We start from the raw sequence: 144,179 nt of genomic DNA, 5'->3' as shown, positions 1-144,179 counted from the left end.
GCTTAGCACGCCTCTATCCATAATGAGGACAGTCGTCATTCCAGGTTGACCCAACATGCTCCTTGATTTTCTACTCACCCCAGGTATCAACAGACCTTCAGACAGACCAGCACCTCCTTGTGGAGGGTCTAATTTATTTACAAAAGGCATTGCAGAACATAAACAAAACTTTCACCCCAACATCTCAGATTGGTGACTGGGTGATTTAGTCCATCTGTCCCGCACCTGAGTCCAGCGTTCACCTCTACCCAGGTTCTTCCCCAGGAGTTTTCTTGGTTCCAGTCTCTGCCCCCTGGTAGTAGGCATCCTGCCCCTACTGGAATAAGATCCTTCTCTGGATTCAGGTGTTCAGGAAGGTCTGTCCACTGTGACTCTTCTCCAGGGACAATGGGTGATCCTTGCCAGACCAGGCCTTTTCGGGTGCCTGCTGACTGTGGCTCTCTGTCTAGGAGGCTCTCCTCCCTTGGAGCACCTCTTACAGGCGCCCCATTCTGGTGGGTTTCCCAGAGAGCTCACCCTATAGAACGTTCTGACTCACTCAGGCTTCTCCTGGGAGCTCCTCTTCCACAGGAGCGTCCTGACTCCTGTTGGAGTTTTCCTCTAACTGATCTTGGATAACCTTTGTTAGGCCCAGTTCTTTACTACTTAGCCATCTGGGGCAGTCAACTAGAACACGTCGGGCCTTCATAAAGCAGACTGGACCCTAACCCCTGTAAAGGGCAGCTGCTCCATGACAAGGATAAAACCACGTTAGCTGGTCTGTGTTTAAAGATAGTTCAGGTGAGGCAGAAGCCTAGCTCAGATGATAGTACAAGAAGGGTATAAAGATGCAGAAAAGGCAGAAAAAACTGCCCAGAAATACCCACTGAAGGAAAGCCAACAGACAAGAAAGAGGGCTTCCAGACTTAGCTATTGTGCATGTTGTGTCCTAAGTTCCTCTTCTCAGAGAGACCAGCTGCAATGCTAGCATGATCACACCTAGCATCTGATTGTATTTTGTCTGATACAGGAATCAGGTTCCTTGGAAACTTTAAGACTGGATAATTCAGAGAGGCCATTTGGAATCTTTCTAGTCTGAGCCCTCAACATTCTCCAGGCAATGGCGGTTTTAAGTTTTCCTTTCACCACCCTACTTTTTGGATAAGTCCAAATGCATAGGGTCCATGTTAGTGTCATTCTTCAGATGCAACTTGGGGTTGGGAATTTAGGCAGTGGATCGCATTTTGCCACCTCTGTGGACCTAGTGACTTGGAACATGCTGCTTCTTTGATGAGGAAGCCTGGTGGCCAGTTTTATGGACACTTCCACTCACAACCTATAGTCAGTATTCTTACTGGTATATTTGTTTCCTCCTGAAATTGTTCCAAAGAGTGTGGGGGTCTTGGGGTTGGAAGTGGGACTCATCAGATTAGAGCAGTGGTGCCCAAACTTTTCCCATCATGCCTCCTGAGACACTGTATGGAATATAGGTGACCATTTATAATATTATTGATACCAATATTACAAAATTGCAATGAAACTTACAAGATATGCCATATAAGGTATCAGTGGAAAAGTCATGATTTGCTTCATTTGGGTTTCAGTGAAGTCACACAAATGAGGGTCATTCTTATCAGTTGCCAGCTTGTGCAGATCAAGGAGTGACTGGTTCACATTCTTTTCCAGGTGCAAGGCACGCTCCATTGCTGTCAACCCATTCTCCCAATCATCACGATCTGGTTTCTTGATGTCCTGCAAAAAGATGCGACCGCCCCTCTGGTTCTGCAGCTTCATGAGTTTTTCAGCATGCTCACGCTCCTCGTGGGACTGGTGCAGGAAATACTTGGCAAAGTTCTTCTTTATATTGTGAGTTATACATGTGTGTGATATATATGTATCTCAAACTTGTGCTGTTTCTGGGTGACACCACCCAGACAGATTAGCATCAGCACTATCTAGCTTGTTTGATGGCCCATCAAGGTCAATCAGCTGTACAATTAACCTACTGAGAGAAGCCAGGTTTCAGAGAAGCAGCTGTGTTAGTCTGTATTCGCAAAAAGAAAAGGAGTACTAGTGGCACCTTAGAGACTAACCAATTTATTTGAGCATAAGCTTTCATGAGCTACAGCTCACTGATCGGTGAATCTAACTACAGTGTTAACCACCAGTTTTGGGAGACTCTGCTCTCTTTTTTGCAGCCTGCCTAGACCGTGGCATTTTCTGTGTGGGCTACCCTAGGCACCTCGGGTCACATCTCCACTTACCAGTAATGGAATGTATCTGCTCTCCCCCTCCATGACTGCACAATTGGCTCAGCAGAGAAACTTGAGCTGGGGATGAGGGCGGAGAGGAGATGAGGGCAGAGCTGGCCTGGGGGGCAGAGCTGGGGCCAGGAGTGGGAGGGGAGCCGGGAGCGGTGCCACAGCCAGGAGCGAAGTCGCAGCTGGGAGCAAGGGGTGGGAGCCAGGCTGCAACCATGAGCAGGGCCGGGAGTGGAGCCAGGGGGCATTCCCTCCCCATCCCCATAGGGGCTGGCCTGGGCCCCACCATGCGCCCCCCCGCCCCCGAAACTTTCCTCTGGGCACCCCTGCAGTTTGGGGACCATTGGTTAAGAGAGATCTTCCTAGGTACTAACTATAGCAGCATTTTCCAAGGTTGCAATATTCTGGGACTCCTGGGTATGTGTTTGTTGCAATGGTGCTGCACTGGTTTGACAATAAAGCAGTGGCTTAACAACAAAACTCTCAATCTATATGGCCCCTCTCCCTCTATAATCTGAGAATAACTCAAGAAATATTGCAAGACAATGTTCACAAAGCTCTTGGAGTCCCTGATGGAAGGGATGATAGAAATAAAGTGTTGTGTTTACCTGGCTAAACAGTTCTGGCCCCCAGCAATAAAAGTGCCAGCTCCTCCTCCCATATAATGTCAGTAAGGGGATGTCAGTTTTATAAACTGCCACACCTTCCCACCTTTAGAAGGGGTATGCAAATGCGTCTTAGGCCTCTCATATCTTATTTTGTACAGGCCACAAAATCTAGAGCCATCCTTACCTGCAGCATTTGCTTTATCCAGTTTTTCCTGCATCTGTGTGGTTGAGATTAGCCTTAGAGAAGATACTTATCTTCAGGGTTAGCTCTGGTTCCTTCATCCCATGCTTTAAGCTAGACCCTGTTCTGTTCAATGGAGGTTACTTTGGCTGAAGAATTTCAGTTCTGACACTGATCCAGTACGTCCATCTAGGGTTGAGGAGGAGAAGAGAAGCATAATGTACTGCATGTGGAGCTGCTTACTGGCAATCCTGTATGTGGAATTTCTCCTCTTCCCTTCTTACTTTCCTGGCTTTCAGTGGAGTTCTGCTGCTTGGGAAATGTTGTGGCAGATGGAAAGGGCCATATATGACTTGGGTGCTTTCAATTTGCTTCTGCCGCCTTGCTTCCATGTTGGTGGAGTCATCATGATTAGGGCAGTAGTGAGGTCTTTCAATGGGACCTGGTCCTCTTGAGGCAGGAAAAGGGATTGCCAGCCCAGCCCAGCAAAGGAAGAACTTTTTTTCCTTCACTGAAGTTGTTAACAGAGGAGAAGTGGGGCCAATACAGGAGGGCAACCTAGTCCATGATTGCTCTCCCTCATTCAAAGACCTTTCACAGTGCATCAGGTTGCAGCCTCTCCTCTGGCTATGCCAGAACCTCTCACTGAGGTTGTGGCTACATTTCTGCCGATACGTCCTGATTTACGCAGACCCCGTCTGTTGCCCCTTATCAAATTCGTCCTGGTACTAGCCAAGACGGTCATTCATCACACCAGGAGGAGGATGCTGGATGGGGGGTGCTCTGCAACTGTGGGGCCTACTTCTGATTCCTTGTTAAGTCACATGTCTGAGCTGAGTTCCTCTGGGCAGAGGCAGGGGAGCCTTCCCAAAAGTGTGGGGGGTAAGGTCCCCTGCCCCTGAGGCCCCTCCTCGTCCCCCAAGATCCCACCCCCACCCCTGGCCAAGCCAGAGTGGGACCAGGGAGTCCAGCCCCCCCCCCCCAGGGTGGGGCAGAAAGCTGCCTCCTGGGCTGCCCCCCCCCCCCCCCCCCCGCAGGGCAGGTGGAGGGACCCAGGCTCCCTACAGCTGCCCGTGTGGCTCTTACCCCGACCTGGCTCTTGCTAAGGGACGTGGCCTGGAGCCACAGCGTGGCCATGGTAAGAGCCACACGGGCAGCGGTGAGGAGCCAGCATGAACCCTCCACCAGCCCTGGGGATGGGGACACAGCCCTGGGGCTGCTCTCGGGCCCCCCGCACTGTGGGCAGGTGGAGGGTCTGCCATGGCTCCCCACAACTGCCCACATGGCTCAGACCATGGTCAGGCTGCGCCTCCAAGGCCTTAGACCCCTTGGCAGAGCCGGGTCAGGGTAAGAGCCGTGCAGGCAGCTGTGGGGAGCTGGCATGGACCACAACTACCCGGGCTCGCAGGCCAGGCTCAACCAGCTGCTGCCCTTGCCGAGGGTGGGGCCTTGGGGGAAGGAGGAAGGGAAGGGGGCGGGGGTCCCTTGGCAAAAAGTGGACGGGCCCTGGCCCCCTCTGTTCCAGTGCCCCTGCCTCTGGGTGGTGTCCACTGACTCCTTAGTTCTCTTTCAGGAGCAGTGGGTGCAGTTGGGGGGTTTTCCACTCAATGTCCCCTTCCGGTTATCTGAATTTCACCCTATGACCTTATCCCTGGTTTTTCATTTGTCCCCCTCCGCCCGTACACAGTCCCTAGCTACCCCCTGCCAGCACACAGCCCCTAGCTACCCCCTCCCTGCATCCTGAGCTAGTCCCCTCACTTCACACAGCTCCTAGCTACCCTCTCCTTGCACCCTGAGCGGTTTTCAAACTTTTTGAACTGAGTCTTCCCCGCCCCCTCCTTTGAGTTATATTTTTTGGTTGCATCCCCCCCCAGCCCAGACAGGCTGGATGGCCTCCTGAGTAAATCAGGGGGCAGAGGTGGCACTCCCTCCATGGACCCTGCTGTGGGGAGCTGGCTCGAGCCCCGCCAGCCCTTGCCCCCGCAAAACAGAGGTAAAACTATGCCTATGCCCAAGGGTTCCCCCAGCCCGCCAGGCTGTGGCATTTTTATAGCATATTGAGGGGGGCCTCAGCAAGAAAAAGGTTGAGAACCTCTGGACTAGATGATCCAAAAGACATGATATTTTTAACTTCTACGCTCCTATTTTGCATGGCTTTTAAAGCTTATTTTTTTGCCACGAGATGGCACTGTTGCCGGCAAACAAATTTCTCTGCTGATAGTCTGCTATAGAGCATGGATCTTAACTCTGATTCTACAACAAAGACCTCTTGAATGTTTTTTAAAATGTATTTTACCCTAAAGGAGTCACTTGGCAACAGCCACACAATGCTCTTCTCTAGTAACTATGAAGTCTCACAATTTGCAACCTCTTTCTCCCCTTCTCCTCACCTCTTTCCTTTAGTGCTGTTCTTTTCCCCAGATGTCTTATTTCTTGCCTTTTCTTCAGTTGCTTCCCAGCCACCTCTATTTCATAAGTCTCGCACCAGTACTTCCAATCTGATGAAACCTGCTTAGAGCAAGATTTGGGCCTCACAGGCTACATGTGGGGGAATCCCCCTGTGATTTCTCTATTTCAGAGTAAGTGGAAAGAATTTATTCTTAGAACAAAAACAAGTCACCTGCAAAAACTACTCGGCTTGATCAAGTTTCTGGTCAGTGTGGCCCAGCAAATCACTCCACTGACTACAACAGGACCATGTGTTGCACTGAGCTGAACTTACAGAAAGTTAGCAGTTTCTCATTCTTGTGGGAGCCTGATATTTATTTTGGGCAGCCATGCTCCAAACCCGCAGGAGCATATTTGCTTCTCTCACTGAAGTAGTCTGGTGATATTCAGCAGTATCTTGGGGAGGAAGGATGTGCAGTGTTGAGTTTAGAATCTTGCAGGTCTGCTTCACCTTCTATTAGTTGACTTTCAGGGGGAAGCTGGAGGGAAGGTGACCATGCTTTAGTTACAGTTATGTTGAGTCACAACAGGAAAGGGAAGGAAGCAAAGGAATGAAATAGAAACAGATTAAATGTATCAAACACAAGTAAATATGTACTTGTTAAAATAAATCCCCTTCCTGTTATCTTCCTCCCGCCTCTGCTTTGCCTGTCAACAGTATGTTGTTTACTTAGACCCCAACCCTGCAAACAGTTTTGCACATTCTTGCATAAAAGCTAAGCACATGTGTTTGCAGGACTGGGGTCTTAGACTGCAAGCTCCTTGTATGGGACCTATTTTCTTACATGTCTTTAGCTTGTTTTTGGGTGCTTTTGCTATCCTGAAAGACAGCAACAATAAGGGAGTGAAGGGGGGAGGAGGTGCTGGAAGAAGGAGAGGCAATGGAGGAAGGGAAGAAGAGAGAAAGAGATAGACAGACAATGGAGGAAAAACAGAAGAAATCCAAAGATGAGCACGAGACAGAGCTTATTCCACCAGACAGTGTCCTAGTTCCAACCTGCACTGTCTACAATAACAATTAATACATGTGTGTAACAATCAGAAGAGATAGGGAAGGCAGACAAAGGTCGCAATAGGACCACAGGGTTAAACAGACTAAGGTCATGTCTGCAAGTAGTTGGGTCTGAGTCAGGTTTTTTATGGGCTATCAACAAGCACTACATGATGACATCAGTAATCTCTCTAAACTGCCTGCCTAGCAGGGCCAGTGCAACCACTAGGCGAACTAGGCGGTCGTCTAGGGCGCCAAGTGGTTGGGGATGCCAAAAAGCGGTGCCCTGGCTCGGCAGGGAGGAGCCGCCTTCTGGAGGCACCGGAGAGCCAGAGCGTTGGCTTGCAGGGGCAGCGAGCCCCAGCCATGGAGGAGCCGGCGCGGCGCAGGGGGGCAGCAGCCCTGCAAAGGCAGCAGCGCCGCTAGCAGGGCGCAGCCACGCCCCCTGCCCCTCCTGCCCAGGCGGCGGCCCGGTGCCCCCCTCCCGGGGGGCTCCTGCAGGCTGAAGCAGATGCATGCGGGTGGCGGCCCCCGTGTGCCCCCCAGCTCCCCCCTCGCCGCGCTCAGGCTCTGCGGCTCCCAGGCATGTGAGCCGCCGCTGGGGTTCGGGGCCCTGAGCCTGCTCCTGGAGGGGCAGCGGCGGCTCACACGGGAGCCGCAGAGCCCGAGCGCGGCGAGGGGAGAGCTGGGGGGCGTGTGAGTCGCCGCTGCCTCAGCACTCTGCGGGGGAGGGGCTGTGCACCCGGCAGCGTGTTTTGCCTCCACGTGGAGCCAGCGTCTGACCGGCACGGGCATGGTAAGGGGAGTCTTGGCCGGGGGGCAGTCAGGGAGCAGGGGGAGGGTTGGATGGGTCGGGAGTTCTGGGGGTCCTGTCAGGGGGCGGGGAGTGGTTGGATGGGGCGTGGGAGTCCCGGTGGTCTGTCTGGGGGCGGGGGTGTGGATACGGGTTGGGGCAGTCAGGGGTAGAGTCCTAGGGGGGCAGTTAGGGTGGGGGGGTCTCAGGAGGGGGCAGTCAGGGGACAAGGAACAGGGGGCGGGGTTGGGGATTCTGAGGGGGGCAGTCAGGAGGTGCGAAGTGGGAGGGAGTGGATGGGGGGGGTGGGGCCCTCCCCCCATCCTCTTTTTTGATTGTTGAAATATGGTAACCCTAGGCGAGGGGGGAGCCGGGGGCACATGGGGGCTGGCACTGCATGCATCCGCTGCAGCCTGCAGGAGCCCCCGGGGGGGTGCCAGGCCGCAGCCTGGGCAGGAGGTGCGGGGGTGCTGCTGCTCCCCTCTAGTGGCGCTGCTGCCTTTGCAGGGCTGCTGCCCCCCTGCGCCGCACTGGCTCCTCCATGGCTGGGGCTCACCGCCGCCGCAAGCGGGACATTCTGGCTCTCCGGTGCCTCTGGAAGATGGCTCCTCCCTGCCGAGCTGCTGCAGCGGCCCAAGCCCGGCAAAGCCAGTGAATGGACTCCGGGCAGGGGCCGCTGGGGTGGAGAGGGCTCGTGGGGGAGCTGTGCACCCTCCAGGGGAGTTCAGGGGGCAGGAACCTGGTCTGGGGAGCAGCCCCTGGGCACAGCTGGCCCTTGGGCAGGCTGGCCCCTGGGGTCTATAAAGGCTCGTTGGGATTTGCCCCTCAATGAACCAATGTGCGAGGGGCGGGGAGGGGCCAAGGTGGAAGTTTTGCCTAGGGAGTAGAATATCCTTGCACTGGCCCTGCTGCCTAGTCATTATCAGTTGGCACTATTGTGGACTTGATGGGAGCCTGGAAGGGAGGATAAGGTAGTGGCTTTATGAACTAGTTGGATGCATAAGGGGAAGTATGGAAGGAAGCATAAAAGCACTTCTAGGAGAGTTGGACAAATAGGTGAGCATCACAGGGGCAACAAGAACAGATAAGTAGGATGGCACTACATTGAGAAGGACCTTGCTGGATGGAAAACCCTGCTGGGTTTTGTTGCTGAAACCAAATGGAAATGTAGGCAGACTCCAGACATTCAATTAAAGGCGACCTCTTATCTGTCTTCCCCTCCCCCGCCTCCACTCCAAATTTCAGACTGAACATTAAAGGGAGATTAGAGAGGCTATCAAAATAAAGAACTCAATAATAGTGGGGGATTTCAATTATCCCCATATTGACTGGGTACATGTCACCTCAGGACAAAATGCAGAGACAAAATTTCTCGATACTTTAAATGTCTGCTTCTTGGAGCAGCTGGTACAGGAACCCACAAGGGGAGAGGCAACTCTCGATCTAGACCTGAGTGGAGCGCAGGATCTGGTCCAAGAGGTAACTATAACAGGACCGCTTGGAAATAGAGACCAAAATATGATAACATTCCTGTGGTGGGAAGAACACTTCAACAGTCCAACACTGTAGCATTTAATTTCAGAAAGGGGAACTATGCAAAAATGAGGAGGTTAGTTAAACAGAAATTAAAAGGTACAGTGACTAGAGTGAAATCCCTGCAAGCTGCATGGACACTTTTCAAAGACACCGTAATAGAGGCTCAACTTAAATGTACACCCCAGATTAAAAAACACATTAAAAGGACTAAAAAAGAGCCACCATGGCTTAACAACCATGTAAAAGAAGCAGGGAGAAATAAAAAGGCATCTTTTAAAAAGTGAAGTCAAATCCTAGTGAGATAAATAGAAAGGAGCATAAACACTGCCAAATTAAATGTAAAAATGTAATAAGAAAAGCCAAAAAGGAGTTTGAAGAACAGCAAGCCAAAAACTCAAAAGGTAATAACAAAATGTTTTTTAAGTACATCAGAAGCAGGAAGCCTGCTAAACAACCAGTGGGGCCGCTGGACGATCAAGATACAAAAGGAGCACTTAAAGACGATAAAGTCATCACAGAGAAACTAAATGAATTCTTTGCTTCAGTCTTCACGGCTGAGGATGTTAGGGAGATTCCCAAACCTGAGCCTCTTTTGTTGGTGACAAATCTGAGGAATTGTCACAGACTGAAGTGTCACTAGAGGAGGTTTTGGAATTAATTGAGAAACTTAACAGTAACAAGTCACCGGGACCAGATGGCATTCACCCAAGAGTTCTGAAAGAACTCAAATGTGAAATTGCGGAACTATTAACTATGGTTTGTAACCTGTCCTTTAAATCAGCTACTGTACCCAATGACTGAAAGATAGCTAATGTAACTCTAATATTTAAGAAGGGCTCTAGAGGTGATCCTGGCAGTTACAGACTGGTAAGTCTAACGTCAGTACTAGGCAAATTAGTTGAAACAATAGTAAAGAATAAAATTGTCAGACACATAGAAGAACATAAATTGTTGCGCAAAAGTCAACATGGTTTCTGTAAAGGGAGATCACGTCTTACTAATCTATTAGAGTTCTTTGAGGCGGTCAACAAACATGTGGACAAGGTGGATCCAGTGGATGTAGTGTACTTAGATTTCCAGAAAACCTTTGACAAGGTCCCTCACCAAAGGCTCTTACGTAAATTAAGTTGTCATGGGATAAGAGGGAAGATCCTTCCATGGACTGAGAACTGGTTAAAAGACAGGGAACAAAGGGTAGGAATAAATGGTAAATATTCAGAATGGAGAGGGGTAACTAGTGGTGTTCCCCAAGGGTCAGTCCTAGGACCAATCCTATTCAACTTATTCATAAATAATCTGGAGAAAGGGGTAAACAGTGAGGTAGCAAAGTTTGCAGATGATACTAAACTGCTCAAGATAGTTAAGACCAAAGCAGACTGTGAAGAACTTCAAAAAGATCTCACAAAACGAAGTGATAAGGCAACAAAATGGCAAATGAAATTTAATGCAGATAAATGTAAAGTAATGCACATTGGAAAACATAACCCCAACTATACATACAATATGATGGGGGCTAATTTAGCTACAACTAATCAGGAGAAAGATCTTGGAGTCATTGTGGATAGTTCTCTGAAGACGTCCATGCAGTGTGCAGCGGCAGTCAAAAAAGCAAACAGGATGTTAGGAATCATTAAAAAAGGGATAGAGAATAAGACGGAGAATATTGCCCTTATATAAATCCATGGTACGCCCACATCTTGAATACTGTGTACAGATGTGGTCCCCTCATCTCAAAAAAGATATATTGGCATTAGAAAAGGTTCAGAAAAGGCCAACTAAAACAATTAGGGGTTTGGAACGGGTTCCATATGAGGAGAGATTAAAGAGGCTAGGACTTTTCATCTTGGAAAAGAGGAGACTAAGGGGGGATATGATAGAGGTATATAAAATCATGAGTGGTGTGGAGAAAGTGAATAAGGAAAAGTTATTTATTTGTTCCCATAATATAAGAACTAGGGGCCACCAAATGAAATTAATGGGCAGCAGGTTTAAAACAAATAAAAGGAAGTTCTTCTTCAATCAGCACACAGTCAACCTGTGGAACTCCTTGCCTGAGGAGGTTGTGAAGGCTTTGGAGTATAACAGGGTTTAAAAGAGAACTGGATAAATTCAGAGAGCTTAAGTCCATTAATGGCTATTAAGAAATGGTGTCCCTAGCCTCTGTTTGTCAGAGGGTGGAGACGGATGGCAGGAGAGAGATCACTTGATTACCTGTTAGGTTCACTCCCTCTGGGACACCTGGCATTGGCCACTGTCGGTAGACAGGATACTAGGCTGGATGGACCTTTGGTCTGACCCAGTATGGCTGTTATTATACCAATGAACCTATGCCTAACCCCACCACCAATAGGATCTCCATATAGGGAATCCACTTTTTATGGGTGGCTGTTCACAGTCATTCTAAGGGATATATTGCATTTCCCACTGGTTTTTAAATAGCTGTCTCATGGAAGGCTGGATTTTTATTTTTTATTTTTTTTTGAGTTAGGCTCTTTTTTTAGATTGCTCATTGTCCCAAATCTCATACAATGTGTTGTTGCCACTTACATTAATCCTATTAGCTTGTTGATACTATTCCCTTCTAGGCCACTCCCTGCCATAGAAAGATGCTTTGTGCTAGTTTAAGTGGTGCATTAGAGTGAAAACAACAAAGCACTGAATAAAACAGTCCTGGTGGCAAATAGTATCATCCTACTTTGTTTAAATCAGACAAACCACCCATCATAAATTTGAGACGGGGTAATGAGCAGATATGAAGCAGTCGACTCTCCATGGCAGGCGAGATCACTGGAAAAAAAATATTTTCACAGTTGCTGATTAGTAGAACTTGCTGCTACAGTTGCAGACTTTACCACTCTCTGTTAGCAACAAAAAAACTGGGGGGAGAGTTGGAGAGGAAGAAATATGTTCTATTTCCCCATTCACTGATGTCTTAGCCAAAGCTATAATGAATTTCATCAGAAAAATCTTTTCCTGGGATTTTCTGCTGCAGCAGCATAAAAACACTCGTTGGCCCTGTCTTGAGACAGCCAATTTAATCAATATATGCCCTGGCCACTCCATATCAGATGGAATAATTGTGTTTGCAAAAGGCATTTATATTTAACTTCTCGGTTTAAAAATAATTTCCTAACATGGGGGAATCTGGTATAGATAGGGTTTAAATTGTATCACCTCAGCTGCATGTTAGATGCTGGTGACCTCAACACAAATTTGAGGGATTAGTTTTATTTATTTAATCTTTCCTTGCCAGTTGGAGTCTTAGTGGCAGATTCACAAAATTAGTTTGTTAACTCTGGGCTTGTGGTTGATTCAGCTGTTTCCAAGAGCCAGAATGAATCAGAATTGGGCAGGCAGGGACCGAATTAAAAACTGCTCCCAAATGTATGATGGGAAATCAATTAAAAAACAAGCACAGGAAGTTTGCGTACTGACCTAGGATAGTTCCAACTTCAAGAGTGTTTTTGAGACAGCTTGTGCTTAATTATATAATAATGCTCTAACCAGTAAAGCCCCAGTTGAACTGAGTGCCTTTTAAGAGTAAGGAACACATGACTAGTGTTTGTTAGAAAAACATTTTTTTAGGACTATGCAAGCCTTATGTTCACAAAGCCATGGTACCTCAGGTTGTGGTTTTGTCAGATCTTACAAATTAAACAGGGTTGGATCTGGTCATGACTTATACGGACGAGGAAAACATAAGAAGCTGTGTGTGCTGATGATTCAGTAAGCAACACTCTTCCCTCTGAGGCCCTATCCCCTAAAAAATATTCAAGTTACCTGAACCGAGACTGCACTAATTGAAAATCACAGCATGCATTTCTGCAAGAGGGCTGAATTCCTGTGCAAACAACTGCCCTACTGTGCTTCCCACAATGCCTTATGGAAGGCCATCATGTAATTGTGCTGCCAGCTAGCCTGAGCCAGACCCAAAGACCCTCATTCTTATTGGGATCCAGGTAGAACTGATTAATTCCATTATCAGCTTCTGGCTCATTTTGGCATTGAATAGAATGCCAGACAGTGCTGTGACAAAATTAAGGGCCTGAAGAAGCAGTATGAGGTTGCAGAGAGTGAGGGTATGTCTATACTACAAGCGCTACTGCAGCCATAGGTGCCAACTCGGTGGGTGCTCCAGGGCTGGAGCACCCATGGGGGAAAATGGTGGGTGCTAAGCACCCATTGGCAGCCCCCCATGAGTTCCCCTCCACCCCACTAGCATCTCCTTCTCAGTGGCGGGCCCTGCTGATCAGCGCCTCCCACTCCCTCCCTGCCCATTGCAATCAGCTGTTTTGCGGTGTGCAGGAGGCTGCAGGGGAGGTGGGAACGAGGATGTGGTGCACTCAGGGGAGGGGGTGGAACGGGATGGGAAGAGCGGGGGTGGGAGGTGTGGCATTGAGGGAAGGGGTGGAGTAGGGTTGGGGCCTGGGGCAGAGTTGGGGCTCAAGCGCCCCACACACAATGAAAAGTCGGCACCTGTGACTGCAGCTATGCCACTGTAGCGTAGAATGCTTGCTACAGCGATGGAAGGGGTTTTTCTGTCGCTGTAGTTACTCCACCTCTTCAGAGGCAGCAGCTAGGTCAATGGAAGAATTATTCCATTGGCCTAGCAGTTTCTATACCAAGGCTTAGGTCAGCTTAACTATGTCTCTCAGTGAGCTCAAGTTACTTGCTAGGGCCATGTCTGTCTGAATTACAAATTTTGGTTGATGCAAATGTTTATATCACTTGGGTGCATGCATACTTGGCTGCTTGTGTTGGTGGTATGCATATTCATGTCAATGCCAAGTGTGGAGAGCTGCTAGGTGTGCTCATCAAGGTGGGAAATCAAGAAAAGGCATTTCAGAAGTGCACAGGAGGTATTAAAGGGGGAGGTGGCTTCTGGTCTCCAGGATCCCTTGGGCAGTGGAATTTACAATTGTGATCAGAACAGTCATGTCACAGGGAACAGGGCATTGTGGAACACCTACTGGAGGAATGTTAGGGTCAACACACGTCCTATAGCATCTATACATGTGCTGCACTGACCTCAATAGCTCGGCTGTAGCTCTACACCATTTGGGGAGGTGATTTTACTGAGTTGCTGTAATGGGATGCTTACATAAGCTGGAAACAAGTTTAAGTGTAGACATACGCACAAATAGGTGACGCACGGCAACGCACATCATCCTAACTTTGTAGCATAGACCAGACTTAGGTCAACTTTTATTTTAGGTGTAGACAAGGCCTAACTGGACCTCTGCAGTTCAAAGGCATTTCTGCCCCTTCTGAAATGAGCTCGATGGGATTCTTAGGCCCAAAGTATCCACCAAGCCTCCTGTGGACTTGCACAGCAGCCAAGTACAAGTTTGGGAGCCAGAATGGTCAGTTTGTCATCCCAGACCTGCTGTCAGAGCCCCAGCTAATGGTAACAAAACTGAGAACATGGCAGGCAAGATATAGTCCAGTATTCCAGTTCTTTTGTAACTGTTACCATTTGTGCTTTCTGGACTAGGAAGAGGAGAGATCTTGGTTCAGAGCACTGCCATGACTTTTATGAGAGCTAATAAGAACGGCCATACTGGGTCAGACTACGGTCCATCTAGCCCAGTATCCTGTCTTCCAACAGCGGCCAATGCCCGGTGCCCCAGAGGGAATGAACAGAACAGGTAATCGCCAAGTGATCCACTCCCTGTTGCCCATTCCCAGCCCCTGGCAAACAGAGGCTACGGATATCCTCCGTGCCCATCCTGGCTAATAGCCATTGATCGACCTATCCTCCATGAATTTATCTAGTTCTTTTTTGAACCCTGTTATAGTCTTGGCCTTCACAACATCCTCTGGCAAAGAGTTCCACAGGTTGACTGTGCATTGTGTGAAGAAATATTTCCTTTTGTTTGCTTAAAACCTGCTGCCTATTAATTTCATTTGGTGACTCCTAGTTTGTGTGTTATGAGAAGGAGTAAATAACACTTCCCTATTTACTTTCTCCTCACCAGTCATGATTTTATAGACTATTATTATATCCCCCCTTAGTCGTCCCTTTTCCAAGCTGAAAAGTCCCAGTCTTATTAATCTCTGCTCACATGGCAGCCATTCCATACTCCTAATCATTTTTGTTGCCCTTTTCTGAACCTTTTCCAATTACATCTTTTCTGAGATGGGGCAACCACATCTGCATGCAGTATTCAAGTTGTGGGCGTACCATGAATTTATATGGAGGCAATATGACAGGAATCAGCAACCTTTGAGAACTGGCGTGCCAACTCTTCATTAATTTAAGGTTTCGCATGCCAGTAATAAATTTTACATTTACAGGCCCCCCCCCCCCCCGACAAAACCCCAGACTGGCAGTGGGCTCAGCAGTGTCGGCTGCCAGGACCCCGGCTGGCAGGGGCCGGCTGATGGAACCCCAGACCGGCAGCGGGCTGAACGGCTGAGCGCGCTGCTGGTCTGGGGTTCCATCTGCCACCCATGCTGCCAGTCGGGATCCCGGCTGCTGGCCCCGCTCAGCCTGCTGCCGGCCTGGATGGATGGAACCCCGGGCCAGCAGCGGGCTGAGGGGGGCCGGTGGCTGGGACCCCGGCTGGCAGGGGCTGGCGGACAGAACCCCAGACCAGCAGTGCAAGCGGCAGACGGAACCCCAGATCGGCAGCGGACTGAGCGGGGCCAGCGGCCGGGATCTATCTGCCGGCCCCTGCCAGCTGCTGGCCCCCACTGGTGGGCAGGCAGTTGGTGAGAAGGGATCCAGCCAGCAGCAGGACCCACCAGAACTGATGGGGAGAGAAGGCAGAAAATATGGGACAACTTGTCCATTTTAAAGAAAAAGTCAGGACACCTCCAGGAGGGCTTAAATATGGGACTGTCCCGTTAAAAGCAGGAAGTCACCCCCATACCCTTAACTGATATAACTACATCGGCAAAACTTTTAAGTGCAGGCCAGGCCTTAGTGGTACTAAAATGGTGCCTAAACTTTCTGGAATGTTTTATGCAGCAGGAGCTGACTCAACTACAACAGCTGGAAAAGTTTCTACACTCCTTGAAGGTGGCATCCTTTGTCAAAAATAATTCCTTTGAGTCCTTTTTCTAGTGTAGCTGCAGCCTTAGAGCTCATTCATATGGTATAGCAACCTGGCTTTACCACAGGGGAAGTGTCTGTTGTAGTACAGACCCATATTCCATAGAAGTATGGGGAAAACCTATTTCTAGCAAATGAAGCAATTATGAATCATGTCATTAGGCAGAGTGTAAATTTGTATTAGAATGGTTTCAATTATCCTGGTCCTTAATGAGCAACCACAGACATGTTAGCTATGGCTCTAATTGTGTCACTGGGCAGGGCTTCAAAGTGGTGGTGGCCTCCTTTTGTTTCTGGGCCATTGGAACAGTAAGAATATTTGCTGTCTTAAGGGCACAAGCTGCCATTCAACCTAAAAATATCACGCTGTGGTTTTATCTATGCTAGAAAAAATAGTCTTACAATAAAAACAGTCTTGTATTACAGCAACTGCCAACAATGGTGCAACTGCACCAGTGGTAGCAAGCAACAGTGTAAACATTGAAAGGAGGGGGAGAGAGAGAAGCACCCTCATTTGCTTTACCATCATGTCATAAAAAACTATTTATACCTGAGACTTAGTATTGATACAGCTGCACCACAGCAGATTTGAAAACAACAGCAGATTTTTAAACTAGACCAATCTCCCACTGACTCACTATAAATTCTGCCTGAGAAAAGAAGATTTGTGCCCAAAAGCTAATAAAAATCATGGTCAGAAACTTTTCCCCTGTTGATAGGTCTTCTGGGAATGGCAGTTATCAGCTGAAGAACACTCTCACACTCATTGTTCACAGCAAGACACTCGCTGGCTGAGGAGTGGAAAAAGATAGACATAACTGCTTTTTTTTTTTAAGAGCGTGGGCTATATTAATCACAGTAAAACTTACTGATGATTTAAACAGGCATGTCGCTTATATACAGCCTGAGCAAAACCATACCACAAACACAGCTACAAAGCCTGATTCTTTGACATACATTTGTAAAGACTTAGCAAATGATATCTTTCTGTTTTGAATGTAATAGCTGTTGTGTTGTTGATGTAAAAGGTGTTCTCTGTCTGTGCTTTTGTTTTGCCTCAGTTCACTAGTTGCATTCTGTACAGGAATAAAACAGTGTTAATTAAATCATTTCCTAGTGTACAGTAAAAACTTTCACTGCTGTTTTATGTTAAGTCCAACTGTAAAACTTCTAGCAATTCAGCTCTGCACACTTTAGTACTTTTTGTATACAATATGAGTATTGTTCTTGTAATGATCAGATTAGGTTCTGGCTACATTTGGTTAGGGAGGGATGGTCTGAGAGGATTCCTGCTCTGTCAGCTGTAGGCTAGGACATTCCGTCCTCATGAAAACAATCTTTCTGCCCTTTGAAATTCTGGAGATAATGGAATGTAAACACATCTCAAAAATTCTGACAATTGTTTAAATGCCACTCATTGTGTAACTTCTTGGACCTTGAGCTTTGTGTTTTAGAAGGATAACAGGACCGTCTTGAAAATCTAAGTACTTACACAAATACCTAGATTTAATGATCACTGGAATTTTTTATAAGATCCTGTTGAAAAACTGTATTTGTCCAGTGGACAAGCCCAGACATTTGTAGGGCCCTGCATGGATACAAATGTATATCCACGGATGCGGATATCCATGGACATAAATCGGTATCCGTGGAACCGCAGGGCTCTCCCGGGAACCGCAGTGGCAAAAGGAACAGAACGTGGGGCGGGGCCGCCACTCCCAAAAGCCAGCGTCCCGTGCCAGCAGCTCCTCCAGTATGGCTGTACCGCCCCCAGCCCCACCCACTGGGGCGGGCACCAGGCTCACCAGTAACTGTCCCTGGTTGCGCTCTTGTGTTAAAGCAGCGTGCATGCTCCCAGACAGGAGACACAGACAGCTATGTGGAAGGGACGGGGGCAGGGCTGGGGATGGGGCTGCGGTAGTACAGCTGTGCCAGAGGAGCTGCCAGAGTGGGGCGCTGGCTCCTGGGAGCGGCAGCCCCACGTTCTGCTCCTTTCACCGCTGTGGTTCCGTGGATACTGATTGGCATCCGTGGATATAAGTTTGTATCTGTGCAGGCCTCTAGACATTTGTCTATCTCCTCTGCAGACAAGGGCATAGCTACATTGTAATGGCTAGAGCTGTGCCACTGTAGTGTCCTAGCATTGATGCTTCGTACATCGACGGAAAAGATTTTTCTGTCTCTGTAATTAATTCACCTCTCTGAGAGGTGGCTGGTAGCTAGGTTGATGGAAGAATTCTTCCATTGACTTAGCTGTGTCTACAGTGGGCATTAGGTCAACCTAATTATATCAAACAGAGAGCAAAATTTTTCATAGTCCTGAGCAATATACCTAGCTCAATCTAATTTTTAGGTATAGATCAGGCCTACGTTAGTTCTTACCTTTATTCTCTTTCCACTCGCAAATAATTCAGGTCTGTTCTTTCCATTCCTAGATTTCAATTTAAAAAATCTGCAGGTTTCAGCAGAAAAATGGAAAATGTTAAAAACCAAATGTTTTGGTTTTAAAAAAAGGTCTAATTTTGTGTTTTAAAAAAAAAAGATTTTGAATGAAAAATTTTGACCAGCTCTACTGACTTACACAATTAACAGTATAATTAGTAAATACTATTGCTAGAAACAAATAATTCTATTACTAAATTAATTTACATTTTATCTTTTTAATGTGAAGACCCTATACTTATTAGAATATTTGAATCAGGGACTAAAGGAGGGGAAAAAATGGACAGGGTAGCTTCCCCACCTCTCCTTGGACTGAGTAAGCAGCTCTTTTCCGCACATTCCCCTCCTGTTTCAATCTACTTTAACCACTTGATTTGCATACATTAGTAAAAATTAGTAATAAGTATGGCTATTATGGGGAAGTTTGGAAACCAAACTAGCAAGCAAGGGTATCTTCATCTAGTACCAAACCGAATAAAATGTACTTTAATCTGGCATTGAATTAGTTATGTGGATAATATGAAAGGCTCTCTGCTTTTATTCATCTGGATGAAATGCCAAAGGTCACAGTCAACTGTTCTACAAATAATATGTTGTAGCTGGATTTATTAGAAAACGTTAACATCAATAGTAGTAATTTCTACTAAAATAAATGTAATTGAATCTTATACTTCAGAGTTTAAGATAATTGACACAGAAGTCAGAAAGATTCCCTTTCTCCCAGCCACCTCTGTGGCATTACACAACTGGCAGGGTGCATGGAGGAAGCAAGCAGCTATACAGGAAACACTGGATGGCCTAATATAATAAACAGGTTTCAGAGTAGCAGCTGAGTTACTCTGTACTCGCAAAAAGAAAAGGAGTACTAGTGGCACCTTAGTGCCACTAGTACTCCTTTTATTTTTTTAATATAATAGAGAATTTTATGTTCTTAAAAAAATAAAAAGGTGAAATAAAGATTTACAGCGAAAAACCAGGGTTACACAGCAGACGTGCTATTATTGATGGGCCCTAATTTTCTCCTCTGCCCATGACTCTTCACCTCTACACCCAGTAGGTTTTTAATGAAATACTAGTCGTTTTTACAGAGAGTTTTACTGAAAAAGTGGACTTTGTGAGACAAGAGGGAGAACATGAGCTGGAAAGGAAATGACTAGAAATACCTATCACTACATGCAACTTTTCCCTTTCCTGTGCCACTGTTTTTCACTTTACAGTGGAAACTGCTAAAATTGGTTCAAACAGTTGTTCAAGTAAGTGTTTTTCCTGACCTCAGGCCAGGCCGGGATTTTTGTCAGATGACCATGGCCTCGATCCCGCGATATGTTCTTTATGGGTGTAGTCCTGCTGTCCGCAGAAATCCAGGCCTGTGTTACAGATGCATGGTTAAAACCTGGTCTATAGAACAATAACTGGATGATGGCTGGGCCATGCCCCAGTTACAAATCAGTTCAACAAGCGGGGTCACTGTGGCTCATGCGCCGTTCAGCGCTCCAGGCTGGGCCTCACGGGAGTGGAGCCAACAGCCGCGCCGTTTGGCACCCTGCTCCCGGTTTGCTGGCCGGTGTGGACGCCTGGCTTGGGTGTGGCTGGCCGGGGAGACAACTGCCCCGCTGCGCGGCCAGGGAACGGGGCAGGGGGACAATGCAGAGGGATCGCGGGGCAGCAGGCCGGGGCCGTGTGGACTGTGGAGAAATGCAGCTCCCGGGGTGCGTGAAAAGGGTCGGGTCAGGCCGGCAGCTCGGGGGAGGAGGAGGTGGTGGTGGCGGGTCCCCTCAGTCGGTCTGTCAGTCTGGGCGGGCGGAGGCCGCGCCTTGGCGGGGGTTGGGGATAGGCCCGGGCTAAGCGGCGGCCCCTCCCCCCCGGGCAGCTTTGCGTGCGACGCGCCGCGAGGCCCAGGCCCGAGACCCGGATGCAGCTCGGCCGGGCAGGCTCTGTTGGCCGCGAGGGGGCGCCGGCCCGGGGGCGCTGTGTCGCGGAGCGTCGGGGAAATGGCGGAGCTCGCAGCGGGCCTGGCCGCGGCCGTTCGTGGGGGGTAGCGGCACCTCCCCCTCCCCAGCGGCTGGCGGTGCGTGGGGACGGGGCGCTGGGCCTGGCTGGCGGAGGGAGGGGCTCGGGCGGGGTAGGCCGGGCGCCTCGCTTCGCCTCCTCCTGGTGGGCAGGCTCCGCAGGGCTGCGGAGGGCGGCCGCGCGGGGCCTGCCCGGGAACGAAGAACGGGCGGCCGCGGGGCTGGGGCGAGAGGCGGGGGCTGAGGCGAGGGGCCGGACCAAGGCGGCTGCCCCAGCCGTTGGGTGAGTCAGCAGCGGCGCGCGGCCGGCCCCCAGTGACTCAGCAGCGTCAGCCCCGGGTTATGCTCAGACATGCCGGGCCGCGGCCAGCGGAGGAGCTAAGCCCCGACTTGCCTTCGTCTGGCGACGCTATTTAAAGGCGGCCCGGCCCCGCCGCTTCATGCCAGTGCAGCGCTTCAGCTCCGCCGCGTGTGCGCCCGCCAGAAGCGCCCAGGTGAGGCAGGCTCGTGTCGCCGCTTGGCGTTATCCTTGCGGGGCATGGCTCTGCTCCTCCGTGCGGACTCCCCGCTTCGCCCGCTGCCGGGCAAGCTGCTAACACCGGCTGTCTTCATTTCAGGCAAATGTGCAACACCAAGATGTCAGCGGGGTCGGACGACCGCCTCGGCGCCTCTTCCATTCCCCACGCCGAGCAAGAGGCGCTGGTGAGTAGCCCTGGCCCCTGGCTCTCAGACACTGAGGTTTTCCAGCTGGCTGCGGGGCTTGGTGCCAATGGACCTGTTGGTAGACAGGTGTCGAGGGTGTGGATGCTGACTGCTCCTACATCAATGCTAGGAAATAGATGTTAATATTGGATTAAAGCCAGGGAAGTGAAGGTGGGTTCTCTTTAATCGCCCAGTTGTGGAGTAAATCAGCTTTCACGGTTGGGAGTGAAGGATGACACAGCTACCTAAACTTCATGTTTCTGCGATTTTGTTGTATTTAAATGTGTTCTTAAAGAAATGTTTTTAACAGGTGTTTGATTTTAATGCCAAGTTTGAGCCCCAAACAGGTTACTAGGTCCGTTCAGAATATAAAACCCATAAAAATAGCATTTACAATGGAAATCTTCACAGAATCCAATTAGAGCATTGGGAAAGGTGTATCTTCTAGCACTACATGGTGTTTGTATTGTTTCTGAGAGTCTGAATTTTACTGATTCCATTTAACTGTATGGTGATAGGTTTCAGATATTTTTTTACCCATTTTTTCATGTTCTCTATGTATATAAATCTCCCCACTGTATTTTCCACTGAATGCATCCGATGAAGTGAGCTGTAGCTCACGACAGGTTATGCTTAAATAAATTTGTTAGTCTCTAAGGTGCCACAAGTACTTCTTTTGTTTTTGTGAATACAGACTAAGGCTGCTACTCTGAAAGCTGTGTTAATGTGTATCAGCAAAAACAACGAGGAGTCCTTGTGGCACCTTAGAGACTAACAAATTTATTTGGCCAAATACATTTGTTAGTCTCTAAAGTGCCACAAGGACTCCTCTTTGTTTTCATTTAACTGTGGGTTTTCAGTATGTCACAATACCATCTTGTGCTGCATCAGAACTTAAAAGCAAAACAGGGTAAGAGACATAGATAGACCTTATAATGAAAAGCCATGGGGTATGGTGATTCATTAAGTGTGTCACGCTTCTGTCTGAGTACTGTACCAGAGCTGCAGCAATGGCGTTAGTCACTATCCTATGGTTTCTTTCACATCAGATGTGACTTAAGTTATTTAAAAAGTTATGGCATGCTGTTCCAAGTGAATTTACTTTGTCAGAAAAGTTAAGTAGTTACTAATAGTTTAAAAGGCTAGAAAGGTAGGAAAACATGAAAAAAGCCAGAAGTTCATGAAAGAGTACCATGCAGCTTAGGATGGAAAAATACACTGATTTATTTAAAATCAAAATACCTTAAAAGTTGGGGGGTTTTGTCATGGAAATCAAGGGAGTGATTGTAAGGCCTTGATCTGCAATCCATCTACAATGCCTGGGTGGGCCCTTGTGTTTGTATAGAGTCAGCAGTGCTCCTTGTGGGCACAAGCTTCCTCCCACACCTATCCAGTTGCAGGATCAGATCTTAAATAATACACTGGCAATTTACAACGCTGCAACTTTCTTTTTCCGGGGTGTGAAAAAACCCTCCTGAGCATAACAAGTTTCAGCATTGAGAAGCTCCAGTATAGATAGTGCACCAGTGCTGGGAGCTACACCTCTCATGAGGTGGGGTGTGTTTTTTTTTTTTTTTTAAAGAGCATTGGGAGAGCTCTTTCCCAGCGCTCTGCTGCAAGTACATAAGTCATGTTAAAGCACTGCCAGTGTAGACTAGCCCTAAGCTCTGTCTACTTATGGTACATTCTCTCTATTTCAGTGAGATGTTCATTCCCTTTATGAATCTGTTGTAAAATCATATGAATGGCCATACTGGGTCAGACCAATGGTCCACCTAGCCCAGAATCCTGTCTTCTGACAATAGCTGATGCCGGATGCTTCAGAGGGAATGAACGATACAGGGCAATTAGAGTGATCCATCCATCCCCTGTTGTCCAGTCCCAGCTTCTGGCAGTCAAAGTTTAGGGACACCTGCAGCATGGGGTTGCATCCCTGACCATCTTGGCTAATAGCCATTAATGAACTTATCTAATACTTTTTTGAACCCACTTATACATTGGGCCTTCTTAACATCCTCTGGCACTGAGTTCCACAGGTTGACTGTGCATTGTGTGAAGAAGTACATCCTTGTGTTTGTTTTAAACCTGCTGCCTACTAATTTCATTGGGTGATCCCTAGTTTTGTTATGTGAAGGTGTAAATAATACTTCCTTATTCACTTTCTCCACACCATTCATGATTTTATAGTCCTCTGTCGTATTCTCTTGAAGTCATCTCTTTTCTAAGATGAACATTCTGTCTATTTAATCTCTCCTCATACGGAAGCTGTTTTATGCCGTCTTATTATTTACCCCTTTCCTAATGGTTCCTAACATACTGCTAGCTTTTTTGACTGCTGCTGCACGTTGAATGGATATTTTCAGAGAACTATCTGCAATGACTCCAAGATCTTTCTTGGAGTCTAAATTAGTCGTTACCACTCATCATTTTGTATGTATGGTTGGAATTATTTTTTCTAGTGTGCATTACTTTGCATTTATCAACGTTACATTTATCACAAGCTAAATATGAGTCAATAGTGTAACGCTATGGCAAAAAAAAGCAAACATTCTGGGATGTATTAGCCAGAAGTGTTGTAAGGAAGACATGAGAAGTAATTCTTCTGCTCTGCTCTGTGCTGATTAGGCCTCAGCTGGAGTGTTATGTCTAGTTCTGGATGCCACATTTCAGAAAAGATGTAGACAAATTGGAGAAAGTCTAGCGAAGAGCAGCAAAAATGATTAAAGGTCTAAAAAACATGACTTCTGAGTGTTTAGTCTGGAGCAGAGAAGACTGAGAAGGGGACATAAGTTTTCAAGTACATAAAAGGTTGTTACAAGAAGGAGGGAGAAGAATTATTCTCCTTACTCTCTGAGGATAGAACAAGAAGCAGTGGGCTTAAATTGCAGCAAGGGTGGGTTAGGTTGGACATTAGGAAAAACTTTGTCAGGATAGTTAAGCATTGGAATAAAATTAGTAGGGAGGTTGTGCAATCTCCATCACTGGAGATTTTTAAGAGCAGGTTAGACAAACAACTGTCAGGAATGGTCTAGGTAATAATTATTCCTGCCATGAGTGCAGGGGACTAGACTAGAAGACCTCTTGAGGTCCCTTCCAGTCCTACAATTCTGTGATTGGATTTCATCTGCCATTTTGTTGCCCGGTCACCCAGTTTTGAGATCCATTTGTAACTCTTCACAGTCAGCTTTGGACTTAACAATCTTGAGTATTTTTATATTGTCTACAGACTTTGCCACTCACTGTTTATGCCTTTTTCTAGATCATTTATGAATATATTGAACAGCACTGCTCCCAGTACAGATCCTTAAGGGACCCTGCTATTTACCTCTTTCCATTTTGAAAACTGACCACTTATTTCTACCCTTTGTTTCCTATATTTTAATACTGATCTAGAGAGGACCTTCCCTCTTATCCCATGACTGCTTAGTTTGCTTAAGAGCCTTTTGGTGAGAGACCTTGTTAAAGGCCTTCTGAAAGTCCAGGCATATCTACTGGATAACCCTTGTCCACATATTTGTTGACACCTTCAAATAATTTTACTAGATTGGATTATGCATGATTTCCCTTTACAAAAGTCATGTTGACTATTTCCCAACGCATCGTGTTCATAGATAGCAGGGGTAGTCAATAGGCGGACCACGGGCCAAATCCGGACTGCCAGACGCTTTTGAATGGACCCCAAAATCTTATTTACTTAGAATTATTGTTACTGTACTGTATTTTATTATTTTCTCTGGAGTCTGGACTTTGCCTATACCTTGACCAAGCTTTTTGGACCTTGACAAAAAATAATTGACTACCCTTTTCAGCAATGCCTCAAGGCTTTTTTTTTTTTTTTTTTAAAGGTGGTTCCAAAACCACCTTTACTGACACCTCAATCTGGGATGGTTCCTCAGATTTGCTACCTAAAAAGAATGGCTAAGGGATGAGAATCTCCCCCGTATCCTCTGCAGTGAAGACCGATGCAGTGGCCTTGTTTTCACTGAGTGCTCCTTTAGCACATCAATCTCTAGTGGCCCCACTGATTCTTTGGCAGACTTCCTGCTTCTGATGTGCTTTAAAAAATTTGCTGTTAGTTTTTGTCTTTTACTAGTTGCTCTTCAAATTCTTCTTTGGCCTCCCTCATTATACTCGATTTGATGGAGTTTGTTCCTTTTTTGTTATATATCCATCTGTTGCATTTCAGTGATATGTTTGTATTGTTGGGTTGAACCAGTAATTAGGTTGCCTAACCCTTTCCATATAAAAAATTCTTGTGGCCCTTTTGTTTTTAGAAAGCTCTAACTGCTTCATAGTTTGCATCAAACCTTCGAAATATGGCAGAAGGAAAGTCCTTTGACCGAAGAGCTGTCTGTTTTGTCCCATGGCATTCAGATCAGGTTTTGCTGAGAGATGCATTTTTGAAAAAAGCCATTTCCCTTATCTCACCTGTTCTTCAGAAATATTTTGTCTCGATGCTGAAATAACTAAACATGAACATGTTAGGACTAGGTTCATGCTGCTGCTGAACCAGCAACAGCAGCATCGCACTCTATATTTGGAACACTTAAGAACTGTTAGAGCTGGTGTAGCACAAGATGATGTGGGGAGAGAGACACAGGGGCTTACGCCCAAACCCGGCAAATAGCTCTAATGAGCCATATAATTAACTTTGAGGGCACCATATGGGGTAGGAGCTGCCACACCTCCTAGTGGTGCAAGAGAGCTAGGCTGGGTTCCCCCTTCAGATACCAGCCTTCTACTTACCACCTAACGTAGTAAGTCTTGTAGTTCAAGAGAGAGCAGTCTGTGCTACATTGCTGAAAGTTCAGGGTTCACACCCAAGTGGTGGTGTATGATTTGGGGGAGGGAGGGTTGTTATAGTTGCATGTAATAGGATTTGTTCTTTTTTTCTGAAAAAGAAAAACCTAGGCAATTACGTAAGTATGTAAATGAATCTTATTTAGGTTGCAAAGACTGTTGTTGCCTGTGCAACCTTACTTTAGCCTCCATGTACATATGTATCTTGGCACAGTCTTTAATTATGTGATGACACACAGATTTTCACAGAACCCCTGTTTCATTTGATGTGAACAGTAAATGCACTGGGGGGGAATGACAAAATTAAGATTGCACAGGGAACCAAAAATCTGCCATGCCCTAACTTTGAGGTGCTTGACTTTTCAATGTAAATAACACTATTTTAACATAGTTTTTGTGGGAGTAATACAAAAGTAATCTATGGAGCTTTGGACTCTTTGGGGAGGACATGCACTATAAAAATTAAATATGTTGTTTGCTTTTTTTTTCCCTTTCAGGTTAAACCGAAGCCACTATTGTTGAAGTTGTTAAACTGTGCTGGTGCCCAAAAAGACACTTTTACAATGAAGGAGGTAAGTTATCAGAACTTCTCATTAACAATGATAGCAATAAATAGAAGTGTCACACTTACAAGTTTACCATACTTATTAGTGATCCCATAATGAAAGAAAAATAATGTGGTTTACTGGATAGGGCATCGATTTGGAAGCTGGGAGATGGTTCTGTTCCTGGCTCTGCCACAGTCTTGCTTTGTAACCTCTATCGAGTCACTTAACATCTATACCACAGTTTCTCTTGTCTGTAAAATGGAGTATATAGCTTTGAGAACTGCAGATGAAAACTGCTATGTAAAGTAGTATTTATTTATAACTGTTAATATTAATATGGAGTTGCAGGTGATAATTGAAAGGAGAATAGACTCTTTAGGGGGTTTGAAATAAGTTATTTTATATTGGTTTTATACTTTAAAGTTATAAATATATTTAGTATAGCTATATTTGTCTTGCATTGTAGGTAATATTCTATCTTGGCCAATATATTATGTCTAAACAATTATATGATGAAAAACAGCAGCATATTGTCCACTGTGCAGATGATCTTCTTGGAGATCTATTTGGGGTACCAAGCTTTTCTGTAAAAGAACACAGGTAACATTTCATATTCTTTGAGAGAGAGATCAGTATGAAATGTATGTAACACACTGAAAGTGTGTGTTGGTTTGCAATTTGTTGCATATTTTATTTGCATAAGTCTTGACAGATGGAATTGTCATAATTGTATGCCCGCTGGCCAAGTATCTAGTTTTTTAGAGGGAGGCCTGATTCAGCCTGCATTTATATCTATAACTGCCAGACCTCAGAAGCAACACAAACTTCTGAGGTTCAGTGACCTTATGGGCTTTTGTCTGCTTTGAAGAGAGATTCTCCTCTTTACCCCTTGAGGTAACAGCAACATAATTTAGACATTACACAAGCACTTAAGTCTGTCCCCTTCCCATTATGAACTCCTTGTGCATGGGAGACCAAGCCCAGTAAAGGGGGTTGCAGAGAAGAGGCATACACTTTTGTTTTTCTCCAGGCAGCTACACCACTCATCAGTGCAGAGTGACAGTGGTTGAAGATTTCCCTTTGCAGCAGGCTAGACTTTCTTCTGAAATAGGTTATATTGCTGCAAAGCCAGGATGCATGACCTGGGTTTTGCCACTGCCCTAAAAGTTTAAGATATTTTTCTCTGGATTAAACCCTGAAATAATACTGTACAAGTTCCATTAAAAATGCTTTGAATCATGACTAGAGATGGTCCAACTGATCGTTAAGTGAGAAATGGCTTTTTGACAAAATTGAAACTTTAAGAGGAAAATTCCTGGTCTTGTTGAAATTTTTCATTTTTTGAGAATTTCAAATTGGAATTTTTTCCAACTTTTTAGAAAAAAGCATTTAAAGTTTGTTTTGGTGAGGGGAAAAAACTTTCACTTTTTATACTATTCCCTTTTTACAATGGGGTGGTGAAAGAGGAGTGGAAAGCTTAAAAAAGCAAAATCAAAGTGGTGGTGGTGTTTTCCCCACCAAAATAAAATGAAAACATCCAAAAATGCTGTGAAAAGTTTTGAACAAAACAGAAGCATTTTCATTTTTTGAATTTTTCATAAAATGCACTTACCTCTTTTTCAACCAGCTCTAATCATGACACTACAAAATAATCAGTGTTTTCAGCTTGGTCTTTCTCTCTTCTAGTTTGGCTAAATATACCACAGTAAATAGGAACTTCTAATTTATAATTTTTAAATGTATGAAATGTCTGTTTTGTCTCCCTTCAAGGAAAGTATACTCAATGATTTCCAGAAACTTGATAGCAGTTAGTCAACAAGGTAAGTTAGTGCTGAAAGGCCTTTTTTGTGGGGGAGAAAGTGATCTTTATTAATGCAAAAGTCCTGAACCTGTATTAACTTACTTTGTAGGTGATATTCAGTTAACTTCAATCATTGATAGATGACGTAATTATTATCACTTTTTTGTAGCACTGTTGGAGATGAATTGCATCTTTTACAAATAAATTGTTTAAGGTTATGGGTCTAGCACAGAAAATGGGCTTGAACTTGCTCATAGTGAAGTCAGTGGCAAAACTTTCATTGGCTTCAGTGGAAACCGGATAAGGCATTATGTGCAGACTTTGATTCTGCTTTCTTTACGTACTCAACTCACACTAAGAAATGTATTTTAAAAACAAAATATTTGAATATTGGTTCATCCTTAACTACCCTGTCTAATTTGAGTTAACATTTCTCTTGTAATAGTTTACATGATAAACAATAAAAGTAGCAGGAAAAAAATCTATATACTTTGTTCTTATGAGTTTAATAAATCCATATATAATTTCATAAAATAGACTATGGTCTAATTAAATTTATTCACATCTGCAAGAGAAGGATGGATAATGCAGCTGTGATGTAACTTAAATTTAAGAAATGAGTGAAATGAAAGTTAAATATGGGGTGATTTTTTTTTTTTTTTTTAAAGGCTCTTAAATCTACATTTATACATGTGTAATCTGCTTGATTTTCCAAAGTATGGAGCACCTGACATCTCCCATTGGCTTCAGTGGGTACAGTTGGGTACTCAACACTTGAAAATCAGGCACCTGCCTAAATATGGACTTTGGGGCTTAAAGTTAGGCTCCTATTTTTGAAAATCTTGGCCAGAACAGCAGAGTGGAAGGATAGAAGTAGAGAAGATCTCAAAGATAAAATCTGGTCAAATAAAGAGGGTATGTGCTTACTATACTTAACTTTGTTCTAAATGGATACCTTTTGTTGTGAAAATAACTAGTTGCATTGTGTAGTTCAGGGTCCATTCTGACAATGTAGTTAGAACAATTATTTCTATGTCTTAGTAGTATATTAGTGACTGTAAACATCTCTTGCAGAGCTTGATATCTTCTTTTGTAAACCAGTGGATCTTGTATGTGTCCCCTTGTAAATAGTGTAGAATCATTCTGTTGATACCTAGCTAAAAAGTGTATTTCTTTCATCTGTGAGGAATCCCAAAACACAGTTACATTTCTTTTTTCTTATAATTGTGTATGTAATGTAACAAAGAAAACCTTGAACCTTTCTTAACATTTACAGAATCACTTCATACTCGTAAGTATACTCTGAATTAAGATTTAAAACAATGTGTACAAAGTATTTGCAGTATATTTTTACAATTTTCACAGCAGTCCCTTGAGCCTGCAGATATTTCCTTTCTGATGCATTGCATTATGTATTTTTCTTTTTCAGAGTCTATGGAAGCAAACGTATCTGAGAATGAGACCAGGTGCCAACTTGAAAAAGGCAATGTTCTAAAGGTGATCTAACTACTTGATACATTCTAACATATACACTCTTTCAACTTTCACAACTTCAGTTGCTTTACCATTGAGATTTGGATGCAGTTGAAAGATTAAAATTAATTTCATCCTATCCACATTACTACTGTGCTTACTTAGTATTTTTGTTAAACAGGAATCCATGCAAGAGTTAGTTGACGAAAAACAGACATCCCCAAATTTGACTGCTAGACCAACTACCTCTTCTAGGAGGATGCTTAGTGAATCTGGTATGTGCACATTTATAATGCAGGATTTTCAATATTTTATACCTTTCAAGAGTATGTACACCTAGAGCAAACTTGTATGTCACTGGCTCATGTCATCTTTTGTGGGGGAGTCCACATTTTCATGTTTTTAGCCATTGTGAAAGGTACCAGATTGACAGCCCTGGAGAATGAGCTTCTCTGCTTATCCATAGAATAGATACAATGTGGGTAATGGCAATACAGGCTTCCTCACATGTTTGTACGTCTCCTGGCACAGCGGGTTCAATCTTTTTTTTTTTTTTTTTTCCATTTATGGACCCCTAAAAAATTTCGACTGCAGGTACGGATCCCTTTGGGAATCTTTGACATAGTGAAAACCACTGTCCTAGCACAATGGGGCTCTGGTCCATGACTAGGTGCTATGATAATACATACAATAACCTCACCAGCATGGTGCAGTCTTGATCTGCAAGGACTACCGGTAGGGTGATAGGGTAGCTCAGTCTCCATGACTTTTCAGTCCTCTGCCTTTATACTGATGTCACCAACAAGGTATCAGTGGTGTTTTCTTTGTGATGTGGACATCTTTTCACACACTGCACTGAGACTATCAAACTGATGTCAGGTAACTCTTCAGACAACCACCAGATTATAACTTTTGGTTGCTGTTTGTAACCTACTTGTATTGGATTTAAGCCAGTGACATGGGGTGAAAGGCTCTATTTTATCCAGTTATCTTGGTCCAGATTTTCAAAAGTATTTAGTCACCTAAATACGTCTGATTGGCCCTCTGATTCTCTTCTCTACCTCTCCCCTCTACATGACAACTTAATATTTATTGGTTAATGCATTCTTTAACATCTGAGGTGTTGATTCTGATATTTAGTAGCTGTGGGTTTATATTTCGTAGTTGAGTGGGTGGGTTTTTTGAGTTATGTTTAAACTTTCAACCTCTTGGTAGTGACACTTCATAACTTTCAATTATATGTAATACACACTGGTAATTTCCACACCAACCTGCATTTTATCACTTATCTGGTGATTCTTGATAGTTGTGATAAATTGAGTAACAATAACCTTTCACATAAAATCATAGCATGCAATATTTATTTTTTTTTCCTATGTTCAGTAATATTTTGTTCAGTTGTTTGATCTGTGTAAAGTATTTCTGATATGCTTGACTTTGTAGTATTTAGGCAGCAGTCATCCTAGCCTATCATAAAACTGTACTGCATTTATAAGCCATTCACGCTACATTAAAAGAACTCTTTAATGTTGTAACTCAAACTGGTGAAAGGATGAAAATTCACAGTTAAGGATTATAACTTGTAATACTTACACACAACCCAGAGTAATCAGGTGTTCTGTTGTGCCTGCTTATTGCAAGCTTAATCATTAACTCTGTTTTTGCATCCATTTGTCAGTTTATTACAGCCTTAAAATTCTTTTGATATAGTGTTTTTATGTACACTGTTTTTTTAATTTGTAGGAAATCTTCCCCTTAAACCACTATGCTCGTTACATTGGGATGATAGCGGCTCCTTTGGAGCCGCTACTATTTCACTGTAAATGTTTAGAAACCGTGTGTTGGCATGTTATCAGTGCCTCATGGAGAGATGACAACTTAATGAGGACAACGATGGACAGGAGCAACGGTTGGGCCTGGGGGCATCTAAGTTTGAAGGTTGGGGCTCTCAGGGCGAAAAAAGAAAAGAGAGGGACTGAGCCAAGAAGCATCAAGGGAAAGTAAGAGGAGTCACAAAGTATGTACAAGTGTTTTGTTCTTGTGTTTTTTTTAAAACTAAAGATGCCAGGCTTAGAGGCCCTGGGGTGGATTTTTCAAACTTTTTTTACAGTGCAAAGAAAGTATTGGGCAGTAGAGTGAAAGGCACCTGTAGGTGGCAGCAGGCTCTGTTGAATGGTCATTGAACCGATTTGCCAATCCTGGTAGGGAATTTCACTCCACTGCATTTATTACATACTGACTTGGCAGCTGCTTATTAAGCCTTCGTCAAGTTCATTTATAATGCCTTTTCTTAATATCAGTGGAGTTGAATTTTGATACATTTATCCCCAAAATGCTGTCTCCCTACTCCCTCCCTCCCTCATGCTACCAGAGTCTAAAACGTCAGTGTTTTTTAGTTCTTCGGCTTAAAACAATGTTTCCACAGTTGATAGCTTGAACATCATGTTTTAGCCTTGAAGGAATTTTTAGTATGGACTTTTATACCCCTTGCAAATTGGGTTTATAATAGAAATTCTGATACCAATAAATATACTATTGCATGCTATGCTAAAATAAAATCCCCGATTTCCGGAGGTGGCCGGGAGTTCGTTCTTATGATTCCTTAATCATAGTATCTACTGCCTGGAGAAATGACCATTTATAGGGCAGTCAGCGAAAAACAGCCTCTGAAATGTCAATCTTTTGCCCATTTTACACCATTTTCTTTTAGGAATATGGCAAGAATGTGTTTCATTGTCTTTTTAAAATGGGTCAGGTGCCTTTATTTAATTTTCCATTGAAAAACACTGAATAATTTTAATATTAAAGTTCTGAATAAGTAAAATCCAGTTTAAACATCTACTAAAATGCATGTAACGTGGACTTCATAGATGCCTTTGGATTAATAAGCTTTTTCTCTCTGACACAGAAGAAAATTCTTCAGATGAACAACCTAGTGAAAGAAGAAAACGGCATAAGTCAGACAGCATTTCGCTCACATTTGATGAAAGCCTTTCTTGGTGTGTTGTAAGTGGACTATGCTGCGAAGGAAGCAACAGCAGCGACTCAATAGACTCTGCAAGTCCTGTAAGCAAGATGTATTTTTAATTATGTTGAGTTCTCAAATTTCCCAGACATGCATCTTGATTATCACCTTAATATTTGAAACAAATAATGCTTCTAGTGATGTCAGAGAACCTGAGTTGTATTTTATGTGGCTTGGATCACAAAACTTAAGAATAGAATTTTCTTAAATCTTCATTATGAAAAGTGGTGCCTCTGAATTGTGTATGAATATCTGTATTCCCAGTGAGAGTGTGTTTCGTGATTAGAGTAAGTTATTTACACTTCTCAGTTTCCCATCTGTAAAATATGGGTTAATATTTACACACCTTTGTTAAAGTATTTTGAGATTTGATAAAAGATGCTGTAAGTATTATAAAATCTCAGTACACAGAAGTGAAATATTTGTTAAATTCACACACAATATCATCTGCTTTTCTGTATATTTTAAATGTTAGCAAATGTAAGTTCAAACTTCGCTTGTGTTATATTTCAACATACTAGTTTTGGAGCCAGTTCCAATATTCTTTTCATTCATTTAAAAATAATTTTTAAAGGTTTTATTAGTCCAATAATATATTTCTGAATGGTGCAACTGCAGGAGAAATCCCAATATCTTGAGTGGTATGAGGTATTTGGCTGAGACATGACTATTTTATCTCTGGCCCACAGCCATTTAAACAGTGTTTCTCTTTACTGTTATGTTTAAATACACATGTAGCAGTATGAGTCATAAGAATGGAATAATGAAGTTAAATATATTCACCCCTCCCCTTTTTATTCAGGATCTTCATGCCAGTTCATTAAGCGAAAACTCTGATTGGTTTGACCAGAGTTCTGTTTCAGACCAGTTCAGTGTTGAGTTTGAAGTTGAGTCCATTTATTCAGAAGATTATAGCCATAATGAAGAAGGACAAGAGCTCACAGATGAAGATGATGAGGCATGTATATTCCTCTTCCCCCCCCCCCTCCCAGCTAAATCTGAAATGTTATAGCAGAAGCATTTTGTTGGAATTCAATATGAAACATTTCCATAGTCGTCTTTCATGACTGTGTGTGCTGTATGGCAAATATGTACTGCCATTCTTTATACTGAGTTTTCTTTGTACAAATTTAATCATGATTCTGCAAGAAGCTCCATGTAGGCAGAGCTCCATTGGGGTCATTTATAGGGCCTGAAGGGACCATTACAGTGATTTAATCTGACTTCCTCCGTAACATAGGCCATAGAATTTAATCCAGTAAAATTCACTGTCTGGCTGTTGAAGTCACTGAGGTTCAGTGCAGGGTCAGGAGTCCACTTATGCATGGTTTCTTGCAGGATAAAGGTCTTAGCTTGGAATATGTATATAGAACTTTATTGGAAGAAAACCTCATAATTTTTGAAAGGCAAAACATATTAAATAGCATATTTATCTGCATAAAGTTAAAAGTGAATAGAAGTATTTTTAGAATACATTTTTAGAAACTATTTAAGATCTTGTATCAGGGGTTGCCAAACTTACTGACTCTGAGCCGCATACGACAGTCTTCAGAACCAAGACACACCTGCTGGGGCTCGGAGCTTCAGTCCGGCGGGAGGTGCCTGCCGGGGCTTGGGGTTTCAACCCCGCTCCCGCTGAAGCCCCAAGCCCTGGCAAGCATGCCCTGTGGGGCTGAAACTCAGAGCCCCCACACCCCACCGCTAGGCAGAAGCCCCTACCCCACCACCCTGCTGCAAGTCAGAGGGCCCAAGCTCCCCTCCCCAAGTATGGTAGGTGGAGAATGGTGGGAGTGTGGGGGGCTCCATGAGCCACACTTCAACAGTAAAAGAATCGCATGCGGCTCATGAGCCACGGTTTGGCCACTCCTATCTTATATTATTAAGAGACCGCATAGGTAGCCTTAAAAATTCCAAATAGTGAGCTCTGTGGTGCAGTGTATTAGAATTAGTGTCTTTCATTTACTGTGTTGACTAGTGAAATATCTGTGTTGCTAAAGCTTTTGTTCACAATTGACATTATCCATTTGAGGGGGGCCCACTGTTGTCTGTCTATATTGTAAATCTTCCAAGAGGTTGTTCCCAAATGAGAACAAAAGTTTTTAGAGCTAGTAATTGATTACAGTGTCTGTACCCGTAAGTAGTAGAGCTCCTCTCTTAATTCGGTACACCAAGAAAATGCGTGTAGTATGTAGCCACATCATCTAGAACTTTAGCAAGTACTATTTTCTATCTGATAAAAAGTTTAAACAAATATATTCTGTCAGGTGTGCTTTACTGCTTGTTCAGGGTTGTTTTTTAATAAAACATTTAAAATTGAAAACCAAGTAAAAGGAAGTTAAAATATATTTTCTTCCATCAGGTATATCAGGTGACGATATATCAGACTGAAGAGAGTGATGCTGATTCATTCGATGAAGATCCTGAAATATCACTAGCTGTGAGTAAATCCTTGGTTCATGCAAAATCACAAGTCTTGTGAAATGAAAGACCAGGACTGGGAACATATATGAATTCCGTGGATACTGCAGTGATTTTAAAAATAAAATCTGGCTTTTTCTTGCATTAAAAGGAAAATGATAGTTTGAGGTCTTTCAGTTACCGACCTATAAATCAGTCTTTCTCTCTGCCGTTTTAAAGTTGTGGATACAGGAATTTCAAATTTTACTGGCTCACTCAGAGTAAAGGGCACACAGTTTAGAGCCTAGACCTAACTTTTTGTTTAAAACACAAAGGAAGGATTTTTTTTTTAAAAAAAAAGCTTTTTAATTTTTTTAGAAACCAAAAGCTAGCATTGTTTTTGTCTACAAGAAAACAAAATAAAACTGGCCACTTTTAATTTCAGTGTCCAATCTGAGTGAAATAAAGAAAATAGCAAAAAAAGTATATTGAAAATTCACTAAGGATAAAGGAACTGTTTTTAAATTGTCTAGAAGATTGAAAAGATCAGTTTCTGTATTTTTTTGTGTATAGTAAAGTTTTTTAAATTTCAGCACATTGGCTTGTCAGAATATCTGAATTCAGAATTTGACATGTCTTTAAAACTAAATACTAAAACATGGAACATTTCTTTAAATTGCCATTATGAACACAGAGATGCATAGGAGAATTAGTGATCCAGATCATGTCATTGGCTGAGCTGCCTTAATCATGCTCGTATTGTGGAGCCAGCTGTAATGATACCTCTGGGAATATAAAGAGGTTTTTTTTTTTTTTTTTTTTTTTTTAAATGTCAAACAGAATATTTTTAAAGTTACTTTGTCTAGATTTAAATAGGTGATATACCTTTATTTCTTATTGCTCTTCATTCACAGTTCATGTCTGAGTAGAAAAAGACATCCAAAACAAGCATTTTAATTATGGTGTTGCCAGTTGCAGCTCCATAGTTAAGGTTAAGTTTGCCACTCCTCAAAATTACAACACTCTGAGAATGGAATTTATATAAATTTGTTAAATACCTTTAGGAGTGAAAATGAATTTTAAAATGTCTTTTAAGGAGTTGAACATCCAGTGTTAGTCAAATTGAGGTTTTTTGGGGAAGGCTCTTGAATAATGCACACATATCAAACATTTCATATAGTTTAAACTCACTGAAATCTTGAGTAGACTACACTTGAAAAAATTTTTTAGGATTACTGATCGTTTTTTCACAGTATTCATAATTGGAAGTTTTTCCTTCAGCAGAGACTGGAGAATAGTGTTCTACTTCAGAGAATTTCAGAAAAAAGTGCTCTTTTAAAATAGCTGCCACCTTCAGTTGTTTTCAGTAGTACTGAAGCCACAGGTTTCCCCCAGTTGGTAATTTTTGAGAAGAGCTAATTGTTCTCAGTACAACCAAATATTATTCTCCGCCTTGTGACCTCATAGGGTCTACCTGCTAAAGGCAGGTTGTCATCTCCTTGGGAACAATGGGAAGCTATAGCCATTTGTAATGATGATATTGACCTATGATCTCATTTACATTAAGAACAATGGGTAATGGCAGCCATTTTGAAACAGGGCAATTCTTTGTGAGTTTCTCCAAAGAAGATTGTATGCACCAGACTCTCTTACTTGCAGGTGTAAACTTTCAGTTAAGAAAAATGGCAGAAAATTATCATTAATCCTAAATGTTTCCTAATACCATTGGGAGTGGGTAGGAAAATCAAGTTAATCTGACCTGGGACAACAAACACAAAAATGGCTTAATCACAAACAGGTTAGATTGGGGGAGGGGAGAACGGCAGTGATACTTCTCAAGTTCTGTACACAGAATAAATTCTGCCACATGATATGGCGCTCTCAGTAGATTGTGCAGATACTCAAAATAGGTTCACACATCCTCCTGGATCTCAGGCTCCATTCAGTGAGGCTCATGTGCTCCACTGGCTTTTTGGAGGAACCCAGATGCTCCTCTGCGGTCTGCTAGGTTTTTCCTTGACTGGAGACAGAAAACAATGGGATACTTGTCCCAAGGCCACTGACTAGTGGTACCAGAATAAGCTGTCACTCACAGTAGATTACAGATCTTCACAGTATGATTTTCCTTCTCCTTTTGTATATGCTTTGAATAATGAGTTATTGACGTTTGAAGTATTATTATTGGGTGATAGTTAGCACCCACTAAGATAAATGAATCAGCTCACGTACCCCTTGGAATTGTTTCAGGTTCTGCAAATGGAGACAGACATCATTGCATCAGTTACACTCTGTTCAAATTTTCAAGGCTCAGTAACCTAACGGCTAGAGACGTTTATTTAAAGAAATATAGTGTACTGGGATCATGAAGGCAGCGTAAGAGAGGTTCCAGTATGATGTACTGCTGCGTACAACATAAAATGGAATCTTGTTCTGTAAATGAGTTTAGTATATGGTGTTATTACAAGGTAGATGTAAAGGTATTTGAGTGCCGTAAATGTGCATTTCTATACCTTAACATGTTTGGATTTCTTTTATGTTTAACCTTAACTCAGAATATCCTGGGTTTATAATGCTTGGTTTTAGGATAATTACAGCATCCCTGTAATGTGTTTTTCCTAAATTACTGATAAGTAGTTGCAACCGTAATTTCACTTTAACATAGTTTTATTTTTCTGGAAATATATATGCAGATAGTCTGTGCAATGTGCAAACTTACATTAGAGAGGTAGAAGATCAGTTGCTAAAACATATCATGGAATAGATTTGAGTCTAGCTCTAATGATAGTACTAACTGTATACAGTTTTGGTACACTGCCTGTGTAACGTATTTTCCTTGGCATAGTTGTTTACTTGTTCAGTTTTGAGAGAGTTTTACACCCAAATTTTTAATTGCAAGGAGGGGGAAAAAAATCATATGTGCTATCGTTACAAGATTGAGAAATTGTGGTGTAATTGATCTTAACTTTCCTCTTCCTAAAGCTCTTTCCATCTTAAAATGTGATGATTGACCAATTCTGTGTACAAATATTGAGTAAATACTTTAGCAGTAACATAAAGAATCTCCTTTAGATTTTTTTCTATAATAGTAGGAATGCCAAATAGCTTAACTGTTTAACTTTTAATTCACTAAAGGATTATTGGAAGTGCACTAAATGCAATGAAATGAACCCTCCCCTTCCGCGGCATTGCCCCAGATGCTGGGCTCTTCGTGAGGACTGGCTTCCTGATGAAAAGAATGACGACAAATCTGAAAAGCGAAAATTGGAAAGTTCCACACAGCTAGAGCATGAAGAGGGTTTTGATGTTCCCGACTGTAAGAAAGTGAAAATGAATGAAGATAAAGAACTAAGTGTTGAAGAAAGTGAGGATACAACAGCACAAACTTCTGAATCCCAGGAAAGTGAGGAATACTCTCAGCCATCTACATCTAGCAATATCTTTTGTAGCAGCCAAGAGGATTGCAAAGAACCTGAGAAAAAAGAGTCAGAAGACAAAGAGGAAAGTATGGAATGCAGTCTACCCCTTTCTAGCATAGAGCCCTGTGTCATATGTCAGAGCAGACCTAAAAATGGCTGTATAGTTCATGGCAAGACAGGACATCTTATGTCATGTTTTACTTGTGCAAGGAAACTGAAAAAGCGGAATAAACCCTGTCCAGTCTGTAGACAGCCAATTCAGATGATTGTGCTAACTTATTTTAGTTAGAAGGAACTTCAGCATAACTGTGCAACAAAGTTTCAACAGACCTTCCATACAAATTTCCATAGACTCTTACAATTAAGAGAGTAAGAAACTATTTTTGTATGTTTAACTAAAAACATATTTTGGTTGATTTTTCTTTCTTTTGATTTTAATGAAAAGTTGATGTCTTCATTAGGCATTTGGGGAGATTTTAAAGTACCCAAATTCCTGAAACTTATTTCTATGTTAGGGGATCTGACACAACAAGAATTACACATCACAAGCAGATCAGTAATGACTCTTGTACAACTGAATAGAATGTCCATTTTAAAATAATGAATTTAATGCTTTTGAGAAATGAGAGAGTTCTCAAGTTTCATTATTGTGAAAATCAATTTTCTTTTCCTCGGTAAGAATGAATAGATTTCATAATTTCAACCTTCCCATCTTTCTACAAATTCCGGTATTTGTTCCTTAGTCAAGTTATTGGGGAAAATCAGAACTTCTTAAGAAATCCCTAGGAAAATTCCTATTTTGAAAAATAAAATTTTGACTTGGTCATTGCTGAGAATTCAATTTATTTATCAAAGTAGGTAAATTGGGGGAAATACTTCTGAGACCGCTTCAGATCACCAGAAGATGTGAAAGTTAGTAAAGAATTAGAGTAATTAATTTAGACCAAAAATTGGAATGAGCGAAGAATGAAATTAGGGTAGAGACTAGCCTTTTATTTCAGTAAAATGCAAGTATACGTTTCAGGTGCTATAAAAATGATTACTACTGATAAGTAATTGATTTGAATTCAGCTTTGATTGGTAGTAACCAAAGATGTTTGTCACATCACTCCTGTGAAATGATTTTGAGACCTGTTTCATATGATTTGGTAGTCTGTCCTGTTGCTAATAGATAAGTAACCACATCTGAGTTTGGCACATTTGACTGGCCCAGCAGAGGGGGCCAAAGACTCAATGGACGTGGTGACTTTAAAAAAAACAAAACAAAAAACCATGTTCGCTATGAAAACACATTAGTGGAGCAGTGTTGGGGAAGTTTATACTTCTACTGTACCTGTGTCCAGTGTTGTCAGTGTACCACATTTCATGAGCATTACGTTCACTTAAATAAGACCAAATATACCAAACCCTTCAGAGAGAGCAAAAGCAGCATGGTGATATTTTGCATAAGGGTGGTTTTTTAGTTCAGTAGTTTTTTTTAATTGAATCTGTGATTCTCTGTTTTTGTCAGGGTTTTTCTGAATATTGAAGAGTTGTGAGGTGGTAGATTGGCCGGTTATATACTGAAATCAGACTTTAATATAAAATGTTGATCAAAATTTTGATATTACCTTTTTGGACAAAAATGAAAAATCTGTAAAATTAAATATCATTAAAACTAGTGTGTCCAGTTCCTTGGTAACTCTTTTCAGTAATGAATTTTAAAAAAATCTCACCATACTTGCCCTCTCCTCCACCCTCCCACCCTTCCCAAATTCTCTGTCTTGTGAAATTTCTCTGTACTTTTTATGTTGCTGAATATTTTGTGTGTTTGTGGTGAATTCCAAGAATGCAGTGAAAGTGTGTATTTACATAGAATTTTTTTAAAAATGCTGTTAAGTTACTCAGTTGAACTGGTATTTTGAGGATAAAAATATAAGGTTTTGGATCATTTTGACGAGACTATTGTGCAAAAATGTGGCTTTCTTCTCTTGCTTAATGAGGTCCTCTTGCAGAGTGTAATATTGAGAAGAGACATGCAGATTTTGGGGCTTTCTGATTTCAAGGGCAGCATTCCAAAGTAGTTTAACCAATAAAGAATGGTGAAAACGGGAGAACCGTTCATTTAGTGACTTCAGATACTGAGGCCCGGTGTAAACAAAAGTTATACGATTTTCAATATATCAGTTGTCATTTTAGCATACGTGCAAAGTGCCTCATGCGGCAAGTGACCAGGATTCATCACCGAATTTGGTCTGCTGGTTGGATCATTGGCTTTCCCAGTTTGGGCCGGGTATTGATGGGGAATGCAACATGAATGCTAATCGTTGGTTAAGGGGTACATCTCCTCTAAGTTGGACACAGCTATACCAGTATAATTATACTTATAGCATTATAAATTATTTGTTATAAATTATTTCCTCATGGGAATGGGTATAACTCTGTCTGCAGTAGGGGCTGTACTGCTATAGCTGTTCTGGTAAAAGATCACATCCCTAACTGTAATAGTTATACTGGTATGTGTAGACCAGGCCTGAGAGACACTAAAGACAGGGATATAGAAAAGCAGATTACAGAGCAATTAACAGAACCAGAAATTATACAGTCAAATCTTACTAAACCGCACAATAAGTATTCTTCTATCCTCACTTCTGAAAAAAGATTGAATTGCCAAGGACTGCAGTGAGGTTTCATTTTACTAAGACTTACTTATTTTTACATTTTTGTAGTATTTTTTGAATTATGGACATAAATAACTCCATATTGTACTATTGCAAATAAGTGAACAAAACAATTTTTTGTGGCGTTTTCCTTTTTAAATTTTGATCACTTACAGATTCTTAAATTTCAGCAGTTTGCTAGCTGGAAGGATAAAGTTAGTCTCTAATAAAACTGTCTGGGCATATAGTCTCTTCAGCTTTGTCCCTTCTCTTAGGCCTGGCCCACACGGGGGAGAGGGTGTGGGAGGGGGGAATTGATCTAAGTTACGCAACTTCAGCTACGTGAATAACATTGCTGAAGTCAATGTACTTAGATCTCACTGTGGTGTCTTCGCTGCGGTGAGTCGATCGCTGATGTTCCCCCGTCAACTCTGCCTGCTCCTCTCGCTCCAGTGGATACTAGAGTCAACGGGAGAGCGCTCGCCGGTTGATTTATCGTATCTAGAGTAGACATGATAAATCGACCCCTGCTGGATTGATCGCTGCCTGTCAATCCTGCTCCTGCGGGTACTGTAGACACTCCCTTAGTCACTTGGGGAGCAACACCATGAATGCTCTTACAAGAGAGCAGCCTGGCTCCCTTCCTCCAAAAGGATTTGGTTGCCCCTCTCTCATGTACAGCCTTTTCTAATCAATGTGTATTGGAAAGAAGGGCCCAGACATTTCAATAGGGATGGAGTAACCTATAGAATTTTGGAATAGGCTATAGCGATGGTGGCAGGATTTCTGTGGTGCTGCTTCTGTCACAATACAGAAACACCATTCCATCTTCAGGCAGATGCTTCTTTGTAGTTGAGAGTTATTTTTAAACCTACAGAACTTCTTTTTGTAAAGCATCTCCTTGCACAGCGGCCGCTTATTACGGTAAAAAGAAAGGAGGACTTGTGGCACCTTAGATCCGATGAAGTGAGCTGTAGATCACAAAAGCTTATGCTCAAGTACATTTGTTAGTCTCTAAGGTGCCACAAGTCCTCCTTGTCGTGAATACGGACTAACACGGCTGCTACTCTGAAACCTGTTGTTATTATGGTATGTTACTTCATAAATATAACTATGATAAAACTTGCAGACAACTTCTGTTTTGGATGCGGGAGATCAGAACCAAACAGGAAAGTGATCTGGGGGCTGTTAAGAGTAGTGGGGGCTGTAGAGAATAAGGAAACATCAATGTAAAGTCATATGTTCAGAAAGAGGCAGTAAATACTGTTGCTACTAAGGGTTTTAACTCTCTCTCTCTCTCTCTCTGTCTCTCTCTCTCTCTCATACAATTTGCATCATAACAAAATACTGCCGCCTCTTCCTAGAGAATTGCCCCTCTAGTTAGCACAGTGGGTATCTATTTTTCATCATTCCCTGCTTTGGAGAACGTCGATTATATAATTTCCTTTTATAAAAAATATTTTTTCCCCCCCTTAGAGTAGGGTACCCTTTGCTTAGTTGTCAAGTTTAGCAAAGGAATAAAACAAATAAGCAGTCCACAAAGTTGGATTCCTAGTGTAGGCTATTCTGTGTAACCCTTGGAATGCTAGGAACCTGCCCATAGCCAAATTGATTTTGTAATAGTATGACTAGGAAATCTTCTGACAGTTAAAGGATAAAGAATTTTTTTGTACAAATTGTGGAAATGGGCCGGTAAAATCTTTTCCCCTCCTCACAGCACTGTGGAACTGGATATGTCAGGGCTTCCATGTCCTTGGGCAGACTTCTGTGTCATGGAAAATCAATATATTTCTGTCAGAATTAGGTCTTCCAGGAGTACTGTGTGCATTCTTGAGTGCTGCATATGAAGTACTTTATCACCAAAAAAAATTTATAAATTTTCCTCGTATTGTAAAAAACCAAGCTTTACCCCAAAATATATGCTATTTACGTAAAAGCAAAGACACTCCTACGACGTGGCAGCTGTCCTAAGAAACCAAGTTATCAGGGTTTCCTATCATATCCTCTCAACATTCTAATCTTGTGAGGCTTTCTTTCAAGATTCAGAGATTGAAAAGAAAGTAGAGAAGTTACCATGTACCCGAATGAAAATTTTCAAGTACTTTTCCAGTACTTTGCTAATAAGTCTGAGAATGGCATTCATAAACATGTCTTAAAAATAAATTGGAGCACCTCAGCAATCCTATCAAATGGCAATTTTCTATATTGAAGTCCCAAGTTGAAGTCTGCACCCGACTCAGTTTTTCACATGTATCTGACCCATATGTTGAGGACCAAGAGTTCATCATGAATTGTACTCCAGTTTTTCTAAAACTAGGCAAATTAAACCCAAAGCAGGGTTAATGGTGAGCAACCTTCAGTACATCTCCCTGTCTTATTTACCTTTATTACTTTATTTTGTGCAGTAATCAATGCAAAACAAAGTTCACAGGCATATTACTCGTATGTTGAGCTCTCTGAAATTCTACTTATTTAATATCAGGTTAGTTTTAAGTCTTAATTTATCACTTGTAAATATTCTTGTATTTTTGGAGACTTAGCAATGTTTGCCAGTTTTAATTTATTGAGTGGGTGGGGGGTGGACAGGAGGAGAGACAAGGTGGGTGAAGTAATATCTTTTATTGGACAAAACTTCTGTTGGGGTGAGACAAGCTTTCGAGTTTTTCTTCAGGTCCGAGACAGGTACTCCTAGCATCACAGCTAAATGAAAGCTGGAACAGATTGTTTAGAGTAAGTAGTTAGAACATATTCTAATCTAAGGGACCATTCAAGGTAGAGTGGTCTGTTTAACACCTCTGCAGTCATAAGTCAAAAAGAGGGAGTTAGTGGATTGCAGATGATTGTAATGAACCATAAATCCAGTGTCTGTTCAGGCCAGGAATTTTAGTGTCTACCAGAGTTGTAAATTTAAGCTTCCAAGCTTATCTTTTGAAAATGTTGTTCAGGTTTCCTTTGAGGAGGATGAGGAGTGATACATCAGATATAATGTGATCACTTTGTGAAAAGTGTTCAGGCACAGGTGATTGGGTGTTTGGTTTTTTTTATCATTTTTGTGTGTGAATTCATTTGAGAACCTAACGGTTGTCTGGTTTCACCCACACAGTTGTTGGGGCATTTAGACACCTGTAAGGTAAGTTTTAACATTTAGATAAAAAGAGAATATTTTTAAGTGTAGTTGCATTTTAAAAGAGCAGAGATCTTGTGATGATGGAGTGGGGCAGAAGCACAGGAAGGTTTATAGGAAAGCCATGAGATTGGAGTTTTCTCTTTCCCCTCTCAATGAAATTTGCAAGCTAAAACTACAAAAAGTAGTAAACAAAAAAGAAGTAGAGAGAAGGTAGCTGAGAGTTATCTGAAAATTCTAAAGGTGCCTGTGGTGGGGTGGTTACCCTGCTGTGCCTCGAAGGGCTTAAAACAGCCCTAAGAGAGGGCTATAGCTGGAGGAAAGTTAGGCTGGTTGGGGGAAGTAGCCACAGGTGGGGCCATGCCCGAATCAGGCCACAGCTGGTCCTATAAGAGGGCTGTTAGCCAGGAGCTGAGACAGACGCTCTCTCTAGCTACATGGAGAGAGGAGGACCTGGCTGCCTAGGAAGCTGAGGAGGGTACCTAGCAGTGCTGGGGAAGGGCAGAGGGAGCTGGGGAGCTCCAGCCTAGCAGAGTCCCACGCTGCAGGCCAAGGTAAAGGCCCACGAAAGGGTACTAAGGCTGCAGAGGAGCAGCCCAGACCTAGACAGAGGCAGCTGGTCCGACCCCCCTTGCCGATGATGAGTGGTACAGACTACAGTCTGCCCCAGGAGCGGGGGCTAGATGATGACTGACAGTAGCCAGGGGGCAGAACCCTAATCTAGAAGGGCACCAGGGTCCGGGAGGGGCAGGGTCCAGCAGCAGGCGAGACACCGACTGGCAGAGGGCGCTCCTGGCTGAAAAGAGCTAATTCCCTGGACAACCAGCAGGAGGCACTGCAGCGGTGAGTCGTTGCCCCTTGACAGTGCTGTAGTAGGAAAAAGTCCTTCAGCAGCAACACTTTTCACAGCTAGAGTGCTATTGAATCTCTGGCTGCAGCCCAGGGGTTCAGGATTAGTTCTTTGTGCTGGTCATATTGGCGTTTATTCAGTAGAGGGACTAGCTGCATGACCAGAGGCCCTAAGAGAAATTATATTTGTTTATGGATTCAGTTTGGCTGTGAATAAGGAACCCACAAAGGTGAATGACTGGATGGGTGACCTAGATCAGTGGTTCTCAATCAGGGGTCTTCGAGCAGGTTTCAGGGAGTCTGCCAAGCAGGGCAGGCGTTAGACACACTGGGGCCCAAGGCAGAAAGCTGAAGGCCTGAGCAATTTACTATACGGGGCCCTCTGTGGCTTCGGGCCTGGGCAGTTGCCCTGCTTGCTACCTTCTAACGCCAGCTCTGGCTTTTATATGCAGAAAAACAGTTGTGGAACAGGTGGGTCATGGAGTTTTTATAGCATGTTGCAGGGAGCCTCAGAAAGGAAAAGGCTGAGAACCTCTGACCTAGACATGAATTAAATCTTTAAGACTGCAGAGTTTTCAATAATGGTCTTATATTCCTTCATAGACTTGACTTCTGTGCATTCAAAGCATATAGGAATCAAGTACCATTGGTACAGTGATTTGAAATTATTCTTACAGTACAACAAACAAAAGAGGTCTTCCATACCAATTTCCATGTTTTAGTTTGTGTTCTTGGAGTTTTAGGGCCTATGGTATCTGTGATAACGAGAACACTGATGGAATCGCAGAATTAAAACAATAACACAGAATCTAGGGTCGCAGAAGCAGGTGGGCAGAGTGGGCTACATGGCTGAGCTATGTGCAGCTGCTGGAGGTAAGAGCAGTGGGGAGAAGGGCATGGGGGGCAAGGGATTCATGGGGAGGAGGTGCAGGGGGTTAGGGACACAAGGGTGTGCAAGAGTTAGGGGAGAAGAGCCAGCATCAGGGATTTAAGGGCAACTTCTGGGAATTCAGTTCCTTGCTGTGTCAGTTTCATGTTGGGAGTTGCAGACTCCAGCCATGCAACAAAACATTGATCAGTACAGCGAGCTACCACCTCTCACCTCCCTTAACCAGGAGCGTGTGAACAATAGTTGTTGTTTCTGCACAGTACTCAGAATGACCCCATCTCAGGTCCACTGGATCTTTGCACTTATTGGAAGATTATGATTGTGCCTAAAGTAGCAGAGGTTGCCCTACCTTACATCTTCCCTGTAAGCTCTGTAAAGACAGAGAGAAGCTTTAGGGAAATATAAAAATCTATTTACAGCCAAGAGGGAATCACTTTCTGACAAAAATACTAAAAGGCATATTGTACCACAATGCAGATGTCTGCCAGAGATGGCAAAAATAATATTTAAGCATCAGTTTGTAATGCTCCTCAGCAATAAACAGTTGATTTGATATTTTGAAATGATTTAATCAAATTTGAAATGAAGCATTCCTTCAGACTATAGGAAGCTTTAAAGTACTTACATTAATTTAAAATGGCAACAATGACTGCTGCAAGGATAAATTGTTTTGAGTGCATTTTTTTTATTTTTTAATTATTCAAATCTGAATTCAGGTAAATTGACACGGTAAGAAGCTCTTTCTTCTGGTGACTTGTGTTATTGTTCAGCAAAGTAATTTTGGTCATATTACTGAGTGCTACTTTAAGAAGTGTTTTAAAATGTGTTACTTTTACTATGTACTGTGTATCTGCAGGATGTTTTGTTATAGGATTTTTTGGTAAAATCAGTTTTTTTTCCCATTGCAATCCAATTCTGAACATTTTAATGAATTTATAGAAAGGCTATTTAATTGTCAATGTGCATCAAACAATTTTGATTAAAAACATAGATGGAATTATTTTTTTAAAAAATGAAATAAATAAATCCAAAGATCCACAATAATAAAACTGATTTCAGAGGGCCCTAGATGTTTTAGGTATTTCATTAGCATCGTTCCTGTGTCAGTTCTAAATTCATCTCTTTAGAAGAGTGTGCCTGGTTCAAAATTAGTACTATCCAAGACATCAACAAAAATTGCTTTTATGTTTCAGATTTCAAGTCTTCATAACATACTTTAAGATAAAGTATAGATACTATGATTTCCAAAATTTAAGTAAGTCTTAAGTTATTTGTGAATGGATTAGAGAGAAGGGGAAATTTTCTTGTTTGTGAATATCTACTGGTGTTATCCTATAAAAGTCTCAGAGTCAAAACAAAGTTTAGCAGTAGCCAACTTACTGGTTAGATATTTAAGCACTATTGATACTGCAGGGCTTATTTCAATTAAGTGCTATCAACTAATGCATATTAGCACTTTTAAATAAAGATTCCAATTAAATTTGGAAAAACCATCATATGTATTCAAGAGGATCTGGATATCAGGTTTGATTATCTAGCTGATTTAGAAAGGGTAACAGCTACATAAAACTAAATCTATTTATCGAAGGTATTAAAATTGAATAGCAATGTTGTCTGTAGATCATTGTATTATCATTATTTCATTTGCTAGAAAGTGGTGGTTAAATGTGGTGATGTCTCCAAAGCGCTCTATGTGAGCACAAAGTTTAATGCAAAATTTAGTCGCCTGACTCCTTTATATAAAAAAAAATCCTAAACAAAAACTATTAATTTCCCCACGCTTTTGCAAGTGTTCCCCTGTACTTTTGAACATCCGTGGAAACAGTTTTTAAACAAACAAAAACCCTTGCATTGTTTTCAACTGCTATAAACCAGCATGGTATGATTGTATCAGAACCGGAAAGTGAAATGATTAGACGAAGTGGTGACTTGTCCAAGATGAGAGATGAACAAATGAAAAGTAAATTCGTTGTTTCCATTTTAGTAATCTAAGAGGCTGTTGGGTAAGAAGGGTACTCGTGGACGGTGGGTATAATAGGCCAAGGGAGGCTTAAGTTTCCCCAAACAGGCTGCGCTGCTGCTGAAAGGGTGCCTGGGCCATGCCCCGGCCCGCACTTCACCTTGAGGCCCTGCTCCTGTGTCTCGCTCTTTCCCTGTGGTCCTGCCCATGCTGCCTCTTCCCCTGAGGCCCCCGGCCTCTCATGCCTCTTAACCTCCTCCCCCATGGTTCCTACCGCTTGCGGTCTCTTCGCTCTGAGAGGCATGAGCGGCGCAGGAAGGGGAGCCCTTTGGAGAAGGGGGCAGAGAAGCACAGGCAGTGGGCAGGGGAACGAGTGGGGGGCAGGCTTTGGGATGGAGCAGGGGGCAGGGCCATGGTCCTGGCACCGGTGGCCCTCCCACCCTTCTAGGGAGCTTCCCGCGCTCGGTCCAAGCCTATGAGGTTACTTTAGAGTCGCGTCGTCCATGAGGTTACTTTAGAGTAATTTTTTTATGTGACAGTGGCTTTTAAACCAGTTTAAAAAACAGTTTAACAACTAATTAGCTTGAACCATGTGTGTATTGCTGAACAGCTGTGTCTGACCTCTTTACAACTGAGCAACAAATATAGAGTTATGTAGAAAAATGGGGGGCAGGGGGAGAGAGGCAACCTATCTACTTGGTTACTACTTCTAAGTGACCTATATTATTTTACTCAATAGCACTAACACTATAAAAATTCCAAGTGATTGAATCTTTGTAGTATATTGTAAATGTTAATATTTATTAGCAATACTTTAGAAATCTGGTATATTTCCCCTTGGTCTTTGTAAATATTGCCCTTAAGTTAAAAAGTGGTGGTTTTTTTTTTTAAAAGGACAAACTGTTTGCAAACTGAATTATACAATGGACAGCATGGTGGATTAAATAAATCCTGAAAGTATTTGCTCCGTCCTGCAGTTTTTCTGCATGCAGAATTCCTTTGGTCTTTGAGAATGTATATGGATTACAGGATTGTGCCCTTGCTCATTTAAAATAAGACCACCCTGCTTTGCAGTGATTTCAAACAGCTGTGCAATATAGACACCACTCATAGATGCATCAATATTTTAATGGCTTAAAATTTTAATCAAAATATTTTGAGAGGATTTGTAATAGCAAATATCAGTACTATCCATCAGTGTCCATTAAAATTAAATAGCATTAAAAAAGTGCACGTACTACAGTTTTCTTTAAAAGAAACAAATTTTTCATTGCTGGAAAAAATATGCAGGATATATTAAAATTGTTTTAGTGTCTTTTGTTGTACGAAATCACAACTCTTAAGGAACTCAAGGTTTTATTTTCTGTTTATAAAATAGAGCACATGTAATAAAGAATCTTTTGAAATCCCTCCTGGCATTTGTCGTCTTTTAATTTTTTCATCTTGAATGTGTTTATATAATTATCAAAATGATTTGAAAGATTCAAGGTCAGTATTTTCTCTGTTAGAGAATGAGATCTGTTTTTCCTCATTGGCAGCATATATTTTCACTTTTTTTTAAATTAACTTTTTGTAAATCCATGTATGTGCAGCCTTGATCCAAAGTCATTTGAAGTCAGTGGGAAGCTCTTAAGGCTTCTCGTCGACTTCAGTGGGCTTCGGACATGTACTACTTCTGCCAACTAAGGTGAAAACAATCAGAACTTAATGTCAATGAATACTGCTAACTTGAAGGTTCTGAGCTCCTGCTGTATTGCAGGTTTGTGGATTCATACGGTCAATGATCTTGTTCTGTGTTTACTGGTATGTAACTCATCTTTGTGTTCTTACACAACCTCAGTCCCTACTATAATGTAGAAAAAAATTAATAGCTTCTCTATAGAAGGTACTTAACAAATATAGGAAAATTCTTATGGTTAATTTACAGAGAAGCAAAACTCAGTGAATTGTAATTTGCGTGTGCAGAGATATTGTGAATCTACGTTGTCCTTGACATTCAATTTTATTTATTTATTTATTTAAATTTACCTTGTAAACTCGATGTGTTTCTAAGTCACTGGAGAATGGGGGAGGTTTCTTGTAGCTCATTAAATATCTGTAGTTTCCTATGGATTAAAAGAAGTTGGATATCATAATGGATGAAGTGTTTGATAATGCAATGGTAGTTTACACTATGGCTGTACTTTTATTAATATTGCCGTTGATTTTTCCATTAATGGAATTATATAATTTGTTATAAAAAAAATGCATACCTGTACCTACAATAAACCCAATACAAAACATATCACATTAAACAAAAGTAATAAACTGAACTATAATGTGAATTTTTTTATATATATAATATATCCATCTAAGAAAAAAATGTTGTTGTGATTTGATCATTCAAAAGGCCTGGTACTGTGGGGGCGGGAAGACACCACTGTAGGCTTTGAGGGAGATGTGACTTAAAATCCATAAGAGAGAAATTGTTATTACTCAAAAACTATCTGATTTTGCTGTAGAAAGGGGGTGTCTAACAGAACTGGAAGAAAGGAGAGAAGTCATAGCTATTTAAGAGAACAATTATTTTTAGAGAGTTTTACTGACATGGGACTATTTCTGACATCCACATGACAACTGTACAGTTAAAACTTTACAGTAGTTACCTTTAACCAGACAGTATTGAAATTTCTGCATTCTGATTTCTTTGTCTTCAGTTCACCTCCAGTGTAAATAACATAGTTGTCCAGCTTCACATTTTCCCCAGCTAAAAACATGTTTGATTGAAAATTTTAATAGCTAACAAGTGCTTCCCACAACTTGTGTTTAAAAAAAAAAAAGTGTAATATTGTGTGCTAATTAACCCCCTTCAGCCCAAAATACGGTTATGTGAAACAGAATGTCTTAAAAGTGGACCTGTAAATAACCTGATGATTGATTGACATTTTGTGTGCTGAGCACAGATATCCATTATGTATGCCATCCCAAATACAATAACATTGCTAAGGAATAGTGTAGTTGATAGTGTTTCTGAATCTTGTAGAGGGACTTGTACTCTATTATGCCACACCCAAGTATATAACCAATAGAGTTTCTGTGCAGTAAGATATGTTGTGAAATAAACAGCTACATTATAAGATTGATTATGAATAGTAAGGACATAAAATATGCTCAAAATCAAAGGATCTATTGAAAAGGTAACTAAAATCGTTACTCACCTTGGAAAAGTTTGATACACAATAGTAATACTATATACAAAATTTGCAAAACATTAAATATTCAGTGGACTAAATCAGCTTTACAATGCTGCAAAATTATTCCATTTCTACAGAACAGAGGAATAAGAAATCAATTCTTAAAGGAATCACATTTTCAGAAAATCAGATTTTTGCCTTCTGTCTTCTCAGTGAGCGTAGATTATTTCAGCAGCTTTCTGAAAATGGGAGTTAAGAATTTGTCACTGCCTCCCAGTTTCTCTGCATACATTCTTGTTACCGCTTGCCATTCTACTACTGGTTCTTCACATGCTGTCCCCTGTGTGTGTTCCATTGTGGATATGCATGGGCTCCATGCTCCTGAGACCAGGAGAGTCTTGCTGGGATTGTCTGTTGGTCTGTGCCTGTGCTCTTCCCCTCCTTGTGCTCTGAACCAAAAGTGTAAGGGGTGGTGTGTACCAATTGCCTCTACTGTTCCTTCTTATCACCACATGGTCTGAGATGAACAATCCACTGCTCCTTGCCCAGCCAGACACAACAGGCATGGGAGTTGAGGATCAGAAAACATCTTATGGAGCAGGTGAGACCTCTGTCTGATCTCGGCTGGGCGACTCACTTGTACATCGGTCAGAGGTGTTGAAAAGCATGCCTCCTAGCACTGTGGCTTCCTTAACAGGCGTGAGTAGAAGTAGCGTTGAAGATTCCTGAACACAGGGAAAGCACACTAAAATCTAGAGAGGTCTCCCTTCGAATCCTCTTATAAGAGGAAGACTGCCTCCCCATCTCCCTCTGAGTTGGCTGAATTGTTGTACTCTGGTCACAGATGCCAAAAGAGCCCTGGTGCCAAGTTTCAGGCATGAAAGGCTAAGGCTACTTTGGTTCCAGTACCAACTGCTACTGCTTCACCATCGGTACAGAGCAAAGAGAAACACTGTGGCTTCCACTACCCTCCATACCAAAGACGACGATGTTACAAAGAGCCATTTGCACCGGTGGTGCTGACATGCTCACATATGGAAGCTATGACTTCCATGACACTTCCTATGCCAGCTACATCAGTACAGGAGACAAGAATCTTCATCCCCTGTTCAGGGAGAGGTATACTACCAGTGAAAATATCCTTCTCCTCCCTGATCCGTGCACTTCTCATTCTTTTGGAACCTATCTTCTGTTGGGAGTTTTTGATACCATTTGGTACAGGAATACTACTAAGAGAGCGACTGTTCTCCACTGCCCTCCAGCAGTAGGGGTGCTACGACATCAGTGGCACCAAGGGTGTCGCCATTAGAACTGGACTCTGTTTTCGTCTGACATTGAGAAAGGACCGTCATTGGTCCTCACCAAGGGAAGTTAGCCTGGCTGCAGGATCCTGAAACTCCTGGCCCCTCCACAACCCTATAAGGTGGCATACCATTGGTACCCTATGCTCTGGGGACCACCTCAAACCACGATGGTGTTAAACCCTCAATAGATTGGAAGACGAGCCAGGAAGTAATTTTCCCCTCCCTCCTTCCTACAGGTACCGTTGATCAGTATCTGATCACCGGCAGCAATCCCCTTCCCTCACCTCCCAGACCTTCCCACCAAAGGAAGGAAAAAGCACTAAGCAATTAATGGGTACTAACAACAATAAAATTTATTAAAATAACTTGATAGTTAACATGCAAATTGGCATAAAGCCAGGACACCAAAAACTATAAATCCATAAGAGAGAAACTATAAATAGTTTCAATAGGGTCAACAAGATAAACTGTACATCACCATTTCACAGGCATACTAGGGGGGGAAGAGGGCTGCCACAACAGGATTGGGACCATGGCTGGAACAAGAACGGACAAAGACACTGACCAGGAACACCATGGACTGGACAACAAGGATCAGGAGCACACTTGGGAACAGGTGAGTTGATCTTCCTTGATGTTATTCTGCAGACATTGGGCTGCCTCTGGGACAGATAGCACGCTTCACAGGGTGTGCCGGGCTTTTGTGCTCTTCTGTTACTAGGCAGGCTATTCCCAAGTCACATGACACAATTTCCCCACTCTTACTGAAAAAGGGCAGCAACTGATGAACAAGAAGGGGGTCAAACATGTAGGGCAAACAACCACTTAAACAAAATGGCAAAACCCCCAAACAAGCCTTAGAATGCACCCTTCTCACTGGCCATATTGAGAACCATGGGACCTTTATACACATTAGCCAGAATTGGTACATTCCTGTAGACAATTACACTATATCCCTCTTCTTCAAGAGAGCAAGCTGAGCTCTCCCAGAGCCCAAGGAAGAGGAGAAATAAGGATTGGATCTATCATCATCTTCTCCTGAGAAGGTGGTTGCCCCAGCATTACTGTCTTTTGTGCCTGATGATCACAAACCATTCCAGTAGCTATTAAGGAGCATTGCTAAGGTGCTTCAGATCCCTGTGGACAAGGTCTGGTAATCACCACACAACTCCTGGACAGTCTAGAGAGTGCAGGGCTAGTAGGGTGGTGCTCCTAGTGTAGTGAACGAGGCTCTGCTAGTACCGGCTAAGATGGTGTGGCACACTCCAGCACCATGTGCACCTACTTCTTAAAGCAGAGAAATATATATTTTCTTAGCTAAGGGAGTAGAGTGTTCTGTTCACTCATCCTGTCCTGAACTCCTTTGTGGTGCAAACTGGTGGTGAAAAGTGGAGACAACTGCAGAGCCGATTTACCCCTTTGGATAAAGAAGCTAACCATCTAGATCTTCTGGGAAGAAAGGTATTCACATCAACCAGCTTGCTTGATAATTGACTATTTGGAATTGCATTACTGGCAAAGTAGAATTTTGTCAACTATTCCAAGCTTTCAGATTTTTGAGACTGTCTTCCCATGGAAGCGTCCCTTCCAGGCCCTTACCGAAGAAGGTAGGCTAGTGGCCAGATCATCTCCACGCTGCAGTAGACATGGACAATGCAGCCTCTAGATTGATAGCAACATGAATCCTGGCTTCACTTTTCAGGGGTCCCCGGGGAGGGACAGGTCACTGTTGAAGATTTACCCTTTGAAGGGGCAACTTGTTCAGCCAAAAGACCAAATTATTGTATATGTCAAGACTCAAGGTCAACCTTCTGTACTCAGGGAATATCTCTGAAGTGTTGCTGACCTCATCACAATTGACTAACAGATATATCTATATGTAGAAAAAAGGCTTTGTTTTCTTCAAATATAGTTGTTGTTTCTAAGTAAAGCTATGTTTTAGTCATGGATATTTTTAGTAAAAGTCATGGACAGGTCACGGACAGTAAACTAAAATTCATGGCCCATGTCCTGTACTATATACCCTGACTAAAACTTGGGTGCTCTGGGGTGGGAGGTGGCCCAGGGGTGCCGCAGGTGCTCTGGGTGGGTGGGGTGGCCTGGGACTCCCATTGGTGCTTGGAGAGGAGGGGGCGGCGGCAGCAGTGCACAACCCAGGACCCCACTGGTGCTAAGGCAGAGAGAGGGCTGGAAGGCTTCCTACCCAGCTCCACGCGGCTTCCAGAAGCGGCTGACCTGTCCCTGTGGCCCCTTGGTGGAGGCATGGCTAGAGGGGCTCTGCGTGCTGCCCCTGCCCTGAGCGCCTGCTCTGCAGCTCCCATTGGCTGGGAACCACGGCCAATGGGAACTGCAGGGGTGGTGACAACAGGAGATAGCATGTGGAGCCACCTGGCTGCGCCTCAGCCTAGGAGCTGGACAAGCCGGCCACTTTTGGGGAGCCCCCCAAGGTAAATGCTGCCCTGAGCCCCATTGTGTACCCAAACTCCTGCTGGTGGGGAGGGGCGTGGTGGCCTGAGACTGTCTCAGCAGTGGCTGGTGTGGCTGGCCTGGGGGCCACTTGACCTGCTCAGGCAGGCAGCCTCTGGGCCAGCTGTACCTTCCACTGCAAAAGTCATGGAGGTCTCAGAAAGTCACAGAATCCGTGATTTCCATGACCTCTGTGGCAGACTCGCAGTCTTACCTCTAAGTGATGTATGCTATTTTGCTCGAATAGCACTGTCACTATGAAAATTCCAAGTGAATTATTTAGAAATCTAGCGTATGTTCCCTTTGTTTTTTGTAAATGTTGCCTTTAAATTAAAGTGATTTTTTAAAAGACAAGCTTGTTTGTTTTCAAATTAAATTATATAATGGATAGCATGATGGATTAAATAGATCCTAAAAGTATCCACTCAATCCTGCAGTTTTTCTGCATGTGGAACTACACCCTAAATTTGTCACCATTGTAGTCCCTGATTTCCATAAGAATCAATTCACACACTTACCAGTTTTGTTTTTGTTTTTTCTATCCACCTCATTACTTATGAGGAACAGAAACTTCATCTTGGATGTACCTCAAGTATTGGGTTTCTGTCTTCAGTGAACAGAGCTATTTAGGAGGTCACCCAGTGTCTTTGTTACCCTTATGGAATGCATGAAAGGGCATGCCAGCTTGTTGCAAAAACTAAGTGGATTTCTGGTTGTATCTTGCTCTGCTACCAGTTGTCAGACTCCTCCACTGCAACTGGTCGGAACCTTCTCCACCAGAGCAAAGGACAGAGGGGTTACAGTGAACCAGAAGCTGGATATGAGTCAACAGTTCGTCCTTGTTGCCAAGAAGGCTAACAGCATTTTGGGCTATATGAATAGGGGCATTGCCAGCAGATCGAGGGATGTGATCATTCCCCTCTATTCGACATTGGTGAGACCTCATCTAGAGTACTGTGTCCAGTTTTGGGCCCCACACTACAAGAAGGATGTGGAAAAATTGGAAAGAGTCCAGTGGAGGGCAACAAAAATGATTAGTGGCTGGTGCACATGACTTATGAGGAGAGGCTGAGGGAACTGGGTTTGTTTAGTCTGCAGAAGAGAAGAATGAGGCGGGATTTGATAGCTGCTTTCAACTCCTGAAGGGGGGGGTTCCAAAGAGGATGGATCTAGACTGTTCTCAGTGGTAGAAGAGGACAGGACAAGGAGTAATGGTCTCAGGTTGCACTGGGGGAGGTTTAGGTTGGATGTTAGGAAAAACTTTTTCACTAGGAGGGTGGTGAAGCACTGGAATGGGTCACCTAGAGAGGTGGTGGATTCTCCTTCCTTAGAGGTTTTCAAGGTCAGGCTGGGATGATTTAGTTGGAGATTGGTCCTGCTTTGAGCAGGGGGTTGGACTAGCTGACCTCCTAACGTCCCTTCCAACCCTGATATTCTATAAAAGGCTGCTTTGGAAGCTTCTCTTTGGGGAGTACCTCTTGTTGACATATGTAAAACAGCCACGTGGAGTTGTATTCAGACCTTCACAAGACACTACATCCTGGTGCATACCTCCTCAGCTGATGTATAGATTCATAGAAATGTAGGGCTGGAAGGGACCTCGAGAAGTCGTCAAGTCTAGTCCCCTTCACTGTGGCAGGACCAAGTTAACAGACCATCCCTGACAGATGTTTGACTAACCTCTTCTTAAAAGCGTCCAATAATGGGGATTCCAGGACCTCCCTTGGTAACCTATTTCAGAGTTAACTACCATTATAGTTAGAAAGTTTTTCCTAATGTCTGACCTAAATATACCTGGCTGCAGATTAAGCCCATTACATCTTGTCCTACTCTCAGTGGACATGGAGAACAATTGATCACCATCCTCTTTACAACATCCCTTAACTTATTTGAAAAGTGTTATCAGATTTCCCCCTCAATCATCTTTTCTCAAGACTGATATACCAGGTTTTTAACCTTTCCTCAGAGGTCAGGTCTTCTAAACGTTTTATCATTTTTGTTGCTCTCCTCTGGACTCTCTCCAATTTGTCCATATCTTTCCTAAAGTATAGCGCCCAGAATCGGACACAGTAGTCCAGGTAAGGCATCGTCAGTGCCAAGTAGAGCGGGACAGTTATCTCACATGTCTTACATACAACACTCCTCTTAATGCATCCTGGAATGTTGTTAACCTTTTTTGTTGCTGCATCACATTGCTGACTCATTCAATTTCTGGTCCACTATAAACCTCAGATCCTTTTCAGCTGTACTACCATCTAGCCAGTTATTCCCCATTTTGTAGTTGTGCATTTGATTTTTCCTTCCTAAGTATAGTACTTTGTACTTTATTGTATTTCATCTTGTTGATTTCATTCCAGTTCTCCAGTTTGTCAAGGTCATTTTGAATTCTAATCTGTCCTCCATAGTGCAACCCCCCAGTTTGGTGTTCTCTGTGTATTTTGAAAGCATATTCTCCATTTCATTATCAAAGTCATTAATGAAAATATTGACTAGTAAGGGACCCACTAGATATGTCCTCTCGGTTTGACAGCAAACCACTGATAACTACTTTTTGAGTAGGGTCTTCCAGACAGTTTTGCTCCCACCTTACAATAAGTTCATCGAGACTATATTTCCCTAGTTTGCTTATGACAATGTCATGTGCGACTGTATCAAACACCTTACTAAAATCTGCCCTATCCACTAGGCCAGTAACTTTGTCAAAGAAGGAAATTAGGTTGTTTTGGCATGAATTGTTCTTGACAAATCTCTGCTGGCTGTCCTTATAACCCTTTTATTCTCCAGTTGTTCACAAATTTATTGTTTAATAATTTATTCCAGTAACTTTTCAGGTATCGAAGTTAGGCTGACTGGTCTATATTTCCTGGGTCCTTTTCGTTCCCCTTTTTAAAGATAGGTACTATGTTTGCCTTTCTGCAGTCTTCGGGGACCTCACAAATTCATAGTTTCCAAGGACAGAGGGACCATTGTGATCAACTAGTCTGATCTCCTATATAACTCAGGCCACAGAACTTCCCCAAAGTAATTCCTAGAGCAGATATTTTAGAAAAATATCCAATCTTGATTTTAAAACTGTCGGTGATGAACCATCCACCACAACCCTTGGTGAATTGTTCCAATGGTTAATTACTGTCACTTTTGAAACTTTATGCCTTATGTCCAGTCAGAATTTGTCTAGCTTCAACTTCCAGCCGTTGGTTTCAGAGTAACAGCCATGTTAGTCTATATTTGCAAAAAGAAAAGGAGTACTTGTGGCACCTTAGAGACTAACCAATTTATTTGAGCATAAGCTTTCGTGAGCTACAGCTCACTTCATCGGATGCAAGCATTCCAGCCATTGGATCATTATACCTTTCTCTACTAGATTGAAGAGCCCGTTACTAAATATTTGTTCCCCATATAGATACCTATAGACTATAATCAAGTTTCCCCTTAACCTTCTGTTTGTTATGCTAAATAGATTGAGCTCCTTGAGTCTATCATTAGAAGGTGTGTGTTTTAATTCTTTAATCACTCTCATGGTTCTTCTCTGAACCCTCTCCAATTTATTAGCATCCTTCTTGAATTGTGGGCACCAGAACTGGACATACTATTACAGCAGCAGTCACATAATGCCAAGTATTGAGGTAAAATAACCCCTCTACTCCTATTTGAGATGCCCCCTGTTTATGCATCCCAGGATTGCATTAGCGATTTTGGCCGCAGCATCATACTGCAAGCTCAAGTTCAGCTGAACCTTTTTCAGAGTCACTGCTTCCAAGAATGTAGTCCACCATCCTGTAAGCATGGCCTACATTCTTTATTCCTAGATGTATACACTTACATTTAGCCATATTAAAACCTGTATTGTTTGCTTGTACCCATTTTACCAAGTGATCCAGATTGCTCTGAATCAGTGACCTGTCCTCTTCATGGTTTACCACTCCACCTATTTTTGTGTCATCTCTAAACTTTATCAGTGATGATTTTATGTTTTCTTCCAGGTTATTGATAAAAATGTTAGATCGCATAGGGTTTAGAACTGATCCCTGTGGGACTCCACTGGAAACACTCCCACTCCATGATTCTATGAGTCTATGATTCCCCGTTTACAGTTACATTTTGAGATCTATCAGTTGGCCAGTTTTTGTGCCATGATGATTTTATATCATTCTAGTGTTTTAATCAACATTTTGTGCAATACCAAGTCAAATGCTTTACAGAGGTCTAAGTATATTACATCAAGACTGTTATCTTAATCAATCTTGTAATATTAAAAAAAAAATAAAGTTTAGTTTGACAGGTTCTTCTTCCATAAACCCATTAATTTTGTTATCCTTTTTTAATCCTTTAGGTTGGTGGTCCTTTAATCCTCAATGCCACAGGGGTCCTCACACCCACTTCCATCATGAGGACTGCTTGTCAGTCATCTACAGTAGAATACACAGAGGGTCCGACCCTTGAAGAAATAAAGGTTACCTACTTTCCATAACCGTAGTTCTTCAAGATGTATGGTCCTTATCTGTATTCCACTACCTGCCCTCCTTCCCCTCTGCTTCAGATCATAGGTTCAATTCACGGTAGAGAAGGAACTGGAGACCATTCTAACCTTTGCTTCAGAACACAAGGAAGGGAACAGCACAGGCACAGACCAATAGATGCTACTAGCAAGAATCTTCTCGTCTTAAGTGCACGGAGCACATTTGTATCCACAATGGAAATAGGTAGGGACCACACATATCGAAGAACTCCAGTTACAGAGGGAAGGTTTCCTTTCTTTTTTATATTATACGTCAGCCCAACCCAACTATTTTTTAAATGTAGTCTTTGTTTTTTATGTTAACTGTGTTAAAATAAACAAAGAGAAGAAGGGTATCTAATCTGGAATAGAACCAACATCCGATTTTACAGCAAAGTAAGTAAGATCAAATTTCATTATTAAGGGCAAAGAATAATATAACAAAGACAGGTTTTGTCTGGTTAAAGAGATTTGCCTGCACAGTTATGTACTAATGGTCATTTTATTATTCAGTCCCAGTTTGGGGTTCTTTGTAAAGTAAGATCAAAACTAATCTCCAGAGCTATTTCCTTTCAGAAAAAGAGAGAAGCAGAAGAGAAAAGGGAGTGTTGAGAGGAAAAGGAGGGCCAAGGTAAAGCCTGAGAGGGAAATAAAAGAGGAGAGGAGAAGAACGATAGGACAGAGAGGAGAGGGGGAAGAGGAAGGAGATGGATTGAGGAGACAGGAGGGGATCTAAGGTCTGAGTAGTGGGTGCAAAAAAGTTTACCCGATGGGGACTTTATAAATGATTATTCCAATGCTTCTAAAAATGGGACCCGTATATTTATAAACTTGGTTGTTTCTGCTGCAAAACATTATTTGTTCCATTGCCACCAGGTTCCCCATGTGAAAACACCATTCTTCGATAGTTGGGTGCACTTAGGACTGCCACCATTGTAGAACGAGATGTTTGGCTGTGATCAAGTTCTACCTAGCCATACTGTTTCAAAGGCCTTCAGTTTCCAAGATGGATTGGTTAGGATGGTGTGGCCAGCCTGCAGTTCCACACTGGTGGACAGAAAGAAATTGGTCCATATATTTATCTCTGTCCAGAAAAGACAGCTAGCAGGACAATCCCAAAGCATATGATGTAAGTTTAGCACCTGCTGCATTGCAGCATCAGCATTGGTTGAACCCGGGTATTCTGGACTTGAAAAGTCCTATATGGAATCCAGTGCATTCTCCAAAGAATTTCCTACTGGCCCTATCTTAACACAGCTTGCTAGATTGAGGTTGTATAGTGGAACAAATCTGATTCCACTGAATGTTGGCAAGGGAAACTGATCACTCATTTTCCCATTTCTTTCTAATATTGTCCCTGCTGATTGCCAATTTGCCTGATAGTTTGGAATACAGACTAGACAACGACTTAAGTAGACAGTGTAACTTTTTCAGGAAGCTCCAAAGTTAGGGATTCTGGGGCTGCAAAGGCATCTGAACCAAACTGGTGTTGCAGAGCATGAAATTATTGCCATTCCTGCTTCCTAAGACAAGGAAAGAGCATGAAGGACTCATTTTCAATTGTGATTAATGCTCAAAACGTGTTGGTTTTTTTTGTTTTGTTTTTTGTTTTTAAATTTAGTCAGGCCATAGAGTGGGTCTATAAAATTTTGGAATGACCCCAAATTGAAGTCTTTGAATGTAATAAGGGATGATATTTAAACAGACACAACCAGATACCAAGCTTTCCAAGATGTCAGAATTGTGACAGATTTCTTCTTAGGAAAATGGTAGAAGACTCATTTTTAGAATTGATTCTAGTGGTGGTGGGGCTACAGTTCCTTCCTTCCATGTACAGCCAGGCTGGAGATCCTGAGCGTTGAAGGGCCAACCATTATGCCACTGGTCTCAAGACTGAGGATAATATAGTAAAGCCTATAGTTTGGTAGACCCAAAGCCTCCTGATTTGATAGGCAGTCATGGTTTTTCTCAAAGGATATTCTGGGCTTGTTGCCCATATCCCACAAGAAGATCTTACAAATGTTAATTCTGAAAAAAAATACCAGAAGGGTAATTATAAACTGGCAAGGAGCTAAGCATAAATAGAAGCATTAGAAGGACATTCATCTTTAATATATTAAACTCTACCCCAAAGCAATAGAGGGAGGGCCTGCCATTTATGTAAATCCAAAGATATCGGTGCGATAAGAGGATTAACATTAATTTTGACTTTCTTTTATATTCCTAGAAAAGCGGACTGCCAAGCCTGTGACTGATTTCCTCCTGTTGCCAGCGAAAAGTTTTGTCTAAGAGGGTGACGTTATGCACTTTCTGAGAGATACTGACAGCCTTCAACTTGTGCCAATTAATTTTGTGCCCTGGGATTTTCCCAAACAATTTGAAGGTTTTGTAATATGTTGGGCGTGACCTGAGGGGGGTTGGTGATAAATAAAAGTATATCAGCACAGAAGCATATTTTTGTCTGTTAGGACCCTATAATACCTTGGATCCCCTAGCGTGCTCTAACTTGTATTGCACGCAGCTCCAAGGCCAAATCAAATAGGAAGGAAGGCAGGGACAGCCCTGTCTGTTACTGTGGGACTAGAGACTGAAAAGAGGGGAGATGTAGTTATTGGTTGTAACCTGGAATTGGAGCACAGAAGTCTAACCTAGGAAATGAAAGAGGGACAAAGTCCGTATTTTTATAGGATGAGGAAAAAATACCTCCAATTTGCTCTATTGAAGGCTTTTCCCACATACACCAACAGAATAGCCATCAGTTTCAAGGGGTTTTGATAGCAGGACAGCACATTAAGATGAGTGTTTTCTGACCCTTGTCTCTCTTGTATAAATCCCACCTGGTCCAGGTGTATTATGCTCCTCATTGCTTTTTCTAATCATCCAGCTAGGATTCTAGACAATATTTTAATATCAGAGTTGATTATGGATATTAGTAAATAGCTAGCATGTTCCTAGGCATCTTTGTCAGACTTAAAACCCTACCGAGATTAGGGCTTCATTCATTGAAGAGGGCAGTGTATACTTTGGCCAGTCTGGGAGCCAGACTGTCTGTCTTTGAATTGGGCATAAAATTCAGCAGGAAAGCCTTTGAGGCAGGGCCTTACCCAATTTCTTGTTCCATACTCTCACAAGTTTGTAAAGGGTAATCAAGCCAAATTTTTTGTTCTTCTGTTAGCTGGGGGAATTGCAGGTTTTTTGGTGTATTCCTCAAGTAATTAATCATCAGGGGAGTTTTCCTTTAAATATGGGCATTGGTAGAATGTAGAGAATTGTTCATTAATATGTTTTTGAGCGGTGAGTATCTGCCTCTGACGAGTGAATTGAGGGGATGTTAGCTTTCAGTGAATTAATTTCCCAGTTTTGTTGCTGAATTCCTAGTATGTCTGTTTTACTCTAAACAAAGCAAATTCAGCCTGAGCTGAGGTTAATGTATTAATTTCATATCTTGGAGTTTATCAGAAGAGGGAGAATCAGCATAGCTGAGAGAATAGCCTCCTTCAGCTATCAGCATAGCTGCCTCCTTGAGCCTTTACATTAAATTCACCAGCTCACCCTTCCTAGCTCTCTTTTTATGAAAGAAGTAGGATGATATCCTTCCCCTTAAGTATGCCTTGAAAGTGTCCAGTGAGATTGCTTGGGAGTTCAAAGGGTTGTCACTGGTCTCGAAGAAAAATTGTGTTTCTTCCTCCACAAAGTTTTTTAAAATTGTGTCTCTACTAGTAAAGAGGAGTTTAACCTCCATCTTCTGGTAGCCCCTATATTTCAGGAGATGAGTAGCAACCACCACAGGTGCGTGATCAAAGATCATAATAGGTGTTGTTTCATTAATAATGAAATATCAAGCCACCTGTTACCAAAAAAAATTCCCACTGTGATTATAGGGAATGCAGGGGTGAGAAAAAGGGGAATTGTTTCTACCTTGAGGGTGCTGCCGCCTCCACGTGTCCTTTCAGCCCCGTTCTTCCATCTGGGCAGTAATGGTCTGCCTCACTGAGGACCAGGAACGGTGGAGTCTGCTCAATCTGTCCAAAAGCAGGTCTAACATTTCACTGAAGTCCCTTGATATAATCTGGTTTCCTAGGGAGGAGTCAATCTCAAAATAATTGATTGAAAAAGGAGGAATCATCTTTGTTGGGGGCATAGAGTTAACAAAAGTGTGCGTAACATGGGAGATGCCAGCATTAACAATTAAGAGCTTTCCTTCCATGTCTTTATCAGTTGATAGGATTTATGGGTTCAATTTTTTATTGAACTGGATTGACACCTCCCTAGACATGCCTGGGTAATTACTGAAAAAAAAGCCTCAGATGCAATGAGGTGGAGTTTCTGGAGGACTGTTAGATCGGCTTTCAACTTTCTTAAGTGAGACTTTTTTTTCTTCTCTGTTTGATAGGATTACAGTGACCCAAGGGCAGAGGAGCACTATGGGTTCAGGGATCCCTGGGGTTTACCAAAAAGGGATCATGAAAGGTCTCTACTGAAAGCCTGTTTCACACTGGTCATCGTGATTGTGAGATGTACGTACAGAGAATATCTGAGGGGTTATGTATCTATGCTGAAAATTATGCTCACGAGGCCTTGTAGTCAAAGGCAGGTCACTCAAAGGTAGCATGCCTTGAGACATACTTCTCCAGACAGGGAGGTGGGAGACACTTATATCCCTGGTGGACCATTCTGTGTCTTACAGCAGAAGTCTATAAGCATACTGAGTCAAGTGTCAATGAAGAGCTTACAGGAACTTCAGAAGGAAATTAACAGGAGGAGTTACACAGTGTGAGATTGATAGGTCTGGGTCTGGTATATCTGTGGTGCAGACAGACACCTGAGCTACCTTCAGCTTGTGAAGACAAACCTGCTGCAAGCTTGATCTTACGAAAGGGGAATGGATATCAGCATTATTCTGGTACATTTAAACAGTCAAAACATTTATTGATTGTCCGGCCAACATTTTAAAAATATAGTAAACTTGATTTAAAAAAACCCTCGGTATTCAATTATACAATAATATACACGCTTTTGCAAATACAACTTTTAGCTCTTAAACACATTTGTGCATTGATGTGCTAGAGATAATGTTTTCAAGTTTCACCTAATTCTTCCTTGGCTTTATTTGAAAACTGTATACAAAACAGTCATTAAAGCCAAGAAATGCAAAGTAGGTTTTACTGCTGCTGAAATGGTTTCAAAATCTTGATAAAGAGGTTTGGTAGGGCACGAAGCATCTCTTGCTATGGTGGAGACCTCTGAGAAAACAAAGTCATATTTCAAAGCACTGAAGTTTTCAGGACCGTTTGGTACTAGCAGTGTCTTTAGTATTGATCCAGATCCGGGCGCTGTAGCCTAAGGACAAACAAGAAAATGTTCTTACTAGCTTGTTTAACATGCTAGCTCTAGTCATTTTAGTTACATAATTTACTTTACAAATATTGTAGAGTGCTTCTTTGCATCTAATGCAGAGATTAGATGTAGCGCTCCTCCTGCATAAATTAGTTAGGTAGATTGTGAAAGTAAAGATAAAAGTAAAGTATAGAGTGAACATTAAATGAGAAGGGTGAGAAATATTTTACATATGTTTAAGTCTAATTGCAATAACATAGATAACAGAGGAGAAAACATACTAGGTATTCTTGGCAACTTTTTCACAGAGAACAAAAGGGATTTAGTTACTTTTTGCTTTAGCTGGTTTATTGGCTAATGATGAATGAACAATGAACTATTGGATGACTCAAATTATCAGAGCAAAAGAAATGAAGTCTGCATTGAGTGAGCCGAAATAAGAATATTTTGTTTGATTAAGAGGCTAGGAACAAGAGTAAAGTGCTGGGTAGAACTCAGAATGTGTTTGTCCATATTGGATGGAAATATCCACAGGGAATAATAACTATATTACCATGACCTCTGACATCAATTAGGATTTCTCCTTGCTGCTTGTTGCATGTATTAACATTTAGATGGGAGTCTCTGCCTTGCATAGGCCAAACAACTAGAGTCAACAACTGTCATTCACTTTGCTGGCTGTAGGTTGGGAAGTGTATTTATTTTTTTTAAATGAGATTCTATTCTTCTGAAAAGTGACTGTATAAAAATGGCAGCTTCTTACTCAGTCAATCCCCTCGCAAGGTGCAGAGTCATATCTGTTAACTTAAGTGATGTGTTTACTCTTGTAGCTCTGCGGAGTCAACACAGCTAAGACTGAGTGAGCAGTGGATTTTATTCTATCTTCTAAATTAACAGAAATGTGTATTAAGTTACAATTAGTTAAATCTATGAAACTCTTTTGAAGAGCTGAGTGATGCTGTCAAAGGCCTAAGTTGACCTGCAAAATCTGTCAGTTGCGGTGATGCATTAGAAGGAAAAACCCAGCTTCACTTTGATCCCCAATATAAGTTTACAGGGCTGGTAGGTAGGAAAAAAATCTCATCACTTGTAAACAGACATCTGATGCGAAAATCCACTGAAGCAATAAGTAAGGCTACGATTTTGTCACAGAAGTCATGGAATCTGTGGCTTCTAGTGACCTTCGTGACTTCAGCCTGCGGTGGTTGGGAGCTGCAGGGTCCCCCGCCTCCTCCGGGGGCAGGGAGCTGCAGGGGTAACCCCGGCAGCCCCCAGAGCTCCCAGTCATCACAGGTGGCGGGGGAACCCCCACAGCTCATGGCTGCCACTGCCGGGGGTACCTTGCAGTCCTGGCCCCCATGGGCAGCGGAGGACCCCCAGAGCTGTGGGTAGCAGGGGTACCCCGCAGCCCCCAGCTGCTGCAGGCAGCTCCTAGCCCCTGCGCAGCTGCTCCGCTTGAGGCCGTGTGGGGACCTGCAGATCCCCATTTTGTCAGGTATATTTTTTAGTAAAAGTCACAGATAGGTCACGGGCTTCTATGAATTTTTCTCTTTTGCCTGTGACCTGTCTGTGACTTTTACTAAAAATATCCATGACACAATCTTAGCCTTAGCAATAAGCATAGAACCCCAAAATAGCATTTTTACAGTCACTTTTCAGAGTAAGGCTGGCCTTTAAGAATTTCAAATTTATGAAACTGATGCAAAGACCAAGTATTAGAAAGAGAACTCTAAGATGCAACTCTTCCATCTTAAATCAAGCAAGTTACTTTCTATACAGTGTGCAACATCCCTGGAGGTGGAAGCAGAAGTCCTGCAAAGGGACTTCCACAGGTTGTGGAGAGGTAGTACAGAAGGGAGCCACCTCTTTTCCCCTTCCACAGCCCTCTGTCTCGTTCTACTGAATATTGCTGTCCTCTGCCAGTACATGTAAAGTTGCCATCCAGTCTCTAGTTATTTAGGCTAGTCCCAGAGCAGCAATTTCCAAGATCTGTTCCCTTATCAACCACAATGACTTCTTTGATTATGGCCACAGAAATCCTGAGATCCCTGCAAAAAATTGTTACCATTTAGAATGCAGTATCTTAAGTTATCAGCACTACTGGGATTTGACTGATTAAGACAAACCTGCCACTAGTTGAAGGCCTGTCACGTTACCACCTAGATATTAGGCTTTAGAAAATGCTGATAGTTTGTCCAACTTTGCACTCTTTTTAGAAAACAGGATTTTCTGTATTCATTTTTCTCATTCAAGTGGGCAAATATGGCTCTGCATACACAATGAGCGGCCATTTTTTTATATAGTCACTTTTCAGAGCAGCACTATGCCTCAACTGGAAACATTCGAAATAGGCAGGCTTGACTGCATTTTTTATATTTTGATATTTTCGATGGATACTATGGATGTTTGTTTTTTAAGTATTTTTTTAGATTTGACAAATTGTCAACATGTCAAAACACAGAAAGTAAATATCCTTAAATCAAGCTCTAATAATTTCTTAAGCAACACTTTTCTTACTTTGCCTCTCAATTTTGATTATCCTGAATGGAAATAGTTTTGGTTGGGGTGGTATGTGTATGATGAAATCAACATTTATGGACACTTATCCAATAAAAATCTAATCCTGCTCACCCTAAAAATATGCAACTACTATTTAAAAGGCCTCTGAATGAAAGAGATTTTGTTCTGTCATGCCAGTCCTTGCCATTCCCCCTCCCCATGTACTGTGTCCACATGAGGCCTTTCGTACTTCTCGCCTGCTCACTTTTCAATAAGTAATGGGTATTGCTAAATGCTAAATAGATGAATATTGATTGATGATGTTACCAAGAGGTGAATGGCTGTTCTCAGCAGTTAGGGGAACCCCCTGCCCTGTGTCGACACTGTACATTTATTTTATTAAAACAAAACAAAAATCCAAACCCCAGCACCTTAATTTTATAGGCTCCTGTCTCTGGCAATTTCAAGAACTCTCTGAACATAATTTAGAAACGAAAGTTTAGCAGAGTAGTCATCTTACATTAAGCACATAGCTTCCAGGCAGGAGGAGAAGGTAATATTCTCCATGTTGATTGGTTCTATAGGGACAGATATGTTCCCTTCCTTTGGCTTCCACTATTACATTTGGTATAGGCTGTCCATGCCTGTCAAGAACTTGACCTTTGATACCTATGAGGCAGGGAGAGAGTATGTAAATGTGACTGTTGGTTTCATTTTCTGGTCTGGAAAAGCCAGTTTTTTCATCATTCATTGCAGCAGAGGCTTGTTTCAGTCATTTCCTCCCCAAACTAGACAATAGAGCCAGTCTCCTACATATTGCTAACGAAAATAAGTAGCAGCAGCACAAAATTCTTAGTTCTTAATCATTTACCTTCCCATCAAGTTAAAATGCAGCCGTGTTGGCTTTTCCATCTCATTCTCTAAAGGTACAATTTCGTAGTTTACATTGATGTTGCTGCATGTGTTCTCTACAAAAGAACTTACTTAAATCTCTTTTATGCTGTTGAATTTATTTACCTAGCTTAAAACAAAAACTCATTTACCCTGTTGGTGTAGTCAAACATTGCTTCTCGACTAGTGTTTCAAAAAGGCAGAGTAGTTGTATATTTACTTATATTTTAGTCTTCCCAAATCTTCTAACACACCAGATTTCCAAGAATGAGCGGTTTTGTTAACTGACTTATCTGCAACAGCTACTTGAGACAATATTGATGAAGTGTGTTAGCTCAGTTTCTGCTATTTTATTCAGTATATTTAATTAAATGTATAATTTTGGCTCAGTAGCAACCTTGCCACTGTGTAAAGGTTGTGGGTTCAGATCCACTTACCCCGGCCCATATTATTGTTGGTTTTATTTTTTTTTTTACTTGTTCGATGAAACCCACAGGTTGATAAACCTTACTCTAATGTTTAAACAGTGCTGTATTAAATCCAGATTTCATTGTATATGTGTGTCCTCCAAAAGAATATCTATCTGTTAAAATTAATTAGTAAAGTCTAGCCTATCAACCACATTTGAATAATCAAGGATCATGGGCAAAAGGCTAATGTGTATCTCTTGCTTCAAATTACTGCAACAATAAATAACCCTACCACCACCTGTTATAGGCCTGGTCTACACTACGAATTTATGTCGGATTTAGCAGCGTTAAATTGGATTAACCCTGCACCCTTCCACACAACGAAGCCATTTTTTTTTTGACATTAAGGGGTCTTAAAACTGATTTCTGTACTCCTGCTTCCCGGGCAAAAGATGTCTCCTGTGTCTTGGGTTACATATGTGCAGACAGCTGGGCAGCCTCACCTGCCCCAAGGGCCTCAGCAAAAATCACACCCCCAATTTCCACCACCGAAATATTGGTGCAGTACACAGGGAAACGGAGGTACCCACAGTATTAGTATAGGACAGTAAGACTCACATGCAACATAAGATGAATAAAACCCCACTTCGTCACACCTTGTAACCCTGTTATCTTCTCGGTGCTTATAAACTGGTTTAATAATTTGTTCCAATATCTTCCCAGGTATGAAGATTAGGCAGACTGGCCTATAATTTCCCAGGTCCTCATTGTTGCCCTTTCTAAAGATAGGTACTATGTTTAGTCTCCCTTCTCCAGTCCTTCAGGAGTTCTTAATGATAATTGCTAATGGTCTGAGCTTGCTTCAGCTCGTTCCTTAATTACCCTAGGATGAATTTCATCTGGCTCTGCCAATTTGAATACATCTAATTTATCTAAATATTCTTTAACCTGTTGTTTCCCTATTTTGGCTTGCGTTTCCTTCTCCCCCACCAACGTTGTTAATAGTAATTGTGTTCAATATCTAGTCACCATTAACCTTCCTAGTGAAGACTGAATGAAACGTAATAGTCATTAAACAGTCTTCTTGATGTCATCCGTTATAAGCGGTCCTTCCTCGCTAAGTAGAGGAGCTACACTTTCCTTTGTCTTTCTCTTGCTCCTACTGTATTTAAAGAACCTCTTCTTATTGCCTTTTATGTCGCTTGCTAGGTGTAATTCGTTTTGTGCCGTAGCCTTTCTGATTTTTTTCCCTATATACCTATGCTATTCTTTTGTACTCCCCTTTAGCAATTTGTCCATGTCTCCACTTTTGCAAGATTCCTTTTTGATTTTCAGGTCATTAAAGAGCTTCTGATGAATCCATATTGACCTCTTACTATTCTTATCTGTCCTTCACATAGGGACAGTTTGCAGTGGGGCATTTAATATTGTGTTCTTGGGAAACTGCCAGCTGTCCTGAACTCTCCTTTATCCCTTAGATTTTCTTCCTGTGGGACTTTACCTACCAGTTTTTGAAGTCTGCTTTTTTTTGGAAGTCCATTCTCCTTATTCTGCTGCTCTCACTCCTTCCTTTCCTTAGAATTGTGAAATCTGTCATTTCATGATCACTTTCACCCAAATGGCCTTCCCTCTTCAGATTTACAACCAATTCTTCCCTGTTGGTCAGTCTAAAATGGCTATCCCCCGGTTACTTCCTCCGCTTTCTGAAACAAAAAATTGTCCCCAATATATTCCAAAAACTTATTGGAAATTTTGTGTTTTGCTATATTAATTTTCCAATAGATATCTGGGAAGTTAGCCTCCCATTACTACCCCATCTTGTGTTTTGGGTATTTCTGTTGTTTGCTCAAGAAATACCTCCTCCACTTCTTCCTGATTTGGTGCTCTAGAGTCGACCCCTACCATGATATCATGCCGATTTCTTCCCTTTTTTCTTTACCCAAAGACTTTCAACTGATCTGACTCTTACCTCCTTCTGGTTCCCAGAACAGTTATACCAGTTCAAATTATGTATGTACAGTCCCATTTCAGACAGAGGTGCAGTATAAAATAGGGCCATCCAAACTTTTACTCAGCTGAGGGATCACAATAAGAAAGGCAAATTTCAGGCCCTTTCATCTTTAATATGAGAAGCATGGCCAGTGGATAGAAGATAAGAACAACCATACTGGGTCAGACCAAAGGTCATCTAGCCCAGTATCCTGTCTTCTGACAGGGGCCAATGCCAGATGCCCCAGAGGGAGTGAACAGAACAGGTAATCATCAAGTGATCCATCCCGTCGCTGATTCCCAGCTTCTGGCAAACAGAGGCTAGGGATACCATCCCTGCCCATCCTGAATAATAGCCATTGATGGACCTATCCTCCATGAATTTAATTACCGGTAGTTCTTTTTTTTTCAACCCTGTTATAGTCTGGTATCCTCTGGCAAAGAGTTCCACAGGTTAACTGTGCAGGTGTGAAGAAATACTTCCTTTTGTTTGTTTTAAACCTGCTGTCTATTAATTTCATTTGGTGCCCCCTAGTTCTTGTGTTATGAGGAGTAAATAACACTTCCTTATTTACTTTTTCCACATCAGTCATGATTTTATAGACCTCTATCATATTCCCCCTTAGTCGTCTCTTTTCCACGCTGAAAAGTCCCCGTCCTATTAATCTCTCCTCGTATGGAAACTGTTCCATATCCCTAATCATTTTGGTTGCCCTTTCCTGAACCTTTTCCGGTTCCAATTGATACCACAAGTCCTGGCCTGCAATTCTTTATTAACATCTAAAGGCACATCTACACAGAGGTTTTTTGGGAATATGTTTTTGTATATAAACTTTGGCAGAATAACAAACCCAAAATAAGGACCTATGCTGAGACTGCTAGTTGCTGCAAGGTATTCTTGCATATGAAATATTACTACATTGTAGAACCCTGTGGGCTTCCCCTCATGTTCCACTGATAAATTATGTAAGGGAAGAAAACCCATTTTGGCCATCTACCACACTGCTTATGTTTTTCCTTGAAAGCAAAATATCTGTAGGCACCTAACTTTTTTTTTTTTTTAAACTATTCAGAAAGCGAAGATTACTTAGGCCTGTATTTCTCAACCTTTTTGATACTAGGGAGCAACTTACTGCCTTCCTAAACTTTGTTAGGGCGATCTCAGGGACCGATGCCGGTCAACAGACCAGTCATTGAGAAACAATGACTTAGACTATGTCTATACTACCAGCTAGGGGCGTGATTCCCAGTGGGCCTGTGTACACATACTCATGCTAACTTTCATCAGTGTAGGTGTCCGTGAGCAGGGAATGGGACCCCTAGCTCATAGTGTAGATATAGTCTTAGATTGCAAGCTCTTTGGGGCGGGAACAATGTTTTGTGTTTATACAATGCCTAGCGCAATGTGGTCTTGGTCTATGACTGGGGCTTCAAGGATCTATGACAAGTTTAAAGAGCAGGGTGTATTTCTGCCTGTGAATCCTGACAATTCCCTGCCCTCAGGTTTTTTTTTATAACAAATTTTACGAACACACTACTTCTATAGTACGCTATAAAATACATAAGTATGCTAACTAGAAATGTGCACCTACGTTTTCCTTCCAGGATATGGAATCAGGGCCCATATGAGCAGGCTCCTATTCAAGCACTGTATGCCCGTAAGACTTATAGAGGCGTTAATACCCATATGAAAGCTGTTGCACAGGGAAATGTGGCAATGTCTCTTGTTAATGGGAGTGCACTGTGGGTTGGTCTCTGTTAAATCACTGCTCGCTTCCATTTAAAAGCTGCTGCCCTCTAGCACTGCCAGCCTTTGCCCACATGGGGGCAGGGTTGCGACACTTCACTTACTCTGAAACCTGTCATTTTTTTTTTAACAGCCGTGTTAGTCTGTATTCGTAAAAAGAAAAGGAGTACTTGTGGCACCTTAGAGACAAATAAACTGGTTAGTCTCTAAGGTGCCACAAGTACTCCTTTTCTTTTTTTAAAAAAAAAATCTAATTCCTTCTCCCCATGCTGGTTTTCTCTGAAGTGAAACCCTACAACTGTCTTTAATTAGTGAACATCCCAATACAAACTGCCATCTCTAATCCCACCCAGCCCACTGTAAATTGCTCAGGATCACCTCACCCTTTGAAGTGAGGGCGTCACTTTTAGGTGCACCACACTGCAGAAAACTCATTCTAAACCACAGTTTGCAGGCTCAGAAAAAAGTGTAATGAGGGTGAGTTCTGTGACTTCTGTCTCATTCCTGGCTGAGGGAGGGGCTGGGAGGGTTCCATTGGGGTGACATGAGGCAGTACTCCTTGAGTGACGAAGGCTTCAGCTCAGTCCTTGCTGGGCAAGCAGGGCAAAATTTCCTCTCTCTCCTCCTTCGTACTAGGGAGCATATGAGGAGCATAGGTGGACGGTTTCCTCAAGGGCTAATATCGTAAGACTGAAGTCTGTTGCAATGCTGTCAAATCTTGCAATACTTGATGACTGTCTTAGAGACACAGCTTCCAAATTCATGTTTTGTTTTGTTTTAAAATGAAAAGTAAGATTGCAGCCCACATGGTTGTGAAGAAAAGTTTTAAAACGTGACCTCAGTACATCCTAGTTGCTTAGAAACCAGAAGGCAAATAAAGAGAAGCCAAATTATTATTTTTTAAATCTTATTGTGTTTAAGCTAATATCCTGGGATTTTGGGGGGCGGAGATGGGGCATGACTAATGAAAAAGGATAAGATTATGTTATGGAGGTCACAGAAGTCATGGATTCCATGACTTTCAGAGATCTCTGACACTTTCCGCTTCAGCTGTGGGGTGCAGGGGCCGAAGCTGTCAGCCAGTGGGGACCCAGAGCCCTGAGCTGGCTTGGCCAGTGGGGGGACCCAGAGCTCCCAGCCTCTGTGAGTGGCGGGGAACCCGAGCTGCCATGGTGGCAGTGGCTGCTAAACCCCCTTTGCCACTCACAGCAGGGCTCGGGCTTCATCATCCCCCATCAGCCTCTCCCCTGCCAATTATTTTTAGTTAAACTCACAGACTGGTCATGGGCTTCTATGAATTTTTGTTTATTGCTTGTGACTTGTCCGCAGCTTTTACTAAAAACCGTGACAAAATCTTAACCTTACTAATGAGTTTTGAACACCTGAGGCTGGCAATACCAGTTGCCAGCTGCTTCCAACTGGCTCCTAGCTCTGACACCTCAGTAAAGCCACAGAGGAGTGGGAGAAGCCTTTAATTTCCTAAGTAGTTGAGCCATGTTCCTTCACCTGTGTTCTCCCCCTGCACCTAACTACTACAGATTCTAATCTCCTGTGCCCAGTATTGGCTGTATGCCCCTCTCCCCCTCAGCACGTGTCTGCACCAGGGATGGACCCCCTGTAGATTTTAGATCCCAGCATCTTTCTAACTCCTTTTCCCTCCTGAACCCATAGGATGGAGACAGAGGCTGGGATATTTGTCTGACTCCTCAGAGGACCCTGTATTGAACGACTGCCCACTGGAATCCACTTCCCAAAGACTGGGTGGACACAAGTCTCTATTTTAGGTGACTTCGGTTCTGTAGCTGCTGTGCATATAGAAGCACCAGAGAGGTCAGTGGGAAGATCTGTGCAGAGAACAGCTGCAAAAATGGGCCCTTTGTGGTCAGTGGTTTTAATCAATACTTTGAAACCTGCACGGCTGTCAGAAATAAGGAAGGCAGATGAATTCTGCTCTTAATAGCTCCCAGATCCTAAATGAGCAAACCCACAAAAAGTAAGCCCTACCCTTTTCCCATTTGACACAAATGATATGTTTTGTCGGTCTTCATTTAAAAAAGCTTTTTCAGAAATGTCTCTTAGAATGGGGGCATCTTTCTACAGCTTTCTATTTTAATCAGTGCTGGTCGCTGCTCACTGCCCCTAATAGGTGTGAAAGCTGGATGTATGGCTCTGACTGGTATGTGTCACTACTATGGCCGTATCTATCCAATTTTAATAAAGCTAGATACAGCAAAAGCTTTGTTGTCCGACATGTTGGGGGGATACAGGGTGCTGGTTAGTCAAAAATTCCAGTTAACTGAGTTATACTTACCAATGGAGGGAGGGAGTTTGGGCGTGGGAGGGGGTTTGGGGTAGGGGATGGGGCATGGGAGGGGCTTCAGGGTGTCGGATCCTGGCAGCGCTCACCTCGGCAGCTCCCTGCAAGTGGCTTCATGTCCCTGCTGCTCCTAGGTGGAGCCACGACCAGGCGGCTCTGCATGCTGCCTCCACCCGCAGGTGCCGCCTCTGCAGCTCCCATTGGCCACGGTTCCCAGCCAATGGGAGCTGCGGAGCCAGTGTTCGGGGTGAGGCAGGAGTACCACACAGAGCCCCCATGGCTGTTCTTCCGCCTAGGAGCAGCAGGGACATGGGAGCCACGTGGAGCCAGGTAGGGAGCATGGCAACCCTTCTGAAGATTTGAACATGGAGATATCAGAAATGCCAGTTTCTAGAGCTTTCTGGTTGGTAAGGTGCCAGATAACATAGCTTTTACTGTAAATGGATATGTTCACATACACTTAGTTTGGAGATTTCCTTTCTTTTCTCAAACCCCAATCTCAGGTTAAATGGGGTTCACCTACATAGTTCAGTTTAAAAAAAAAAAGTCTGTATTTTTCTTCAGAACGGCCTATGAACAAATGCATTCACAATGCTATTCCAGATGTCCCAGTCACTTCTGGGCAGCATTCTCTGTCTCACTATCCTCCCTTAGCCACCATCATGCTCACAATATTGTTTCTAAAATGAGGATGGCGCACACAGCTCTCTGCTACATCCGTCTCTTAATTCAGCAAGAATCAAGAAAAACCAGATTTCATACTGAAAGGCAAAGTCCCTTTCAGAAGTAGTTCTCTTGGTTCTAGCCTGTTGCTGGAGAGCCTGTTACATGGCCATGTTGTTACAGGAGCTTCCCTACAAGCTGTATTGGAAGTTGAGCAGATGAAATTCAAAATACAAAAGTTTACCCACCGAGATGAACTTGTTTAATGTATTCAATCAAAGCAGCTTTGTTGTCATTCCAGAAGGCCTGAAGTTGATTTGCTGGTGGATATTTACAGCATGACAACTCCAACGTAATTTCAAAACATTGTCCCCAGATGTAGTTGTAATCCTGCATCCCACCTAAAAAAATAAAAAAATAATTTGATTATTATAGTGAGAGCCACTGAGTAAGAGCTAAAAATGGACTAGGAGACTTGCAACTTTTCCTAAACTCTAGCCTTCTTGAAGCATTTCCTTAGATCATGATGCAAGGGCAATTCAATTAGAGAAATTATCACAAGTTGGGAAGTGCAATTGTTTTTTAATCCCACAGTCAGTTAGATTTATGATCCCCTGTGGAAAACCTGCTTAATTACTTAAAAAAAACAACAACTCCAAAGTGCGGTGGAATTACTAGAATGAGGCTATAATAATGATTGAGAAAGGGGACCCTTTGATTCAAAACCTCTCCAAGTACTCGTATCTATAAGAGGGACAAAAAATTACACTTTGGCACTAAATTTGTCATGCTTAGTTGTGCCTCAAAATCCTTTTAGTCATTTGAATTATGATTGTGGGGAAAAGGTGGCCTTTTTTTTGTTTTTTTTACAATAAAAAAATTGTTCGGGTGTGAGTTTTTTGGCATGCTGAGGACCAAAGGGACTTGATTTAAACAGGGAGGATACACTATATCTTACACGTATTTATCTAAGCAATTATTTAGCTTAAAATACATTTATTCAGTATTTTAGTTTTTACACATTTTATTACGTTAGAAAATGGCAAATTATATTTCTTATTTACAAGATTTTTTTATTTTTGTGTGTCAAATTATTTGGATGGAAATTGGAATTAAATTAGAAATTCACAAAAACAGCATTTAAAGGTTTTTATTAGTTAAATAAAACTTACTTTAAATGTGCTGGACACAAAAGGAAAAAAATTATTTTTGTCAAAGCATGTTCTGCATTTAAAACTGATTTATTAAATAAAGGAAGTATTATCTGCAGTTAGTGAATTGAACTGATTGTTTCTAGTCACTATGTCCTTCAAGATTTTAGAACTAGTAGATCTCACTCTCACATTGAATTTTTATTCATAGATTGGAAGAGGAAAACAAGCTTCCATGTTTTTTCAACTCCTAATTGGTTTCTTAACTTTGAATTAACTAGCTAATGAACTGAACTATGTGAATGAAATGAAGAAAATATTCTCTACAACTTCAGAAGAGGTTACTGCTGTCAAAATCTGGGCTAGCACTACAACAATCCCTGGTTCCAGAGGCTAAGCCAATGACTTCCACCAGTTCAGTGATTTGACTTTATTTAAAACTTTGCAGCAAACATGTACTCTTTGAATATATTTTTTATTTAAATAGCTTATGGTAAGTTTGGACTAAACATAGGTTGTCATAATTTCAAATTTAATTTTCTGTTTATTTTTAAAAATAAAAGGTATTTAATTTAAATAAAATTCCATTATATATATTTTAATATAATGATTTTTATCCACCCTGCTGTATACTTTGGTTGTAGAAACCTGGATTTGGCATTTGCAGTATGGAGAACTCTGGGAGGAATGTAGGCTTTGCCAAGCTTGGGAGAAGACTGGCTGAGTAGTTGAAAATAGTTTACAAAACACGTGTAGTGTCACTTTTCATAGTGATTATTGTACATAGAATGTGATTATTCAGGTGTGTATATCTGGTTATTTACACATGGATATAAATAGGGGTGTATTTGTTTCAGTGATTAGACATGAAGATAGATGTTAAGTGAAATTGATTCTCTTCTTTTTAAACAAAAGGAGAGAGATTTTTTGATCTCAGCTGCACAGATAACTCTACCGATAACTGGACACTTGATTTACACAACCATAGCAGAGATAAGAATTTGGCACAGAGTTTATCGTATATGTATGTGCATTTATATTAATGCATAAACATTAACCCCTTCCCTCTCAATTTGTGTATTGTAGGGGCAGGGCTGACGGAGCAAGTGCAAATGAAGGAGATGGGCTTGTGGTGTTATCTGAGTGGGGAAAAGCTGGCCTGCCAATAGGGGAGGGGAAGCCTTAGTGGCAGCTTGCCAACAGATAGCCTTGCCAGCTGGCTAAGGAGGAGCTCTGAGGAGATGTGACAGATTAACAATGTCCTGCAGTGTTCTGGACAAACTTTATGAAATTAAGAAACTTTACTGCATTAAGTATAATACCTTTGGGGCCATTGTATTAAAAATGCACATTTATGTACTATTGTAAAATTGTATGGAACTTTGTTAGCCAGAAGACAGTATGAATGTAACCTGCATTTAATTGCAATTAATGCAATATGAGGAACTTCAAAGGACCTTTGGAACAATGCATGTAAAGTGGATTTCCTAGGAAATACCTGCGAGTAAGGGGAATGCAAATGACCCATTGGAATCCATCCCTTTGAACTTATGCCCTGGGAAGAGAAACCAAGTGTCTGCTAATCACCTTCTCCTGGAAACTCCAGATCAAAGATATAAGGGGTGTATAAGGAGTAGACTAAGCTTGTCATGAGTGTACTTGTTCTGAGCTGAAGCTGTGATGAACTTGAAACCTCCTGGGCCTGGTCTACAGTGGGGGGGAGGAAGGGGGGGAGAGATTGATCTAAGTTACGCAACTTCAGCTACGTGAATAACGTACTTAGATCTACTCACCACGGTGTCTTCACCTCTGAAGAGAAGACAAGAGAAGCTTGCTCCGAGAGCCTGTCTTTTACTGATAATAACACAGTGAAGGCAGAGAACTGTTCAGCCTGGAGATACCCTGGTCAGAAGGGAGAGAGATGCACCCAAGAGAAGTGACAGCCAGGGGAGCCAGAAGCCTGAAAGCGGGCGCCCTTGCTGGACCACAGAGGGGGAGTATAGGTGCAATTGCCCTGAACTGTGACAGGTGGCATGCTGGCTGATAGAGCAGTAAAAGAGCTGGGCTTGAGGGCAGGGAGGAGCTGAAGACCCAGGCAGTGGAAACTGGCCCATTAACTTGTGTTGGCTAACATGTTTGTACATGCTCATCTGGATGCTCCACAAAAGCTTGTGTCCTGAAGTGCCCAGACTGCAAACACATTGGATAGCTCAAATTAATTAGTAATCAGCTCACTTGAGTTAAACACTAGTGTGGACAAGTCACAGAGCTTTCACTGTCAAGGAATGCAGAGGTGTGTTAGCACGTACATGTTGGAGAATCAAATAAAAGCAGTGGAGATCAGAGAAAATTGGAAAACACTGAAATTTTACCTTGCAGTGGGTACCAGGCATACCCATTTGTAATGCCATATGGAAAGACTGGTTTATTCCCACATTCATTCCCTTTGTACATGCTGGCATGGTTGGAAGAGTAGGTTTTTGCAAGGTGTATGAAAACATCATCATCTTGGGATCTGCTATAGCCTTGTAAAGAGCCAGTAGCTGTATAATAAAGATGGCCATGGTACAAGCCAAGTTAATGTTAACACACACACAATATTGTCTTAAATAAAAAATATTAAGCCCCCAAACCTACACATCAGTTTGTGTGATCCAGTGAAACTGTACTACCAGTGTATCCCAACACATCTGAGCTCATGTAAGTCTGGTGCTTCTCTTCACCACATCAGGCATTTTATTTTGCTCATGCTGAAGCTGGCAGAAAAAACTGGACTCAAATAGGAAACAAGGATATTATCTTACCTGGGTTACCGTTATCAAATGTATAACTGGCAACCAGTGCTCCACCGTGCAAGTTAGCTGAAAGAACAAATGTCTCATTTTTTATCCAATTTATCACTGCTTGAGTCTCTGGCTGGATTGTAACATTGTTACTGTTGAAGACATCAGGGAAATTCCTATTCAGATCTTTCCCATTCTTATTGAACCTTTGAGAAAGAAAATACAGTTCTATATTTGTTAATCTGTTGCATCTGAGTAGATTCACAATGCTTCAGGTCTGTGTTAGTGACTGTTGGGCACAGAGTTACTGGAACAGTACATGGAAACAATGAGCATCACAAACTGGGTTTTCACAAATCATGAAATAGTGACTTTATTCCGCATTGTGGATGCTACTAGCCTCTGCCCACAATGGACTGATTACTGTAGAGTAATTAAAATATTTCCAAGTGGAGACATTAGGAGTGATGCTTGAAACCTCACCCAAAACATAGTAAAATGTAACATTGTTGCATAAGCCAAATAAGAGAGTGTATGGAATAAAAGGGTTTGTTTTCCACTTGTTTAGAAAGAAAACATGACTCACACATGACTGCCAGTCGTAATGCAGTCATCCCAAGCATGTGGCTATAAAAACTTTATAGATATCCAAAGCATTTTTTTCCTCTGACGGTGTATGAAATTCCAACCTGTGTTCAAATGCTCATTTCTTCCTTTCTTTTCTCCCCTAGGAGGACAATCTACCCATCTGATTAATATTTAGCTTTGGGTGTTAATTTTTAAAAGTCTCATCAGCTTAGCATCAATCCTGTGGATGCTTCACCCCATGGGAAAAAAAACAACCCACCCTCCATTTAAAGATCTTAGCCACTTGTTTCAGGAATAAAAATCTACCTTATTCAAAAGCAGGGCTTACTCTAGTTCAATAAGGCGCCAAATCCCCTAAGTTGCCAAGGTAGCTATGACAGCCAAGGCAAAAGACCCAGAGAACCCTAGTCTTAGTTACACAAGTAGTCCTGGTACAATCAGCACGACTACTTGCATGAATATGAATTGCAGGATGGGGCACTTTGTTCTTCTCTACCTTCCCAACTTTGTTAATTTGTTCTCTGCCACTTGGCATTTCTCTCCCTTATACTTTTCCATCCTGTCTCTTTTTTTTCTCTGGCTTTTTAAAATTTTCTGCCATTTTTGGTCTCTGCAGGGTCACCAGCAATCACACTAGAGCATACAAAGGTTTGCAGACGTGGCACAACATTTACACTTTCTTTGGCATCAAATACTTTACACACACACAGAGCCAGCTACCATTAGTGCAATCTCCCTTGAAGCCAGCTCCGTTTGCACAACCTCATCCACATTATTGAGACTGCTTTTTAATACTACTTTGTAATTCTGCCTTTCATTAGCATAGACGGAGCCTAGGGCTTTGTCTTCATTGGGAACGTGGCAGTTCTCCTGCCAATGATCTAGTACCACTGCAGCTAGTGTGAACGTGGCTGCTAATATTTTTATCCTGTCTTAACTGGATAAAAGCAATATGGACACAGAAGTGTAAAAATGCTGCGGGCAGTCTATGCTAGCAACACTGGTGCTAGACCAACCATCAGAGAATTGCCTAAAATTCTCAGTGGAGATGTGCTGTAAGAATATGGCCAGCCCCGCTTTAGAGGAAACACTACACAGCACCTCCCGACACGTGTATAGCTGTCTGTTCCATCTTTGCCGAAAATTGGCCCAGAGTAGAAATCAACTGAGACAAGGTAAGTGTTCTGCTCTAGGGGTGGGGTGGAATAACTGTGCTTTTGTAGTGCATAAAATGTCTGGTTTTAATGTGAATTCTTAAATGTTCTTTCTTGGTGGGGCAGGTGAGGAGTGGAGGCTTTGCCCAGTTTGGCATTTGTATTGTTAAACACTGTATTCATTTATGCTTCCCTCCCCCACGGCAAACAGATTCATTTTAAGTTTTCAATCTTCCACCTCATCTCAAAGAAGGGTTGGGAGCAGAGGGCATTCAAAATTTGAGATTCTCAGTTGAAGTTACGTCCTTGTGACTGTCTTTATTTTTTGGCATCTTGGGGATCCCGAGAAGATGTACTTTGAGTCAGAATCCAGAATAACCTAAGGTTAAACCACTTAAAAACTATGATCATTCCTCTCTAGTTCAGAGCTGGCGTTCTCTCTCTCCTCCCCCACCCCGCCCCTTGATCTCCAAGGGCACATGCATGCGCACGCTCGCTCTCTCGCACACGCAGCATCTGACAGTTTTCTTCAAAGCAAAGCCTGTGCCCCATTTAGTATGCCTTCTAAAGACTGTGGCCCAAAACATATCCCGAGTGTAGCTCCTAGGCTAGTCTATCCACCAAGTATGACCCAGCCACTTGGCTGTCTCTAAATGTTAACGAAACAAACAACAACCTCCCTACTTACTGTCTCCTCTGCCCCCTCCCCCACCCTGAAAAAACACACATCCTTACCTTCCTTCTGAGTAATAACAATCATGCACTGTTGTAGCTTCAAATCCATCCGGGTTCATTGATGGCATGATATGAATCCGCGTGCTATCGATTAGCTTTGTAACAACTGGATCGCTCTGATCGTTGGTCACCAGGAAGTCTATCAAATGGAGCAGCAGCTCCCTCCCAACGGTCTGTATTAAGAAGCACAGGTTTTTATTTTTCCAGTCCACTGTGAAGACAGGAAGACACTCAGCACAGTGCGTATTTGATCGGACAAAGATAATACTGTGCGATATAGACATGACAGAAAACTATAATCATAACACACATCTGCTGTGGTCAACATTATTTTGTTACAGTTCTTGGCCAGTTCTTGGAAAATTAAATGTAATTTAATAGAAGAGAAAGAAATGAATGTAGAGGGGCCACTTCTAACAAGTGATTTTAAATTCAGATTGACTAGGGTTTCTTCTGTAGTGGGAACTGAACTGTGCCAGCTACAATGATGTTTAAGTCGTATGCAGATAGGGATTGTTTGTTTGAGACCCATCTTAGAACTATGCGTTGTTAGCATGTTAGCATATTAAAACCATCCTAGCAGTGGTGTAGGGTTGTCTGTGCTAGGGAATTGCACTGTTGCATGGGGCAATATCTTCTTACTAGCCATCTTGTTTGGGTGCACACAGTGCACCATATCTACACACAACACTCTGTTCAACCACTGGTGGGCCTGCGGATTTCTGCACTGATCCCACAATGCCTTGGACCTTCCTGGGGCAGGTGCATAATGCCCTTGCCCAGGGGCCCGGCAATTCTGTCGGCAGCACTGCCTACGGATCTTTTCACTGGGCCCTGTTTATTCTACCACAGACCATTGCTCACCCATATGGATACATGGCTTCTACGGATCACTTGTCGGCTTTCAGAACTGCCACTCACATCATTATGGGCACAGTAAAATCAATACCACAACTGTGGCTTCCAGTAGTGGTGTACAGACTTATATCATACATCAGCATTTGTAAAACTGTCAACATAACAATTTAGAATCAAGTGTTTAAGTAAGAACTGTAGCAGTTACTTAGTCACAAACTTCTACGGAATAAAGGATTCTGGTTTGGGCTGGTTCCTAACCAGCATTTTACGAGGGATTTAGAGCTATTCATTACAGGATTCTTGAAATATGATGTGATCTTTGCAGCAGTTCAAGTATTGCTAGGCATCAAAACACATAACTTAACTAGTCCCACAAGAGAGGATTTCTTCTAAAAGATAACATGAATTTTAAATGTGGGTTTTTTTTAATTCATTTATTTTAAACTTAATCTCTTTAAAAATACAGAGGCCCACAATAATAGTCACTGATGAGTTTGCTGATTTGTCTTAAGTTGTTGGTAATTATCTTCCTTGTCTGGTATATGAACAAAAAACTCTGATGTTTTATGAAGCCAGAAATTAGTAATAACTAAGGCTCTGACCCTGCAACAAACTCCTTAGGGGGAATGCCCAAAATAAAAGTCAATAGGCAGGCCTCCATTCTCAAAGACAAGGGTGAAAGTAACTTAATGGACTTCCCGGTATGCAGGGCAACTGGGGTCCTGGGCAAGGTGGGGGGGTGCTTGTGGGACCCCGGAAGGGGCGGGGCCTCAGGTGGAAGGGGCAGGGCTGGGGCCAGACTCCCGCAGCCAGCCCTTCAGCGCTATCTGGCTTGGAGCTCAGGTGACGATTTAAAGGGCCCAGGGCTCCAACCACTGGCGTGGTAGTGGAGCCCGGGAGCCCCGGGTCCTTTGAATCACCGCCAGAGCCCTGGGGTAGCGGCAGCAGCCCCAGGGCTCCGGCAGCAGTTTAAAGGGCCAGGGGATCCAGCTGCTGCCGGGAGCCCCAGGCCCTTTTAAATCGCCAGGTCCCGGGCCAGCTGCCCGTTCCCTCCTCCCCCACCCCCCGCTGCCATCAGTGGCCCTGTCGGTACAATCGGCTGTGTACCGGTGCCCACTTTCTTACTGGTACGCTGGACCGGACCGGCTTACTTTCACCTCTGCTCACAGAGCTCATTGCAGGATCAAAGCCAAAAAAGAGAAGAAGGTAAATGCACTTTGTCACATTCCCCTAACCCCCATTCTACAAAATCAACAATACTTAATAGCCCTCAGTTTTTGCGCAAATTATTTTATTTGCACTGCAGTGGAGAGGTAGAATTTAAAAATCAGTTTATCAAAGAAGAGGAAAGTAGACGCTGAATGCCAAGTATTTAACAAAGAGTGGACTTCAAAATATTTTTTTACTGATGTGACAGGAAAAGCTGTATGCTTACATTGCAAAGTGTGGCACTTTTCAAAGACTACAACTTAAACCGGCATTTCGAGAGCAAACATGCATCCACATATAAAAACATGTCTGCTGAAGAGAAAGTTAGAAAAGCGCATTAGATGGTTGCTCGAATGCAAAAGAGCAAAATTTTTTCACAAAACTATCCACAACACAAGACAGAATTATAAGAACGAGCTACATGATTACACACAAAATCGCCCAAAAGAGCAAACCATTCTCCGAGGGAGAATTTGTCAAGGAATGTTTGGTTGACTCTGCTGCGATATTGTGCCCAGACAAGAAAAAGCAGTTCAAAAATGTTTCATTGTCTCGGAGAACCTGGACCAACAGTTGAAAAGCAAGGTAAATGATTTTTCATACTTCTCAATGGCACTCAACAAAAGTTGTGACATTAAAGATACAGCCCAGTTGTTGATTTTCATTTGAAGTATTACCATAAATTTTGAACTCTCAGAAGAACTGGCATCAATGCAGTCAATGAAAAATATGACTACTGGAAAAGATCTACTGGAGGCAGTAAATAAGTGTCTCAAAATTGGGATTGGAGTGGAAGAAATTGGTGAGTGTGACCACTGATGGAAGTCCTAATCTGACAGGCAAAAACATTGGATTGTTGAAAAGAATACAAGACCAAGTGACAGAAACAAACCCAGAGCAGAAAATCATTTTTCTACATTGTATTATTCACCAAGAGGTCCTCTGCAAAAGTGTTCTGAAATTAAGCAATGTTGTGGATACAATTACAAAACTGGTCAACTTTATTGGAGCCCGAGCATTAAAACCTCAGGCAATTTGTCTTTCTGCTGGAGGAGTCTGAGTCAGAGCTCAGGGATGTTCAGTACCATACAAATGTTAGATGGCTTAGGTTGGGGAAAGTTCTGAAAAGAATGTGGGATCTGAGAGCAGAGATTGATTTGTTTTTGAAAATGAAAGGAAAAGATGTGGTTTTCCTTCAATTGAATGATGTGAACTGGCTCTCTGATTTCGCATTTTGCCATTGATGTTATGGGTTATACGAACGAATTGAATTCGAAACTGAAAGGTGGGGGGCTTTTTGTTCATGACATGGATTCCCTTGTCAAATCTTTCATGACAAAGTTGCTCCTTTCCCCATTAGATTGGAAACAAGCAGTTCACGCACTTCCCCACTTTGCAACAGATTACAATATCTGACCAGAACCTGGAAAGATACATGTCATTACTGCTCGCTATGCATGCTGAATTTTCTTGCCGTTTCGAGGATTTTAGAATGATAGAAAATGACATGGCTTTGATCTTCTCCCCTTTCACATGTGATGTGGCCTGTGGACAACACTCCAAGTGACCTCCAACTTGAGCTTATTGACTTGGAGTGTGATGCATTGCTTGAGGAGCAATTCAAATCAGCATCACTTCCGAGGTTTTACGCATCTCTCAATGAACAGAACTTTCCGAAGATCAAGGCTCTGTGCCCAAAAGATGCTTGTACCGTTCGGATCAACTTGCGTCTGCAAGCAGACACTTTCTGTGATGAAATTCCATAAATCAAAGAACAGCTCTTGGATCAATGATGACCACTTTGCAGCAGTGCTCCGCATTGCAACAACAGAAATGACACCTGACTTCACCTCCCTTGTTAATGCCCATCAGAGACTTTCTTCTTCACACTGAGTGAGTTTCATTTCTTCTTTTACACTTAATTTTAATAATGAACATAAGTTGTAAGTAAAAGCTAGCGTTAGTGTTGTTATTACAATTTTTACAAGTGTTCACAAAATGGTTTGCAATATAAATTGCCTTCTAAGATAAGCTTTGGATAATCATGTATTCAGTTAATTGTTATTAAGTGTAATTACTTTGTGTAAAGAACATAATGGGGGTCTTTTTACAATAGATGGTGAGGTAATTTCATTAATAAGAAATGTGTGGCCCGTGAGGACTTACCAAAATTCGTGGAGTGGGCCCCCTGTGAAAATTATTGCCCACCCCTGAGCTAGAGACTAAGACCAGAGGAATGATCCCCACCTCTGTAGATGTGCAGGTCCGACGCACAGAGGCATGTCTGGAAACCCATGATAAGATGGTGAGCACAGAAAGAGAGTACCAGGAGGCTTGTGTGGATACCAGTGCATTGGCTGATGAGCTAGACATCCAGAAAGACCTCCCAAAAGGAGCAGGTAGCAGTCTAATAAAGAAGCGGGTGTCCTGTGGCACGAACACTAAGATCCCATGCACAATAGAGGCTGCAATAATAGCAGTAGCTCCCTCATCTACAGAGCAAACCTCTACAATAAGGTGCTGTGGTGAGCTAGAAGAGAAGGCTGCTACTGCTGATCAGAACCAGGCTGAAATCCTGGAACTACGGACACAGGTCACACAATACCGGCAGGAGCTGGAAGATATCTGCTCTTCATGAGACAGGATCGTAGGGCAAGCAGTAAAACAGGAGTAAGAGCTGACCTGCCTCACATTGGAGGAGACAGGGGAACAGCAGTGCTTTCTGCTGCAAAAGGAGCTTACTAAGCTCCAGAACCTGCTCAAGGTCCAGCCAGGATCAAAGTCCAACTCGGCAAAGGAGAAAGAGCTGGAGTTGTGTGGACCAAGGCCACTACAGAAGGAAGATGACTTGGACAAGGATATATATCTGCCTGATGAAGCAGAGAGCTGCCTGACTGTGGCTCTAAAACCCTAGGATCTTGATGTGGCAGCAGAGCAAGGCCACAACCAGACCTATACTAAAAAGAAGAGCTCTTCTCAGAGGAAAAAGGAAGCTAAAAACAGTCTTAACATGCTGAATGTTGTCCACACAATAGTGTGGGTATGGAAAGAACAGAAGTGGGTGTTGCTAAGCCAGGTATTTGAAAGCAGTGAGCAAAACAGTACAGTCCCTGGAAAACCTGGAAGGGATCTGAACCTGGATAGAGATATCCTTAACTCTGAAGGGTGTACATGCAGATGCATCCAGAAGGACTCCTCTCCAGATCCGGAGGCCACATTAAAAGAGTTTATTTCTTGGGAAATCCCAGCTTTGTTATCCAGCCTAGAGGTGGTAAAAGACTTTCACAATCTGAACGCCCTGCATGTGGTAAATTATGACAGGGGCAGTGAGTTGTATGGGCCCGTGGTGCCCGTGCTCCACCAATCTGAGAGCATGGCGGCCTGGTTCCACCAAAGTTCAGGGCCGCGTCTCTCCCCCGGCTCTGCATTCCCCCCTTCCCCCACATACACCTCCCCCAGAGCGTCCCTCCCGGCGCAGCCTGCCGCCCCTGGGCAATTTAAAAGGGCCCAGGGCCCCTGCCATCACTACTGGCAGCACAGCAGGGCTAAGGTAGCTTCCTGCCCGCCTGCTCCGCTTCCGGGAGCAGCCGGCATGTCCCTGCAGCCCCTCATGGGGGTGTGTCTCCACACATTGCCTTTGCCCCAAGTGCCGATTCTGCCAACTGCGGCCAATGGGAACCGCAGTGGCCTGGGCAGCGTTGTGCGGAGACCCCTCTGGGCCCATCGCCTAGGAGCTGCTGCCAGAGTGGGGTGCGGATCGCTTTTGGGAGCTGCCCGAGATAAGCACTGCACCCAAACTTTCTCCCAGAGCCCGCCCCGCACACCTCCTCTTGCACCCCAACCTGCTACCCCAGCCCAGAGCCCGAACCCTCCCTCTCCTGCACCCAAACTCCCTCCCAGAGGCTTAGGCAGGCTTGGGGGCGGGGGACAGGACTTGGACCCATTCTGGGCACCACCAAAAATTATACAAACCTGCCACTCCTGAATATGGAGGGTTATGTGCAACGTATGGGCTCCCTACAGAAAGAAGGACTCCAGGCTGTGGTAACTTCATATTTGTCTGAGGAAGATAAGGGTATTGCCCAGGACCTGGTGGACTTCCTAATGTTAACCAAACAAGAAGTTCCCCCTTGGCTGAAGAACATGGCTAAAGGGTAACTAATTCAAACTGGTTTCTCCAGAGACCAACAGACAAAGAAACACTCAATAAGACTGATGGGTGATTTCTGGTAAGCTTTTAGCCTGCATCTAGAAATGTTTATTTTTTTGTTTTCTCTGTAGTGCTTTCACCTTAAGAATCAATGTGGCTGCTTACAAAGAGCTGTGTGGTACTCATAACTGCTGGCAATCACACTGTCCATAGCCTTTGAGGAGAAAGTAAAGTGCAGACTCTAGCCTGTTTAGGCAGTCTGGCTTGCTGGGAATATCAGTGTACGCAGGGACCTGCACTGTCTGCGGGGGGAAAAAACCCCAGTCCGGAAGGAGAGAGACTTTTGTCTTCACCCAATAGAGGTGATGTCTGAAGAATCAGGAACCTAGAGTGGGTGTGCTTGGTGTACCACAAGGGGAATACATGTGCAGTTGCCCTGAATTACAATACCAAGCACTAAATGGCCCAGGTATACCTCACTTTGTTTGCTGGGTTTATTCTTGAATGAGCCATAGCCTGTTTAAAACTTGTATTTGTACAAATACATTTCGTTATTGGATGGTACCCAGCTGTATCTGTGCCAACCTGTTGATATTTGGCACTTGTAACAAAACAGGAGTGCTGAATATCATGAGCATGCTGTGTCTTCCTCCTTTTTGCCACTGAACGAAATGTCAAAGCCTGTTGCAGAGCTAGTAATTGCACTAGGTGCTACCAAATCGACCTGTTATATCCCACACAATCTCTAGTTAACTTAGGAGGTGATGGTTTAGAACAATGGTTCTCAACTCTGGTCCACCACTTGTTCAGGGAAAGCCCCTGGCGCGCCGGGCTGGTTTGTTTACCTGCCACATCAGCAGGTTTGGCTGATCGCGGCTCCCACTGGCCGCGGTTCGCCGCTCCAGGCCAATGGGGGCTGCAGGAAGGGCGGCCAGCACATCCCTCGGCCCACGCCACTTTCTGCAGTCCCCATTGGCCTGGAGTGGCGAACCGCAGCCAGTGGGAGCCGCAATCGGCCAAACCTGCAGACGCGGCAGGTAAACAAACAGCCCCAGCGCACCAGGGGCTTTCCCTGAACAAGCGGTGGACCAGAGTTGAGAACCACTGGTTTAGAAGAAGAAGAATAGAGGCAGCGGGAGTGAGATGAGGAAAGGAGGGGGGAAGTAACTTGAGACTGGTTTAAAGCACAGTGTATATTGTGGAAGAATGTTAATCTTCTGCCTTTTTAAAAATGTCATGTTCTGGTGAATGGACTTCAGAGATTTCCAAAGCCAAAAACAATCATAGTGCTACTGGCCTTGTTTTTTAGTTACAGTATAAACACTTGTGTGTTATGCTGCTTATTGGCAAAATATATCACATCCAAGTTATTTAACTTAGGCTAGAGTTGAAAGGTGGGAATCTAGCAGAAAAGAAAACAGTCCACTCTATCATCAAACACATTATTTCAAAGCTCTTTTCTCAGCATCTTCAATTTTTTTTTCTTTTTTTCATGCCATAGTGAACAGTAGAGACAATCTGGTAGTCAGTTTTCATATGGTTCCTTGAAGCACTTTCTTGGCGTTTTGTTTTTTCATAGTGCTCAGCAGGTCAGCTTTAGCCAGACTCTTCCTAGGAATTTTGATGATCTAGATGTGGCTTTCACTCGTTTCTACTGTCAAGAGTTAGGAGACCTATGCTTCTGAAAAGCCCTGGGAAACATCCCAATATATAAAGAAGACACTTGTCGAAAAGAAAACCTTGGGACACAAAACACAGGAACTGCAGAGGTAGCTAGATGGAAAGGTTTGCTTCGGCAGGTCTTTTACCTCAATAATACTTGATATTTGATCACAAACAATCAAAATGCAACCCACTTATCCACCAGATTATCTACCTCCTATCTAGAAGCCTTTCTTTAGTAATAATTCTTTTCATTACATGGAGGTTAAAGTTTTGTGATGTCACAAGAAGCCAACATTATAGATACGTTCTTTCACTTAGGCTAGTTTAACACTGATCATGGGCCCAGTTTCTTGCAACAGAAAAAAGTTAAGATAGTTGTAATTAAAGGAAAACTACTGTGAGTTGTAATAAGATAATGGGGCAGGGGAAGCTTTCACCTGAGGCCCAGGCAACGTGATAGCTATAACAAAGTTAGGAGAGCCAGCTGTTCGGATTAACTGGTGAGTGGGATAGCAATATCCAAGTAGGTAATGCTTAGAAGTTTTAATGAAACTATGGGGGAAGTTGCATTCAGTGGTGTAACTGGGATCTCTAGTTTAGTTGTGCAAATGGGGCTTAAGTCATTAGAGCTGGCTGGAGAACAGCAATTCCACTGCACAGCAGTGGTTGAGATTTCAAAATCTGTTTTCATTCTGCATTGCAACAAAAACAAATATTTTCAAATGTTTTTGTGAAAACTGAATTATTGAAATGGTTAGCTTTGGATCAAAACCTGAGCTTTTTGATTCAGAAGGGAGTGTATTTGGGGGGGGCGGGGGGGCGGTGACACATGATGGTTAGAACAGTGGCCCAGGTTGGGAGAGACTTGTGTTCCAGTCCCTGCTTTTCAATGCAGTTTTTCATTCCAGATTACTCTGGATCAGGCAAAGCAGGGCCTTGAACCTGGGTCTCCCACAGCTCAGGCCAATACCCTATCACCAACCAGAGAATGAGTCTCTTACTTAACCTTCCTGATGAAAACTTCATAGAAACAGATCAGTCCCCACACAACCTTTTGGCTTTGAAACAGCATATTTTGTCAAAACTTCATTTAATCAAAAATGTTCTAATCTGACCTGAGCTGATAGTGATAAAAAACAATAACTTTAACATTGTTGATTTGAGCTCCATTCAGGCCCAGGGACATGGGGCTATGCCAAATAGAATGAAAATTTGTTCTGGTCTCTAAACACACCACAGTGGAGAGTATAAAACAAACTATTAACATGACTTGGTTATGTCTCTATTAAAAGAATTTAACCTATTCTAAAAATAACTTTAATGTCCTGATTCTGAAAAACAAACAAATCTATCTGCTCTCCAAAACAAGGGCTACAATATTAAGATGTCAACTCCTCTGCTGGGCAACCCTCCAAAACCACAGCATGTGTGGTTTTCTTCCAGTTGCAGATATGCATGGACTGAATGCAACTCAAACACATCACAGATCATCTCCATTCTTATGAGCAGGGTCTGCACTGTAATAAACAATATTCCAAACAAAATAAGAGGTCCAATTTTAGCTTTACCTGTCTGAACACTGTCCTTCTAAAACTCTTTGTTGTTGACAACTGGCTCCTCAGGGGGATATATAATATCCAGGTATGCAATACAGCAGGCAAATGCTGAATATACAGCTTCATTGTCATAGTTGCTAGCCTATATCAATCAAGTCAATGCATGCTGTACACTTAACACAACACTTATTGGCTTAATATGTTAAAGGAGAAGTTGAATATATTAAAAGGGAGGTTGAATACCGCACCAGGAGACTAGCTCAGCAAAATTTTAGATTATGTGACTGAACATTCAAACTCCCTGATGTTCTCCTGTATAGGACTTAGTTTCCTATACTTTAAAATCTTTTTATGGTGAGAAAGTAAAACCAAATCTCAACTTTACGCATGTTAATTCCATACACAGAACATGGACCTAAAGGTGACCATGTGTTCCTGGAAAGCAAGAACAGCCCTGTTTCCAGGCTCTCTCCCAGCTTCCCAATTGTTTTTTGCACATGCACCAGAGTGCTGTTCCAGCGTCTTGAGGATTTGATTGAAACTGGTTGTTAGAAGGAGCTGATGGGCAACTGAGCTAATGCACTGTGCAGGTCAAGGACCACTCTCCCACAACCAAGCCTGTCCCCCTTTAGTTCTGTCCACACAATCAAATGCACATAGTGAGATTCTGAGCAATGCATTGAGCTTAGCTACCCCAGTGCCCAAAGAACAAAGTCTGTGCATTCTAACAAACAATGCAAGAAACTAGTTTAATTAGGGGAAATTTGTCATATAGGTCAGTGTCATAATTACCTCTGTAAGCTTTTGGGGGCATGAACTGTTTTTGTTCTGTGTTTGTGTGGCACCTAGCACAATGGGGGACAGGTCTATGATGAGGTCACCTGGTGCTACAATAAATACGTTCACAATATTGTTATAGCATAGTTTGTGCTATTCTTCAGGAGTAGGAAGCTTGTGCTGTATAATCTATATTTTTTTCTAGATTTAAAGAACGTATAGCATGGAATTTTGCTGCTATTCTGCTGAATTATCACCAAGAATGCCCTCTCATATTGGGAGTCTACATCAGTCAGATGAAGTAAAATGTAAGGCATCTTGAACATGCCTATTAAAAGTAGTTATAGCTTTTGTTTTTAAAAGGGCCTTGAGTAAGAAATAGGTGAAATATCTGAAGAAAGGTGTGACGAAGTGGGACTGTTCTTAATGTTTCCTCCGAATATTGTGGGGGTGCCTCAGTTTCCCCTATGCAGTTCTTAAGTATCTAGGGGGTGGGGTAAGGGTGTATGATCGTTGCAGAGCCCTAGAGGGCAGGTGTGTGCAGGAGTCTGGACACAGAGAATGGCCGACACCCTGTTTCCTGGCAACTGATGGCCTGGGCCCTTCCCCCCTGCAAGGTGAGAGCTAAAGGGTTGGAGAACAAAGGAATCAGGTGACCTCCTGGCCCGAGAAAGGAACAAAGCCCAGAGGAGGAGGGGCTGGAGGGAGTTTCAATTTGGGGCTGGCTGGGACATGGAGTGAAGGGCAGACGTGGTTGTCTGGCTCACTGCCCCCCCCCCCCCCCAAAATGGACCTAGCTGAGGGGTCCTGTTCTCTGCACCTGCAAGCTCTGTTTTAGACCATGTTCCTGTCATCTAATAAACCTCTGTTTTACTGGCTGGCTGAGAGTCAAGTCTGACTGCGAAGTTGGGGTGCAGGACCCTCTGGCTTCCCCAGGAGCCCTGCCTGAGCGGACTCGCTGGGGGAAGCACACGGAGGGGCAGAGGATGCTGAATGCTCCGAGGTCAGACCCAGGAAGGTGGAAGCTGTGTGAGCTGTGTGTCCTGAAGACAGGCTGCTCACAGAAAGGCGACTGCCCCAGAGTTCTGACTGGTTTCATGGGGAGCAGTTCCAGAGTATCGCCCAGGGAGCTTTTGTTTTTAAAAGGGCCTTGAGTAAGAAATAGGTGAAATATCTGAAGAAAGGAGAAATCAGAAAAGTGAAAAAATGAAATCTGTGCTCACAGGTTCAGTGGATATTGCACAATGGAATTACAGTGGTAGCCAATGTATCTTCCATAAAGTAAAGACATTCTTTCCACAATGTGCTGATGTCTGCAAGTTTCTGTTTTGTGTTCATAAAATTATCTCAGCCACATTAGGTATTGCATTTTAGTGATGGGTACCAATGCAGAGTCTGTTTTCATAAAGTAAGCCAGCTGGCCCTAGATAGGGCAATTATCACTCATTTTTGGACTCACTGGGTTGTATCTAACATTACTGATAAGACCGTAGTACTTTCCCAAAAAAGCGGTTACATTTATGACTCATTCCAAGTTATGCTAGGGTCTCAGGGCATTATCCAGAAAGGGGACATGTAAAGTTTACTCCATGTCTGCCATCTCAAACAGGTATCAACTGATGCAAGAGGAAGTCTAATGTGCTCTGTGTAAAGTGCTGAACTCTGCGACCTTACATTTAGCTTCCGTGGACATTCTGTAGGAGGTCCATATACCATACATTGAATGTTTAATGTGCTTTCTCTCTCTAGTGGACCTGACAGATGATCTGTAATGGAGAAAAGAGAATGCTTGTTCTCTTTTTTGATATATGAAGGAAGCCTAAAAATTTGTTTTTCCTCAAAAAATAAATGCTTATTTACATTAGGAATTCAGGTCTTTTCTGGGGTGGAAAAAGACTGGTGAACTAATGAAAATGGCAGTATCCCAGACTCAAGGGAGGGAAAATTGTGCTATTAAAAGGGAAAGATTTTTAGTCTGACTGTTTAAAAGCTTTTTTGGATGTTTTGTTGACAAATTTTGGAGAAAGGAAGTAGTCTTGTTAAAAATTAATACACATTCCTTCAATTAACTTAAGAGCTCACACAAACACCTGAGACCTTCCAGAGATCCTCCACCAAACCCAGGAAAGATCAGACTTGAGATTTCTTAGATTGAAGAAAAACAAACAGAAATTTAAACATTTCAGGCCTTTTCAAACAGGCACAAAGGGCATAAGCCCATTTCAAGTCCTTTGTAGGTCACCTTTTCGAATTTCGGAGAAACTGGAGGGGTATAGTAAACCCCAATAATTAGTAATATGAGCATAAGCAAAATTCCTTTTAAGATCACTGGTAAATGTTTTGCTGTAAACGACACTGCAAAAATTGAAATTGTAGACATACCTCATCCCCATGCATATTAGCAATATACTTGAATTCTGGTATGCCAATGGTATGTTGGGTTGGAAACCTTCCCAGAACAAGAACCCACAGGTCTCTACCTTTAAGAGGGGAACAGGAAAAAAAATGTTAAGTGTCAAATGATACAAACTTTTAGACCAGCCTACCCTCTGTATAGCATAATATAGTAGATTTTTTTTAATAAACTTCAGAACTGTATTTTGTCTCCAAAGCCCAAGCTAAAAATGTACTGAGGTATTTGTGTATAATGTTCCAGTCTTCAAGTTAGACAGTTTTCTAAGATACTCTTTTAAATTTAAGTTTATTGAATGTGAGAAGAGAGCATCTGGGGGGAAAACACACACACACACATCTGCTACTAAGCAACAGGAAAACAAAAGAAAACAGTTTCCTCATGAACAGGCAAAATATTTCAACACCAAGTAAAATAGGAGCATCAACCTGCAAAATAAAATACAGTAATGAATTGTTGGTGAGACAGCTGGAGACACTGGAATAATTATAACAAAATTTCTCTGAGGTAAACAGGGATAAGAAATGAGTCAGAAAAATAAAGTTAACTATTATGTATTATCTATAGCAATAGCTTTTGTTGTTGATGGGGACCTGTCTTGCCACGTTTCCTCAGGGGAGTAGTCTCATTGCAGGATTAGGCCCTAGATTATCAAATTTAAATTGGCTGCCAAAATGTGATCAGATTTAGGAAGTGAAGTAGGATACTCTGCCACTATTCAAAACTACCATCTTATCTTTCATTGCAAGGGGAGAGTTAAAGGAAAAAATAGATTTGCTGAAATTAATCTTCCTAGCAGACCCTGGAACTACCCACAACCAAAGCACCCATTACTCTGTGTAAAATAAGCTAATGGATGGAGACAAGACTTGTCTTGTACGTGTAAATAAATGGACCTAGGAGGTGCCTGTTCTAATTAGCAGCATGTCAAAATTATCAACGTTAAAGAAAAACAAGAAGACTACACCTACTTTTTAAAAGGATAGTATATTGAAACATTACTAATCTGTAGCTATTCTATACAAAAGGATTGCACTATAGCAAAAATAAAGGTACATACTAACAGAAAACACTGCCTTACCTAGTGGATCTGTGGGCTTGCTTTTTCCAATCTTGCATATATCTTTGTTTAAACTTAATTTTTTTAAACCGAAAGCAGACCACATGTAATGGACCACTTTGATGTACATACACGTTTAGCCCGAAATCTGACTTCTTCAAGCTGATTGCATTCAAATAGCAAATATTTTTGTGACTAGTAGAGCTTCTGTTTTACCATATTAGAGCCATTTTACATTTGTGAATCTCCAAAACTGGTCTGCATGATTCATTTGAAGAAATCAAATAAGTTTATTCCATACTTTAAATACTTTGCTGATCAGTCCGTGAATTCTAATACCAAATACTCTGAGCCAACAATGGGTGATATTCACTCAATACCAAACTGCTTTGCAAACAGCAAGGCTTCTTTGGGAATATTTCAGTATACAATCTCCCCCACTCTCCTCTCCTCCTCACTCTATCCCCCAAAAAACCCTCCCCAACCCAATAAAAAACTAGAATTTGTCAAAATTTGCTACAGTGCATGTCTCAAAGTTCTAAATAGTTTTATAGATTGTACCCTCTGTTTAATTATGAGGTGCCCAGGCCCAGAGTAATCCTGATTCTTTAGAGTAAGGAATAGGACTGTATTCCCTCAAATATCCACATCGGTCACTTGAATGTTGGCACAAATGCCAGTTACTATACCTGTACCAAGTAAGTTCTTCAATGCATAACAGGCATAAAAATTGCTTGCATGTAGTACAATCTCTGCAACATGATTTTTTTGATTCAGATTTGTTTTAAAACACAACTATCGTGTAATATTCAATGCTATCACTAAGCACTGGTTGTCGATGGGAACAGAACACTATAGTTACATAGGGTATGTTTATACTACGAAATTAGGCTGACTTTATAGAAGGTGATTTTTAGAAATCGATTTTATACAGTCGGTTGTGTATGTCCCCACTAAGTGCATTAAGTCAGCGGAGTGCGTCCTCACTACTGTGGCTAACATCGACTCACGGAGTGGTGCACTGTGGGAAGCTAGCCCACAGTTCCCGCAGTCTCCGGTGCCCATTGGCATTCTGGGTTACGCTCCCAATGCCTGATGGGACAAAACATTGTTGCGGGTGGTTTTGGGTACATGTCGTCAGTCTCCCCTCCATCCCTCGCACCCTCCCTCGCTCCCTCCGTGAAAGCAACTGCAGACAATCATTTTGTGCCTTTTTTCCTGGGTTACCCACGCAGACGCCATAGCACGGCAAGCATGGAGCCTGCTCAGCTCACTGCTGCTATTGCGAGCATTGTAAACACCTTGCGCATTATACTGCACTATGTGCAGAACCTGGCTAATAGACGGAAGCACGAGGACGATTGTGAGGAGGACATGGACACAGACGTTCCTGAAAGCATGGGATGTGGCAATTGGGACATCATGGCGGTAGTGGGGCTGGTTGATATAATGGAACGCCAATTCTGGGCCCAGAAAACAAGCATATACTGGTGGGACTGCATAGTCTTGTGGGTATGGAATGATTACCAGTGGCTGCGAAACTTTCGCATGTGTAAGGCCACTTTCCTGGAACTCTGAGTTGCTTTCCCCCACCCTGAAGTGCAGGAATAGCAATATGAGAGCTGCCCTGATATCTGAGAAGGAAGTGGCGATAGCCCTGTGGAAGCTTGTTACGCCTGACTGCTACTGGTCAGTCGGAAATCAATTTGGAGTGGGTAAATCTACTGTGGGGACTGCTGTGATTCAAGTAGCCAGTGCAATCACTAACATGTTGCTATCAAGGGTAGTGACTCTGGGAAATGTGCAGGTCGTAGTGGATGGCTTTGCTGCAATGGGTTTCCCTAACTGTGGTGGGGCGATAGACGGAACGTATATCCCTATTTTGGCACCGGATCACCTTGCAAACCAGTACATAAACTGCAAGGGGTACTTCTCAATGGTGTTGCAAGTACTGGTGGATCACAAGGGACATTTCACCAACATCAACGTGGGATGGCTGGGAAAGGTGCATGACATCTTTAGAAACTCCGGGCTGTTTGAGCAGCTTCAAGAAGGGACTTACTTACCAGACCAGAAAATTACTGTTGGGGATGTTGAAATGCCAATAGTTATCCTTGGAGACTCGGCCTACCCCTTGCTCTCATGGCTTATGAAGCCATACACCGGCAGCCCGGACAGTAGTAAGGAGCAGTTCAACTATAGGCTGAGCAAGTGCAGAATGGTGGTAAAAAGTGCCTTTGGACATTTAAAAGCTCGCTAGTGCTGTTTGCTGACTAGGTTAGACCTCAAGCAACCAATATTCCCATTGTTATTACTGCTTGCTGTGTGCTCCATAATATCTGTGAGAGTAAGGGGGGAGACGTTTATGGCAGGGTGGGAGGTTGAGGCAAATCGCCTGGCTGCCAATTTTGAACAGCCAGACACTAGGGCGATTAGAAGAGCACAGGTAGGCGCGCTGCGCATTAGAGAGGCTTTGAAAACCAGTTTCATGACTGTCCAGGCTACGGTGTGAAAGTTGTGTGTGTTTCTACTTGATGCAAACCCGCCCCCTTTGTTGATTTTAATTCCCTGTAAGCCAACAACCCTCCCGCCTTCGATCACACCTGGCAAAGGAAATAAAGTCACTATTGTTTTGAAACCATGCATTCTTTCTTTATTAATTAAAAAAAAAGGGGGAGATAACTGATAAGGTAGCCCGGGTGGGGTAGGGTCAGGTGGAGGGAAGGACAAGGGCACATTGCTTATTGTAGCCACACTACAAATCAAAACTGTTTGAATGACAGCCTTCTGTTGCTTGGGACATCCTCTGGAGTGGAGTGGCTGGGTGCCCAGAGCATTGCCCCCCCCAGCATTCTTGGACGTCTGGGTGAGGAGGATGTGGAACTTGGGGAGGAGGGCAGGCTGTTGTACAGTGGATGCAGAGGTGGTCTGTGCTCTTGTTGGCTTTCCTGCAGCTCCACCAGACGCCTGAGCACGTCCGTTTGCTCCCCCATTAGCTCAGCATCACCTCCTGCCTCTGCTCTTCACACTCACTTAATGATTTCCTGGACTCTGCCACTGAATGCCTCCATGCTTTCAGCTGTGCCCTATCAGTGCGGGAGGACTGCATATGAGCTCGGAAAACATGTCATCGCGAGTGCGTTTTTTTCGCCTTCTAATCTGTGATAACCTCAGGGATGGAGATGATAGGGGGAGCATAGAAACATTTGCACCTGCAGGGGGATAAAAAGGGAGAGTAAAATTTAAGATGATACATTTCTGAGAACAAAAGGGAGACTCTTTCACAGTGAATCAAGCAATTCACAGAAGACAGCACATGCGCTTTAGGTACAAACAGCATTTTGCCTTTTATATTGAGCGCCTGCCAGTATGGTGACACATCACACACGGCTGGGCAACAGAATTCGGTTTCCAGGCAGCCATGGTAAGCCAAAGGGTACACGGGTTTGGCTTCTAACGCCTTCATAACATGTGGGAATGTTTTCAAACTGCAGCATCCTCCTTTCCCATAGCAAGCAATGCCGGTTGGGTTTGCCATTTAAAAGGAGGGGCTGCGGTTTTCGGGTGGATGTGCAGCACACATCTCCCCCCACCCCTCTGCATGGCTATTTGGGATGATCCCTTCACCCCTCCCCCTGCCGCGTGGCTATGGGATGATCCCTTTTAGCCAAGCGCAAACAGTCCAGCATGAATGGGGTCCTTTTATTGTTCCCTTACAAAAATTTCCCTATTTCAACCAGGTGACCATAAATGATATCACTCTCCTGCGGCTAACACAGAAAGATAAAGACCAAATGTTGCTTGAATGCGACCAAAACCCAGGACCAGTCGCTGCCATGCTTTGTGCGGCAATGATTCCAGACTACTTGCTACTGGCTTGGCGTGGTAAAGTGTCCTACCGTGGAGGACGAAATAAGGCAGCCCTCCCCAGAAACCTTCTGCAAAGGCTTTCAGAGTACCTCCAGGAGAGCTTCACGGAGATGTCCCTGGAGGATTTCCGCTCCATCCCCAAACATGTTAACAGACTTTTCCAGTAGCTGTACTGGCCGTGAATGCATCCCAAGTCTTCAGGGCAAATCAAACATTAAACACTATTGCTTTTAAACCCTATACTGTTATTACAAATGTGCACTCACCAGAGGCCTTCTCCGCCTTCAGGGTCAGGGATCTCGCCTTGGGAGGGTATTGGCTCCAGGGTGATGAAAAGGTCCTGGCTGCTGGGGAGAATGGATTCACTGCTTGCCGGCTGCGCATTCTCCTCCTCCTCCTCCTCCTCTTCCTCATCCACAAAATCCTCCTCCGTGTTGCGTGAGACTCCCCCCTTGCAGGTGTCCTCCTGACAGTGGTGGGGTAGTGGTAGGGTCCCCCCCTAGAATGCCATGCAGCTGATCATAGAAGCGGCATGTATAGGGCTCTGACCCAGAGCGACCATTTGCCTCCTTTGTCTTTTGGTAGGCTTGCCTGAGCTCCTTGACCTTCACGTGGCACTGCTGTGTGTCCCTGTTGTAGCCTCTGTCCATCATGCCCTGTGCAATTTTGGCATATATATATATATTTTTTATATATAAGCATTTCTTCTTTTTGATCGGAGTTCGGCCTACACAGATTCTTTTCCCCATACAGCAATCAGATCCAGTGTCTCCCGTTCGCTCCATGCTGGAGCTCGTTTGCGATTGTGGGGGGACCGCATGGTCACCTGTGCTGCTGAGCTCGCCACGCTGACCAAACAGGAAATGAAATTCAAAAGTTCCCAGGGCTTTTCCTGTGTACCTGGCTAGTGCATCGGAGTTGAAAGTGCTGTCCAGAGGGGTCACATTGGAGCACTCTGGGATAGTTCCCGGAAGCCAATAATGTCGATTTGCGTCTGCACTACCCCAAATTCAACCCAGCAAGGTCAATTTTAGTGCTACTCCCCTCGCTGGGGAGGAGTACAGAAGTCAATTTAAGAGCCCTTTAGGTTGACGGAATGGGGTTGCTTGTGTAGACGCATTCATTATAAAATTGACCTAACGCGGCTAAATTCAACCTAACCCTGTAGTGTAGACCAGGGCATAGAAAAGGCGAGTTAAGGCTGAACAGGATCTCCTTGTTATGTATAACAAAAAGTCTTGTATCTCTACTTTAATCAGTCTGTTTACTTAGTTCTGTTTCTGGGATTGCAAGTTGCTAAGAAAACCCGACAACGTACTTTTACAAGTGAACAGCTTTTAAATGTACATGTGATGTGTCTAACAATACATAGTAGGAGTTGTAATCTATTGTCCTTTTTTGTGAGAAGTGTGAAATTGCTGTGTGATTAGTACAGAGAAATTGCTAAGGGCAAGAGTTACCACCATATTAATTTTTTTTATTTACTCAGGTTTGAAATTTAGTGATCAAATGCTGCCAAGCGAAGACTGCTTACATTAAGAACAAATGAGTTTTTGATGCGATCTGCACTGGCCAGGGAACAGGATTAGAGTGAGCTTGAGCAGAGCACTTCATAATGAGAATTAACGAATGGATTAACATGAAGTTTAATGTTACTTCATGGGTAACACAGCAATGCATCTGCACTGCACTGTGTGTCCTGGATTCCTTGGAGTTAAATGAACTAAAACTACAGATACCTCAAACATCACAGATCCATGACAGACAACTTCAGTGCCCTAATGAATAGTTAACAAAGCTCTCTGGGAAAGACACTCTTTATTCCCTGTACACAGCCACGCTGTTGGCACTCAACAATATCGAGAACAACCTGTTTTGTTAAAACAGGAAACACTACATTCAAGATATCATCGCAAGTATGTTGGAGTTATGAATTCAGTCACTGTTTAGCCTTATTTAGCAGAATTTTGTGACAATGACATGAGAAATGTTTTTAAATTGGAATTTAAAAAGTCTGATCCATACGAACATTGTCCTAAATAACTAAATGAATCAGAAACAACAACATTTTAATTTGAACAGCTGCTCTCAGATTCTGTCATTGAAATGGGAAACAAGATCTCACATCCTTCATGGAGTATTCATGACAATCTTTTAGCAAAGACAACTTGTCTTTAACAACTTCTACAGCAACTAAAATCTAAGCACCATGGCTGCCTATAACAAATGATATAACACAGCTCTTTGTCACACTCAGAGACACATTCTAGTGTCCTTTGTTTCTCTGGTTTTGAGATATCAGTCTGAAGTTAGTGTGTATCAAAGTGAGCTTTGTACTTTAACCTAGTTTTGGGCTGCCAAGATTGGAAAGCACAACTGGCAAATTACTACCACATCCAGTCGATTCTTTATAAATATACAATCCATTGTGGTCTGAGGTTGTACCAGGAGTATCCCTGTGACTAGATGAGAGCACATGTGAAAGAATCCATTAGCTATGTTTAAAGTTCCTAGGTATGTTACCCTCGGATTACCTTTATTTAAGTAGATCCATCTCTCTAGACACCCATAAACAAACTAACAGTTATGAATGAGTACACAAGTCCCTCAAGGCCCAGTGGGCTGGTGTGGAGGGTTGATGAGAGGATTAGCGAATGACACTATAGCCCAGATTTCTAGAGCAGTCGTTCTCAACCGGGGCATGCGTACCTCTGGGGATACACAATGGTCTTGCATGGGGTGCATCAACTCATCTAGATATTTGCCTAGTTTTACAACAGGCTACATAAAAAGCACTAGCGAAATCAGTACAAACTAAAATTTCATACAGACAATGACTTGTTTATATGGCTCTATATACTATACACTGAAATGTAAGTACAATATTTATATTCCAACTGATTTATAATGATATGGTAAAAATGAGAAAGTAAGCAATTTTTTGGTAGTAGTGTGCTGTGATACTTTTGGTTTTTTTGTGTCTGATTTTGTAAGCAAGTTGTTTTTAAGTGAGGTGAAACTTGGGTGGAAAGGTTGAGGGCCACTGTTCTAGGGACTGCAACCTGATCTCCCTTTTCAGGAAAGCAATTTTCTCTTAAAAATAACTTCTGGTGCAAAGGTTAGTGTCCATCACAGACCTGGTTGAGCTCTCCCTGATGGATATTTACCAGGCTGCTCTGGCTGTATCCAAACACTGAATCTATGTGCTTCCACGATCCCCCTAGACCTCAGAAGGCTTCAGCCACAGCCTGTGGCCTCTCAGGCACATGCCTATCTGATACCACTTCCAAGGAATGGCACCCCACAGTCCAACTGCCCTAAGCCTCCGAAGACACCCCACTCACTCAAGAACACCCTCTCCAGAGCTTGACCTGGGTATTCTGGTTTAGTTTTAACACTTCTTCAGGGATGCGTAGTTAAAGCAAGAACACAGAGATTCTGCAAAAAGAATTCTAAACCAATCACACTTTACTCATAGAAAAGCCAAGGAACTATACATGGAAAGACAACAAAACCTGCATGCAAATCCCTGCCTCAGTTTCCTCACCATTCCAACAGTCCTTTGGGATTTGGTCAGTGTCTGTTCAGAGACTGCAAGATTCTGCCCTGCCACACCCATTCCTCCTGTTTAATCCTGTCTTCTTGTTCTGGTCATTGAGAGACCTTGTCCTTTTATAGTTTCTAATCCCCTCTGGCAAGTGATATGCCTGGTCAGCCTCAGTTCCCCCATCAGGTGATCTGTTGCTTTGTTACCAGCCCACTTGGAAGAGCTAGTTTCTGTTACCCGAAATTGGGCCAGTGCCCAAATTCAGGTAACAGTTTCCTTTGGCAATGGCCAGCTCTTCTGCCCAGATCCAGGGGTGCCATTTAGGGAGGTTTTGGGGGGTGGCGTGGAAGGAGAGGAACTGCCTCCCCCCAAAATTTTCCATATGGGTGAAGTTTGCAGCAGGAGGGAAGATGCAGCCATGCTCTACTGCCATCTGCATCCGCTGCGCTGCCCCACCCCTGCCATGGAGCGCTGCTTGGGACCGAGAGCCTGATCTGCTGGGCAGGGGCTGATGTCAGGGTGTCCCCCTCCCACCGCCCATTGTGTCCCTGGGTGGGCAGAGCATGCCTCTTGCCCCAGCCCCTGGAGTAGGGTTGCTATGCATCTGGTTTTCAGCTGGAACACCTCGTCAAAAAGGGACCTTGGCGGCTACAGTCAGCAGTGCTGACCGGGTCACTAAAAGTCCGGTCAGCGGTGCAGCAGGGCTAAGCAGGCTCCCTGCCTGCCCTGACTCCGCGCAGCTCCCTGGAAGCAGCCGGCATGTCTAGCTCTTAGGTGCAGGGGCGGCCCAGCCAATGGGAGCTCCGGGGGCGATGCCTGCAGGCATGAGCAATGCACAGATCCCCCTGGCCCGTCAGCCTAGGAGCCATACATGACAGCCACTTCCGGGAGCCCGTAAGCTCCGACCAACCAGAGCCTGCACCCCCTCCTGCCCCCAATCCACTGTCCCAGCCCCCTTCTGCACCCCAAGCCCCTCATCCCTGGCCCCACCCCAGAGCCTGCACCCCCAGCTGGAGTCCTCACCCTCTCACACACCCCAACCCTCTGCCCCAGCCCAGAGCCCCCTCACGCACCCTGAACCCCTCATTTCTGACCCCACCCACAGAGCCCGCACCCTGAGCCGGAGCCCTCACTCCCCCACACACTCCCAGCCCCAGCCCTGAACCCCCTCCTACACCCCAAACCCCTCATCCTCAGCCCCACCCCAGAGCCTGCACCCCCAGCCAGAGCCCTCACCCCCTCCCAAACCCCAACTCCCTGCTCTAGCCCGGTGAAGATGAGCAAGTGAGTGAGGGTTGGGGAGAGTGAGCGACAGAGGGAGGGGGGATGGAGGGACCGGGGGTGAGGCAAGGGTGTTCGGTTTTCTGCAATCAGAAAGTTGGAATCCCTACCTCAGAGCTGCCCCCACTGTGTCACAGAGAGACTGAGTGCATGGCTGGTCCCTCAGTAGGAGGGCCCCCTCAGACACAGCCCCTCCGTGCATCCTGAGCTACACCCCTCCCAAGTCCCGGCACACAGCACCTAGCTACCCCCTGCCTGGACACTGAGCTACACCCCTCCCCGCACACAGCCCCTCCCTGCAGCCTGAGCCACACCCCCTGCCTGCACCCTGAGTGGTTTTCAAACTTTTTGAGCTGAACGCCCCCTTTGCATTATAATTTTTGTTTGTGCCCCTCCCCCCACATCTGCAAAAAAACTAGTTTTCAGGTGCCTAAGTAGCCCCTGGAATCACGATTAAAGTTGCCTCCCCCAAATTTGAAATGGTACCCCTGCCCGTATCCACAAAGGAACTTAGGTGTTACAACACTGAGCATCACAACACCTAACTTTTAGGCGCTTAGCCTTGGTCTACACTAGGAGTTGAGATTGAATTTAGCAGCATTAAATTGATTTAACCCTGCACCCGTCCACACAACGAAGCCCTTCTTTTTGACTTAAAGTGTTCTTAAAATCGATTTCCTTCCTCCACCCCCGACAAGGGGATTAGCGCTGAAATCAGCCTTGCTGGGTCAAATTTGGGGTACTGTGGACACAATTAGACAGTATTGGCCTCCAGGAGCTATCCCAGAGTGCTCCATTGTGACCGCTCTGGACAGCACTCTCAACTCAGACGCACTGGCCAGGTAGACAGGAAAAGGCCCGTGAACTTTTGAATTTCCATTTCCTGTTTGGCCAGCGTGGCAAGCTGCAGGTGACCATGCAGAGCTCATCAGCAGAGGTGACCATGATGGAGTCCCAGAATCGCAAAAGAGCTCCAGCATGGACCGAATGGGAGTTACGGGATCTGATCACTGTATGGGGAGAGGAATCCGTGCTATCAGAACTATGTTCCAGTTTTTGAAATGCCAAAACATTTGTCAAAATCTCCCAGGGCATGAAGGACAGAGGCCATAACAGGGACCCAAAGCAGTGCCGCGTGAAACTTAAGGAGCTGAGGCAAGCCTACCAGAAAACCAGAGAGGCGAACGGCCGCTCCGGGTCAGAGCCCAAAACATGCTGCTTCTATGATGAGCTGCATGCCATTTTAGGGGGTTCAGCACCACTACCCCAGCCGTGTTGTTTGACTCCTTCAATGGCGATGGAGGCAACACGGAAGCAGGTTTTGGGGATGAGGAAGATGATGATGATGATGAGGTTGTAGATAGCTCACAGCAAGCAAGCGGAGAAACCAGTTTTCCCAACAGCCAGGAACTGTTTCTCACCCTGGACCTGGAGCCAGTCCCCACGAATCCACCCAAGGCTGCCTCCTGGACCCACTTGGAGGAGAAAGGACCTCTGGTGAGTGTACCTTTTAAAATACTATAAATGGTTTAAAAGCAAGCATGTTTAATGATTAATTTGCCCTGGCATTTGCAGCTCTCCTGGATGTACTCCCAAAGCCCTTGCAAAAGGTTTCTGGGGAGGGCAGCCTTATTCCGTCCACCATGGTAGGACACTTTACCACTCCAGGCCAGTAGCACATACTCAGGATACATTGTAGAACATAGCATTGCAGTGTATGTTTGCTGGCGTTCAAACAACATCAGTTCTTTATCTCTCTGTATTATCCTCAGGAGAGTGATATCATTCGTGGTCACCTGGTTGAAATAGGGTGCTTTTCTTCAGGGGACATTCAGAGGTGCCCGTTCCTGCTGGGCTGTTTGCCTGTGGCTGAACAGAAATGTTCCCCGCTGTTAGCCATGGGGAGGGGGGAGGGATGAGGGGCTAGCCACGCGGTGGGGGGAGGCAAAATGCAACCTTGGAACAAAAGTACATGTGCTATGTATGTAATGTTAACAGCAAGGTTTACCGTGAAAGAGTGTACCCATTGTTCTGTAAAATGTGTCTTTTTAAATACCACTGTCCCTTTTTTTTTCTCCACCAGCTGCATATGTTTCAAGGATCACAGGATCTTCTCCTTCCCAGAGGCTAGCGAAGATTAGAAAGAAAAAAAAAAATGCACTCGAGATGAAATGTTCTCCGAGCTCATGCTGTCCTCCCACACTGACAGAGCACAGATGAATGCATGGAGGCAGACAATGTCAGAGTGCAGGAAAACACAAAATGACCGGGAGGAGAGGTGGCAGGCTGAGGAGAAGGCTGAAGTTGAAAGGTGGCGGCAGTGTGATGAGAGGAGGCAGGATTCAATGCTGAGGCTGCTGGAGGATCAAACTAATATGCTCCAGCGTATGGTTGAGCTGCAGGAAAGGCAGCTGGAGCACAGACGGCCGCTACAGCCCCTGTGTAACCAACCACCCTCCTCCCCAAGTTCCATAGCCTCCTCACCCAGGCCCAAGAAGGCAGTGGGGGGGCCTCCGGCCACCCAGCCACTCCACCCCAGAGGATTGCCCAAGCAACAGAAGGCTGGCATTCAATAAGTTTTAAAGTTTTAAACTTTTAAAGTGCTGTGTGGCCTTGTCCTTCCCTCCTCCACCACCCCTCCTGGTGCTTCTCTCCTCCACCACCCCTCCTGGGCTACCTTGGTAATTATCCCCCTATTTGTGTGATGAATTAATAAAGAATGCATAAATGTGAAGCAACAATAACTTTATTGCCTCTGCAAGCAGTGATCGAAGGGAAGAGGGGAGGGTGGTTAGCTTACAGGAAAGTAGAGTGAACCAAGGGGTGGGGGGTTTCATCAAGGAGAAACAAACAGAACTTTCACACCATAGCCTGGCCAGTCATGAAACTGGTTTTCAAAGCTTCTCTGATGCGCACCGCGCACTCCTGTGCTCTTCTAACCGCCCTGGTGTCTGGCTGCGCGTAACCAGCAGCCAGGCAATTTGCCTCAACCTCCCACCCCACCATAAACGTCTCCCCCTTACTCTCACAGATATTGTGGAGTGCACAGCAAGCAGTAATAACAGTGGGAATATTGGTTTCACTGAGGTCTAACCGACTCAGTAAACTGCACCAGCACACTTCTAAACATCCAAAGGCACATTCTACCACCATTCTGCACTTGCTCAGCCTGAAGTTGAACAGCTCCTGACTACTGTCCAGGCTGCCTGTGTATGGCTTCATGAACCATGGCATTAAGGGGTAGACTGGGTCCCCAAGGACAACTATAGGCATTTCAACATCCCCAATGGTTATTTTCTAGTCTGGGAATAAAGTCCCTTCCTGCAGCTTTTGAAACAGACCAGAGTTCCTGAAGATGCGAGCGTCATGTACCTTTCCCGGCCATCCCACGTTGATGTTGGTGAAACGTCCCTTGTGATCCACCAGAGCTTGCAGCACTATTGAAAAATACCCCTTGCGGTTTATGTATTCGCCTGCTTGGTGCTCCAGTGCCAAGATAGGGATATGGGTTCCGTCTATGGCCCCACCTCAGTTAGGGAATCCCATTGCAGCAAAGCCATCCACTATGACCTGCACATTTCCCAGGGTCACTACCCTTGATATCAGCAGATCTTTGATTGCGTGGGCTACTTGCATCACAGCAGCCCCAACAGTAGATTTGCCCACTCTAAATTGATTCCCGACTGACCGGTAGCTGTCTGGTATTGCAAGCTTCCACAGGGCTATTGCCACTCTCTTCTCAACTGTGCGGGCTGCTCTCATCTTGGTATTGTTGCGCCTCAGGACAGGGGAAAGCAAGTCACAAAATTCCATGAAAGTGCCCTTACGCATGCGAAAGTTTTGCAGCCGCTGGGAATCGTCCCAGACCTGCAACACTATGCGGTCCCACCAGTCTGTGCTTGTTTCCCGAGCCCAGAATCGGCGTTGCACCACATGAGCCTGCCCCATTAGCACCATGATGCCCACATTGCCAGGGACCGTGCTTTGAGAGAAGTCTGTGTCCATGTCCTCATCACTCTCATCACCGTGCTGATGTCGCCTACTCGCTCGGTTTCGCTTTGCCAGGTTCTGGTGCTGCATATACTGCTGGATAATGCGTGTGGTGTTTAATGTGCTCCTAATTGCCAAAGTGATCTGAGCGGGCTCCATGCTTGCTGTGATATGATGTCTGCACAGAAAAAAGGCATGAAACGATTGTCTGCCGTTGCTCTGACGGAGGGAGGGGCGACTGACGACATGGCTTACAGGGTTGGCTTACAGGGAATTAAAATAAAAAAAGGGGGTGGGTTTGTGAGAAACAAAATGGCCCCCTCAAGGATAGAACTCAAAACCTCAAGGACAGAACTCAAAACTGGGTTTAGCATGCCGTTGATTTCACAGAGGGAGGGAGGAGAAAATGAATACAAAACAAATCTGGTCTATTTCTTGTTTTAATCCACTTCATCTATCTTTATACATCTTGCTGGCAGCAGACTGTGCAGTACGACTGCTAGCCATCATCATCTCCTGGGTGCTCGGCAGAAGACAGTGCAGTATGACTGCTGACCATCGTCTTCTGCTGGCTGCTGATTAAAAGACAGTGCACTGCCGGTAGAACTGAACTGCCATGAAACGAAACTTAAAAGGGGAAATGAATTGGCTGAATCACTCCCATGTTTGCCCAGGCGCCCCTGACCTCTTCGAGGTCGGTTAAAAGAGCACCCTGGACTACGTCGACGATGGCTACCAGTCATACTGCACTGTCTGCTGCCAAAAGGCAATAAACTGTTGCTGTGTAGCAATGCAGTACCATGTCTGCCAGCACCCAGGAGACATACGGTGACGGTTAGCTGAGCGGGCTCCATGCTTGCCGTGGTATGGCGTCTGCACAGGTAACCCAAGAAAAAAGGCGCAAAATGATTGTCTGCCCTTGCTTTCATGGAGGGAGGGAGGGAAGGGGGGCCTGACGATATGTACCCAGAACCACCCACGACAATGTTTTAGCCCCATCAGGCACTGAGATTTCTACCCAGAATTCAAATGGGCGGCAGAGACTGTTGGAACTGTGGGATAGCTACCCATAGTGCAACACTCTGGAAGTCGATGGTTGCCTCGGTACTGTGGACACACTCCGCTGACTACATGCACTTAGAGCATTTGTGTGGGGACACACACAATCGACTGTATAAAAACGCTTTCTACAAAACCGACTTCTATAAATTTGACCTAATTTCGTAGTGTAGACAGACCCTTTGAGAGTAACAGGAACATCACTGTGATCCACAATACCTGAGGTTAGGTGCCTAGGCTCCTTACACAATGAATGGGGAGAGATAGGCACTCTCACAAAGAGAGGTGCCTATGGGTATGTCTCCTCTGCAAACGAAGACCTGCCGCAGAGAGTCTCAGAGCCCAGGTCAACTGACTCAGGCTTGCGCTATGGGGCTAAAAATAGCAGTGCAGATATTTGGGCTCAGACTCCCTGGATTTCAGAGCCCAGTCCCACTTGTCTACTCTGCTATTTTTAACCCCAGAGTGAAAGAAAGCCTGAGTCAGTTGACTCACCTAAGCAGTGTCTTGCCGGAATGAGTTAGGCCCCTGCCTCATTCAACACAAAACAGCTGGGGGAAAAAGAAGTGGTACCCACCTTATAATTTGTAGCCCAGTGGCTAGAGCACTCAATTGGGAGGTGAAAGACCCGGGTTCAACTTCCCCCCTGCCTGAAGAGAAGAAAAGAGGTGAGAGATCCATGTTCAAATCCCTTCTCCCCCTCTGGCAGGAAGGAAATTGAACCTGGTCTCCCACATCCCAGGTGAGTGCTCCAGCCACTGGGGTAAAATGTTACAAGGTTGGCAGCTCAGCCACCTCCTCTTCCTCGGCCAGATTTTGAATGGACTATAATCTCCGAGCACACCTAATGATTAGGCGTCGCAGGTGAGATAGCCGGTGTTCATCTGTCTATCTCCCCTTAATTGGTGGCTCACTCTGGGGCTTAGGTAGGAGACAGGCCTAGAGATAGCAACAGTGTGCAAGCCCAGAATCAGAAACTTAGGCGCTGAGAGAAATTTTACCCTGAAAACTTAGGCAACAAGTGAGTTAGGCCCCTGCAGGGGTTGGCAGGAGTTTTGAGCATCGCAGTGAAGCCTAAAATTGGCATTTAGGCCCCTAAGTACTTTTGTGGATCATGGCTTTTGTCCAAGGGTCATCAAGGATTAACCACCCTCCACTGTTAGCCCTCTGCTAGGTCCAATATTTCTCCTGACACTACCTGTGTGTTTCAGGTGGCTACAAAACCCAGTGAAGGCACAGAACAGGTTCACAATCAAATTATCCTTCACAAAACAACATGGAGTTTGAAGATAGATATAGGTACATGCAGACATACTAATCCATCACAGTCAGCATTTGTACAGCTAATCGCTCTATTTCCACCCACAAAAAGGAACTAGACTTTTGAAAAAATCTAGGCCTCTACTCTCCAGTGACTTGTCAACTTCTGACCTGTCGTGTTACCAAGAATAGCCATCTCAGGACCATTTGTATTGAGACAAGCAAGATGTGAGCTCCCAGGAGAACAGTACAAATTGTAACTATATGTAGTGTAATATAATAAAATAGGTTCAATTCATGCTCACTAAAACAGAGACACATAAGAATATAGACCTCAGTGGCCTAAACACAGATCTGGGGATTAACAAGAGAATCCACCTGGAGCAGCAGCTTCACTTTTAGCATTCCACAGAGGGACAACCCTTGTGGCTTTGTGAGCAGTCCAGAGATGGACAGAGGCTTCTGGCAGTGGTCTAGAAAATGCAGCTGTTTTCCTCCCCCCATTGCTTGACCGGGTGAGGGAAAGCAGCTGTTCTAGCCATTTGGAGCAGGCACCTCATCGCCCTGATCAGTGACTATAAAAACACTGCTCTCCTCTTAAAGGCAAGAGAAATGAAGACAAACAGGAGGATCTCAGACAAAACAATGTGTACATACAAGTTCTAATTTAGTTTCTGCCCACATACTTTGTGTCTAAATGGGTGCATGTACATGCTTTATAAAAATATAATACACAAATAAGATCACTGTCATACAAAAAGCTTTTTAAAAAGTCACCACATATTGCTTTCATCCCATCTCCTCCCATGTATGAAAAAAACCACCACAAAAAACAGATGGACCTTGTAGTGTGACCTGAAGGTCAACAAATCTATGCTCTGGCAGTGTGATGGCTGAAGCTAATTTCACAGTGGAGGACCCTTCACTGAAAACTCCTTCATGATTAAACCAGAGTGTATATATGTGTTTGTTTTATCTTTGGTCTCTCAGCTGATCTCACATGCTGTGGTGTTGCACAGGGAGAGAGCCAGTCTGAGATAACCAGAACATAACTTTTGCAGGGCTTTATAAGAAAAATCAACACCATAAATTTCCCATGGAAATGAGTTTAAAGGCAGAGCAGATCATGGAGCACAGACCTAATGTGCCCCCAGTGAGGAGTGACCCACAAATGGACTATCTCATTCTACCCCCACTGAATTATCAGTGGAGTTGCTGGCTATAAGAAAAGAAATATTGTTCCATGACAGACTTTTTATTTGAGTCAGTAGGAACTCCACTATAGCACTCTAGGAAGTGGCACTTTATAAGAGGAAAAAAAATTGCCGTGGCTTGTTTGTTCCATGTTGCTAAACCTCAGTTCTTTTACAGTCATTACATATTCACTTTCTAGCACCAGTTAAGGATATCGGCACAAATAAAAATGGATGCTAAAATAAAATTTACTGTTTCTGAGTTTCACAAGACTTTTGGGGTTGTTAATCTCATTAGCTGTGTTTTGGTGCACAGGTGAAAATTGTACTTATCCACTTGCTTTGCCTGCTCATTCTGTTCTTATCAGCAACAGGACATAAAAAGCTGTAAGGATCTTGCTTATGGGGGAAAAAAAGCTTTTGTAAATTTAAAATCCCTGGCTGCTCCCAAGCACAGCAGACAGGAGGGGCAGCCTGACATGACTGTACATGGATAGAGTTAGAAACAAGCCTGGAGTGGCTCCCCTATCTCAAAAAGGGAAAATGGGATTTTTCCATATGCTAGTTTTGAATGACTCCGTTTTCACGATCCGGATTTTTTTTTTTTTTTTTAAAAGAGCTTGAACTGGTTCAGTCTTGGTCATTTAAAAACTGATAACCTAAATATTTCTATAATAGATGTTGGTCCTACACAAATAGAAGGGCATGGTTTGTTTTTGCTGCGTTAGGTTTTTTCTCTCCATTACGCTTGAGTGAACAGTATTGCTTTTCTATGTCACTATAACAGATGGACAAAGTGCAGTCTGTGGGACAAATGCAGATTAGGGAGTACTATTTGGCCTGTAGTCACCCTCATCTTCAATATAAAAGAGTGGCCCATAGAGGCTGATTTTGTTTGGATAAAGATACGCAAGCTGTACCTCCATATTTAGAACGGAACAATTACAGTCTCCTCTTGTAAGTACCATTTTAAGTGGATATGCTTCCCATTGTAACATTCTAGATAAAGTCATTATCCAGTTTAGATTCACAACTGGAACTGCATGAAAATCTTCCATCAACATTTTAAATTGAAAATGGATTTTTTTGGGAAAAAAACAACAAATTTTGTCAAAACCCCCCAAATTAAATTTTTTTAAAGCTTTCTACCCCCCCACTACAAAATGTAAATAAAACTGTTTTACGTGGGGGGGAGAGGGAGAAGATGGAGGAATTTCCTAACCAGCTTTACTCACCATGATCACAGAGGACACAAACAACAAAACATAACCTTTATAAATCACGCACATAAAAATTACAGTCATACTGATAGGCTACAAAGGCCTATAAAAAGGCCTATAAAACATCATGAAACAATTACAGCCAGGTAACACCCTGTAATTACAGCATAAGCTTTCGTGAGCTACAGCTCACTTCATCGGATGCATAAAGTGGAAAGTACAGTGAGAAGATTTTATACATATACACAGACCATGAAAAAATATACATTGTAAGGAGAGTGATCACTTAAGATGAGCTATTACCAGCAGGAGAGTGGGGTGGGGGGATTCGCAAAAAGAAAAGGAGTACTTGTGGCACCTTAGAGACTAACCAATTTATTTGAGCATAAGCTTTCGTGAGCTACAGCTCACTTCATCGGCAAAACAAGCCTTTTTACACAGGACCACATACAGCACAGCAAACATAACATGATTAATACAGGAAAGAAAAGCTTAAATAATAGGCTAAACAACTTACTTAGCCATGGGGAAAGGCCCCAACCAGAAAATAGAAAGCCTAGCCAATCCTCCCCAATTTGCTGATGAATGCCCTTTGCCAGCTGCTGTAGGCGTTGTAAATCAGCTTTTACGGATGGCCCTGCACCTGTTACGTTAAAGCAACACATGCCTGCAAACTCTTGGCATAGGTGACCATGGCATAGAAGCAAATAATTTATAGCCAGCCTGTTTTGTAGCATACCCTGACGTACTTTCCTTAACTCATGGGAAAGTTGGGCCAGGACGGTTGAGATTAAATTAATGGCCTTTGCCACAGTGCAGGCAAGGTGCTTTATTGCATGATAATTATGCACCATAAGCCCAGGGATACCAACTAAGGAAGAGGCCAGACCTGCTGCCTCAGTCTCCGAGAATAAGGTCACCTTTGACTTACAGGTGGAATCAAGGGGAATCGCATTCCTTTTATGACGGGCAGGTGACTGCAGAGGGTATGGAAAAATCAATGGGGCCCCCTCTCTGAGGAGTTACACAAGTACTCCTTTTCTTTTTGTGAATACAGACTAACACAGCTGCTACTCTGAAACTTCTCACAATCTGTTATCCTTAGCAGTCCTCAAGTGTCTGAGTCAAGTTATCACAGCAACTTAAATGAATACCAGAGGTAATTTTTTCTTCCTACAAATAGATATAGGCAATATGTATAGGCCCTAGACAACTACAGGTTTCACATGTAAGAATCTGTCTAATTAAATCCGTCAGTACATTTCAATATTGGTCTAAAAGGTGTATTTTAAAATGTATTTGCTAAAATGTTTTAACTAACGTGTCTTAAAAGTCTGGTGTAGACAGGATACATTGTATTTTAACATGGCTTGTAAAGGTGAATTCCAGCCTGGGGCCAATGCTTTTAAAGAGCTAATAAATATATTTTAAAAAACACACCAACTTTTAGTCTAGTCTAGACAAGCCTTAAAGGTCTTTTCCCTCTGTTTTTAACTCCTTTCCCCTCCCACCACACACTGAATATATCATGACTAGATTTCATAAGGCTGTTAATATGTCAAACTCACCTACCCATTTGGTTTTAAAATTAACATTTATGCATTATCTGGAATCTTGTTAATGTGCACTTGTATGCCACGGGCACTGACAAAAACCAGAACAATGCTAGCTGGGAGGGGAGATAAAGCTAGAGGGAAAGAGGCAGGAAAAAGGGGAAGTACCAGGAGAGCCACTATCCTTGGGGACAATGGGCAAAAGTTCAACTAAAACATCATAACAATTTTTAGAATCCCCCACTTTTATGAGGGCCTGATTCAGAGCCCATTGATGAGTAAAATGTTCCATTTTGAACGAACGCTGAAAACCTGAATAACTATGTAATCCATGCATCTTGTGTCATGTCTAACTAGTTCTGTGAAATACCAGCTCAAGATACATTTTGGGGAAAATGTGCTATCAAGGACCAGTGACAGGAGAGAAAAGCCATATCTGTGTTAAGCAGTCAAATTAAACAACAGAAGGTAAGATTCTAATATACAGGAACGTGACTCACACCACATATCCATGGGAAAAGATTTGCATAATTTTCTCAGTAAGCATTGTTCCCTGTGGATTTTTTCTTTAAAAAACAGCAACAAACCTTTAACAGTCAGCCATAAATTCACTAACAAACTGATCAGTCTTAAAGTTAAAGAACTGCTTTTATGAGGCATACACATACAGGTAATAGCTGAGATGGCTGTGTGATGAGGAGCTTTCACCAGACACAGCACTAAGCTACTTTTAAAAATGGGTGCTATAGAGAAACATTTTTGTTTGGTTCTGTGTTTGCACAGTGCCTCGCACAGTAAGGTCTCATTCTATGGGTACATCTACACAGCAGCTGCGAGGTGTAATTCCCACCTTGGGTAGACATACACATGCTAGCCTGTGGCTAAAAACAGCAATGTTGCCACTGTGGCATGGGCAGTGGGTTGGGCTAGCCACCCAAACATATAATCAGGAGGTTGGGCGGGATGGTGCTCAAACCACTAGCCTGAGCCACCGCGGCCATGCAGCTATTTTTATGTGCTAGCTTGAGCAGAAGTAGCGCCTGTTCATCTATTCAAGATGAGAATTACATCTCCCAGCTGCTGTGCAGATGTACTTTCAGATTAGGACTCCTCGGTGGTACTGTAATACAAATATCTAGACTCTGTGTCCTGCTTTTTTCCCTGTTTGATCACTTATTCATTAGATTCAAATGACAGGTTTCAGAGTAGCAGCCGTGTTAGTCTGTATTCGCAAAAAGAAAAGGAGGACTTGTGGCACCTTAGAGACTAACCAATTTATTTGAGCATGAGCTTTCGTGAGCTACAGCTCACTTCATCGGATGCATACTGTGGAAATTGCAGAAGACATTATTACCAGCAAGAGAGTGAGTTTGTCTGTGGGGGGGCGGAGGGTGAGAAAACCTGGATTTGTGCTGGAAATGGCCCTTCTTGATGATCACTTTAGATAAGCTATTACCAGCAGGAGAGTGGGGTGGGAGGAGGTATTGTTTCATGGTGTCTGTGTATATAATAATGTCTTCTGCAATTTCCACAGTATGCATCCAATGAAGTGAGCTGTAGCTCACGAAAGCTCATGCTCAAATAAATTGGTTAGTCTCTAAGGTGCCACAAGTACTCCTTTAGATTCAAATGAATTCTAAGTTTGAACTCATTTGCTAAATAGCTTGTTCCACCTAGATGCGGATTCCAAAATGCCTAAAACAAAGCCATTTAGCACTGTGGCTAAAGCAGAGGAATTGGAAGGAGTCAGGAGATCTAGAGCTAAATTCATTCTTGGCATATTCTGGCACAACTCCCATTGACTTCAGCAGGGTTTGCGCTTGCTTACACCACAGCTGAACTTGGCCCCTGGGTTCTATTACAAACTCTGCCATAGATTTTTCTGTGTGAACTGGAACAAGGCAATTAATTACTGTACTATTTGTTGGCTTCCTCATCTGTATCACAGGGATAATAAAACTTGTCTCTCGGTGTTATAAGGCTTAATTAATGTTTGTAAAGCATTTGAAATTCATGGATGGATGGTGCTATAGAAAGGCAAAGCACTATTAAAAGATAATTGCACTTTCTTAGTGCAACTGAGGGGGAATAGTGGCGTATTCTGATAACACCACCTTTTTCTCTACTGAAGAAAATGGTCAGAGACTCACAATAGGTTTCTGCACTGGATTCAGTTAACAAGATGTTCAGAAGTAAATTCTGAACATCTTGTTAATTGAATAAATTGTCTCAAAATATTCAGCTGCATGAAGGTTTGGAGAACATCCGTGGACGTAAAGTACGATTAATGGGTATGGTTTGATCACCAAAGTAAAAGAAAAGATAAAAGCTATTAAAACTAAGGGGGGTATGGCTACACTACAACCGCTGCAGCAGTACAGATGTAACACTGTAGCTATGCCACTGCACTGTAGTGTAGACACTTGCTACAGAGACCAAAGGAACTTTTCCTGTTGTGATAGATACCCGCCACCCCTCACCCCGAAAAGCAGTAGCTAAGTTGATGGAAGAATTCTTCCACCAACCTATTAGTGACTATACTGGGGCTTTGGTTGACTTAACTACTTCTCGCAGGGGTACTGCAATTTTGCTCATCTTAACTATATTCATATAAAGATTATTTACCTATTATCAAGACCTTGTAAGATCCACAAGTCTGCAACATTTTTAGAGTGATGGAAAAGTAACAATACTAAGGAAAGATATAGGGTTATGCCATTATGGTATGTTACTAGGAAAGAAATAAGTTTGTGTTACTTATTAGAAACTACTGAACAAATTGGAATATTTTTCCCTCAACACTGGGCCTCAGTTACACTCTGAAAGTCTTCCAAATCTTGTTCCTCTGGCATAAATTCAGAGTACCTTTTATTAAAGTCAAAATGTTACACAGCTGAAACAGATTGACATGGCCTTTGCTCTACTAAGTGGTGGTTATACAAGTCTATAAACTAAGGGCCGTATCTGGGCCACTCTATTTTTGAAGTGTGGGTGATTTCTCTCTTTACAAACTCTCCACTCAATGAGGCAATTCAAACTGCCTGGCACTGGAGAGCTATAGGCACACTCCGCTTTGCAGGAGGTAGAAAGTAACATGGGATCCAACTACAGATTTGGTTTTAATTAAGAAATTATCTTTTTTTGTTATATTTATTTATGGAGGTGAATAAAGCGGCAATTACTCTTATTCACCACTATCCGATAATACTGCTATGTATACTGCAGTAGTGCCTAGGAACCCCAGTCATGGAATAGGAGCCCATTGTGCCAGACAGTGGAAAAATGCATAACAAAAAGACTGTAAACTCTTTGGGTGAGGGACTTAGGGTATGTCTACACTATGCAGCTTTTAGCGACACAGCCGTGCCGCTACAGCCGTGCCACCAAAAGGCACACAGTGTAGCCGTTGTTTGTTGGCAGGAGAGACCTCTGAAGCCAACAAATAACTTCCACCCCCAACGAGCGGCATTAGTTCACACTGGCGCTTGTCGTCAGCAAAACTTGTGTCTTTCGGGAGTGTGTGTACTTTTTAACACCTCTGAAAAACAAAAGTTTTGTCTTTCACTTGCCACTGTAGACAAATCCTAAGTGTAAATCAAGAAACACAGGTGGATACAATATACATTAGGAGCACAATGAAACAGGGTTTTGTTTCTGACCAGTTTATATTGCAACCTACAATGTGCTTAAGTGTTGTTCAAACAAATAGGAAAACACACTCCCTGCCAAACTACACATGCCAAACAATCAATACCAAATGTTTACTGGGTTATCAGGTGTTTCTCAATATTCCTGTCTTATATGAAATTCAGGAGGAAATAAGCTTCCCATCATGCAATGTCTGTCAACTTGTGTCCCCTTCATGGCTGGCTTAAAAATTGAGCAGAGAAACAGTAGGTCTATTATTGGTGGAGAGTAAACACTCTCTCAGGGAAGGAATGGTACCAGTATCTTTTAAACAAGCAATTGCATAATAAGTGAAATCTTGACACGGGTCATCTCTCCAGTCACCACCCTATTCTAACCTGGCTTTTTCTGAAAGGTCATTGATAAGGCTGAGGTAAATCATTTCCACTAACACCTGCATTCCTGAGATCTTCTACAACCCTTTAAATCTAGAATTAGACCTGGCTATGACATAAAGACAAACCTAAGTCTCATTGGTTGATTTTCTCCTTTTGGTGACAGATAGGCATCAAGCACCCATGCCAATTCCTTTGAATCTATTGTCTGCCTTTGATACCATTGATCAAGAGGTTGACGTGTTTTGTTGACATGTTTGCTGATACTGACACGGTTAGATGGAGTGGTACTTTTCTATTTGACAACACAGAGACTAGTGTTGGGCCACCACTCTTCTGGCTGCACAGCCTGCATGTGGGATGATAAGCTCTGTCCTGTCAAATCTCTACTGGATGTATGTAAAGCCATTGGGGGAGAAAATGGGCCTGCTTGGGCTCTTAGACCATCAATATGCAAAAAGCACTCAGCTTTGTTTCGTTTACATTAGATCCAGATGGTGAAGTCTTTTAAGTTTCCAAGTGCTTAACTGGGGATTGGGGCTATATGGCCAACTCTGGGAAAACATGCATTTTGTCACCTGCTCTGGGTATCTGCTTATTCAACAGAAGGAGTTTGTCTGCATTGTTAGGAAGGTGAGCTATCTAGGGCTCCTACTAGATCCTTGGTAACTTTGTTGGCTCATAAGAAGAAACTGTGGCCAGCCATAAACATACATGCTCTTGATTAAGAGATTGTGACCTTTCTTCTCTGATGTGGGTCTTGCCACAGTTATCCATACCTTTGTCACTTTCAGACTGGATTAATGCAATGCACTCTGCTTGGAGAGCTACACCTGAGGACCACACTGAAGTCGCAGCCTGTACAAAATATGACTGTCTGCTCCTTTATAAGTGTTTCTTGACATGACACTTGTGTACTATAGTCTCTGTTGGCTTCCAGTTCATGTCCAGATGCAATTAATGTTGTTGTTACCAATATGTACATCTTCTTTAGATCCCACCTCTCCTTGTTTCATGCTGACAGCATATCAGCTGAGATGCCCAACCCTCAGATTTAAATGTCTAGAAATCGGGAACAGGGCATTCTCAGCCCAGAATTCATTCTTCCCACTGGTCTGTCAGAGTTGCTGTTAGAGACAAGGTAAACGAGGAAGTAACTTTTATTGGACCAACTTCTGTTGGTGGGAGGTACAAGGTCAAGAAGTGTTCTGTGTAGCTCAAAAGCTTCTACCTTCAGCTCAGTGGTTTGAGCATTGGCCTGCTAAACCCAGGATTGTGAGTTCAATCCTTGAGAAGGCCATTTAGGGATCTGGGGCAAAAATAAGGAATGGTACTTGGTCCTGTGGTGAAGGCAGGGGACTGGACTCAACTTGATGACCTTTCAAGGTCCCTTCCAGCTCTCTGAGATAGGTATATATCCATATTAAAATATAAATCCATGGTTTGCCCACATCTTGAATACAGCAGATGTGGTCACCCCATCTAAAAAAAAATATATTGGACTTGGAAAAGGTTCAGAAAAGGACAACCAAAATGATTAGGGGTACGAAACAGCTTCCATATGAGGAGAGATTAATAAGACTGGGACTTTTCAGATTGGAAAAGAGTCAACTAAGGGGGGATATGATTGAGGTCTATAAAATCATGACTGTTGTGGAGAAAGTAAATAAGGAAGTGTTATTTACTCCTTCTCATAACACAAGAACTAGGGGCCACCAAATGAAATTAATAGGCAGCAAGTTTAAAACGAACAAAAGGAAGAATTTTTTCACACAATGCACAGTCAATTAGAGGATGTTGTGAAGGCCAAGACTATAATAGGGTTCAAAAAAGAATGAGCTAAATTAATGGAGGATAGGTCCATCAATGGCTATTAGCCGGGATGGGCAGGGATGGTGTCCCTAACTTCTGTTTTCCAGAGGCTGGGAATGGGCGACAGCGGATGGATCACTTCATGATTACCTGTTCTGTTCATTCCCTCTGGGGCACCTGGCATTGGCCACTGTCAGAAGACAGGAAACTGGGATAGATGGACCTTTGGTCTGACCCAATATGGCCATTCTTATGTTCTATGTTCTTATTGAAGGATCATATAAGAACACTAATTCAGTGCAATAGTAAGATGGCATAAGCACTGGGTTTCTAGAAATAAATTGTGCAACTACTCAATAAATAAATTGCAGTTAGCGGAAAATATTATCCTAAAAATGAAATGGTGAAATTATGTATTTATTATTGATGGCTGCCATATAATTTGTCAAATGGAATTTTTCCAACTGCAAGCACTGCAAAATCAGCCTGGGATTTAGAATAAGCTCTGTTCTTTCTCATCGCCAGTAAAAAATTCTGCAAATAGAATTTAGCTGATAATTTTGTTGATCGAGGAGGCAGAATAGAACCTAGCAAGACATAGCTTTGGAAAAGTGAGCCAAGTGCGGCAGAAGAATTTGTTTTATTCAAAGTAAACAGACACCAAAGATAATGGGTTGAATTCTCCCTTCAGTTCCCATTATTAATGGTATTGTAAGTGCAGAAAGAATTTGGCCTACAGAGCAATTAAAATTAGGAAGCTGTCACTTTACAGTCAGAAAGATGTCTGTGTAAATCTTAAGGCCTGAATTTCAGAAGCTCAGCATTCTGAAAATCAGGTCCTCACTCTGTCCCCATGCATTAAAATAGGGTAATAATAATAATGTTACATGTTCAAACATCATGTCTAAAATAATGCAAAATGCCACATGTGGATCTAAAAATCATAGCATAAAGACCAAATTGTCCCCTAACTTAAACCTCATGCAAACCTACTGACTTAAACTGCACTGAAGAAAGTGTAAACCAGGGTAGATTTTGCACAGAAGAGTGTAGAATTAACAGTGACTGATGCACTCTGTGCACCTTCAAAAGATGTTAAATTTATCTAGCCTAGGATCTGAAAGACAGCATGAAAATTATTTCCTTTTCCTCCTCCTCCCATTACCTCAACTTGTTTTCCTAGATTTTTACTAGCTTTAAGGTCTTATTATACACCATTGTACAGAGCTACAAGTTTAGATGGAACTATTAGCAGAGACCTGCAAATCCGTGGATATCCGCTTCATATCCACAGACCATTTTTGCAAATAGTGTATCGGATGCAGATACAACCGCACAGGGCTCTGCTCACCAGCAGCACCTGGCCCACAGTGTCCGGTTTGGGCAGCCTTAGGGGCGCAGCACGCTCAAGGCTGGCAGCTAGTGGCCAGGCGGCAGGCCGGAATCGGGACTGTCCAGCACCCGCTCACCGCACCACTTCCTGTCCAGCAGCTCGGGCCCCTCGGGCTACGCCAGCGTCCCCACCATGGCCTGGTCGGGCACCACTGGCTTCACTCCCAGCCCGCTGACTCCTGGACAGCAGGGCCCATCCCCAGCCACAGGGATTGAAGTGGGCAGAGCCCCAGCACCCCACCCCTCTGTCCTGCTGTGATGCAACACACACTGCTGCTGCTGTCACTTGTGAGCCCCCAGGAGCAGCAACCAATGCAACACCCCTTTTCCCCCCAGCCCCTTTCGCCTTGAGGCCCCACCCCTGTGCCACCCATTATCCCCAGTCCTTGCCCTTATGCCGCCTCTTCCCTGCAAGACCCACCTCCTGCTCACTCATCTCCGCTCCCACACCACCTTCGCTAGCCCTTGTGAGATGGCTTGCTGCTGCGGGATACATATAAAAGACACCTAGTGGATCATGGGTCGGATGCATGTTAATTTTGGCGGATGCGGATCCACATTTTTGAATCCGTGCAGGGCTCTATTAGTCATAAGAACAGCCATACTGGGTCAGACCAATGGTCCATCTAGCCCAGTATTCTGTCTTCCGACAGGTGCTTCAGAGGGAACAAACAGAACAGGCAATCAAGTGATCCATCCCCTGTCGTCCACTCCCAGTTTCTAGCAAACAGAAACTGTATTGAGCATCTGAGTGAAATCTCACTAGCTCAAGTGATGAGAAAAAGTAAAGATACAGATAACATAATTGATAAGAGATGGCATGTATGTAACACTGTTCCTTTAAGTTTAGTGTAGCTACTGATCGGGGTAGTGTCTTCATAATACCAATGCTTCTATTAGTCTTCCATGGACCTTAATGTTGCCATAATTATCTCTTGACAGTTTTCCTTACTTGGGGAAGAGGACTGATGTTTAGTTTTTAGTTTCCCACAGGATCCTGCAGGAATATAAATGGTGATATAATTTAAACTTTAAAATTATATATGTAGATTCTATCTCCCTTGAGAAAAGCTTGAGAAAACTGTATACCAGAATCTAATAAAAAGAAAAGGAGTACTTGTGGCACCTTAGAGACTAACAAATTTATTTGAGCATAAGCTTTCGTGAGCTACAGCTCACTTCATTGGATGCATTCAGTGGAAAATACAATGGGGAGATTTATATACATAGAGAACATGAAACAATGGGTGTTACCATACACACTGTGTGCTACCTAATGTTGATCCCAGTGATGTAGGGAAGGGGTAAAGTGAGCACTAGCTTAATCATTCTGGAAGCCAGTTATCTCTGCTAGTGGTCATGTGGGAAGGTCTCTAACTATTATTACTGGGCGTGGGATGAAATCCTCTGCTGGCTGCTGAGAATGAAAGAACCTTCTTGCTCTCTCTCCACCCAAATCCCAGATACCACTTCCCCCACTCCTCCAAATACTTGTGGTGGATGAAAAATGCAATACTGCTGTCTTCTCCTGCGGGATTCCCTATCATCTTCATTTGTCTGCCCAACCCTGCTTTATGTGGTATTGATACATTGTTCAGTGCCTATCTACTCCGTTCACTGCTCTACTTAAAGTGCTTAGGAAGGGCAGGGAGAAAAGCGCTTCTCTTTTCACTTTGCATGATGCAAGTTTAGCAGGCAGAGTAGGGGGGCGCTCCTGAGACAAAACTTTCGGCTCCCACCTCTCCCATGTGCTTAAGCAGAGCGGTGAAAGGGGATGCCAAAATCCTTGGTAATCTTTGCTCACTGACAAAGGATAAGTGCATTTCCAGTTTTGGGTTTTAAGTCAATGGGAGTTGTGGGTGCTCAGTTCTTCTAAATGAAGGGGTCTGATTTTTCAGGTGCCTAAATATTTATTTAGGGGCCATATTTTAAGCACATAAGTTAGAAAAGTTTAATCTTGTGAGAGGGTCCAAATTCAGCTTTAGTTTCACCACACAGAAGCCTGTGCAGTCCCAGGATGGCAATGAAGGCAGAATTTGGCCCGATATTTAACAGTTAAGGTCCCTCAAGATAAAAATATTAAAAGTGTCAATATTAATTAGCATTAACATTTGAGAACAAGCCTCCATTGGGGTGGATAGTCTAGATGACCTACTAGAATTAGTCCATCTCTGATTCTCTTTTTGTTTGGTCCTTACTCATTACTTGCTGATCAGTTATTTCCTTAAATCAAGAGTGAGTGAGTGGTCTGGCAGCTGCTTTCACACTTAATACCAGTGATGACTGATATCTAGCCAAAACAGAAGAGACTGGAATTTAAAAATCAAATTCTCTTTCAGACAAGTACTATTGTATTCAGAAAATGTGAAGTCACACATTTACCTTTATTTTTAACCCTACATGAAAGAGCAACTCTAGCTACTATAGTTCTTCATGCTAATCCGCCTATAATGATGCAGCTTTATCTAGAACACAATCATAGATTTGATCATTGCTACAATTGCTCTTGCTTAAGCAAAATCAGATTAATCAGGATTATGTGAACATGTTTCTCAAGAATGTAGTTCCTCATCTCTAACTTTATACCGTATTTCTTAGAATAATTTCTTGTTCCATGATCAAATGAAAAGTACCGTACGTACATAAATTTCTTTTCAGAACACTTGACAAGACATGCATAAATGTAGGTGTATGCTAATGTCCTTATTAAATTGGATTTTTAAATTTCTTTAAATAAAAAAACCCAGGCACATCTATGTGTATCTTAGAAAGCGCTGAAATCTAAAAGATAAATCAAAACTAATCTATCTACATAAAGGCAGAAGCCTCAAGCTATAACTGGCAAAGCCCTGGTCTACACTGGACTTTAGGTCGAATTTAGCAGAGTTAAATCGATGTAAACCTGCACCCGTCCACACGATGAAGCCCTTTTTTTTCGACTTAAAGGGCTCTTAAAATCGATTTCCTTACTCCACCCCTGACAAGTGGATTAGCGCTTAAATCGGCCTTGCTGGGTCGAATTTGGGGTACTGTGGACACAATTTGACGGTATTGGCCTCCGGGAGCTATCACAGAGTGCTCCATTGTGACCGCTCTGGACAGCACTCTCAACTCAGATGCACTGGCCAGGTAGACAGGAAAAGAACCGCGAACTTTTGAATCTCATTTCCTGTTTGGCCAGCGTGGCAAGCTGCAGGTGACCATGCAGAGCTCATCAGGAGAGGTGACCATGATGGAGTCCCAGAATCGCAAAAGAGCTCCAGCATGGACTGAACGGGAGGTATGGGATCTGATCGCTGTATGGGGAGAGGAATCCGTGCTATCAGAACTACGTTCCAGTTTTCGAAATGCCAAAACCTTTGTCAAAATCTCCCAGGGCATGAAGGACAGAGGCCATAACAGGGACCCGAAGCAGTGCCACGTGAAATTTAAGGAGCTGAGGCAAGCCTACCAGAAAACCAGAGAGGCGAACAGCCGCTCTGGGTCAGAGCCCAAAACATGCTGCTTCTATGATGAGCTACATGCCATTTTAGGGGGTTCAGCCACCACTACCCCAGCCGTGTTGTTTGACTCCTTCAATGGAGATGGAGGCAACACAGAAGCAGGTTTTGGGGATGAAGAAGATGATGATGATGATGATGAGGTTGTAGATAGCTCACAGCAAGCAAGCGGAGAAACCGGTTTTCCCGACAGCCAGGAACTGTTTCTCACCCTGGACCTGGAGCCAGTACCCCCCGAACCCACTCAAGGCTGCCTCCTGGACCCAGCAGGCGGAGAAGGGACCTCCGGTGAGTGTACCTTTTAAAATACTATACATGGTTTAAAAGCAAGCATGTGAAAGGATTAATTTGCCCTGGCATTCGCGGCTCTCCTGGATGTACTCCCAAAGCCTTTGCAAAAGGTTTCTGGGGAGGACAGCCTTATTCCGTCCACCATGGTAGGACACTTTACCACTCCAGGCCAGTAACACGTACTCGGGAATCATTGTACAACAAAGTATTGCAGTGTATGTTTGCTGGCGTTCAAACAACATCTGTTCTTTATCTCTCTGTGTTATCCTCAGGAGAGTGAGATATCATTCATGGTCACCTGGTTGAAATAGGGTGCTTTTCTTCAGGGGACACTCAGAGGTGCCCGCTCCTGCTGGGCTGTTTGCCTGTGGCTGAACAGAAATGTTCCCCGCTATTAGCCACGGGGAGGAGGGAGGGTTGATGGGGTAGCCACGCGGTGGGGGGAGGCAAAATGCGACCTTGTAACGAAAGCACATGTGCTATGTATGTAATGTTAACGGCAAGGTTTACCCTGAAAGAGTGTAGCCACTGTTTTATAAAATGTGTCTTTTTAAATACCGCTGTCCCTTTTTTTTTCTCTACCAGCTGCACGTGTTTCAATGATCACAGGATCTTCTCCTTCCCAGAGGCTAGTGAAGATTAGAAAGAAAAAAAAACACACTCGTGATGAAATGTTCTCTGAGCTCATGCTGTTCTCCCACACTGACAGAGCACAGACGAATGCGTGGAGGCAAATAATGTCAGAGTGCAGGAAAGCACAAAATGACCGGGAGGAGAGGTGGCGGGCTGAAGAGAGTAAGTGGCGGGCTGAAGACAGGGCTGAAGCTCAAATGTGGTGGCAGCGTGATGAGAGGAGGCAGGATTCAAAGCTGAGGCTGCTGGAGGCGAACGGGGGAAGTCCCAGATGACTGGAAAAAGGCTAATGTAGTGCCAATCTTTAAAAAAGGGAAGAAGGAGGATCCTGGGAACTACAGGCCAGTCAGCCTCACCTCAGTCCCCGGAAAAATCAAGGAGCAGGTCCTCAAGGAATCAATCCTGAAGCACTTACACGAGAGGAAAGTGATCAGGAACAGTCAGCATGGATTCACCAAGGGTAGGTCATGCCTGACTAATCTAATCGCCTTCTATGATGAGATTACTGATTCTGTGGATGAAGGGAAAGCAGTGGATGTATTGTTTCTTGACTTTAGCAAAGCTTTTGACACGGTCTCCCACAGTATTCTTGTCAGCAAGTTAAAGAAGTATGGGCTGGATGAATGCACTATAAGGTGGGTAGAAAGTTGGCTAGATTGTCGGGCTCAACGGGTAGTGATCAATGGCTCCATGTCTAGTTGGCAGCCGGTGTCAAGTGGAGTGCCCCAGGGGTTGGTCCTGGGGCCGGTTTTGTTCAATATCTTCATAAATGATCTGGAGGATGGTGTGGATTGCACTCTCAGCAAATTTGCGGATGATACTAAACTGGGAGGAGTGGTAGATACGCTGGAGGGCAGGGATAGGGACCTAGACAAATTGGAGGATTGGGCCAAAAGAAACCTGATGAGGTTCAGTAAGGATAAGTGCAGGGTCCTGCACTTAGGACGGAAGAACCCAATGCACAGCTACAGACTAGGGACCGAATGGCTAGGCAGCAGTTCTGCGGAAAAGGACCTAGGGGTTACAGTGGACGAGAAGCTGGATATGAGTCAGCAGTGTGCCCTTATTGCCAAGAAGGCCAATGGCATTTTGGGATGTATAAGTAGGGGCATAGCCAGCAGATCGAGGGACGTGATCGTTCCCCTCTATTCGACATTGGTGAGGCCTCATCTGGAGTACTGTGTCCAGTTTTGGGCCCCACACTACAAGAAGGATGTGGATAAATTGGAGAGAGTCCAGCGAAGGGCAACAAAAATGATTAGGGGTCTGGAACACATGACTTATGAGGAGAGGCTGAGGGAACTGGGAATGTTTAGTCTACGGAAGAGAAGAATGAGGGGGGATTTGATAGCTGCTTTCAACTACCTGAGAGGTGGTTCCAGAGAGGATGGTTCTAGACTATTCTCAGTGGTAGAAGAGGACAGGACAAGGAGTAATGGTCTCAAGTTGCAGTGGGGGAGGTTTAGGTTGGATATTAGGAAAAACTTTTTCATGAGGAGGGTGGTGAAACACTGGAATGCGTTACCTAGGGAGGTGGTGGAATCTCCTTCCTTGGAAGTTTTTAAGGTCAGGCTTGACAAAGCCCTGGCTGGGATGATTTGATTGGGGATTGGTCCTGCTTTGAGCAGGGGGTTGGACTAGATGACCTCCTGAGGTCCCTTCCAACCCTGATATTCTATGATTCTATGAGGATCAAACCAGTATGCTCCAGTGTATGGTTGAGCTGCAGCAAAGGCAGCTGGACCACAGACTGCCGCTACAGCCCCTGTGTAACCAACCACCCTCCTCCCCAGGTGCCATGGCCTCCTCACCCAGATGCCCAAGAACGCGGTGGGGGGGCGTCTGGCCACCCAGCCACTCCACCCCAGAGGATTGCCCAAAAAACAGAAGGCTGGCATTCAATAAATTTTAAAGTTGTAAACTTTTAAAGTGCTGTGTGGCATTTTCCTTCCCTCTTCCACCACCCCTCCTGGGCTACCTTGGTAGTCATCCCCCTATTTGTGTGATAAATTAATAAAGAATGCATGAATGTGAAGCAACAATGACTTTATTTGCCTCTGCAAGCAGTGATCGAAGGGAGGAGGGGAGGGTGGTTAGCTTACAGGGAAGTAGAGTGAACCAAGGGGCGGGGTTTCATCAAGGAGAAACAAACAGAACTTTCACACCGTAGCCTGGCCAGTCATGAAACTGGTTTTCAAAGCTTCTCTGATGCGTACTGTGCCCTCTTGTGCTCTTCTAACCGCCCTGGTGTCTGGCTGCGCGTAACCAGCAGCCAGGCGATTTGCCTCAACCTCCCACCCCGCCATAAACGTCTCCCCCTTACTCTTACAGATATTGTGGAGTGCACAGCAAGCAGTAATAACAGTGGGAATATTGGTTTCACTGAGGTCTAACCGACTCAGTAAACTGCGCCAGCACGCCTTTAAACGTCCAAATGCACATTCTACCACCATTCTGCACTTGCTCAGCCTGTAGCTGAACAGCTCCTGACTACTGTCCAGGCTGCCTGTGTACGGCTTCATGAGCCGTGGCATTAAGGGGTAGGCAGCAAGGATAACTATAGGCATTTCAACATCCTCAACAGTTATTTTCTGGTCTGGGAATAAAGTCCCTTCCTGCAGCTTTTGAAACAGACCAGAGTTCCTGAAAATGCGAGCGTCATGTACCTTTCCCGGCCATCCCACGTTGATGTTGGTGAAACATCCGTTGTGATCCACCAGAGCTTGCAGCACTATTGAAAAGTACCCCTTGCGGTTTATGTACTTGCCGGCTTGGTGCTCCGGTGCCAAGATAGGGATATGGGTTCCGTCTATGGCCCCACCACAGTTAGGGAATCCCATTGCAGCAAAGCCATCCACTATGACCTGCACATTTCCCAGGGTCACTACCCTTGATATCAGCATATCTTTGATTGCGTGGGCTACTTGCATCACAGCAGCCCCAACAGTAGATTTGCCCACTCCAAACTGATTCCCAACTGACCGGTAGCTGTCTGGCGTTGCAAGCTTCCACAGGGCTATTGCCACTTGCTTCTCAACTGTGAGGGCTGCTCTCATCTTGGTATTCTGGCACCTCAGGGCAGGGGAAAGCAAGTCACAAAGTTCCATGAAAGTGCCCTTACGCATGCGAAAGTTTCGCAGCCACTAAGAATCATCCCAGACCTGCAACACTATGCGGTCCCACCAGTCTGTACTTGTTTCCCGAGCCCAGAATCGGCGTTCCACAGCATGAACCTGCCCCATTAGCACCATGATGCATGCACTGGCAGGGCCCATGCTTTGAGAGAAATCTGTGTCCATGTCCTGATCACTCACGTGACCGCGCTGACGTCGCCTCCTCGCCCGGTATCGCTCTGCCAGGTTCTGGTGCTGCATGTACTGCTGGATAATGCGTGTGGTGTTTAATGTGCTCCTAATTGCCAAAGTGAGCTGAGCGGCCTCCATGCTTGCCTTGGTATGGCGTCTGCACAGGTAACTCAAGAAAAAAGGAGCGAAACGATTGTCTGCTGCTGCTTTCATGGAGGGAGGGAGGGAACGGGGGCCTGACGATATGTACCCAGAACCACCCCCGACAATGTTTTAGCCCCATCAGGCTTTGGGATCTCAACCCAGAATTCCAATGGGCAGCGGAGACTGCGGGAACTGTGGGATAGCTACCCACAGTGCAACACTCCGGAAGTCAATGCTTGCCTCAGTACTGCCCAAGCACTCCGCCGAGTTAATGCACTTAATGCACTTAGAGCATTTTCTGTGGGGACACACACACTCGAATATATAAAAATGATTTCTAAAAAACCGACTTCTATAAATTCGACCTAATTTCGTAGTGTAGACATACCCTATATTTTTCCAAAGAGCTTGAGAGTTGGTGTTAAATGAGGGACACAATAGTCTTGATTTCAGCACCAAAGTACTTTTTACTTGTACTTGTTGGAATAGTGGGTGAATCCAGGAAGACTATATATCTTTTAAAGTTATCCATAAATTAGAAAATACACATTACAATATCATTGTGACTGGCTTGGACTTTTAGTAAGTTGGACATCTTACACCCATTTAAAAAATATTGAAATCAGCTACATTTTTGAAGTTGTAGCCCTGGAACTGACTAACTTCAGAGCCCTATTTCAAAGGATAAGTTACACTGTGGTTTAATATACACTGTACTAAATGTTGCATTGAGTAAGTTTGTTACTACAGTTTGAGAGACAGCAATCTAAATTTAAAACACACACATACACAAATCCCTGAAGGGGCAAATGTAAGTAGACCGACGCTAGGAACTACAGAAATAGAGCAGTCGCCAAGCCCTCTACTTGTATCGCAATCAACTACCTGAGTATGTCAAATATCAAAGCATCTGCTCCCAGGCACAAAATACTGAGTTGAGAATTATATCGTGTTTGACTAGAAGTCATAAATCAAGGCGCAGTTAGATCAGACGTGGGTTTCCCCACTAGCCATTCGTCATAGGTTAATGAATTAACATGCGGATAAACATCTTTACACCGTCTGACTTTTTATTTTAGCTGCTCTTCAAATACTTTATAACAAACAGACACCTCCCCCCCCGACCCCGGTCTCCAGCGGCTCCGGAGCTTGCCCCGCAGCAGCCTACCTGCCACGGACCGCCCGACGCTGTGCAGGGCGGTGATGGAGGGGTGCCGCCGGTGCACCTCCTCCAGGAACGTCCCCAGCTGCTCGCTGCGGTGATAGCTGAACTCCAAGCCGAGCAGCGCCGGGAGCAGGAGCGCCAGGCACAGGCTGCCGCCCGCCTCCTGGAAGCAAACAGAGACGCTGTGTGACACCGGGGAGCCCCGCTCGCCGCGGGCCCGCCGGCTCCCGGGGCTCAGCGCCTCCTCGTCCCACCGCCCGGTCCCTCGAGACGCCGGGCTGAAGCCGGCCTGTTGCCCGCCCGGGCTGAGACAGGCGCCCGCCCCACACGCCTTGTTCCCGGCGGCAGCAGCAGCCCGGGGCGCGCTCCTACCCGCATGGCTCTGGCTCGGAGCAGCAGCGGCGTCGCCCGCACCTCCCGGCACAAGCTCGGCAGCCGGGGCAGGAGGCGGCGTGACCCCCCCCCCCGCCCCCCTCAGGGGACGTGCCCTGCCCGCTGACTGACGCAGGAGCCATCCAGTCTGGTCCCCGGGGCCCGCCCATGGAGGGGGGCGGTGAGAAGGGGTCGGGTCTGTTTCCCCCTCTCCCGCCCTCACCAGCCCCGGCGGAGCTCGAGGCTCTGCGGGAGGCAGCCGCGCGGCGTGGAGCGTGGACGGTCTCACCTGCTCCAGGAAAGGTTGAGGGGGCAGCTGAGCCCTCAGCAGAAAGGGTCCCTGCCGTGGCCACCGGCCTGAAATGCTGAGCGGGGTAATGCGAGGCTCAGGGGCTGGAAACGTCCCGCTGATTGCAACGTTGTGACAAGCCCATGGCTGAGCCTTTTCACGCCAGGGATCCCCACTAAATCCCTCTTCTCAAAGGGAAAAACTAGTCCCCAGTCACATGGGGTGGGGCGGGAAGAAGGGTGGTGAGGGGCAGACTAGGTAGAGGGGTAATCAGGGGTGGCTGCTGCTGCCTCAGTTTCTCCAGCTGCAGAAGCTGGATAATACACCTGCCTCAGTGACACAGGTGTTTTAATATACTTAAAAATAGGCAAGGATTTAGTTAAACAAAGAAGATTAAAGAGGATTTTTAATGGAAAAATGTAAATGTTGAGGGGGTGAATATAAACCATGAAACTTTAAAATAGAAAGTATGTGTGTGTACACAAAGTTTTATTACAAGCTACATCTATGAGGAGAACATAAAAGAGAACACCTGCTAGCTGGTGAAGACAGACATCTCTTACATATCACTGCATGCATTTTAAAATGTCCTTGAGTCACATTTGTGTGATGTCAGGTTCTCCTCTTCCACTTTTGCTTCCCTCCCCCATAAGAAGCCCTTTTTAAAAGTTACTTGTTTAAGTTTTAACAGTTTACAGATGATCACTGTACAGGTATCTGAAATACAATATATGGCTCCAGGCCTGCAAAGACTTAAGCACACCTTTAACTTTATACACTGTGAGTAGTCCCATTAAACATATGTGTATTTGCCTGCTAAAGATAAAATGGCAGAATATTTTTCATTTAAACCCCTGTTCTTACATGCTCATAACATTCACCTTTTGGGGCTGAACTTGTCCATGTCCATCCTTGAGGTCTGCCTAAATGTGCTTTGTTGGTTTAAATTTGAGCAAATTCTTTTCAGCAATTTGAGTTATGTAAGTATGAAAAGTAAACACCATTCTCATTAAAAAAAAAACAAAAACCCATACATCCAAAAACAGAGCTACAGTAAAAATAATTGATGTTTAAAGCCTCCAACTTGGTATGGACAAATCCTTCACTGAAAACTAATGTTGGTAGTAAGCATTTATACAGTTCTGTAAATGCCAGGGCTTTGTACAGCTTTAGGTCAGGGTCCTGAAGTATTTATAATGTAAAGACAAGTAAGCGAGGAGAGAACAGAGTATTTGCTGTATACCAACCCCAACTCTGCAATGACATGGAACAGCCATTCCCATAGGAAGACTTTAAAATACTCTTGTTCACTGGGAGAAGCACTCATGTTCCCCATAGCCTGTCAGAACCTTCCCCCCCAAAACAGCGAATTGTGCTCATCATCACTCATCCCAATCATAAAAGGAGCACATACACAATATCTGGGTGTGGACAAAGGATTGACCAGTCTGTATGCACACAAAATTCAATTATCAGCTACTGTACATGCTTGCACGAGGGCATGATGCTGTGCTATAAAAGTCAAAGTCAGTGTGCTGCAAGCTGGTGTTTGGAAAAATCTCCCTAACAAGTAGCAATAAAAAGTTTATAGTGTACCTAACACCCATACTGTGTTTCTGAAACACCTTAAAAAAGCTGCTTCAGAATTAAACTAAAAATTCTAATGAATTAGCTTCCCCCTCTCTTGCCTTCCCTCCTCTCTCCCCCCTTCAATCTTGCAATCAGATATATGAAGGCACAGGGGCCATCCAAACAGAATTGAATATAGAAGCAGGGCTGCCTCGCCCTGTAAAAGTCAAGCTGTCTTTGTTACAGCTGTCCAGCTCAAGTTGGGATTTACCACTGTTGCTTCCCAGAGGATCTGGTTTATCTGAGACTACTGGAATGGCAAAGGTAGTCAGGGGTACCCTTGGGGTTCAGTTTATTATCTATTTATTATTGTTAATAGTGAACAAAGCCCAGGGACTGGAGTACATATTCCTTATGTATATCCCTATGTTTGTAATTTTTGGCTAAAAATTTAGCCTTTTTAAAAATTAATTCATACATCATGTCAGCATGGTCTAGGGATAGGGCACTGGACTAAGTCAGGAATCCTGGGTTCTGTCCAGGGCCGGTGCAAGGATATTTTGCGCCCTAGGTGAAACTTCCACCTTGCGCCCCCCTCCCCTGCACATTGGTTCATTGAGGGGCAAATCCCAACGAGCCTTTATAGACCCCCAGGGCCAGCCTGCCCAGGGGCCAGCTGTGCCCAGGGGCTGCTCCCCAGGCCAGGTTCCCCCCTCTCCATCCCCTGAACTCTCCTGGAGGGTGCACAGCCCCCCCACGAGCCCTCCCCTCCCCATCCCACCCTGGTGGCCCCCGTGCTCCCTGTCTCCTGCCTACCCCAACCCCTTTCCACACTCCCGCCCTCTGACAGTCCCCCCCAGAACTCCCGACCCATCCAACCCCCCCTGCTCCCTGCCTGCCCCGACCCCTCTCCTGCCTGCAGGAGCCCCCCGGGGGGGGGGGTGCCGGGCCGCAGCCTAGGCAGGAGGGGCTGGGGGTGCGGATGTGCCCCGCTAGCTGCGCTACCGCCTTTGCAGGGCTGCTGCCCCCTGAGTCACGCTGGCTCACCCATGGCTGGGGCTCGCCGCCCCCGCAAGCCAATGCTCTGGCTCTCCGGTGCCTCCAGAAGGCGGCTCCTCCCTGCCGAGCCAGGGTACCGCTTTTTGGCGCCCCAACCACTTGGTGCCCTAGGCAACCACCTAGCTCACCTAGTGGTTGCACCGGCCCTGGTTCTGTCCCTGACTCTGCCACTGACTTTGGGCATGTCTTTTTATCTCTCAGTTCTCCTGTTTCTCCATCTATAAAATGGGGATAACATTTGCCTAATTCCCACTTGATTTCAGTGGGAATTAGCTGCCTAAATACCTTAGAGGATCTGGGCCTCTGAGCACTACCAGTGAAAAGTGCTATATAAGAATAAGTATTATATTCTGAAATCTCCTAAGTTTTAATTGCAGCGACTTTTTACTGACAATTTTTAATCGGTAGAATGAACCAAACATGGTCATGCAAATAATTGGGTTATTATTACAAGAAGAAGAATACCTGATGTTTATGACTTCATCTTTAAAATGCTTTACAAATATTGTACAATTAAGGGCCCAATCCTTCATTCTTTCCACTGAAGTCAGTGTGAGTTTCAGTATGCCACTTTTAGATGCACAACAAATGCAGGCTCTAACTGCTTTATTAGACAAACGTAAGTCAATTTTAAAGTATGTCCCATTGTATTTTAAAAGTGATCAATATAGCTGTGTAAAATATACATATTTTTCTGTAGGAGTAACAGCATTTCCAACCAAGTGTTCAAAAATCATAAGTCAGACCCCCCAAAATCACAATATTAGCTTTAAAATCATAAGATTCATTTAATGTTTTTATTTCTCCTATGGTTTCTGAGCGTTTAGGGCACACTTGAATCATATTTTCATTTCAGGCTTTTTGCCACAACTACGAGGACTAAAAATGTACTATTTTTTTAAATTAAAAAAATGAAAACTGAGATTCTCACCCAATCCCATCTCTCCAGCAGCTGGGGCTTTAAGAAAAATAGCAAATATTGAAAGATTTACAATAAAATTGCAAGAATTGGCAACAATGAAAATCCAAACCTCCATCTCTCCACGCTGGTGTCAGCAGAGGGAGTATGGACAGCATCATGCTCAAATAAATTGGTTAGTCTCTAAGGTGCCACAAGTACTCTTTTTCTTTTTACAGGAAAGACAGTCTCCCTGCTCTCACTTCCTGTGCCTGAGGCCACTGCAGCCCTCAGGAACTGGAAGAAGCAATTACAGGGAAAGTTCTGCTCAGCCTCTGCATTCCTCAGATGGAGCATGTTCAGTGCAGACAGAAAAATCCTCAAAGAATTTGGCTGCCCAACTCCACAAATCTCTACTGAACATTTGTGAACTGAGACTTTTCAAAAACTCATAATTTACCCAAATTTGAGTGAATTTTCCCAAGGCACCAGTGTGATTTCTTTTCCCTCTCCACCACTTTTCTTGTTTTGGACCAAGAGTAATTCCCTTGATTTAGAGAGATGTCAGCCTTAAAATCTATTTCCCAAATATTTTCAACACCTTTTATAATGATTGTTAAAATCTGAGGTTGAAAGAGCCTGACATAGGAAATTCAAAGAACCTGCAAAGAAAAGATTAGGATAGCATCAAGATTTATTTTAAAACATGCTTCAGAGGCATGCTTCAGAAATTGGTATATGACAATTATTTTAAAGTCCTCTATCTTGTGACACCTTGCAATGTAAGTAAAATGGCAGTAGCATAAACCTATCTTTTGTAATTGTCCAGTGCAAGGTCTTTTGCACCTTCTTCTGAAGTATCTTGTACTGGTCACTGTAAGAGACAGGATACTAGATTAAATGGACCATTGTTCTGATCTAGAATGGCAATTCCTACATTTCTATTAGAAGAAAACTCTCTGCTTTGATTACATAAAAAGTTGTCAAATCTTATAAAAATTGTGTTAAACTATTTTAAGTAAGTATTTGTATTGTGCAATTTAGTTTATCAAACATTTAAATTTTAAAAATGAAGATGTAAGACAGCTAAGTTTCTAGTTGCAGGGCTGCTTGAAAGATTATCCTAATGGCACCATTCAAGTGAGTGGGGGAGGAAAGCAAATTTCTTCAGCCTGTATTGAGTCTAGGATGGGTCATATTTCTATTGACAGACGTAAAAAAAAAAAGTCAATGTACATGACTCTGAGGTAGAGAAGAAGGATGCAAATAGCATGGTGAAAAAACATGGATGTAATTACTTAACTTGACTGGAACAATTAAAATCACATCTGATGTCATGCAATTGTAACCTTTGGGTGGGCTAGAGTTCACTTCGTTTCCTGTCTCTAGTGCCTTAAAAAAACAAACCACAACTCCCATAGAAAGTAGCTGGAGACCCAGAGTTCAGTCTCTAAGGATTTTCAGCAAGGATTGCACAGGGTCAACCTCCCCACATTCAAGTCTCAAAAGGAACTAAAGAAATGAATTTAATTAAATAATTTTATAAAATCTTATGATAAAGAAATAACAATAATCTAATTTTTACAGCAGGACATGGCTATTTTATAATCCACAGACATTACTTTCACAGATATACATAAAGAGAACAAATTAAAATCTGAACAGTCCAGTCCCCACAGAAATACAAAGAGAAGAAACTGAAAGTTCCCAAAAGCTTAGGTTTAGTTCACCTAAGTCTCAGTTAGAGTCTTTGATCACCAAATCTATACAGTCTGCTGAGTCTAAAACAACATCTTCCTTCCACTTGCTTGTAGGAATCTTCAGCTGGAATCTATGCAGACTCTTCCTCTGCTGAAATCACTGCTAGCCGGTCAGCTAAGTGATTAACCAATCACTCAGTTAAAGTGTATAGATTTAAAGAAAACCCTGTTACAAGAATATACAAAACTGAGAATAGCAAAATAGAAACAACTCTTTCCCCATTACTACATTTAAAGAAAAGTTGGTGAATCCAACTAGTTGAGACAATTTAACTAGAACAGTTTGGCTAAAATCAAAACATTCAAAGCATACAATTAAAATATAAGTTATTTTTCCCTCCCAATTTCCCCTTGCTATAATTAGCATTGCCCATGCTTCCCTGTTAGAGGGTTAACAATATCACTAGCCTGCTGCAAAATGCTTCAGAGTTAGGGATAACAGCCTGCGTTCTGCTCCTGGGTTCAGCTTTTCCCAACTCACACAGGGCACATGGCTGTGGAAGTAGATAAAGGGAATTTGGAGGCAGGCCTCTGAAATGAGCAGGAGTCAGGCTAACTCTAGCTTTAATAACGCGAGATTTGTAGATGTGGGGATAGTGCGAAGCGAGTGGAAAAGAATTGTGAAAGAGGCCGTTGTGACCTTGTATTAGATAAGAATAGAATGCTGACTATAAGAGAAATGGTAAGAAAGATAAGAGATCATGAAGGAATATGTATTAAACAATCTGCAGTTGTTGCTTATTATTGTCTGTAATAAAGGTGTAAATACTTGCTCTAATTGTTTATCTGGGAGAGACCTGCCTAGGTGGGGGAAACCCTGTGTCCTATTGCACTCTCTCCCTCTGTGCAATTGCTTGAGATAATAAAGTGTATCTGATTTGCTGCACCCAACCTGAGAGTGAGAACTGTGTTTTTCTCCAACATGGCCTTCTGCAAAGCAGCTGCCCTGACTGCTTGCCCTCCTGGAGTCTGACTCCAGCAACAGGGAACCTATTGGAGCAGACCCCAAACTACCACACCCAATTCCAAAAGCTTTTGCATGTGGAATGCTTAATCTGCCTCGCAAGGAGATCCGTAAATTTGCAATGAAGGAGATGGGTACTCCTGATGTACGCATTGACACCAGATTGAACAAAGCAGTCCAGGCCAAAGGGATAAGGAATGTTCCCTACCGCATCCGTGTACGTTTATCCAGAAAACGTAATGAGGATGAAGATTCACCGAACAAACTATACATGCTGGTTACCTATGTACCAGTCACCACTTTCAAAAGTCTACGGACAGTCAATGTAGATGAAAACTAAACTGATTTTCAACACAGTAAAGTTATAAAAGTGAAAAAAAACTCAAAAAACAATGACACAGACACAACTCATTCCTCCCTCCCTCCCAATGGGTCTCTTAAAGAGATATCTCCCTATTAGGCACGTGGGTTGCACAGTCATAGCTTTATCACCTTTTGAGCTTATGCAATCCCTTATTGTAGCCAACATATCTATGGAGAAATTTACACCATGTTCATACTTACGTATGTATTTTAAAAATGTTCAGAGTGATGGATTTTTGCCAGGACTGGTGCTTACAAGTTAAAACAAGTTAACCTGCTTGGAATTAGTTGGTTTGTTAAGTTCTGTTGTAGACAATTCATTCTCAATCTGCATTCTAACAGATGAAAGTACAAAACACAAATGCACTTGTTCTTGAGTTTGGTTCCAGCTGGTCAACTTAGTGCACCTTGGGCAAACAATAGCTTTCTAGAACCTTTTTCATTCACAACTGTGGTACAAGTCATTATTAAGGGCCAGATATTATCTCCATTGTAGTCAATAGATTTTATTGGGAACTGATTTCAGCATTATCGCCAGCATTGTAACAGACAATGCATCCTTTATGAAAAAGGCATAAACAGACATGCAGGTGGATACCATGTAGCATTAACAATCATTTGGTGTGTTAAGGGTCCACAAAAGGACAAATCTGAAGCCTCAGTGAAGACAGCATTTTAGTGTGAGTCTTGCAGGAAGGAAATATTTATGGACTGTGGAACCCCAAAGAGAGAGCAAAACATGTTGTGATATAATAGAGCAGGGGTGGGCAAACTTTTTGGCCCGAGAACCACATCTGGGTATAGAAGTTGTATGGCGGGCCATGAATGCTCACAAAATTGGGGGTTGGGGTGTGTGGGGGGGTGAGGGCTCTGGCTGGGGGTGAAGGCTCTGGGATGGGGATGAGGGGTTTGGGGTGTAAGATGGTGCTCTGGGCTGGGACAAAGGGGTTCGGAGGGTGGGAGGGGGATCAGGGCGGGGGCAGGGATTTGGAGTGTGGGTCGTGGGGGTGGGCTCAGGGGTGCAGGCTCCGGGTGGTGCTTACCTCAAGCAGCTCCTGGAAGCAGTGGCATGTCCCTTCTCTGGCTCCTAAGCAGAGGCGCGGCCAGGTGGTTCTGCGCACTGCCCTGTCCACAGGCGCTGCCCCTGCAGCTACCGGAAGCAGCAGCATGCTCCCCTCCAGCTTCTACGTGGAGGCATGGCACCGGCCAGGCGGCTCTGCGCACAGCTCTGTCCGCAGGCACCTCCCCCGCAGCTGCCATTAGCCATGGTTCCTGGCCAATGGGAACTGCGGGGGCAGCGCTTGGGGTGGGGGCAGTGTGCAGAGCCCCCTGGCTGCCCCTCCACATAGGAGCCGGAGTGGGGACATGCCGCTGTTTCCGGGAGCTGCGCAGAAAGCCCCCGACCCAGCTCCCTGGCAGGAGTACTGGAGTGGGGCAAACCCCCAAACCCACTTCTGGGGGGAGATCGAGGGCCTGAGTAAAAGTTCTGATGGACTCGACATGGCCCACAGGCCGTAGTTTGCCCACCCCTGTAATAGAGCATGCGTGTGAGTGCCCTTTAGTGACTTATTGTAGCTTACAGAGATAATGAAAATCCTACTGCGATTGATAAGTATTGGAAATTCTCCTTCGCTAATAATTACTTATATTTCACCATAGTGCACTTAGCACTTCGCAGACATATAGGAAAGATAGGTCCCTGCACATGAGGCCAAGTCTACAGTAAAAAATTAGAATGGACCAGCTACATTGTTGAGGGGTTTGAAAAATCCACACCCCTGAACAGGTAGTTAAGTTGACCAGTGTTGACAGTGCTAAGTCAATGGAAGCATTTTTCCGTCAACCTTTCTACCTTTCAGGGAGGTGGATTAACTACAGCCATGGGAGAACCCCTCTCATCACTGTTGTGAGTGTCTAGACTGAAGTGCTACAGCAGTGCAGGGACAGGCTGTGGGAGAAGAAGCTGGGGTCCAATTTTTGAAGGATGTCTTTGTACCACCTTTAGCTCTAAAACTTTCAAATGGATTCATGTCATTGATGCTATTACAATTGGAAATAAAGCTGTATGCTCACAAGCTGCAACTTTCAAGTTCTGTGCATCTGCATGTAGCATCAAAGACTTACAATTGGAGTTTTGGTGTGATGAAGAGTTGTGACACAACTTTCCGAAATTTATAGCTCTTTCAAAGTATTGTATGTCTGTGGGTATATCTTCACTGCAAATTAACTTAGGCTCTGATTCGGGCTTTGCCCCAGCTCCTTTCTTGTAAGTGCATAAATTCCTCTAATCTGAGTTTAGTGGTGTTTTCAACCCCAGGCTAATTGGCTTGTCTGGGGCTGTAGGCTACAACTTGAGTGAGGCTTTCACTCAGGGAAGTAACCTGCCATTTTGCAGTGAGGACATAGGCTAAATCACTCAAGTGCTGATAGTCCTCCAGTGCCTTCCCACAGTTCCCCCTGGATGCCCAGAAGAACTGACAAGTTCACCAACAATTCACCGCGAAAGAATTTTAGAAGCTCAGCTTACTGCAGCACAAAGTATCATGGGATATGCCCCTAGAAGTCCTAGTGATGTACGTGCGTACGTACAGCACCAGTGAGGACATAGTAACTCTAGTGTGGCTTTGTGGTCTGTCTGCTCACACGGGGCTGGGCTAACCCAGGTGCTCAGACCTGGGTGTTGATCAATGCAGAGTAACTCAGATGAAGTCATAACCAACTGAAGAAGAAGGCCATGCTGGTTAAAAAACTGACCTGGTTTAGAGGGAAGTGAAGGCAGCTATAAAAATTATATATATATATAATGTGTGTGGTATAAACAAATGGAAGAAAGGGAAAGTTCATAGAAATTAGAAGTTATGAACTATAGAAAATTTATAAGTGAATCAAAGGGAAACAAGGAGGAATCTATGGCCAGCAGAGTTAAGGACAATAAGAAGGATTTTTAAAAATAGATTAGGAACAAAAAGAATGCTGACAATGGTATTGGTCAATTATTAGATGGAAATGGCAGAGTTATCAGTAATGATGCAGAAAAGGCAGAACTGTTCAATATAAATTTCTGTTCTGTATTTGGGAAAAAACAGATGATATAGTCAAATCAAATGGTGATAACACTCTTTCCATTCCACTCATATCTCTGGAGGATGTTAAGCAGAAGCTATTAAAATGAGACCTTTTAAAACCTGCAGGTCCAGATAACTTTCATCCAAGAGTTTTAAAAGATCTTGCCGAGGAGCTCACAGGACCATTAATATTGATTTTTCAATAAGTCTTGAAGCACTTAAGTAGTCTCAGAAGAGTGGAAGAAAGCTAATGTAGTGCCATTTTTTAGAAAGGGTAAACAGGATAACCCAGGTAACTATAACCCTGTCAGCGTGACATCAATTCTGGGCAAGATAATGGAGTGGCTGATACAGGACTTGATTAATAAAGTATTAAAAAAGGGTAATATAATTAATGCAAATCAACATTGGTTTATGGACAATAGATCCAGTCAAACTAGCTTAATATCTCTTTTTTTTTTTTTTTTGGTGAGATTAAAAGTTTGGTAATAGTGTTGACACAATAGACTTCTGTAAGGTGTTTGACTTGGTACCACATGACATCTCAGTTAAAGAACTAAAACAATATAAAATTAGCATGGCACATGTTAAATGAATTAAAAACTGGCTAACTGATAGGTCTCAAAATGTAATTGTGAATGGGCAATCGTCATTGAACGGGTCTGTTTCCAGTTGCGTCCCGCAGGGATTGGTTCTTGGCCCTGTGCTAGTTAGCATTTTTATTAATGACCTGGAAGAAAACATAAAATCATCACTGGTACAGTTTGCAGCTGACACATTAATAGGGGGATTGGTAAATAATGAAGAGGACAGGTCACTGATTAAAGTGATCTGGATTGTTTAGTAAACTGGGTGCAAGCAAACAATATATGTTTTAATATGGCTAAATGTAAACATCTAAGAACAAAGAATGCAGACCTACTTATAGGATGGGGGACTCTATCCTGGGAAGCAGTGACTCTGAAAAAGATTTGGGGGTTGTGGTGAATAATATGACCTCTGAGTGTGATGCTATAGCCAAAAGAACTAATGCAATCTCGGGATGCACGAACAGGGGAATCTCAAGTTGGAATAGAGAGGTTATTTTACCCCTGTATTTGACACTGGTGTGACCACTGCTGGAATACAGTGTCCAGTTCTGCTGCCCAGAATCCAAGAAGGATGTTGATAACATTGGAGAGTGTTCAGAGAAGAGCCACAAGAATGATTAAAGTATTAGAAAATCTGCCTTATAGTGATAGACTTCTCTTTGTTAAGCTCAGTAGATAGACTCAAAAAGTTCAATGTGGTGGCTTGATTACAGTCTGTAAGTATCTACATGGGGGACAAAGATTTAATAATGGGCCCTTCAATGTAGAAGACAAAGGTATAACACATGCCAATGGCTGGAAGTTAAAGCTAGACAAATTCAGCATGGAAATAAGGTGTACATTTTTGATTGTGAGGGTAATTAACCATTGGAACAATTTACCAAGGGTTATGGTGGATTCTCCATTATAGACAGTTTTTAAAATAAGATTGGATGTTTTTTTTAAAAGATATACTCTAGGAAGTTCTATGACAGGTGTTATACAGGAGGTCAGACTAGATGATCCTAATGGTCTCTTGTAGCCTTGGGATCTAAGAATAGTAATGACGTAGCGAGAGCTGTTTCCTCGGTATGGCCAAGTGTTCACAAAGCAGCACAAAAGAATAAAAGAAGGGATAACAGGCTAGATTCGCGGATGCATTCAGGGAGCATAAGGATGCCTGCAACTAGCCATAACTCACCAGCTGAGATTTCCCTGGCATGAGGGAGTTCTCAATTGGTGTAGGACCAGTATAGCTGACTTTTATGACACTGTCTCCCCACATCCCAGCACAGGGAACATTCCGGGGCAGAAGGGGATGTGGTCAGATCACTGTTATTCTCTAGTAATCCCCAGCTAGTGGATGGCCCCAAGATCCTTTACCAACTGGCACAGTTTAGAGCAGTGGTTTTCACACTGCAGGTCATGACCCAGTACTGGGTCGCGGAATGTAAGGCACTGGGTCATGGCGGCTCTGGTCAGAACCTCCGACCAGTCCATTAAAAGTCTTGTCAGCAGTGCTGCCCAGCTAAGGCAGGCTAGTCCCTACCTGTTCCGACACCGTGCTGTGCCCCGGAAGCGGCCAGCAGCAGATCTGGCTCCTAGGTGGGGGGGCCACGGGGCTCCACACGCTACCCCCACCCCAAGCACTGGCTCTGCACTCCCATTGCTCGGGAACCGGCCAATGGGAGTTGGGGGGGTGCCTGCGGGCAAGAGTCGCGCAGAGCCGTTTGTGTGCCTCCACCTAGGAGCCAGACCTGCTGCTGGCTGCTTCCAGGGCACAGTGCTGTCTGTGTGCCCGGACAGGCAGGAAGCCTGCCTTAGTACCCCCGCTGCACTGCTGACTGGGAGTCACCTGAGGTAACCCTGTGCCCCAACCCTGCGCCCCAATCCCCCGCCCCAGCCCAGAGCCCCCCCCAAACCTGGAGCCCCCTCCTGCACCCCAAACCTCTCATTCCCGGCCCCACCCCAGAGCCTGCACCCCAGCCCAGAGCCCTGAGCCCCTCCCACACTCCAATCCCCTGCCCCAGCCCAGAGCTCCTTCCCACACCCTGAACCCCTCATTCCCGGCCCCACCCCGCAACCCTCACCCCAACCCTCTGCCACAGCCCTGAGCCCCTCCCACACCCCAAACCCCTCATCCCCAGCTCCACTGGGTCACGGGCATCAGCAATTTTCTTCAACTGGGTTGCCAGAAAAAAGTTTGGAAACCTGGTTTAGAGCAGTCAGGGCCAGCGTTGAGTTGGCCTGATTCCGACATACCTGCCATCCGGCCAACCCTGCATGCAGCAAAAAAGGGCTTACAATAGAGAATTTGGGCCTATAAATGGCAATGCCTCCCTTAAATTTTATTCTGGAATTGGTTTATTCTGTTCTCTGCAGTGGATTGGTGTAGTAATATGTATTTAGATACTGGAATTCACAGAAATGTGTTCTAGTTGTTCTCCAGATGTCTTTAGTACTGTATGTTGGCTGCAGTAATGGAACTGCACAGTATTTTATACCTGAATTTAGTTAATCCAATTGGTACACTTGGTGAAACACTCATAAATATAGTCTCTCTTGTTTGTGCTGGTCTCCAGCTGTGATGACTGTTTAAACGCTTGTGGTATTTTAAAAAAAAAACCCACCCTTGAGATCCTCCTCTCTTAGTTTGATTGCGCCTCCTCTTTGTTAGCTAGCAGCACTATTGAATGCTAACAGTGGTGCCTGC

The 144,179-nt window shown here is 43.5% G+C and overlaps 3 protein-coding genes and 1 long non-coding RNA gene across 6 annotated transcripts; 3 read left to right on the top strand and 1 right to left on the bottom strand.

Annotated features, from left to right (window-relative positions):
- The first annotated feature begins 20,231 nt into the window (after positions 1 to 20,231).
- On the top strand, positions 20,232 to 49,338 carry MDM2 (MDM2 proto-oncogene). 3 transcript variants are annotated; one of them, XM_037886927.2, is made up of 11 exons: positions 20,232 to 20,364; positions 20,923 to 21,007; positions 26,305 to 26,379; positions 26,822 to 26,955; positions 28,126 to 28,175; positions 29,586 to 29,653; positions 29,811 to 29,904; positions 32,538 to 32,695; positions 33,457 to 33,612; positions 35,014 to 35,091; positions 38,184 to 49,338. In XM_037886927.2, exons 2-11 carry the CDS (start codon positions 20,927 to 20,929, stop codon positions 38,754 to 38,756), a joined length of 1,467 nt encoding a protein of 488 aa, XP_037742855.1. In that variant the 5' UTR covers positions 20,232 to 20,364; positions 20,923 to 20,926; the 3' UTR covers positions 38,757 to 49,338. The 3 variants fall into 3 exon arrangements, with proteins under 3 accessions (XP_037742855.1, XP_037742859.1, XP_037742865.1); XM_037886931.2 differs by lacking the exon at positions 20,232 to 20,364 and adding an exon at positions 20,652 to 20,799; XM_037886937.2 differs by lacking the exons at positions 20,232 to 20,364; positions 20,923 to 21,007 and adding an exon at positions 21,042 to 21,178.
- Positions 49,339 to 64,273: 14,935 nt separating this feature from the next.
- CPM (carboxypeptidase M) lies at positions 64,274 to 131,086 on the bottom strand. The gene is made up of 9 exons (XM_037886857.2): positions 130,931 to 131,086; positions 130,562 to 130,721; positions 94,231 to 94,328; positions 81,634 to 81,806; positions 79,178 to 79,362; positions 78,746 to 78,916; positions 75,471 to 75,623; positions 67,726 to 67,874; positions 64,274 to 64,709 (listed from the first exon to the last, which is right to left on the bottom strand). The coding sequence occupies exons 1-9, from the start codon at positions 130,934 to 130,936 to the stop codon at positions 64,476 to 64,478; spliced, it is 1,329 nt and encodes a 442-aa protein (XP_037742785.1). The 5' UTR covers positions 130,937 to 131,086; the 3' UTR covers positions 64,274 to 64,475.
- On the top strand, positions 73,934 to 76,969 carry LOC122466123. Its single transcript, XR_006291410.1, has 2 exons — positions 73,934 to 74,072; positions 76,585 to 76,969. It is a non-coding gene; the product is annotated as an uncharacterized LOC122466123 (long non-coding RNA).
- A 6,450-nt stretch (positions 131,087 to 137,536) lies between the features above and the next one.
- On the top strand, positions 137,537 to 137,859 carry LOC114020836 (60S ribosomal protein L31-like). The gene has a single exon (XM_037889775.2). It carries the CDS (start codon positions 137,552 to 137,554, stop codon positions 137,807 to 137,809), a length of 258 nt encoding a protein of 85 aa, XP_037745703.1. The 5' UTR covers positions 137,537 to 137,551; the 3' UTR covers positions 137,810 to 137,859.
- Positions 137,860 to 144,179: the final 6,320 nt, after the last annotated feature.

The sequence above is a fragment of the Chelonia mydas genome, chromosome 1, assembly GCF_015237465.2.
Source record: "Chelonia mydas isolate rCheMyd1 chromosome 1, rCheMyd1.pri.v2, whole genome shotgun sequence".
In the NCBI taxonomy this organism is placed as follows: domain Eukaryota; kingdom Metazoa; phylum Chordata; order Testudines; family Cheloniidae; genus Chelonia; species Chelonia mydas.
This window is presented reverse-complemented; position numbering and strand designations above follow the sequence as displayed.

Coding starts and splice junctions, on each gene's coding strand:
- MDM2 (XM_037886927.2), top strand. CDS start 20,927: ATGTGCAACACCAAGATGTCAGCGGGGTCGGACGACCGCCTCGGCGCC. Junction 28,176..29,585: donor GATAGCAGTTAGTCAACAAG/GTAAGTTAGTGC, acceptor TTTCTTTTTCAG/AGTCTATGGAAGCAAACGTA. Junction 29,905..32,537: donor GAGGATGCTTAGTGAATCTG/GTATGTGCACAT, acceptor TCTCTGACACAG/AAGAAAATTCTTCAGATGAA.
- CPM (XM_037886857.2), bottom strand. Junction 81,807..94,230: donor CTAATATGCATGGGGATGAG/GTATGTCTACAA, acceptor TTCTTAATACAG/ACCGTTGGGAGGGAGCTGCT. Junction 78,917..79,177: donor ATTTGATAACGGTAACCCAG/GTAAGATAATAT, acceptor TTTATTATACAG/CTACTGGCTCTTTACAAGGC.
- LOC114020836 (XM_037889775.2), top strand. CDS start 137,552: ATGCTTAATCTGCCTCGCAAGGAGATCCGTAAATTTGCAATGAAGGAG.